A 144,179-nucleotide genomic window follows, 5' to 3' on the forward strand; every position below is an offset into this window, starting at 1 on the left:
GACTATCAGGACATTCGGTGGTGCAAGAACGAGTGCTGAGGTCAGAGGGCGTGACGCTCAGCTCTGCCCCGCAGCTCCCCCAGCAGGGGGGCGGGTCCCCAAGCTCCCCCGGCCTCTGTGTCTCCACCTTCCGGATAACATAGAAGGTCCTCCCTCCGAGGATCAGGTGACGATGAAATGAATCCGATGCTGTCACTTAAGCAGCGCAAACACGGAGCTCAAAAACATCAACTACCAGTAAAGCTTTGGTTTTCCTTGACTTCGGTTATTGTTGGTTTCGGTTTTCGTAGAATTTTTCCGCGAAAAATTTTTCTCGGATTTCGTTGGCGTGCCCACGTGACCTCGCTGCTAATTTTGTGAAAACAAAGGGCGACCCACGTGTTCTCCTGCTCAGTGTGGCATTGTTTCTCATTGTGTGAGCGTCACCCCCCCCCCCCCCCCGCACGTCTAGCCAAACAATTCCATAGCTTTCCAGTATTTTTGTGCTTTTTTTATTTATTGCTAGGGCTAATACTACAATTACATGTAAGTGATTACTGCGTATACAGTATTAGGTGTAATGTGTTTTTGGTATGTATTTTGGAGTGTCTAGAACGAATTAATTGGATTTACATTGATTCATATGGAAATAATCTCCTCGGTTTTCGACGGTTTCAGATTTCGCCAATTGTTTTCAGACTGATTATTAACGAAAACCGAAGTATCACTGTATTTCTATTGTATTTTTTTTATTTTAATTTTTTTGATATCTGAACGTGTTATTCTTTAAATCAGTCCAACCCACTCACAGGACCCCACGACAACAGCCAGCCAGTAGAAACGAGCCTCTGGCAGCCCTGCTTCCCCGCTGGTCCTCCCCTCCCCCTCCTTCGGGGCTCCCTCTGCGTGGGGCGCCCAGCTCAGGAAACAGCAGCTCAGGGTGTCCAGCTCCACTCGAGTTTCAGATAAACAACAAATACGTTTTCTAGGATATGCGTGTCTCATACAATACCGGTGATGTACTTACTCAAAAACAAATCCTCTTGCTGGTCTGAACTTCACTCACATTTAGCTGGGAGCCCGTGTCCCGTCAGGCAGCCCTTCCTGTGGGGTGTCAACATTCCAGCTCCATGACGATCTTCCCTCCTTAGCATGGCTCACCCTTTCGACTGGGAGGCAGGGATCAGGCTTTTTGTCTTGGACCTTTTCTGGGCCACAGAGGAAAAAAGACCCCTCCTGTCCCAATTCCCAGCCATAAGGGGCAGCCAGACCACTTGAAATGGACCCTCCAGGCCCAGCGTTGGCTACTGAGCCTGCTGAGTATTAATACATGACCGGGGTTTCCTGGTTTGTGCAGAAATGGGGTGAAAACTGGGCCACACACAGCCTTCCAGAAGCCACCAGCATATCTGTCTCCCCATCCCTAAGACTGGGCTCCCACCGTGAACCTGGTGATGGAGGGTAGGGGGTCCCTCAGTCCTGTGCTCTCTATGGAAATGCTCGCTCAGGCCTCCCAGGCCCTGCCTGGTGCCCTAGGACTGGCCGGGCCCACTGCGTCTGCTTCCCCCAGACTCCGGACCTGTCGGCCTGGTCAGCAAGTACGTTCTTTCCTCCAGAGATCCCTGTGCCTCCTACACTGGGCTCCTGGAGGCCCAGCTCCGCCAGGACCTCTCCAGAGCAGAGACGTGGCGCTGGCCTTCCGAGGTCAGCCTGCATTCACACTGAGACTGGGACGCTTGGCTTGCCGGGCCACAGTGGCCTGACTGGGACCAGCGTGGGAGGGGAGACTTCTCACCCCCAGCTGCATCTCCCGGGCCGGGCCTGCGAATGTCTCCTGGTGGCTCATGCGGTGTGTTACTAGAGTGAATGAATAAGTAAAGGAAGGAAGCTTCAAATTACCTAGCTAGTGGTCGTCACTAAAGTTCAAGTCACAGACCTCGGAAAGACTGATGAGAGCTGGAGACATTCTATTTAGTGAAACACAGAGAGACCCAACACCCAATTGGGGGAACTTCACAACTCTCTTTGAAGGGTAGGAAGCTTGTGGATCCAGGTTAAGAACCCTTGATGTCATTCAACTGCCTTCAGCATCTATATGAAGAAGCCTCAGAGAGGTCAGGAGATGGGCCCAAGGTCACACAGCTCCTGAGGGTCAGCTCTGGGCCTTGAGTTTGCTACTTCCTCCCTCACTCCCTGCCGCCTTCCCCTTGAGGACCTCCCAAGTTATTCACCTTCTCCTGGGATTTCAGAACAAATGATCAGCCGCTCAATTTGGCTGGGTGGTTGAGCATTTCATTCAATTTACATTAAAAGTTCTGATTTTAATTTTTCTAATATTCCCCATTAATAATGTCTGTTTAAGCCATCAGCTGGTTGCCCAATGTTAAAATGTCTTTGAAACAGGAAATGAATGCAAATAATTAAAAAGAAAAGAAAAACCTGGTGGTGAAAGCTATCCATTTTCAGGTTTTGGCATAAAATATGTCTTAGAATGCTCTATGTTTGGGATTAATAAAATATATGAAGTTTTTTTTTTCTTTTAACAAATGAATTCCAATAATAACCCTGTCAGTTTATGCAAGTTTTATCATTCTTTCTGGAGGCATCATGACAAGTCTTTCTTATACACAAAAAGCTCTATTGAGGAGATTGGATCTAAATCTCATCTGGACAGGCACTAAGAAAACATAGGTGACCCGGAGTTCCCAGCCCGCAGGAGGGTGGGTCCTAGTTCAGGAAGGAGAAGGATGTCCCTGTGACATGGTCAGGACTGTGCCGGAGGGCCACACGAAGACCTGTGTGTGGGCAGGGGTGGGCCCGCAGGCTTGGGTCGGGGTTCAGACTGGCATCCCAGAGCAGTTCCAGTGGCTGGAGCTGTGACTACGCAGGAGCTGTAGGGGGCAGATGAGCGGTAGGGTGGAGCAGGGCTAGTTCACAGAGGGCTGTGCCGGCCCAGCTGGGCACTTCTCTTAGAGATGGTGTGAGCACACGGTGTGCTTTACAGCTGTCGTTACGCCTCTGCCCCCTTGCCACTCGTGCCCCCTTGCCTCTCGTGCCTGTCCACTTCCTCATCTGTAAAATGGGGCAGATAACATTGGCATCTCATGAAGTGCATTTGATCTCATGAGGATCGAACATGCGGTTCCACATGCAAGTGATTGGCCAAAGACAACATGGCACATGCCTGCAAAGACAACATGGCACATGCGTGCAAGTGCTGTGGCCGCATCCTTTAAGAGCCCCGTCCAGAAGACATGTGACTGCCACGGGGCCAATACAAGGAGACTGCACTTGCATATTATGCCCCTTCCAGGCACACAAATGCCAAAAGACTTAGCTTTTTGTTAAAAACCCAGCTATACTGAAGACCTGTGTTTAGGTTTAGTGTGTTTGAACAATTTTATAAGCGTGCTGATCACCCTGGCTGTTTAACTGGATTTGGTTAGAGCAGGGGTAGTCAACCTTTTTATACCTACCTCCCACTTTTGTATCTCTGTCAGTAGTAAAATTTTCTAACCACCCACCGGTTCCACCGTAATGGTGATTTATAAAGTAGGGAAGTAACTTTACTTTATAAAATTTATAAAGCAGAGTTACAGCAAGGTAAAGCATATAATAATAATTACCAGGTACATTATATGGGATTTTCGCTAAGTTTGGCAGAATAAATCTTTATAAAACAACCTAATATAGTTAAATCTATCTTTTTATTTATACTTTGGTTGCTCTGCTACCGCCCACCATGAAAACTGGAACCGCCCACTAGTGGGTGGTAGGGACCAGGTTGATTACCACAGGGTTAGAGCATCACCCCAAAGCACAGAGGTTGCCAGTTCGATTCCCAGTCAGGGCACATTCTCTCTTTCTTGTTCTCTCACTACAATCAATAAATATAAAAAAATAAATTAAAAAAACAAGAGTGATGATCACAAGAGCCGAAGGTATACTAACAATAGCCTCTTCCTTGAGTTTCTACTCTTTGCTTCACACTGTTTCTACTCTGTGCTCAGTGTTTTGTGCACCCCTTTGTCCATAGTCCTCAGAATCCCTTGCCGTGAGTTTTCCATTTGCTGCTGTGTTTTACCGACGGAGACACAGAATTCTAGAGAACCTACGGAACACAGAGGAACTGAAACCCCCAGCAAGTGCACACCAAGGTCTGCACCCCAGGATGTCTGGTTGAATTCTATTTGGTCTCTCTGCAGGACTGTAGTGATGACTACCACAATAATATTTCACATTTAAACAGCACACTGACAGTTTCCAGCTTCCATTGGTAGCCCTGATTTTATTTTGGATTCTCCAATAGCCCTAGAACAAAGATAAAAATCCCGTCGTACAGAAGAGAAAGTCGAGGACCACAGACTTGCCCAAAGCCTCCACTCACTTGCAAGACCCAGGACCTGACTCAGACTGGTGGCCGCCCAATCCCGTGGGCCCTCACACTCTCCTCCTTTCTCTCCATGCCAGAAAATGATAAACTAGAAGAGAAATTGATAGTTTGTTTTTTATTAAAATGTGAGTGTTTATCTTATCACGGTTTATTTGAAAAGGAGATCAAAGAAATTTACATTTTTAAATGAGCTCACCTCAACTGAGACAATAATATAATAAGATAGATGGGTCCCAACTTAATGAAAAAGACACCCATGTACTGGTGTTACCAGTAAGCAGCAATGAAGCCGTGAAAATTATATATATATATTTTAGAAAGACCACATATATTTTAATATTCCATTCCAGTTTTTCAGATAAAAATATGTGCAAATCCAAAATTTAAATAAGATAAACCTGTCAGAGGCCTTCATCAGAGACGTGCAGCTGCAAACGCGAGCTGTGGATTTTAGGAGCCAGAGGCTGGCGCTGGTCAGCAGCTGTGGCCCCGTGGCTTGGGTGACACGAGGAACCTGGCGTCTTCATCGCCTGTTGCCCTCATCCTCAACCCCCTTCCCCCATTCAGGTGACATTTGACAACTTCTGACAACAGGCTTGCCGTAATAACAGGCATCTGATAGGTAAATGCCTAGGGATGCCACTAACATCCTGTAACGCAGTGGTCCCCAACCCCCGGGCCGCGGACCGGTACCAGTCCGTGGGCCATTTGGTACCGGTCCGCAGAGAAAGAATAAATAACTTATGTTATTTCCATTTTATTTATATTTAAGTCTGAATGATGTTTCATTTTTAAAAAATGACCAGATTCCCTTTGTTACATCCATCTAGGACTCACTCTTGACGCTTGTCTCGGTCACGTGATACATTTATCTGTCCTACCCTAAAGGCAAGTCCGTGAAAATATTTTCTGACATTAAACCAGTCCGTGGCCCAAAAAAGGTTGGGGACCACTGCTGTAATGGACAGGACAGCCCCCGCGATGAGGAGCCCTCCAGCTCTGAGTGGCCACAGCACTGAGGGGGAGGAGCCGGCCCGGCCTCAGCAAAGAGACCGTCGGGCAACACTCTTAGGAATTAAACTTGAGTTGCCCTGGCCGGATAGCTCAGTCGGTTAAGAGTGTCATCCTGAAGCACAGAGGTTGCTGGTTCTATCCCCGGTCAGGGCACATAGGGGAGCAGATTGATGTTCCTCCCTCTCCCTCTCCCTCTCCCTCTCCCTCTCCCTCTCCCTCTCCCTCTCCCTCTCCCTCTCCCTCTCCCTCTCCCTCTCCCTCTCCCTCTCCCTCTCCCTCTCCCTCTCCCTCTCCCTCTCCCTCTCCCTCTCCCTCTCCCTCTCCCTGCCTCCTCTCACTAAAATCAACAAATAAAAACAAAATTAATTTAACTCTGAGTTACTATGGGAGCTTGGCTGTCTTCACCAGTCTGGGTTTTCCCTCTTGTCTTGACTTCATCGATGGCCCCTTTCTTTCCATCTGTCCAAACAATACAAGGTCCCTTAACCCCGACCGATGCATGTGTTTCCGGGACAACCGTGGCACTGGCCAGTCTCCTCTGACCCATCCTGTCCCTCACCCATCTCCGCTGCTGCCTCTGTCCCCACGTGCCCATGCCTGCCTCAGCCCCGCCTCTCCCAGCACCTCGCACACTCACATATGCACTCCCACTCACACGTGTGTGCGCACAGCCACACATAGGAACACGCATGTGTGCACACTGGCCCAGACTCACCATCTCAAACATTCACACACACACACAGTACACACCCCAACACCTACACACCTCCACGCATGCACACACACGTGCACACACGCGCCCACACGCTCTCTCACTTACTCATGCGTGTGCACTCTCTCGTACACGCATGCACACGCTCACTGACCCCTACCCACGCTGACCCTGCCCCAACCCCTCCCCCGTCAGCCTCACACCCGCCCATCCCTCCCTGTCCTCGCTGGCCTTAGTGTCCTTCCTCTGCGCTCCACCGCGACACCTCTCCATGACACGTGTACACTGTCCTTGCCCTGTCTGTGTGTCTGTCTCCCACATCCGCTCTGTGGGAGGTAGACGAATCAGTACTGAGTTAATCAGTGACTGAAAACTAAGCTTGAGGAAAGGACCAGCAGGACTTTACTGACGTGAAAGGTGCCTGGAGCCCATCCCCCGAACCCGGTGACATGGGAGAACTATGGGGGGCTGTCTAAGCTGAGGCACTCAGCTGCAGGACCCTTCCCCTTGGGGACTGCTGACATGGAGTACTTTGTTGAGCGGGGAAACCTTCCACGCTACCTGGCCCAGTCCCTCCCACCAGGACGAACTGCCCGCTGATCCTCGGTCACACCCTTCGGTTCCCGCTCCCGTTTCCCACGTGGATTTCCCTTCCCCTGCATCCACAGCAGGAAGTGCAGAGACAGCAGTTCCCGGTCCCAGGCCGCCCCCTCCATCTCAGGAGCCGATAGGGCCATCTTCCCAGGCCCCAAAGAGGCTCGGGTTTGCTAGAACGTCCACGTTATCGAGCTGGAAATAACCTGAATGCACGTGCGCGTGTGTGTGTGTGCCCGCCCCACCCGCCCTCATCCTTGCGTTTGCATGGAACAGGCCAAACTTTTGGTCTCAGTGATTTGGGCAAATGCAGTACAAAGATGAACATTTTAGTTAATGTTCTCAGAAGATTTCCAAAAGCAGGCAGTTTTGATTGTGTATAATTAGCATCCATTAATTTCCAGACTGGGACCTGCCTCTCTACTAAGGTAGCGTACGTTTTAATCAATTGCTCCTCACAGCTCTGTGCGGGTCCGGGGTGGTGGGGTGGGCTCTGTCTGCCGTGCCAGCCGGGGGTCGCACAGACCCACGCGGAGGGGATGGCTTTCTTCTGAAACCCGAATGGCTGCTTGTACACAGAGACCTGCACGGGGTAGTGCAGACATCCTCAGTGACTGCTCTGTCCCCAGCCCACAGGACACCTTTGTCCAAGTGTTAAAGAAACCCTCTCTTTTTGAGGGATGCTGCACCCTGGCAGACAAAGGGCTGGAAGAGGACAGACGGGCTTGACATCGGTCCAGGCCCCTTGCACAGTGAGCGTCCTACAGGACTGTGTGTGGCGACTTTGGTCCGCGAACATGGCTTTCATTCTTGACCTCAGATAGGATGCTGGCTCCGAAAACCCAGACCCACCTTGTGCTGCTCGTGGTGGATGTTTATCTATGGCTTTGTGACATTCTTCAACTTGATTTTAGTGTCTTCCAGGTGATCATGAGGACATGTCCCTTTTTCCTTCTCGTTGGAAATTGTGAATCCCTTGGGAACCAACCCCAGTAACCAACCTCCCTCCGCACACCCAGCACAATTTTGCACCCATCGTAGGTGAACTACAAGTCAAGTACCCGGGGGTAAAGCCCAAATTGTTCTTCAGACGTGACATTGTGTCCCTTGTAGAAACCAAACACATCTTTTGCTCACTGTTTGTGTGGCTAAGGAGGATATTAATACATAAATACACTTGAGTAAGGCTGACAAAGAGGAATGTCGGTTCAACATATACACTGAGCAAGCATAGGTGTTTAATGCATGTGTATTGCATGTGTCAGCAGCTCTGTAATGATCGTGTGCGTGTGCACGTGGGTGTTGGTGTACATGGACGTATGGAATGAGGATGTGTTTGTGTGGTGAACATAAGTGTGCTTGTGTATCTAAATGTCCTAAATGCATGCCTGTTATATGTGCACCTGTGTGATTTCACAAGACAGTCTACCGATTGAGGGCAGCATGTCACTTCCCCGGTAGAAAGGTAGAGCAAGAACAGGAGCAAAAGGCATCCTGCCAGTTAAGTCAACTCATACTGAGCAATATGCACAGGAACCCACACAGAGGCATCTACTCTGTCCCATGGGTCAGAACGGTCACATGACCTCCCCCAGACAAAAGTGAAATCAGGAAAAGGAAGGTTGATTACTATTTACGTGTTCATGTCATAAGCTGGGCCCGTTGCTACCCCAAATAAAAATTCAGGGTTTCCTGGCCCAGGCGGCAGACGGGAAGGGATACTGAGCAGCCGTGAGCAGCTCCGCCACGCCCACGCCGTCTCTCCAGGAGGACAGCACTAGCAACCACGAAGGACCCCACGTACCCAAGGTCCCCCCGGGGTTTTCAGACCGTCATTTCTTACACTTTTTTGATAAGGATTGAGTAGGCAAGCCCATGATCGTTCATGCTCTGACAAGGGCTTGGGAGACTCTTCAGTAATTTGTTTAGAAAGTGTTGCATGGGTGTCTTCCCAAGGGTGGTGTTTAATCCGTTCGTATAAATGGATTTTCTCTCTTACACAACAAAAGAAAAAGCATGTGCATCCCAAGCTCCACTGCACAACGCACTCCTCTATATCGTCTAAGATCATGGGTCGCGGGAAGAGCAAACCGTCCACCTGGGTTCTCTGGAGTCTTCCATCCAAGCCCAACAAACCTCAGTCAAGGGACCAAATGAGAAAGAAAAAGACAGGAAGAAGAGGAGAAATAGCCCAAACAAAACAACCAAAACCAGAGGGAGATGAGCGGAATGATCTGCCTCCCCATTCCAGCTACCCACACACATTTCCTGACCAGCCTCTGCCATCAAAGCCTATTACTTATTTCACAAATCTATTATTTAACAGTGTACTTAGGGGAGAATGAGACAAGAGACAGGGAAAGTGAAGCCGAAATGTCTCCCAGGCTTTATTTGAAATGGTAAGCATATTTAGTTTTTGGAAAGGTTGCCAGATGGGTGTCCAGAGACTAAATCCTTTAGCTTATCCACAAAAAAGGAAACAGCCGGCAGAGCTACTTACAAATGGCACCTCCCACACCCACCAGTGGAGAATGCCTGTGGTTCGGGTGAACGCGATGGAATCTCCAGATAGTTTCATGGTGGAGTAATTTAGTTCACACCAGTAATAGGGCTGTCCACATAAATTGATCATTTACAAAGATGAGACCAAAAAAAAAAAAAGAAAATGTCTTTCTTAGTGCAATGGATAATTTTGCTCGTCAATTTAGGTGGACCACAGTGTCCAGAAATTTGGTCAAACTTTTTCTTTTTGAGGGGGGGGGGGGATGAAAATAACATTTAAATTGGTGGCTTTTGAATGAAACAAATTCCCTTTCATGATGTGGGTGGGCCCTATCCAACCAGTTGAAGACCTTAATAGAACAAAGACGACCTCCCCAGAGCAAGAACAAATTCTGTCAGCGGACAGTCTTGCAACTCAAGCTGCAACTATTTTAGGGATCCCCAGCCTGCCAGCCTCCCCTGCAGAAATGACACTCAACAAACCTCCATGACCACATGAACCAATTCATTAACTTAACGTCTCTCTAGTTAGATAGATAGATAGATAGATAGATAAACAGACAGATAGACAGATAAATCCTTTTGGTACTATTTCTCTGGAGAACTCTAATACACCTGAAGACTAAAGTCAGATTCAGAACTCATTCCACTTTTAATTATTTATAGAGTGGACTTTTATTGAATAACTACCAGGTTAATCAGGAAAACACAGGAATAAAAGGTGAAGCTTCTGATCTTAAACTGTTCCCAGTCTGTAAAGAAATCAGGTGAGAAAAGTCCAAATGCCGTCTCGTTGTGATAATGTGATAACATGATTGTAAGAAAGTGTAGGAGGAGGACCTGGAACCCGTCCCTGGGTCGACAGCTGAGCTGAACCCAGGAAAAGAGGCAGAGACCTGGCGGAGAGGTGGCTGACTGTGAAGGCAAGAGCTCGGGTCAGTGTGAAGGTCTGTCCTTTTCTCCAGAAGACAAAAAGATAAGACAAGTGGAAGAGGGACTATGAAGGAACAGAGCCAACATGGCGTGGCCCTCAAAGGTATACGGCTCATTGGCAGGTAACTGATGGTTCATGTCCATCATTGCTACAGTTATCTGTGTGTTATAGACTGAATTGCCCCTCCCCCCAAGTGTGTTTGTTGAAGTCCTAACTCCTAGTACCTCTGAATGTAAAGTATTTGGAGATAGGGCCTTTAAAGGGATAATTACGTTTGGATGAGGTCATAGAGGTGTGCCTAATGCAATAGGACTGGCGACCTAATGGGAGAGGAGATGAGGACACAGAGACACACGGAGAAAAGACCATGTAATGCTACAAGGAGCCGAGAGCCACCTACAAGCCAAGGAGAAAGGCCTTAGGGGAAACCAATCCTGCTGACACCTTGGTCTTGGACTTCTAGCCTCCAACTTGTGAAAAATAACCTCTGTGTATGCTCTCCGGTCTGTGCTACTCTGTTAGGGTAGCCCATACACTAATACTCTGGGTGAACCTGCGTGTCCGCCCTAACTAGCTATTCATTTATGAAAGATGGTACTTACTGAGCACCTACTGGGTGCAGCCAGGTTTGAAGCACCAGCAAGGAAGACTGACAAGACCCTCTGCCTCCAGGAACTTATGTTCTGGTAGAGGAGAGAGCCAACAGACAGGAAAACTGTTCAAGGACAAGCTGTCCATGTTCCCCAATGCACTATGCAGATTTCATGCAATCCCCCATCAAAATTCCAATGACATTTTCTTTTAAATGGGACCAAAAAAACATCAGATTTGTATAGAACCGTAAAATACCCCAAATAACCAAAGCAAGCCTGTGAAAAAAGAACGAAGCCAGAGGTTTCACAGTCCCTGACTTCAGATTATACCGTGAAGCATTGATAATCAAAACAGCATGGTACGGGCAGAAGAAATAGTCACACAGACCAATGGAGAACAACGGAGAGCCCAGAAATTAACCCGCCTATAGATGGGCAAATGATTTTTGACAAAGGAGACAAAGATGTACAGTGGGGAAAAGAACAGGGGACCTCAGACGCTCTAGGAGCTGGCGAGGAAAAGAGGAGAGGAGGACACACTCCAGGATGTCGGAGGGAGCTGGTCTACCCAGGCTCACCAGGAAGGGCTCCCTGAGGAGAAGTCTTCTGAGCTGAGACCTGGAAGACAAGACCGTCTGGAGAGTGCCCAGAAGAGGCGAGGGGGTCGAAGCAGGGGTGAGTCCACTGTGCTGGGGCCGGAAGGGCTGGTGGGGAGCACACTGTGAGCCTGGAATCGCGGCACCGCTCACGGACCGCAGATCTGCTCCGGATGAACCAGCGGTTCACTCCTCTTTGTGTCTCTGTCCCCTTGGCTCAGGGAAGGAAAGAAGAAAGAGGACTCACAGGAGTGAGCAGGAGGAAGGCGGGAAGAAAGGGAATGTACTTAAAGAATAAATGGGATTAGATTACGGAATATCAAAATCTCAAGATATGTTTGTTTTTCAGAGTGGCAAAGAGCAAAAAAAAAAAAAAAAAAAGCAAGAAATGAAGGAGCAATGAGACCCTAAGGGACATATAAGACTGTCCCTCTCGGTACAGCTCCGGTTGTCTAATAAGTTTCTGGCCAGTATAGCGTCACTCACCGATAAGGTATTTCCTAATAAGACAAGTGTGCTTTTGAACTGATAATGGTGCACAGACTACAGCCCTCTTCAGTATAAATGGAAGAGGAGGAACGGTGCCAAATGTTTCAGATGGCGATGGTCATGAGACCACAAGGGACAGTTAGCGGGAAACACGAAGTCTATCAAAGCATTGGTCAGTGAGTAGAGCAAGTCAGTTCATCAGGGGGGGAGCAAACACACATGTACATGTATGTACATATGTGTATGAAGATAATAGTCATGGGAGAAAGTCCTCTCAAGGTTCTTATCCTGTGGGCTTACGTGTTCAGCTCAGAACTGGTATCTGAGTCCTGGTGTTATTTAGGGTCCTGTAGACACAGCAGGGTAGGCCCGTGTCCCTAAACTGGTCTATTCGTGGATGTAGTCTAACTTGCCTTCCAGAGAGGGCATCTTAGTGGTCGAGTGGTTAGCCACTAGTTCAGATGGCCGAGGGAATACCCTATCCATTGACTGAGCACTTACTGTGCTCCTGATGTTCACACATCACTCATGTGTTTTCCCTCAGTGTTTAACAAAACCCACTTTACAGATGAGGAAAGTAGGTTTCCAGAAGGTAAAAGAAAAGGCGCAAGACCAGGTTTCAAATGCAGCGGTGCCTGTGTTCCTTCCTCCCGTCACTCGACCTCTGCAGACATTTCACAACGTGAAACTAAAGGAGCACCCCACCAATGCTGCAGCGGCAAGGGCCCTGGTCTCAGGTCAGAGTCGGAACCCCGCGGGGCTGGCGTGGCCGCTGAGAGCCGCGTGTGGCTGCATCCGTAGGGCAGGTGGCTGCTGACAACAGCAGTGATTTACTGAGCATGTTCTACGGCCAGGCGCTCCTCTGAGCATCTGTATGCCTTTGCTCGTCATCAACAACAAAGCCACGTGGCAGCCACCAACCTGACCCCCCTTTACCGGTGTGCTGTGATCGGGCTCACACTGGCTCGTGACAACCAAATGCCAAGTTCTTGCAAATTTTGCGATCTAGTTGTTAAACACAGGCATCATTCACAATTAAATTATATAAACGTATATTTAAAGTAATTGTACTAAAAGCACAAAGGTAATAAGTACTGCAAACTTGACACTTTCTAACTATTCCCCTATATGCCCTTGAGGTTATTTATATACGTGTCACTACCCATCTCTTCCCAAATTCTTGTTTAGTGACATCACACTGGTGTCTCAAAATTGGCCCCAGTGGGAGTTTATACACCAGGGAAATCAGCAGACATGACAAATCAGAGAACTTGAATTTGAAAGTCCATTGTTAAACACTAGCCAGAACCCCACTGAGAAGGAGTGACCATTCAAGGTCAGGTTCCCAGAAGAAGCGTATTAGTCAGAGTAATTCAATGAATAGAGGCACTGCATGTCGCCTTTGCAGAGGAGAGCTTGTTATGAAGATGTGCAGAAAAGCAGTAATACAATAAATATTATAGATGAAATAAAATAATAACCATGATTCTTAATAAAGGAGAAACGCTACTTCGGATCGCATCTTCCAGACTCAGCACGAACATAGCCAAGATGCGTTGCCTGAACTTTTCGCGACGTGCCAACCAATTCCGTTTCTCATCCTCAGCGTTTAACTTCTTCTCATCAAAGGGGATGGCACCGTGCCCTCTCTTCCTGCAGGCCTCTACTACTGGGAAAGATGGTGATGGAGAAGACAGGCCATTGCTGATGTCCTCCATGGACTTTGAGCACCTGAGACACCAGTTGACATGGTGACTCTAGTCGTGCACTCCACCCAGACAGGGTGAGATGCACACTGCTCCTTCTGCTTGGCCATCCTTTCCCCCTTTTGTGTTGCTGTAGTTGCAGAATTGCTGCCGTCGTTGTTGGGGTGGTGATGGTGGTGGTGATGGTGCTGATTGGGTGGGAAGGGCGGGCGCTACCCGGCAAGGCAGAGTAGACTGGGTCTCCCTTTGAAGACCCCCTATTTGCAGGTTTCCCTGTCGGGTCCCCACTCGGGGTCAAACCTATATCCCAGGCATGTTAACCCGGAGGAATTCATTTTCTACGCCAGTCCCCTTAGGAAAGGTTTCTTGTAATGGTTTTATAAAAGCATTTTGGCGTGTACACAAGGAATGGCGCGGCGCCAACGTGTCACCGTGGGCAGAGTCTGTAATGGAAGCGTCTGGGAACGAGGGTCTGGAAGATGGAGCGCCAGCCAGTCAGCCACGGTCAGGTCCAAGAACACATTGTCATTCAGCGGGGCCAACAAGCTACCTCGCTCCATAATGGATTTGAAGGCTGAGGCGTTCTTCTTCTGTTTCAAATTAATGCTCCCTCTTTGCCTCCCTTTTGGGGAAACACAAAAGCACAGTAGAGAGAGGACGCCTGGGGCGATGGACGGAGCCGTGGGCGGGAGTCAGGTCGCCTGGTCCCCGGCACCGTGCTGCAGCTGACTCACGGCAGGCACCCCTGTGGACCTCATTTTCCTCCTCGGCTGAATTAGGGGATTGGACTAAAAACTTCTGTACAGCCTTTCAATTTTAACAAACTGCCATAAAGACTCATGAGTATGCAAAAGAGTTATTGTTTTTTTTTCTCCCAAAGTTAAAATGTTGAGCTGAGCTCATGAAGGCAACATATTAAGTCAGCACAGCTGAGAACGAGCCCCCTTTCTCTTAAGGCTCCTCCTCCCCAACATCCAGAAGGAAATGCCCTCCAGCACCCTTGTTCTTACAGTCCTGACAGCAATTGATTGCCCGATAGTTGAATACCTGACTTTAAATGTGCCAATCAGATTACATCTTCCCTAAACAGAAGTAGGACCATGTGTTTATCTCTAAGCCAATCAGGTAGAGGACGTGGTGTGAAGCACTCTGATTGGCTAGTACTGGGTCACAAGCCCTCCTCCGCAGTCCTGGTGATGAAGAAGCCAAAGTCAATAGCCCTAAATCACCTCGTCTGCGCAGGAGCGCTGTGGAGCTGGGAGGGGTGATTCACAGAGCAAAACCTGAGGCAGGTGCTGAGCAGCAAGGCAGGAATCGGTGACTTTTCGCAGCCTTTGTGCAACTCACGCAGAGCCAGAGGGGAAGGGAGAGCTGGACCTGTAAGTGTGGGAGGACACGTAGAAACGTGATTTTCCATGGTTTTCACTCCACATGCTATTGAAACTTGGTACAAAAACTGGCTACCAGGGAAGGAGAGTTCGTGCCAGAGGCACCTTGTTAGTAAAAAAAAAAAAAAAAAGGAACTGAGAAAAAAGTCACAGCAAGAAGGACAAGCATGGAGTGTTTGTTTGTCAAAGAATGTACTAATAATTCATGCCAAACTGATGTTGCTCCTGAAAGTGACACCACGGCACCTTGGGCCGATCCTTCGGATGTCCGGTGGCATCTTGGATGTGAACTGTTGATACTGCGTTTGGAGAGATTCCTTCTTCCTTTGTTCCTTAGACACGCTACCTGGTGATCTGCATGCTAATGCAATGGAGACGAGAGGAAGGCAGAAGATGATGGAGGACAGAGGACGGTCAGCATATGAATGAGAGAGCCAGGAACGGGGGCTGAGGTGAGAGAACCTGACCTGCGGAAACCATGGCCACCAGAAGGGGGACGGGCGAGACGACGTAGCACAGATGGCCCCGGCGGAACTCCGCGTTGTCGCAGAGGTGGGTGAGGAGACGCGGTGAGAGATGCATCCAAGGTGATCATGAGGGATCCACACTAAGGATCTGGTCTTTACGCAGCCCAGAATGAGCATCAGAATTGCCTACCAACTTGTTACAAAGGTTGTCTTCATGGTATTGGACACAAACCAAAACCTACCAAAAAGATATGGCTACATCTACTGTATGCCCATACAATGACATACACTACAACTGTTGAAACGAGGCGAATTTTCTAGACCGATAAAAACAGTCTCAAAATCGATGGCTGCGTAACAAGAGCAACATGAGGAAGTGTCCTCCGTGCTGCCATTGCGCTAAAAACGCTTACAACTCGGCAGTTGTGTATACAATCAACGTGATGGTGCTTTTTCCAGTAGAGAAAGTGAATGACTGGGATTCCGGAATAGGAGAGAATGATTTTTTCCTACTCATACCATTTTTGTGTTTTTAAATTTCAGTCAATCACCCAGCTCAATTCATCAATGCACCATGTGTGAGTGTGTTGTGATTGTGTATGTGTGGTGTGTTTAATGCAGTTGCTAAGCCCCATTTCTAAATGCTGGTCCTATAAATCTATAGCGGGGCTCAGGAAACTGCTTTTACCAAAGGCTTTCTCCCAGCCCAGAGGATTCTGATACAAAGCCACACTTGGGGACACATTGCTTTGACACGTAGGATCCATCGAAGGTCCTGCTTTAGAGAAGCAATTCCAATGTGGTTGAGCGGATAGATTGAGGAAAGCAAGGCTAAAGGCAGAGAAAGCAAGAAGGTGGCTGTTTACTCCTAATTGAGATTCGAGGGGCGAGGCAAGGGCCAAACCATGAAGGTTGATGATCTATCAGCAGCTCTCAAGATGCCTGGAAATGGGAGAGGCCAGCGATGATCCTGGCCAGCAGGGTAAGATGCTTCTTCATGGTCTTCCATTGAAGGGGAGCCTGTTGATGACAGAGGAGATGCCACCCCCAACCCCAACAGCATCTGTGGTCCAGCTCTGCTGAAGGAGTTCTCACCAAACCTACTGTTGATTCCCACGCCTCCATGCCGTAGAACACCCGGCTGCTTCTACCTTTCTTTCCTGTCTGCCGGGGAGCCCCTAGTCACCCACCGTGCCTCCGGGTGAGCCCAGATTCTAGGAAGCTTCCTTATATCTCTGTCAATTAAACTCTCCCCACAAGGCAGTCATCATTCCCTTGGTGTGTGTGCCTATCCTCTCCACATGCTCGTGAGCTCTCCTGGTGGGGACTGGGTCCTCCTCACCTTCATATCCCGTCCCCCAGCAGAGGGGCCGGTCGTCCTGGTGTAGAGCAGTCGCTGCTCAGCAGGCGTCTGGCAGGCTGGGTGCCCGCATCTCGCAGTGTGCGAGAGGGAATGGAAGTCTGGCGCCCGGAAGGAGACACAGCCTCTCTTCCCTGTGAGCTGACTGACAGTCTGGGTCTCTCCAGAAGACAGAAATTCTCATGGCAATAGGCCCTCTCCGGGGACCTGGAGGCTGAGGATAGGCTAGATAATTGAAGTTCTCTAGGATTCACACTTATCTGATTGAAGCAAAGCAAAGTTTGCCGTGGGATTTGGCTCTGTGTTGTGAGATAGCAGCCTTTGATGGCAAAGAAAAGCTACATCAATGGGTGTTTCAAAACATCTGGATACCTGGGTATAGTGTTTCTATCTTATAGTTCGGAGACTGGTCAAAGCATCACCACGTGTTTTAGAAGAGAATTTTTCTTTTCATATAAAATGTGCTGTATCTGATTTCCTAAGAAAATGTATATATCTGACGCACACCTTGGATACACACCTGCCGTGTTTTGGAAATTATATGTTATTTTAAGGGAGAGAGTTGGGGAGGAGGGGGTTGTCAGGAAGTGAGGCAAGGTCTAATGAAATTCTGAGCTGCTTTAGAATCGGAGGTAAGTGTGGTTGTATCCCGGCCAAAATGATATAAAACATTGAATATCATCTCTGAGCATATCGCAGAAGCTCTGAATAGGATCCCAGAATTTCCCAGCTCACTCTCCGGAAACTTGGGAGTCTAAGCCTCACGTACTGCAGACTTGGCATCCCTGAGATGCTCCCCTTTGGGGACAAGAAAGCTGTGGCTTCCGTCATCTGGGCTATGGAAGGAGGAATCCGCAATGGCAGCTTTGCTTCCTGAATCCCATCCCACCTGGATCTTGGAGGAGTAATTTCAATAGTTGTGTCAATATAGAAACCCTGCTTCCAAGTCCGGAGGGCCCCGCCCATAAATGGTTCTCATAACAAACACACAGAGATTGATTAAATCATGAACTGGCCTCCCTCCCCAGATAACGTAGGTCCACTGATTATGTTCCAAGAGGATCATATTCTAATTAATCATAAGTAACGGTGTCCAGCTTTTCAGCATTCTGACATGGAGCGTCGCCGGGGGAATGACTAACACCTGCCCAAGTTTTGCTACATGAAGACCCGGTTCTAGGATTTCTTCAGACAGTAACCCATTTGGTCCTCTCAACCCCTATCACCAGTGGTACTACGTTGCCCCTATTCTAAAGACAAGAAAAGTGTAGGCAAAGAGGTGACATCCACAGTGAGGCTTAATGACAGAAGATGGAGGCCATTGGGGGCGGGGATCATGGAGGCAAAGGGATTCTGGGAAATCAGAGAGGCACGTGAGGATGTTGGCATTAGAAAATCTGCAGGGCATTCTTAAATATACGTAGACAACAGAATTACCTAAAGAATTTGGTAGTCATTGTCTCCAGGAGATTGGAAGTGAATTAGTACACAACAAGAGAGTTCTGGTTACCCAAGAGAATTCTGCTATGCAACAGAACACTCTATAGTTGTTGAAAATGGGGCAGCTCTATCTTTACTGAGGGGAATGTTCTCCACAGTGGAGGACTCAATCTCATAAGCAGGATGGAGAATCATATGCATCCTGTGCTAGCACTGGGGTCAAATAGCCACCTGCCTACATGGTCGTATATGTGTATGTGCGTGTGTGTGCGTGTGTGTGTGTGTGTGATGCTGATACTAGATCCTGTGCACAAATCCTAATTCTCAGAATAAGGGGCAGAGGAAACTGCGAGAGGAGTGAGGAGAGGGACCTGGAGAGTCTTCTGGGAAGAGAGTGCTGAAGACAAGGGCCCAATCCTGGAGCGGGGAGCCAGCTCAAAGGCATTCCGGCCAGGGATAGAGTCCGAGGGACGGCAAGGTGGAGGGAGCAGAGCGGCAGAGTCAGTGACCACTGGGCTGGGAGGGTGGCCCCCTTCTGCCCATCCCAACAGCCAGCCACGGCCTGTGTTACTAAGGGCCACCGGCATGTTCCCCTTCCTCCTGTGCCGTCCTGGCTGGTGTGTCTATCCGTCCTGAGAGCTGATAGCTCCCATGAGGTCATTCTTCACAGCTTCTTCTGCCGGCGTGTCCGCCCACCTGGTCCAGGTGGGCCTTCCCAACATCGGCTCCTGCAAGCCACGCTACATGCTTCTTCCGTGAAGCCCTCCACAACTGCTCATCGGCTCCTACAAGCCACGCTACATGCTTCTTCTGTGAAGCCCTCACAACTGCTGTCTTGGCAGTTAGCACAGGGCTGGTAGGTGCTCATCACACCATCGCTCAGGACTGTACCTTTCTCCCCACAAGACTGTGTGCCCCTGAAGGACATCACATGTGTTTAATTTGTCTCTGAGCCACCAGCCCCTAATACAAACCTGTCACAGAGGAACAACCAGTAAATATTTGTTGAAGAAATAAGTAAATGGAAGAAGGAAAGGAGGAAGAAAGAAAAGACCAAACCAAGATATTGGCCCTCTAAAATGGTCTCAGAAGGCTTAAAGGAGAAAAAATCCTAAGTAAAATATTCCCTAGGGTCTAAAGTCATTGTATTAAATCATACGGAGAAGAGACTCACGCCTCCTTCCATCCGTGTGTGTTTTCATGGTGCAAATCATGCAAAGGGTTTACTTGTTTAAAAAATATTTTTCACCTCTATATCCTCTCTTAGGGCTGTCTACTTACTGAAGTTTAAAAAGTCGAACTGAAAGGTGAGATGGTTAGCAGAAACTTAAGAGGAAGGAGGTGGAGATGGGGACCCTACATGGCGGGGTGTCCTTGAACTTGTCGCTACACCTTTCTCAGTTGGGTTTTCCATCGATGGAATGGGAATAGAGTAGAAGCTTTTCTTCAGCTTTACCAAGTCGTTTGATATGGAAGTGCCTTGTAAATGCCTGCAGGCTCTCCAAATGGGACCGTATTTTTACTGCCCTAGGTGGCTTTAAAGGGACTATAGACAGGTGGAAGAAAGAGCCAGGACGCCCTCCTCACCGGAGCACCAGACCCTCACACTACGCTCTGCCTCGCAGGCCCTTGGGGAGTGAGGGCCTGTGGGACCAGCCTGGGGCTCGGGGCGCGTGGTGCATAAACATTTCCAGATGGTGTAGACGTGGGCAGAGATCAAGACAGATGCGGGCACAGGATTCGGACCCAGGCTGCTCAGACATTCACTACATTTGATGTGGGCCAGCTAACGATTTAGTCTACATTCTGCCTCAAGCGATGTGCCATAGACGTAGATGCTGTCAAAATCTTCCCTGCTGGTCACGGCCATTGTCTGAACGCAAGCCCACGTGTACACTGTGCACAGCGCTTCCATTCAGGCTTACCCGCTAAATTCTATCTCGTGGGAGAAAAATTTGTCGGAGAAATCCAGCGTCTTTCAAAGCCTCCTGTAGCCCTTGCACTTACTTGACTCTTTTCCCAAACTGGAGCATGCATATGAACAAAATTGAATTCTGCCCATTAAATTGAAGTCGTTCTGCACTGATCTAACATTTCAACTCTGCCAAAACAGTTTCTATTTCTGAGTAATTCTTTATTCCAAATTCTTCCAATTGGCATCCTCTCCCCGTCCTGGGCTCCAGTCTCTGTGGAGTACTGTAGGCTGCATATGTCCCTGAAACATCTCCGCTTGCTTCAGAACTTCGCAAAGAACTCTTCGGGCGTCCTCCGCGCGCCGTGGTGCTCAGGAGGCGGCCTCGCCTGGATCCTTTTACTTCCAGTTTGACTCTGGTGTTTATCGTTCCTATTCGAAGTTAGTTTCACCACCAGGGTGGAACAACAAAAAAAAATGTCATCTTGATCCATGCCAAGAGGGAAGGCAGAAGAATTGGAAGGCACCAAGCAAAACCCACAATGAAAATAATGTTCCTGCCAAAGGTCCGTCCGGGTGTTTCCTGGTGAAACAGGTGATGGACAGAGAACGCTTCTGCAGAGGAGGGGCTCGCGGACGGCCTTGGCCTTCGGCGGCACGCCTTAGAAACTCTCAGCCGGCGCGGCCATCTCAAACGAGAACGCACAGCCTGAGTGTGGTGATCACTCGGGTTACCCCTGAGGGACAGCATCGTTGAGGCTCTCTAGGACTTAGAATCCCCAGGAAAGGGACGGACAGTCATAGAGGACCTCAGGGGAAGGCCGAGCAGGAGGCTGCACTCCCAGGAAACCCCGTCAAGCTGGGAGCCGGGGGAGGGCTGTTGGAGTCCCTCCTTCCCCATGATCTCCCGGCAGCCCTCCCTCCCTCCCTCCGGTTCGTCATTCTGTCCTCTGCTTCCTTCTGAATACTGGGTTTCAGCTCTTCTAATCATTTTACCTTAACTCTTCTCCGACTGTTCAGTTCTCTCAGCCGTTAGGAACTCTTGCATTGGCACCTGTTCACCGAGTAGAATAACATGGAATTTTATCCATCAACCAGGATGCTTTTGAGAGTCGAGTTAGATGACATTAATAACTGTAACCAGGATAACAAGCATTACAATCAGACTCCCAGGCACCTGGTTACCTACTAACAGAACTTTCTTATGTCCTCGTTATGAACACCCTATATAAAGTAGCTTGAGGAAAAAAAGAAAAACAAACAATATACTTAGTCTGTTCTTGGGTTGGGATGAAGCTGGATTCAATCCCATCAACATTCCATGTCATGGAAGTCTTTCTTGGGGTCCTTCTTTCTTCTTCGCTACTGCTCAGTGTCCTTCTCTCCTATTAGATACAGGTTTCCTCCATGTGTCAGGGAAGATGCTGCCCCATTGCCCAAAAGACAAGACCCCTTCTCCTCTAGGGTGAAACACCCTCGGAAGAATACCGGTTGTCTTATGGGCATCGCATGCACATTCATGTAGCACCTGCATTGGTCAAGGGAAGGACGTTCTGTAATAAGGTATCTACAATGTATGTTCATGGAACAAAGAATTTCAAGAAATATGAGAATATAAATATGCAGCATGGGTTTAATAAATTGGTTTTCAGGCAAGCTTTCTGGATACTGATTAAGGGGAAAGAAAAATAATGCCAAACTACTTTATTCAAATTCAGAAGGGACTTGGTTATCTTAACTTTTCCATTCTAGAAATGAGGAGACTGGGGCCCAGAGAGGTCGAGCATCTAGCCCAAGGCCACACAGCTGATAAATGGAGCAGCAGGGCATCAGGTGGGCCGAGTCTGTCTGAGGCAGGGAGGGCATGCAGCATTCATTCTCTCTCCTTGCCTTATACCAACTTGCTACTGATACATAATTCTCTCTTAGTTGAGACTGACTTTGTTTTATAAGCAATAGAAACACAATCAAGGCTACTTTTGGAAAAATAGGGTGGCCTATGGCTCACATAACCCGGAAAGGGGACATCCCAGGTACAAGCAGAATCAGAGATAAGAATGCCATCAGTTTTGGCTTCTCTCAACACACAGGCTTCGAGCCTCACGTTTTCCGTCTCCATGAGGTGACAGCCACAGCAGCCAGCAACCCCTGGGCGCGGATCCCCCCAGTTTAGAGACCAGATATCGTCCCTTCCCTCCTCAACATCCGTGTCCCTCTCCTGTGCTCATCCACACACAGCCTCATTGTAAGAACTCTCCAAGCGAGCTCAGTCTGTGTCACATGTCCACATGCCACAAAACCGATAGCCAAGCCCGGGAGGGCCTATCATTGGTCCCACTTCAGTCCGGCGCCCACCGCTCAGCCAATCACGGTGGCTGGAGGAAAAGAGAGGGTGAAGAAGACGGAAGCTCTATTAGTCCACCGCGAAAGCAGAAGGAACATATACAGGGTCCGGGGTGCATTCTCCATCAAGTTCATCACACTGGCTCCCAAAAGAGAATGCAAGTGTTTTAAAACCATCTTGTGCACGTTCTTATCATATGTTCTCTCTAAATGTGTTTTTGTCTTCATACTGAATTAATATATTCTCTTTACTGAAATGCAAGTATTTCTTTTTAAACATCCCAAGGTGGATCGTCTGCAAGGACAGTGTTCAGTGAAGGTATCAGCCCTGGTTTTGAATTTTACCATAAGGTTGAAATGTGAAAACGACTCACGCCCTTTAACTCTGTTGCTCCATCAAAATGAGGAGCCTCATGTTGAGCAACGGAAGCAACGCTCCTGGAGGCCTTGGACTGGGTTTTGAAATGACAGCGGCGGTGGAAACCCTAGACTGAGCTTGAAGCAATATATGGTGGGTAATATTTCGGAAATGTGAACTAAAAAGTTTTCCCCCCTGGTATTTCTCTCCCCTCCACCCCTATTCCCTTTGAACAGCCAGACCCCTCTCGTGTGCGTTGCTCCAGAGGTAGAAGCAGCAAGGCAGGAATATGCTGCTGTGTTTCCCTGGCTTTTCGCTTCCCAAAGCCTAGACCCTTAGGGCAACAAAGAGATACAGACACAGGCAGGAAGGGTTGGAAGTCACGGCTTTCCTCCTTTTGGCCTCCTGACCCTGGCCTAAGAGAGAAGGAGGATGCAAGGACAAGATGACGGCGTGGACACTGGTGAATCTAAAGAGAGGGGACATGCCACTCACCCACACGCAGGTGCGTGGGGGCTGAGAAGAGAGACAGCCTGGGTCTCTTGTCTACGCGGAGCCCCAGGGAAATGCTAGGACTCCGGAGAAGAAATGGTCTCATTCATTATTCACAGCCTACGCTGTCACTGGAAACCCTGATCAGCCCGACCACAGCAAGGTTCCCGTCAAACTGAGTGCAGCAGACGTGGAGCCCACACCGCTGCTAAGACCTAGTGAGCTTACACGACCTAGAAGAGGGAAGCGCTGATAGAGAGAAAGACTCTGCATGGACCAAAATTCAATGACCTGAAATAGCGATGAACTCAAGCCTTAGGGGGTATAATGGACTATGCCCCCCTAAATTTCATATATTAAAGTTTTAGCCCCCAACAACCTAGAAGACTGTATTTGGAGATAGAGTCTTTACAGAGGTGATAAAGATTAAATGAGGTCATCTGTGTATCCCTATTAAAAGAGGAAATGCGGACCCAGGGACGAGGTGGCCAACTCCAAGGCGAGGAGAGAGGCCTCAGGAGAAACTAGCCCTGCCAACACCTTTGGTCTTGGACTTCCAGCCTCTCTCAAATGTGAAAAAAAATTTTATTTTCAAAGCCGCCCCATCTGTGATACTTTGCTATGGTGCCCCTAGCACACTAATATAGTGGGGGAAACATAGCTGTATTTCATGTCATTCTGCATTTAAGGATGGAGCTTTATACTTTCTACAAAAAAAAAAAAAAAGGAAGGAGGGGAGGACAGCAAAAATAATTCACTGAACACTTAGTCTCTACCAGGCCACGTGTAAGCCCTTTATATATGTATTGTTTCTCTACGGCTGCATCACCAATTGTCAGAGACATAGTGACTTGCGTCTCCCGTTCATTATCTCAGAGTTCCTGCGGGTCAGGAATCCGTTCACAGGAAAGCCAAGTTCCTTGCTCACAGGCTGCGACCCAGGCATCAGCGGGGCTGCGGTCTCACTTGAGGCGGGGGGTTCTCTCCCAGGCTCGTGCGGTTGTCGGAAGAATTGACTTCCTTTGCTTCTCATCATCCAGAGTTGGTGCTGAGCTCCTGGGGACTACTCTCAGACTCTTGTCACAGGTCCCCTCCACTGGCAGGCCACAAAGGGACGGTCTGCTTTCTTCAAGGACAACAGAAGAGTGCCTGCGACGATTTCTTGTCACTTCAGGCCTCAACCGATCAGGCCCGGCTCACCTAAGATAAGTGATGAGAAATCTCAGTTACTTCTGCAAATTCCCTTTTGCCATGTAATGCAACACAGTCAAAGGACTGACATCCCATCCATCGTCCAGGCTCCCGCACTCAGCAGGGGACGCTCTCCAGGAACTGTGCCCCAGGGGGTGGGACCTTGGGGCCATCTCAGACGTCTTCCTACCCGAATACGCCTCCTTCCACCCGCTCTTGGGGTGATTCTATAAGGTCAACCTCCTGACTCCAGTTTATAGACAATTTGTGGAAATAGAAGCATATGCTCAAACCTCAGAGAAACTCATAATTCAGTTCAATTTTTTATGAATTGTTGGCCATTTATTATGGGCCAATCACTAGACCGAGATAGAGCCCTTGCCCCTGGCTGTCGTAATCTACCATTATGGGTGGCTATAAAAGAGTGATAAACTCATATCAACCCAACCATCTCCGGGTGTGATGTCTTTAATGGGAAAAAAAAAATAACAAACCAGGTGACGTTGGAATCGACTTTTCTTAGCGTTTGTTTACACGTGAGTAAACTGAGGCTCAGAGAGCTGTAACAATGTTCTCAGGGCCTCCCGTGTCCTAAGGGCTTATGAGGGGACTGACACGCAGAGCGGCTCGCTTGCATGGCTCATTACCTCAGTGAACATAAAAGTCGCTGTCCCGCATTTGTAAGAACCAATACAAGGGAGGAGATTAGGGTCAGTGCTCCAAGGCCGTTTAAAAGGCCGCTGGAGAATGGAGAGGAGGTGACCTCCCACCAGGATCTGTAGCAGCCCAATGGGAGATGCGGCACTGGAGCGGGGCCTGGCTGGGTCAGCAGGACTCCGCCAGGCCCCGCCACAGAGGACAGCAAGAGGGAAGCTCAGAGCAGGGGACATGCGGAGCAGTGGCTGGAGGGTGGTGTTGTAGGGGAGGGTTGACTGTCTCTTAAATCTGTCCCGTATTAGGGACAGGCAGCCTGACTCCACTGAGTGCCCTGCCCAGCCCGTGGGTAGCATTGACTCGGAAGAGCCCCCCCTAAGAGCCACAGGCCGCGGAGTGAGGCCGTCCCTGCCCAGCCCGTGGGTAGCATTGACTCGGAAGAGCCCCCCCAAGAGCCACAGGCCGCGAAGGGAGGCCGTCCCTGCCCAGCCCACGGGTAGCATTGACTCGGAAGAGCCCCCCCAAGAGCCACAGGCCCCGAAGGGAGGCCATCCTCCTCTGGGGTTCAGAAGACGCCTCCCCAGCATGGTTCTCGCCGGCACGGAAGTGATGTCTGAGTCTGAGACACGTTGGGGTGTCACAAGGGGGCAGGTGAGATTACTGGCATCTGTTGGGCAGGGACCAAGGATATTGCAATATAGCATAAGATAAGCCCCCACCGGCCCCGCACCATGACGAATACTTCGGCCTCAAATGTCAGTGGAACCCGGGTGGACAACCCCCACTTCAGGGAACCCAAACGAACCTTCCTCGGTTTTCTGGCTCTTTGTAAACTCAACTAGGATCTGACAAACTCGGTAACTGATTAGACTCAAACCCTGGGTCTGGTGGAGACAGGCCCATAGGTGCCTTTGAACTTGAAATTAGCCCAAAACACAGTTGCGGAGTCATCCTGCAAATCTTCCCTGCTCAGCACCTGGAACTGTCCCAGCGAGAAGGGTGGGCAGCAGACTACAGGGCCCAGAGGCACGTGCCCCGGGGTCAGAGGAGGGGAGCCGGCCCTGGGACAGCAAACCCTCGGCCTGGCCTGGCCCTGGGACAGCAAACCCACGGCCTGGCCTGCCCTCGGCAGTGCTGTCTGCTCAGCCTGAGTCACGCTGCCCTCGCTGGGGTGACGGCAGGAATGGTGACTCCGCCCTCCTGGGCTCGGGCCCATCGGGGCCCCACCTTACTCCAATCTCAGGGAGGCCTGGCTACCCCCCTCCGGCCCAAAGACAGGCACACGGGGTGGGATGGGCGAGTGCGGGCGAGGCTCACAGTGTGGTCCCTTTGAAGGCCCAACCAGACAAGAAGCCTACACAAGGCCCAGTGGGAGGCCCCTGGGGCAGGCCTGGCCAAGGCTGTGGACACGCCAGCCTGTGTGGGCACGTCTGACCTGAGCACGGGCAGCACTCTCGCCCTCGGGGTGCCAGCCAGAGACAGCGATCAATCCTGGCCACCTTCTTCTCACCAGGTCCTCAGCAGTGTTCCCACAGTCTGGGGAGGGCCCCAGGGCAGTGGGAGGCTCAGAGGCTTGTCTAGGCTAAGCCCACCCCTCTCCCAGGGCCGGCTCTGTGAGCCTGGGCCGGGGGACAGGGCCGGTTCTATGAGCCTGGGCCTGGGGACAGGGCCAGCTCTGTGAGCCTGGGCCAGGGGACAGGGCCGGTTCTGTGACCCTGGGCCGGGGGACAGGGCCGGCTCTGTGAGCCCGGGGCTGGGGGACAGGGCCGGCTCTGTGACCCCGGGCCTGGGGACAGGGCCGGCTCTGTGACCCCGGGCCTGGGGACAGGGCCGGCTCTGTGAGCCCGGGCCGGGGGACAGGGCCGGCTCTGTGAGCCCGGGCCGGGGGACAGGGCCGGCTCTGTGACCCTGGGCCTGGGGACAGGGCCGGCTCTGTGAGCCCGGGCCGGGGGACAGGGCCGGCTCTGTGAGCCCGGGCCGGGGGACAGGGCCGGCTCTGTGAGCCCGGGCCGGGGGACAGGGCCGGCTCTGTGAGCCCGGGCCGGGGGACAGGGCCGGCTCTGTGACCCCGGGCCGGGGGACAGGGCCGGTTCTGTGACCCCGGGCCTGGGGACAGGGCCGGCTCTGTGACCCGGGGGACAGGGCCGGCTCTGTGACCCGGGGGACAGGGCCGGCTCTGTGAGCCTGGGCCTGGGGACAGGGCCGGCTCTGTGACCCCGGGCCGGGGGACAGGGCCGGCTCTGTGAGCCCGGGCCGGGGGACAGGGCCGGCTCTGTGAGCCCGGGCCGGGGGACAGGGCCGGTTCTGTGACCCTGGGCCGGGGGACAGGGCCGGCTCTGTGAGCCTGGGCTGGGGGACAGGGCCGGTTCTGTGACCCCGGGCCTGGGGACAGGGCCGGCTCTGTGACCCGGGGGACAGGGCCGGCTCTGTGAGCCCGGGCCAGGGGACAGGGCCGGCTCTGTGGCCCCGGGCCTGGGGACAGCACTGGAACCACAGGCCATGCAGACTACCTGAGACACAGGGTGGAGAAAGGCCAGCCCTGCCCTGCCCTGCCCGCAGTGATCTCAGGACACATAGACAATCAGCTCATTCGTTCAGAGACTCAGGACAAGTTTTTCCCGAGTCCTGTTTCATGCTGGGACACTGCTAGGTTCCAGGATGTGGAAATGACCGAAAAGACACAGTTACTGCTCTCATGGGGCTTACAGTCTGAGGGTGTGGGCCACCGAGACCACCGGAAATCCTGTGACATATCGGTGACATGTTGGCCTGCACTTACTTCATCATTGATTGACTTCTCTGGAAGTGGACGTGACCCTCGTGACAAATGCAGAAAGATGTTGGAAGAGGTCAGGAGGCCACTCCGCTCACGCACACACAGCAGGTCAGGGGCAAAGCAGGGATTTGAACCCGGGTTCATCATTCAAGTCCACTGCCCCCTTCTAATTAGTTCAGCTATGGGTACTCTCCCTTTCTTCTTTCAAGTGAAATGAGTTTCTTTCGGGGGGAGGAGACATGAGATGACAGGAAGATCATTATCTATTTGGTCTTCGTATTTGCTCCAATCTCTTTCGGTCACTAGTCTGACACACATGCAGTGGACACTCATTTTGTGTCAGAGCTGTGCTGTGGGGGGTACTGGGGGGGGGGCTGGCAGGTGCCCTGCTCTTTGGTTTCTGTCTATTTGAGAAATGACTTGTGCACAAGTCCCAGCAACACAGGATAGGTGGTGACAGGCACCCCTGAGAGGTGCACACAGGTTAATCAGTGAGGGCTTCAAGAAGGAGGTGGCCTGCAAGCAGAGTGTTGAAGGGTAGTTAAGTCATTCCCACCTGGAAGAGACACTCATGGACCCTACACCTGGTGTCATTAGCGTCATTGTCACAAGACCAGAGTGGGCTGGACTCAGGACATTTGGTGTGCTTTCTTACCTCGCTGACCCGCATTAGGCTCATTCCACAACAACGGGCAGTCTAGACGTCTGCCTCTGCCTCGGTGTACCTGTGTTCCTCACCTTGGGCGTCCTCTCCCAGCCCCATCTGGGTCCCACATTGCAGCCAGCAATGTCCCTGTGCCCGATCCAGACTCCTGAAAGTGTAGACATGCATTAGGAGCAATGACCACCTGGGTGGGTGCAGGTGGTTGTCAGAGGGGGAGCTGGACCCTTTGCCTAGAGCTCTGACTGAACTTCTCCAGGTTTCCAGGGCCCTGGCCTTGCCCGGGCAGCGAGCCAGCGAGCGGAGGCGTGCGTTGGGAGCAGACAGGGCACACGGCATGGGCAGGCCCCGTGCAGCCTCGTGACATGCTCTCACAGGGACACTGACTGCCAGGCGGGATCGGGGCCGCTGGCTGGCCTGGCTCCGCGCCCTGCCCTCTGCCCACGCCGGCCTCGCCCTGCAGCCTTGCCAAATGGCTAAGTCTTCCTGCGAGTGTTCCCAGGACTGTGGGAGCTCAGGGGAAAACAAAAACCAGGTGAAACTCCTCCGCCACCACCCACTCCGTCATGTCCCTCCCAAATACAAATGCACAGCTAGGTCTGCCTGCCCTGAGGAATGTAGATGTCTTCAGTAACCCACCCCCGCCGTCCCCGCCTGACCCCTGAAGCAGCTCACACACCCAGACTTCAAATAATACTCATCTCATCGTATTTTGTCCGCAGAGTGGATGCGGTCTAGCGGCCCTAGAGCAGAGGTCAGCAAACGATGGCCTGTGGGCCCAGCCCACAGCCTGTTTGTGTAAATAAAGTTTTATTGAAACATAGTCACTCCCACTTGCTTCTGTGTTTTCCAAGGTTGCTTTGATGCAACAATGGCCAAGTTGGGTAGCTGCCACGGGGTCATGTGGCATGCAAAGTCTGAAATATTTCCTCTCTGTCCCTTTACAGAGAAGGGTGGCCAATGTCTCCCCTAAGGTATGTCAGATTTCATCCTTCGTTTATTTGTTCATAAATGTATTCATTCAATTATCTATTAGTAGTTTGTTCCCCACCAGACTGTGAGTGATCTGAGAACAGGGATGGGACTGTTCTTACTATCTTTGCATCCCCGTGCCAAACGCAGCGCCTGACACCTGGTAAGTTCTTAGGAGATGCTTGTTGAATGAAGAAGTGAATGCAACATGTGGCTTGTCTGCCAACGGGGAACTCGGTCTGGCGGGAGAGACCAACATGCAGTCCAAGGGTGCGAATGAAATCAGGGGAGGGTCACGAGAGACGTGGACAACGTTCCTGGAGGCGGGGGCCCCCGAGGAAGGCGAAGGAGGCTAATGACACGAGAGCGTGATCCTGCACAGTATTACGGGTTTGAGTTTCTAATTCTAAAACCCATGAGTTCTCGAATCAGAGTTCAAAGCCAGAAGGAGCCCGAGTGTCCACGGAGCTCCGAGCGGGGAAGGGAATTCACTCACCTCCTCCTGCGCACCCTCTAAGGGGCTAGGGGCTTCACAGGGGACACTCCAGGCCTCGGGCGGCCCTCTCAACAAGGTCTTATGGCAGGGGGCAGCAGGTCTGGGAGAACCCAAGCTGTCTCCCATCTGTCACCCAGCACTCCTCCCACTGGGCCACCCTGCGAGGGAAGAAACGACTTGGGGACCCCAGTCCTATCCCCACCTTGCGAGAGAGTCCAGGGCAGTGGGACAGGGTGAGGTGTGGACACGTACAGGACCCACCTGCACACGGGGCCATGTCTGACCCCAGCCCTGTTGCCGGTAATCCCCGTGGCTCTGGGCTGTTCGTTGGCCTCTCCACGCCTCCCTGTCTCAGCATGTAGGGGATGACGGTGGCCACCACCGTCGTCCTCGGACTCAGTTAGCTAATGCCTGTGATGCATGGCCCACACGTCTTCAGCAAGGAAGATGGTTAATGCTCATGGCTACCCAATGGCGACCTCACTCCTCACCGCCCAGTTCCATTGTCCTGTTCGGGCAAGCCTTTTCCTCCCGAAGGCCCCCTCCCTTTGGCCAGTGTGCTGTACACAGAGTGACCCATGGCACTGAGGCTGATAAGGAACACCACCCCCACCACAGACAGCGGGAGAGGGTCTTTCCTGACGGCCCCTCCGTGCTGCCCGCCTCCCAGAGTGCACTGCGCCTCCACCAACAAACCGGCGTTCCGCTCGCAAAGGGACCTTGCCCTTGGACCTCTCCTCTGTCGTGCCTTCCCTAGTGGGAGCGTAGGGGAGTGACACTGGCCTTCGCGGTGGTAAAACTGCACCTGTAGCAGAAGCGGAGGCTGGAGTTCCAATTTTAATGAACAGACACCCAGTGGAACAACGTTCGAAGCCCTGGTGTCACTTTTTTTTTTTTTTTTTACTTCTCACTCCTCCCTTCCTTCCTCTCTTCATTCCCCTTACTCATCCCCCCCCCCCGTCCGCTACCTTCTCCGCACAGAAGTGGGAGGGGTGGCGGGGAAGATTACCAAGTAGCAGGTACTGCAACCGCCATGAAATCTGGTGCCGTATCTCTTGTCAAAAAAAAAAAAAAAAAAAAATCAGCACGCGCATTAAAAAAGGTAACCAAACTTGAGACTCGAAGAACATGTCGTCCACCCACATCCTCACTTATTATTATTTTCTTCCATTTAAATTTTACTATTTTTCTCTTTTTTAACCTCTCCGGCAGGTCTTCATATGTAGGACACATACACAAACTCACACACACACACACACACACACACACACACTCACACACATACCCCTCACCTCCTCACACCCATCATTTAAAGTACGATGAAAGCAGCGAAGAAAAATCTATTTCCAGCCATCTCTCGTTAGAAACGCTTTTGCCACGGCAATGAAAGAAGGGGGTTTCAAAGAAAGTCGAGTCTCTGATGCAGATGAACCAGCAGTTAGGACCAGCCACCTGCTCCGTCAGTGAAATTCTGCGCATGTCCATTGATGCATTCTTACCTGACTGATACTGAAGGCCTAAAGAGATACACGCACACGGTATCCACTATAAAGCGCTTTGACAAGTTTAAAAAACATAAAAACATAAATAAAGACCGCCCTCTACGCTGGCCCAAAGTCTAGAGATAATTAAACCAGCGTGGGGTAGGGGCGTCGAGAACAAAGCAGGATTTGGGCCTTCAAAGAACAAACATTCTCATCCGTGGTCTTTTTTTTTTTTTTTTTTAATGGCTCTTGTGCAGTAAAAATAAAGTCCAAACACTATAATTTCACTCACAGAAAAGTTACAAATACTGTAGGTATCTTTAGAAACAGCTGCAGAAGTGGTTTCACTTCTGACAAGATTGGTGTTAATTACCAGCAAGGACTTCAGTATAATACTATTTAAATCATTTTAAATTATCCCTCTCCAAAAATTAATTTTTCATCAAAGATTACACACATATACACGCGCGCACACACACACACAAAAATCATGATATCATCTCTGCAGCTGCGATTTAGTAATAATTTCATCTATTATTACCAATGTCAGTTGGATAAAAGAAAAAAATGGCACCCCACCGGGCAGATTCCAGAGCAGGCCATATATAGAAATTTTTAACTATCACTTATAATTGCTTTGATGAGCTTAAACCTCCTCTCAATTAACACCCTAAATGACACGGAGACATCTTAATGGGGGATGTAAGTAAGAGAAAAGACTTTAATCAAAGAATAAAGGGGGGGGGGAAGGGCTAAGAGATAGGGGGACTCGCAAGCCACCTCTTCACGTCCAATCCAGCCCGAGTCCCTTATCGCACGGCGGCCCTTCTGTCACTCCAGGATCCCGAGCGGAAGGACGCGGCGGCAATGGGAAGGCAGGTGGCGGCGGCGGGTTGCTGCGCGCTCTCTGTAGAAATAAAGGCTTGTTCTGGGGCCCCCGTGGCCTCACATCCAGACCAGCGGATGGAAACTTCAGAATGCTGACTCTTGGACGGGGCAATACAGGGAAGAAGCGAAAAGGAGGAGCATTGTTCCCCCAAAGACCATCTTCCGGGGGCACCCTAGGGTCGCTGTCTGGTGGATCCAAGTTGCTCCCGTGCAAGCACCCCAACTCATTCTCAGCGGGGCCCCGGAGAGAAATGCGTCCCTCCAGACACATCGGAGCGACGCAGGCTGGCAGAGCCGCGGGCAGCTTTCAGACGGGCACAGTGCAGGGCATTACTTTTATCACGGAACTGCTGTGCCCGGCCTTTGGGAGAACTGGAAATACAATAAAACAAAACGAAATCCACATGAAAACTGACCGGCAGGTTTTACTTGTTTTTGTTTGTTTGTTTGTTTGTTTGTTTAAATCGTGTTTGTTGTATCCGTGGTGGTGAGTTTTGTTTCCAATTAAGATACCCTAACGAAGATGTGTCAGTGCCCATGTTCGTTCCCAGGGAACCGCCTGGCCAGTCGACGGCCCTGCCGGAGCCCTGATCTCTGGGGCCATAGACGTGCCCTGGGTGGAGAAAGCAACAGTTTGCAAAGGCTTCCACATTGTAGGCATAAAACACAGAGAGGCAGCAGGAACTTGACTTTAGATGTGACTCTCCTCTCACCATCCCTTTCCACTTCCTTAGTCCCCAAAAACAAGAAAGTCGTACCATTTCCTGCTTGTGCAAAGGTCCGGCTGAAAATGAGACTGAGGCCTACACCACATGTTCACGTATAAAGATGACCGTTTTCTACCTGTGGACATGAAGCGCCCACCCTTGCACAGGCGTCCGGGGTTACTGTGGTGTGGGGGACACTGTCTGCACCCCAACTTCACAAGGACGCTGTCGTGCGTGTGCGTGGCAGGGTTTACCTCCCAGGATTTGGAGGTGAGACGCTAAGGGTCAGAGAATCTGGCAAACTTTGCAAAGACCACAACCGTCAAGTCGAGAAGCCAGGGTTTGGGCTGCAGCATGGCGGGCAAATCAGAGGAAACTAAGAGCAGCTCCTCTCCTCGGAAGGAAAGGTATCTCCGTGTTTCCTACCTTTCTGTCACCCGGACACGATCCTGAACCCCTTCCCTTCACCCATCCCTGCAAACATGTCAGTATTATGCTGCACAATGTCAAATTTTAACTGTCTTTATTATATGCGGGAGCATCTTATAACCTGATACTTGTTTGGATATTGCTTTAAACACACACACATGCGTGTGCACACACATACGCAAGGTAACACGTGCAAAGTCACATACCCTCAGTATCCACTTTTCCCAGAGCATCTGCCTCCTGTCATCCCTCTTCCCAAAATGTTTTCCAAGAGGGTATGGTTGGGTATTAACTATTCTGAGGCTTTGTTTGCATAAGAATATCACACTGTACTGCCCTCATATTAAAAGATAGTTTAGCTGGGTATAAAATTCAAAGATTCTTTTCTAAAGCAATTTTTATTCAACATTTCAAAAAATAATTCTCCACTTCCTTCTTGATTCAATGTTGCTATTGAGAAATAAGATTTTAATCTGAAAGTGATTTCTGCATGTGATCTCTTTCTCTTTGTAAGCTTGTTGCTTTTTAAACTTTTTTTGGAATTCTTAAATAGAATTATGTTAAGTATCATTTTTTTTGTTATATAGACATTCCATGATAGCTTTTAACATAAATCATTTTCTTTATTTTATTCCATCATTGTTAATTTTTAAGTATTTCCTCTCATCTATTTTCCTTTCCATGACTACCTACAATATGTATATTGACATGTGTGCCCTTGGCCTCCATTTAACATTTGTATTTTTAACTCTCTACTCTTGCTTATTTCTTTTTCAGAGAATTCTTCAATGATCTAGCTCATTAAGTTAGTCTTAAACTATATATATATTCATTGTGCTTTTTTACGCTACCTCCCTAAATTCTTTATGCCTAATATTATGTATTTTATGCCTAGTATCTCTATTTTATCAAGTTTCGTAACTACTTGTTCATGCATCATGGTCCCAATATCTTTTCATGTTAAGGTGACAGTTTATCTTACCATGGCCATACCCCTCATTGACTTATACCCATCCACCTCAAAAAGTTTGGGGAGTGAGGCCGCTGTTCAGCGTAGGCCACCCCATTGACTTCATAACCCCTCATCCATGGAATAACTTGTTGTCCATGTCTCCAGGCTTAGCTGATCTCAAAGACATTTTCTCCCTCCCTCCATTCTTTGAAGATGTGGAAAGAAACAGAGACAGAAATATGCAACAGCCAGGCTCTTGACCTGCACTATTAACACCTGCGTCCCAAACTTGTCCTGGGGGTGACATTTCCTCCCTAACCCCCAACTCCACCAGATGGACTTTGTTATTTTTCTACCTCCACGAGATCATAGGTTTTACAGAGATATGCTAACGGTAATGTTAGAAGGCAAAAGATAAAACTATACCAATTTTCCCCATTGTATCAACCCTTCTAAAAATGGTGCACGGGCATCCCGTGATCCACACAAAGTCATAACTGCCTTCAGTATCCCAAGATGTTTCTAATAACGCTTACATGACTTGTGGAGGTCCACTCACTTCCTCTGTAATTGTATGCCCTTCTAGTATTGGGCTCACTAGAGGGGGCCTATACCTCATGCTAACTGTTATACCAGCCCAGCAGTAACGAGAAACAGATGGAGGGTTTTCACAGGTAGCTTGTGCAAAGGAAAGCAAGCCATGTAAAGAGACGAGCATGAACTGCTACTTCCAGCACGCGTGCAGCATGCTGACCTTGTCCTGTTTTGACTCACTTTTATTTACTTTTTATTTTGTTGTCCCCTGTCACTAGAGTTAGGTCTATATTCATGCCCACCAATAACTGGTCCATGAGTGGCTGTCATCCCAAAGATGAAGGGCAGATTGAAAAGGGGTCTCGTTAGAGTATCACCTTAGTAAACTCAGCCACTGCGTTCATTTTACCAAAGGCCACTATTTTATCACCAGCCAGCCCCCAAAAAGCCTTGTCTTTGTCTTAGCCCCTTTCCTTCCAAGGGCTGAGATTCTGGGAGACAGGGAGACCTGGAGCTGAGATCCCTGGACAAAGTCAGCAGACTAGTAGCTACTCATCGAGTCCCATCCGGCACACTCTACAGACACTGTCTCAGTTCATCTTCCCAGCCCCCTGGGAAAAGGTGTGATTAGCCACTTTCTCCATATCAGACCATCAAAGACCAAAGAATTAGGAGACTGGGTCATGCTCACTAGAAAAGAGGGGAAACAAGGTAATACTAATTCTGGTCCTGGGATTGTAGGTCCAAACACAGATTCCCTCTCTATCACCCCGGAAAAGTGAAAGAAAGTGATCTTTGCCCATTCATTTATTCATTCAAATCATATTTTTAAGTTTCTACGATGTCCCAGGGTCTGTACAGTCCCTAAGTGTACTCTCAGACAAAACAGATGCTGACCCCATCCTCTAGGGCAGAGCAAACGGGCGGTACAAGGGTGAAGCAAAGAGCCTGGCATGAAGGTGTACTGTGCATAGCATGATGTTTGGAATACAAAATGGAAGAAGAAAAGGAAAAGAAAAAATAGGGCATTTTGAGAGAGTAGGTCAGGTGTCGAATGTAGCGCGCAGGGTCGGGGAAGCAGGGACCAGGGGAATGGATGGGAGCGGGCGCGGTCTCACCTCAAGACCTTGGACAGCCGCATGTCGTCCCAGTGCTTCGGTCTCTGCATCTCGACCTGTGGCCCTGTGTCTAAGCAGACCTTGCTTCGGGAACTAATGGTTTATTTTTATAAGCTCTCTGTTCCCTCTAAGTGAGAATGACTTTGAAACTGACATTGGAGGAATCCAAGGAGTATTCATTTTATCGGCGAACGGCACCCACTTCCTGTGAGTACAAGCACTTCTGGACTTGGAGTCAGGAGACTTGGCTTAAGGCCGGGCTCTGTATCTAATTCCCAAGAGTGCACTTTCCCCACACTGCCTGCCAGCCAGCCGGGAAGAGGGCATGGACGTGGGGAGACTGGGTTTCCAGGCCCAGGGCTGCTCCTGGATGTCTGCGAAGACATGTCTTAATCTATCCGGGCTCCAGTCTTCACATTGGGTGACGATTGCTTCATGTTGTTCTGCATAAATAGGCCACACAGGTCTACATACTTGCACCTGGAGCAAGGTAGCACCTTGATGACTATTGATCTCTGTCTTTCCAACAATAGACAATTCAACTCTGCAGGGATTTCAGCGGGGTGAGCCTGTGAAAATAGATCTGACATTCCCTTACCTCATCAAACCGTTCTCCTTGAGACCCAGACCTCTGTGCAAAGCCAGAACGGGAATGCTCCGTGGATGCCGGAATAGGTCTGGAGTGGGTCCAACCCACAGTGACTCACGCGGGCACAGACGTTGCCGAGGCCGTCGGGCTCCAGCTCCCGAGGGGGGCATGAGTGCGGGCAGACGCAGGCCAGGGCTGGGCGGCACCCAGCTGGAGCGCTCTCCACACGATCAGCGCAATCAAAGGAATCTACGCTGGCCCACGGTGCGCGTGCCCAGAACACCCCATTAAGTTCCAAAATGAAGGACTCTTAAAACTGCGAAGTGCTGAATTTGGAAAGGATGGAGGGTTTGGGTACTCGCAGTACAGAACAATTTAATATGTGAATTCTTCAATTTTTTTTTTTTTTTAATATAAGCACTTCATTTTGGAAGTAGCTCAAATGATGCTCAGTTACTATATTAAACACACAATGCACTTGGAATTGTAATCACCCAACATTAAACGATGGCCGGGGTAAGTCCCCTGGCCGTGAGGAATACAGAGAATAGACAATACTTAGTCCCTGGGCGGGCCCGGGGTGGCTTCCCTTTTCCCCTCTGTCGCTCCAAGCGTGGTGTGTTTTTAACCCCAAATTTCAGCACCCCCTTCCCATGCCATTCAATTCAGATTTGATGACATGCATTGAATGCCTACTGTCAGCCAGCCAATTTCACATCTGTCAGCTCATTGAGCCCTCCCGGAAACTCTGTGAGGTGAGTGGTCTTCATCCGACTGGACGACCCAGAGGAAACAGGAGCTCAGGGAAGCCACGCCGGCCGCGGAACAACCAGGACCTTCCAGGAACACGTGTTACCGCCCTCATACTCACCCGGAGAACAGGGCACGGGCCACGCTGGACGAACCAAGGTGGATTGGCTTTGCCCAACACTGAAGACTTAACCAACCAAGAATGTGACCACAGGGGGAGACACAGACGTGAAAGAGGCGAATCCTTTACAATGAGGCTTCTATGAGCAGGCCCTCCTCCAGTGTGACAGGCATGACCTCAGAAGGAGAGAAGCTGTGGACACCTGGAGAGGCACCGGGAGCCTTTGTGCACAGGGGGAAAGACACTGGGAGGACCCCCCGCGAGGAAGTGGCCCTCTGCAAGCCACGGGGATCAACCTTAGAAGTCTATGCCCGCAGACAATTTGATCTTGGACTTCCAGGCCCGTGAAAAAAGAGATAGATGTCTTGTTTAAGCCCCCATGCTGTGATTGTCGCCGCCCTCTCTTTCCCTGCAGGTCAGCTTCCCTCACGGACACCCGTTTGCCCCTGAAATATGACCGTGCGTGTCACCGGCTTTGCCTGGGGAAGGCACCGTGGAGGAAGCTTCCTCCCCAGCCTTCTCCGGGTCGCTGTTCTGTCTGAGAAGGTTTTACTGCAATATCCCCAGCATGGACCTAATCGCTTTTTGGTTTTGCAGAGCGGGATGTCAGCATCCGCTAGAGAACGCTCATCTTGGGAAACAAATCTGACCTGATCTACAGAAGTGGCCAGGAGAGGGGCTGATCTGATTTGCAGGAACCTTCTCCTTCCCAGCATCCCGTGTTCACAGGGAGGCATCTTTAGGAATAGAAAAAAATAGATCGAAAAGATTTATTATTTGGGAGTCAAGGGAGAGGACGAGACTAGCAACACACTGAAGATTTCATTTACGCATAGTTTAAAATGTTTGTAAATATTTAAAGGAAACATCGAGCAATAAACTCAAATTGTTGCCAGGCGCCGGAAAGAACAGGAGGGTAATTTATCAGCGGAGAGGGAGGAATGGATACCGTATTTTACTGGGGGCACACCTATTCTGACACACTAATGGGGATCGTGTCAGCGAGGTGTTGACATGCCCCGAATCACGGCCCAGTCTAAATGCCTTAGTCATGGCAGGGAGTTTAAAAAGAGAATATTTGAGAATAATATGAATTAAAAAGGCAAGTTAGTTTAAATTTCTGTTTGGTAGGCCCCCAGGCCTACAAGTCCAATGGGAATACACTCCAGCTCGAGGCTTGATGAATGGCCCTAATGAAGTTGGACAACCTGGAATACATGCATAAAATGATTTTAAATATTGATACGATGTCATTGTGTGTCTGAAGGTATTGAAATGTTCATTCTCCGAGCCAGATGGATGCCATCTATTTTATTACAGGTGGAGACGATTATTTACATTGGGAAACGGAATGTGGGCCCAGATAAGAACCAAGGCAATTAAATAATTACTACACTCAGGCAGGGAAATGGGTCCAGTCCATCTGCCGGAAGGAGAGAAATCAAAGGGTGGCCTCATGGCAGACAGTGTCTTGAGTTTGGGGCGGCCGTGCAGAACACAACGGTGATTTCCTTTAAGGTTCTCGTCTTGGGTTCCTAAGGTACGAGATGCACATAGATTCACGGTGTTTAATCTGCTTACCTGGAGGAGGAGGCATGACGGGAAGGCTGCCGGGGTGCGAGCAGGGCCGCCCTGCTCTCCCCCGATGTGTCTATTAGGACACTGCCCTGACACTGCCTGGCATCGGCAGCCTGCCACGGCGCTCGCTGACGGAGGGAAGAGACCGGCGTGGTGGCTGGAAGCTGAGCTGTGTGGTGAGATGAGAGTTTCCACGGAGAATGCCTCCGGGCAGCTGTCTGCCTCGCGTGTTCGACATCAGGGCTGTGTGGCACACCGGAGTAGAAGCGTATTAAAGCGAGCAGGCAGTGCGGAGTCAGCGGGAGGCTCCGAAGCCCTAACTAGGCTGATGAATGGGGGGGGGGGGGGAACTAAAAATAAAACCAGCACGAGCCTAGTTCCTTTCCTGCCTGCGCATCTGGGCCGGCCCGCTGCTGCCGGCACCTCCCTGGATGCGAGGCTTTCTCGGGAGTGAGTGCTGCGCACGCGCTCCACGCGCCACCCCACGATTTCCTAGGCATCTCCAGTCACGGTGGCTCTGGCGGCCACATGCGCAGCAGGCTAGCCACACCGCAGCCCTCCCTGTCCTCACCACGGTCTCCATTGCCAGTGCCTAAACCATCCAGGCAGACCACGCACAGTGATAGGAGCAGACAGGACCACAGTCACGGTCAACAGATGAGCGGCTGCGAGACGCTCATTCACCCATTCAACGCCTATCGAGTGCCGCGAGGCGCCCAGCGTCCCTGTGTGACGCTGGTTAATTTATTTCTCTTCTGTGCCCGGTTTCCTCCTCTGCAACCCGGGAGGGCGACAGCAGCCGCCTCATCGGGGTGTTGTAAGAGTCAGTAAGTTTACTGCGTCTAAAGCTCGTAGAAAGGACCCTGACACGAGAGAGGTGCGCTGTCTATGCTGTTGCTGGTGTTATTGTGGTGGCTCCTTGTTGCTTATCAGACGTGACCCTGGGAACCCAAGTAGAGAGATAACAAAGCAGAGCTCCTGTCCTCAAGGAGCTCACAGTCAGGTCAACAAACAGAGTACATGTCAGCGCCATTGTCACCACCATTGATGGCACACCGGCACAAGGCTGGGTTCCAGAGCTCCACCTGTGCGAGGCCACATGACCTTGTCCATAGCCTCCTTTGGGCTACAAAGGGTTATTTTCTAGATGAGAAGAATTAACCTCACAGAAGGCATGTGACTAAGTACAGCAGATGGCAGAAGCAGGACTCCGGGCTGTCCTTCTTCATCGCTGTGATTTATCAGGTTCGGAGGCCGGGACAGGGGCGTGCTATCCCAGTTTCCCAGCAGGTGCACGGAGCTGGTTGGGGGCCTCCCTGGTCGGCATAGCTGCCCCTGCACGGCGCTCTCCTCTGGGTCCTGGGACTTGGGAGTCATTTGTGGACATCCCCAGGGACCAGGAAAAGTGACAGTCAGTGATGGACTTTCTCCCTGAGTGAGATTTGTGGCCTGTGCTCTTTCCCCAGTGTGACAGTGACAGGCATTCTCTAGGGTGGTTGGAGCAGGTGCTCTGGCAGAATAACTTGTAATCCCCTTGGCGAGGCGAACTGGACAGGCTTCCTAGGTATGTTCTCATGTGCTAACGGCAAACTCACTTTCACCAACTACCCAGTGGTCGGAGGACCATGTCGTCTTTGAACGCAGAACGCTCTTGACCTCGACATCAAGGTCACCGAATGCAAACTGCACCGACTCGGCCGCGTGCCCTCCCTACCCTGGCCAAGGCCAGACTCTCCCATCTCAACTCTGATTAGCTCCAAATGAAAATCTCTCAAAAGCAACTCACGGCCAGATCAAAAAATCATCACAGTAGAAAGTGAAGTGGATTAATAATAATTGCAAAATTAATGGTTAAACGTCTCTGATGAGGCAGGCTCTCTTATATTAACTCATTTAACCCTCATGCAGTCATGAAGTACACACACACACATTAATAAAATTATCCCCATTTTATCAAGAAGGATGCTGATCCATGCGTCTGAGATCACGCAGTTCTGCCATGGTGGAGGTGAGGTTTTATTGGGGGGGGGGGTTGTTTTGTTTTGTTTTTAAGATTTTATTTATTCATTTTAGAGGAGAGAGACAGAGAGAGAGAGAGAGAGAGAGAGAGAGAGAGAGAGAAGGGGAGGAGGAGCAGAAAGCATCAACTCCCGTATGTGCCTTGACCGGGCAAGCCCAGGGTTTTGAACCGGCGACCTCAGCGTTCCAGGTCGATGCTTTATCCACTGCACCACTGCAGGTCAGGTGCAGAGGTGAGTTTTAATTCAGTCTGCCTGAGTCCAGAACCTGATTCCAAGGAACTTCAACATATAACAAGGGTGAAATATTCCTCTTTGGACCTCAGCAGGACCGAATCAGCAGCCACCTGACTGCACACAAGTCACTTCCATCTCTAAGCCTAGTCACCTTCTCTGGAGAATGACAAAAACCACATTCCCTCTATATAATTTCCTATACAGCTGGGTGAGGAGTCAATAAGATAATAATTCATGCTTTGTACCAATGCCAAGTGCAATCAGTCTTTGATGAAGAGAGACTATGGTAATTAAAATTGTTATTATAATCAGAGGCTCAAAAATATTGCTCGAATGGTCATTGGAGGTGAGCAGGGTCTCTGCTTCCAGTTACCGCTCCCCTGAATAATGAAGTCTGTGCATCTCCCTCCAAAAGGAGCGGTCCTGCCGATAAAGCAGGTGCGTGGGACACGTTCTTTGATTATTTCTACATAACTATCTTAATGCTCACGTGTTCACTGTGGAATTCAGAGAGTTCTACTATTTGGTAACATGCAAAGGTACTTACTTCTGTTTAAGAAGTGAAAACACCATGTCAGGTTTGTAACAACAACAAAAATTTTTTTTCTGGTTTTGCCTTTCAGATCCATAGACAAAGTGCTCCATATATTCATACTTCCAAAATTCCAAAGAATAAAAAATACAGAAGTATTTTGAAAAAGAAGGAATAGGAATATAAGTAAAATAAGTTTTAAAACGATCCTTGGATTGTGTTGTTTTGGGTGTACACAGAGAGATAAGCCTTCCCAAGCATGTGTGAGAATGTGTCCCTGAGGAAGAGGAGGAGGAGCAGAGAGGGAGAGAGAGGGAGAGAGAAAGAGAAAGCAGGAGGGAGAGAAAGAGAAAGAAAGAGAGAGAGAAAACACCAACCCCCTGAGGCACTTTGGCCACAGTTGGTGGTGGGGCACGTGTTCCCTTGCTGACACTTCCTGACCATACCGCAATACATACGGTGGATCCACCCTGGCTCTTGGAGCAGGAGGCCAGTCTTCCAAAAGCTCCATCCTTCAGTCACCATCCACTGAGCATCGATTTCTTGCCTCACGCTGTCTTTGGGCCCTTGGGGACAAGACAAGGACCGGCTCTCTACTCACCCACTTCAGAAAGAAAGAGAAGAGGGACTCTGCCCCAATGGGCTTTGCATAAATCCTAAGCTCTCTGCCGTCTTCTACGATGTGGAAAGTGGCACTAATGACATCCGTCTTATAAGACTGTTGACAGGTCGACAGAGACCCACACCTGAAGATCTGTGAACTTAACAGATGTGCAAAAAGGTTAATTCTCCTTTTCACATTCTCCTTCATGATTTTTGACGTTTAAAGCACTCGTCCCCTTTTCTTTTGCATTCTAGCTGAATGAGTTTCTTTTCTGAGTTAAACCTAGATTGACTTCTTGAGGACCGTGTGGGAAGTCTTTAGAGCTGCTTATCAGATATATCCAGCCGCCTGTCCCAACACATTCAGGGTCTCACTTCCTGACCTCCTTGACTTTGCATGGGGCTGAACAATTCATTTTGGTCCATAATTCAAACGAAAGTACATGTTTTCTTTTCAATTGTTGGTGCCAGACTCTTCAGAACGCTTTTCCATAAAGCCAACGGATTGGACAGTGGCTACTCTCCCATCCCAGATTCCCTAGTGAGAAGACACAGAGCCAGCCTATGTAGTAACAATTAGTAAGCCTTTGGTTTTATACGTCAGTCAGATTTCACGGCGTGTTTGTTACAACCCCATAACTTAGCTCATCCTGACTAATACATTCTACAACATATCAATCATCATGCCATGGAGTCTAGCTCAGGCCATGTGTAAAGCTATGTAAAGGGTATCTATCTGGCAGATGAGAAAACAAAAAGATACCTGAACAGAACGTCAAAATTTAGAACATGAGTCTAATAAACTGCCAGATGCACAAATATTTATATTAAATGAGGAAAATTTTAACCTGATGGAAAGATAATTCCACTGTTTTCCCAGAACCAGGCTGAGTGTTGGGGATATAGTGACAGAAAGGACATAATCCTTTAGGGGGAAAAAAATCAAAGTGCAAAAATGTCAGAATGGCAGAAAAATCACTGGGAACATGTAAGGCAACAGAGGAAAATATAACCAGGGGTCAAGGAGACAAAATTCAAGTGAATGCAGTGCTGAATCTGTTCTTGCCAGACGGGCGGTCACTGCCCCATGTGACTGATCTGAGTGAGCAGACAGTCGTCTCAGCCAAGGGCCAGTTCACAGAAAGGTTATGATGAGGATATTCTTCTTAAGACATCAGAATGACACCGCTGGCCCGTCCATCAGAAGGCATGCTTTCAAATTATGTTCCCAGTATTTGGACAGGAGCTATAGCAGGGATCAGATGCTTTCAGTCTGGCATTCTGATTCCCAAAGCCACGACTACACTCATTCCTATTGGGATCATTTGCAGAGAAAGCACTCATATCTACACTCACTCGGGCCCCATGGCAACAGCCCTGAAAACATGAGGACACGGGGTCCTGGAGTAGGATTTTGCCTGCTGGCGATGAGCTTGGGCTCTAGAACCAGAATCTCTGGTCTGAGTCTCGGCCCCATCTCTTACTGGCTGTGTGACATTGAACTAGTTTAATTGATCTTTACATGCCCTAGTTTCCTTGTAGAATAAAAAAAAAAAAAAAAGATGAAAATACTGATAGTAACTGAGAGGATGCTATGAGGATTTAATAGGATTGAATACATAGAAAACACTTAGACAATATTATGCATGAAGTGTCTGCCCGATGTCTGGCAGCTGCTAGTGCTATCATTATCGTTGTATTCATCATCATCATCATCCTCACCATTATTTCCCAAAGCCATTCAGCTGGTAGGTGGTAGGGGTTGGATTTTGATACCCTGTCGCTTGGTGGATGAACCCTGGAGGACCAGGCTAAGAAATGTAGGTTGTAGCCATGGTGACAAAGCAATTGAGGATAAACACAGGCATAACGAAACCTAGGTTCTCCATCCCGCTGGCCGACATACGGAACCAAGTGGACCAACTGTCCACAGGCTCCTGATCTCTCCCCCTGCCAGGGCATCCCCGCCAAGCTTCACAACACTGAGACTTCCACTACCTCCCGGCCAACCTCTTCATTTCCCCAAGCCCATCCAGGCCCAATTAGCCCAAGGAATCCTCTGGATACGTTGAATACCAAGCTCAGCAAGAAAGCTCCCGCTCTGATCGTAGGTTCTAACAGACAGCTCTAACAGCTCATTTCTCTTCAGGAACTCCATTGATTAGGTGAGGAAACTGATGACATAAGAAGGAACAGGATGTTGTTCGGGGTGCTCTTCTCTTCTCTCTCTCTCTTTAAGTGATTGCCTGTAGGTAAAAGGAGAACTAGGTGCTCTATGTCACGTGCACACCCGACTGTTCCTTCTCTGCTGTCTATCCAACGCTATGGCGCTGCCATTGGACACCAAGCAGCCTCACAAACGGCTGAGCAGCCCGCGAGGATCTCTGAAGAGGAAGCTGCTGATGTTTGGGGCATCTGTGTCTATCATTCCAATTGGTAAATTGCCAAAGAATCAAAAGTTTGCTGAGGAAAGTTGGAGACTTTCCGCCTAGACTAAGATTACGCACCATTTCCTATAGGCATCAAAAAGGCAGCTGCATTGATCACTTCCCAGTGATTTGACTGAGGGATTTAGACTCAGTGCAAACCATTGATTGTAACGCCAATTTCTGCTAACTAAGAGAGGTGCTCAGCCCTGGCTGCGATCCCACCGGATACGCAGGTATCCGCTTTCAATCATCGACAAGTCAATGTCTGGTTGTCACTCTCGAAAGAAATCCCATCTAATCACTTGATAACAAGTTCTGAACTTTCCAGGTAGCCTGTCCAAGCCATGGCGATAATGGAATGCAAGGTTTTCTGTTTTGTTTTATTTTATTTTGTTTGTCTTTCACAGTAACTTCTTGACCTGGGATGTTCTTTTACTTTGTCCTTGGAGAATGAGCCATTTTGGGGGGCCTCACTCCTTGGTGGCCATGGCAAAATCAGGTCTGTTTGAGAGGAGGAGCCAGAAGCAACCAGGTGCTGTGTAGGCACCTAGACTATGGGCACTAGTGATAGCTTTAATCCAGTTATTCATTCCACAATCGTCCAGGTCCTACTACCTGCTGCCAGCCCCACTACCGACCACATGCCCAGAGATGTTCCTAGAGCTGAGGGTACACGTATGCACATGGCAGCCCAGGAGTATGGGTTTACACACCACCTAGAGGGGGCGCCAGGCTGCAAAGTGGTGAGCAAACAAAACATGGGAATGGTTCACAGGGCAATGAGTGCAATCAGATAGTCAGAACAGCATGATGGCTCAGAGAAGCGTGAGGCACGACGTTAGCCTGGGTCACAGGGAAGCAGAAATCCAGCCAACCTCGACAATACCAGGGTTATCGGTCCCACCACCTCTGCGCTTTGCCCGCGTTGCTCAGCTCCAAGGGACAGCAAGGATATTCTGACTCAGGCTTCTGAAAGAAGGTAAGTAACCATCCAACCCGGTGGCTGGGCCAGGAGGTCCATCCAGGAAGGAGAGAATGAGGAGTGTGACTTGGTTTGAGACCCCGTGCTGTCTTCCTGCTCAACATAAACACGTTGGAATGGACTACATTGCCTTTTTTCTCTTGTTCTATATCTCAGTTGTTTTACAATTATCATTTAATGCTCTACAATAAAAATTTTTCTTTCATATTATACCAAAGCTAACCTTCACCAATAACAGGAATTTATTAGGTCCTGAATGGCCCACGGCGATGGGTCAAGGTGCTATATACAGTGAGTTAACTAGACAGCGCTTTCACCTTTGGGGCTTTAGAGTCAAGAGCATTCAAAGGCACTGAACTCAGAGGGAAAAGGTGCTACTTTTGGTCCCAAATGTACATCTGATGGTACATGTATATATATACAGATAGGAAGAAAGGAAGGAAGGAAGGAAGGAAGGAAGGAAGGAAGGAAGGAAGGAAGGAAGGAAGGAAGGAAGGAAAGTGAGAGAAAGAGAGAGAGAAAGAGAGAGAGAGAGAGAGAGAAAGAAAGAAAGAAAGAAAGAGAAAGAAAGAAAGAAAGAAAGAAAGAAAGAAAGAAAGAAAGAAAGAAAGAAAGAAAGAAAGAAAGAAAGAAGGAAAGATGAATTTCTACTTCGAACAAATCTATTTTGAACAAGTCTTGGCACTGCCATTTACTAGTGGCATTGTGATAACGCTGGACACTATCTCTGAGACCTCTAATTTTCTCAGTCAAATCAGATTATTGAGCAGATTAGGGATAATGGACGGAGGGCCCGGCACAAATGGAAGCTCATATTTTTAATGACAACCAGGGCAAGTCTCTTCACCTCTCTGTGGCTTCATCTCTCCTTATGGGAAATGGCAGGAGACAGAGTAGTTGAAATAGATAATATTTTTTAAACTTAAAATCTGCTAGCGTATAAGAACTCTATTCCCTAGGCTTCTTTCACATTTTATTACCGTCTGTTCTTAAATTTCCTTTCTCTTGTCTACACGCTGCATTTAAGTCTATGCATGCGACAGCCCGTTTAGTTCATGGCACTTGGGGGCCCCGTGAGTGAAGTTACTGATTCATGAACGGATGTTTAACGAGCACCTGCTGACGATGGGCTCTATGGAAGAGTCTCAGGTACTGGGGGTGGGGGGGGGGGGGTGATATGGAGGTGGAGACGCTCTGACCTCAGCTCTCTAGAAGTTTCCTCTTGAATAGGAGAAGTAGCCTCTACACAGTGAAATAAAGATTATTATAAAGGAGAACATGCCCACGGTCGTGTGAAGGTGATACAATGTGGGGAAAGGCCAGAGATGACTCTCTATTACTAGATCCTGGAGACTTTGAGCCATCGGATCTGCGTCTCTATAGCAGAGACAAGAAGCGAAACAGCCTGCGGACAGGGACAGCTCATGCATATTTCTGAGCCAGGACAACTTGACCTTCAGAGAGATCCAGAGAAGCGAGAAAGAAGAACGGACCACAAGGCTGCACGGAGTGTGGTGGTCACAGTCTAGAGGCCCCCGGCACCAGTCAAGGAGCTTACAGGGCTCTTCCATGGACAGCTGGCTCCGTGCAAGTCAGAGAAATCAGGACCACCTTTGATTTCATCCCCTGGGGCCTTGGTGTCTTTCCTTCTAAAAAGGAGGAAGGCTAGATCTTAGCTCAGAGGCTGAAATCCAGGGTTTAATTAGAGGATGCAAGCACAAGCCTAGTTCAGTGCCTGGGGCATGGCAGGTGCCGATGACCGGGACATGTACAGAAGCACACGGCCCCAGCCTCCCGGGAGGGAAGCCCCGAGACGCCAGTGAGCCCGTCCCCAGCACACGCTGGACAGAGACCGACGTCAGCGCAGAGGAGGGCGCGATTAGCGAGGAGACACACTCTGCATACCGTCCCTTAAGCACCTGCTTCTGGCGGAGCCTGACGCCAGAGAACGTCAGACTTTTCAGCGTTAAGAGCCCTGACATTCTCTTTTGCTTAAGCCGATTCACATTAATTTTCTGCTGCTTGCGACTGAGCATCTTAAAAAAATATAGAAACAGAGTCATTTTCCTCTTGTCGGGCCTTGCGTCCAGCTGGCTCCCACGAGCAGCGTGGAAGTGACCGATGAGGACGTTGGGCTCAGATGAGAAGTTTCGGAGGCAGGGTTGCGTCCTGCCTTTTCTGGGGCCTGAGACACTTCTGCCTTGGTGTGTCCCTTCCTCCATAAAAAAAAAAAAGTATTAAAAATTATGTTTTATAACTGGGTTGGTATAAAAATGAATGCAATCCAGGCTGAGCTCTTTATTATACATTTGTTGTTACTATTCTATAAATATTTACCTTTTTTCTTCTGATGAGCAAGGAAATCAAAAAAATGTTTGTGGGCCCCTCAATGTATCACAGGCCCCTGCCCTGCACCTGCTATGTTTAATAGGACGTCAGCCCGGCAGGGAACTGACACATAGCCCATCTCAAGGACTGATTTGGGGGAAACCAGCGACTTTGATCATCTTATACTGCCATCATCGGTTTGTCTGATCGGCTCTCATTTCTGAGCGCCAGTATCTTAATGTTATAGAAAAGACTGTCTTCCGACCTTAGTCCTGCATCCTGTTGAAGGCCTGGGTTCTACACCCAGTGCTGTCTGTCACTGACAGAGATGACCCTTGACCCTGCAAAACTTCAGCATCTGAAAAATGAAGAACCTGATCTCAGCGCTCTGCAGCATCTCTTTCTAGTGCAAAAGCCATAAATCTCACCTTCTCCCCCGTTCCCATTTCCACCGCAGACAGTTCCCTTCGCCCAATAGATACTCACCACACACACACACACACACATGCATGCACACGTGTTGATTTCTTCCTAAAAATTTTGCAGATGTCCAGGGAATAAACTAAGAAGACAGAAAAGAGAGAAAAGAACAATGTCAGTGGCATGAGCTGAAAAGAGTCCAATTAAAAGGTGGAGCCTTCTAATATTCCATATCTAACCTTCCTCACGCACTCGGCTTCCACCACATTTATCGCACAGGGAGGGTAATTCCCCCGGGGCGAGCTGGCTATCTGCAATTTCTAAAGTGCCTGCTACATAATCAGTAATCAAGAAATGCCAGGTAATCATGATCTTCAGTGTGCCTATAGAGGGGTCGCCCAGAAGCTGGGCGTCAGGGCCTCCATCTTAAAGAGCCACCGCTCTGTGCTTACACACGTCCACAGGAGTGCCCAGCGTACCGTGGAAGCCCACCCCCCCTGCACATCCCCATTATTATTATTTTGTGTTGACCTAATACGTTCATTGAAAGATGATCATGTTGTGAATATTAACTTTGACGGGCTACACTTGTAACGGCTTATGTGTAAAGAAGCAGCGCATTCTGAAATCGAAGTGACACTAATCATTTAGTCAATTCACTTCTTTCCACGTCCACGTTCACCGGCGTGTTATTCTGTGACATCATGCTCCGCATTCTGAGACAGGCGTCCTAGTCACAGGCCTTTCTTTGTTCTTACGACGGAAAGACACATTGGTCACTGAGAACGGAGTCCATTCATTTGATAACTATTCACTGAGGGCCTCCTGGGTGGCCCGCCCTGTGCTGGTGTGGGGGACAGACTGGGACGTAGCACAGCGGTCAGGAAGGGAGATGGACTTGGCAGCAAGGCTACCTGTGTATGCCGTAGGGACAGGCAGGGGCCACCGTCAGCACTCCAGGCAGGGACACCTGAGCATGTCTGCATCCTAGGCAGCATTTTCTGAACTTTCAAAATCCAGGAGAGTGGAACTAAGAGAGACAAAATTAAATAAAAGAATGAAAGAATACATCATCTGTCTGGTGTTTGTCAAGCTGCAGAGAAAACCTCACACCCATTCTGATTGCCATGATTAAAAAAAAAAAAAAAAGAAAGAAAAAGTAACAAGCGTTGGCGAGGACATGGAGAAACTGTAATGCTCATGCATCGCTGGCGGGAACCGAGAACGGCGCAGCCGCTGAGTGCAGTGTGGCGTTTCCTCAGAAAAAAAAAAAAAAAAATCAAACGTAGAATTAGCATACAGTCCAGCAAATTCCACTTCTGGGTATGTAACAAAAATAAAAAATGAAAGCAGTGACTTAGACAGAGATCTGTACACCCATGTTCATAACAGCATTATTCATAATAGCCGAAAGGGAGAAGCACCCGAGTGTCCACTGATAAAAGAATGGATAAATAAATTATGGTCAATTATACAATGGGATATTATTCATCCTTAAAAAGGAAGGAAATTCTGACACCTCATCCTACGACCTAGATCAACCTTGAGGACATTATGCTAAGTGAAATGAGGAGAAAGGGAAGTGATGAGAAGACTCCACTTACACTAGGTGCCTGGAGAAGTCCAATGCAGGGAGACCGGAGACAGCAGCCCCTGAGCTGCTCAGGCTGAGGGCAGGGAGTTTCCAGTCAGAGGCGACGGGAATGTCCCAGCGGTGGACGGTGGTGATGCTTGCACAAGAGTATGAATGTTCCTACTGCTACGGAACTATATACTTGAAGACAGAAAATGCTCCTTTATGTGTGTGTGACCCCAATTCCTTTAAAAGAGGCCGAGAATCCCACCACGTGTCTTTCCAACTCTGGGTTGGAATCCAAGGACAGCCTGACTCCTGCGCCTTCTCTCAAACGCCGTCTTCCCAGGAGCTGCCGCTGTGTGCGTGTCGGCTTTATTTGTAAATACAATTAAAAAACCCACCGCAAAACACCATCATCCACGGGGTAAATGTTCTCGGGCTCTGAGACGGAGTGCTGTCATCCCCATTAACAGTAATGAGAGTCCCACGGCTAAACCTCTGTGCGTCATGCTCAAAATTTACCCCCCGGAGTCTGCAGATGGAAACAAAACAAAACAAAACAAAAAAAAGATGATCTTATGTACAAACAGAAAATAAAGCCAGGAATGGCATTCTGACCACGGAGAGACCACGGGGCGGTGAGCAGGCAATCTGGGGAAGACTGTTTCTGAGAAAACCCTCAGAGGCCATGTGGCGGGGTGACTGTGTCTGACCCCGGTCTGCACACCCACGGGGACTTCCAGGACAGCCAGGGTGACCGCGGGCCCTGGGCCAGGCGCCCAAGCGGTTACTCTGACGTGGAAACTCGTTTTTGAATTCCAACGGTCCTCTTAAAAATGGAAGGAAACAAGGATAGACCTACACTTCTTGTGTCTTCCAAAAGTTCTGACTTCTTTTTTTTTTAAGGGAATTTTACTGAGGTTTTTAAGATTCTTGGAGCGTGCTCATAGTTAAAGACTTCTAGGCTTTAGTTCCCTCTTCCGTCTGACTCTCCTCTAGAGCCTTTGTCGTGTTCCATGTTGTTAGGAGACATAATCACATTAACACAAGTCAAAGGGGCTTTATGGGGAGTCAGGCTCTCTCTCTCTCTCTCTCTCTCTCTCTCTCTCTTTCTTCTCTCTTTGTGCCTTTCTCTCTTAATTCTTATCCTCTGTGTCTCTCTGTCTTTGTCACTTTACATATAGCTCTCTGTATCTTTCTTTAATCTTAATCTCTTGATTTCTCTCTCTGTTTCTCTCTCCCTCCCTCTCCCTCTCACTCGCTTTCCTTCTTTCTCTCTCTCTCTCTCTCTCTCTTTCTCTATCCCTGACATTTCATGGGCTCTCACTCTGACTCCTGCCCCTCAATTTCACCCTCAAGCTTCCTTCATCTCCTTGTTAACATTTAGGTGGAGAAAACTACTTCCAAGCAACATGACAGTCCCCACTCTCCCCACGCCACTGCTGCCTGCCTCGGGCCACTCCAGGACTCACTCAGACTCTCCTGAAAGAGAACGGATGGGGTGCCACCTCGCCAACAGCTTAGACGCTTTCCCGTCAGGTGTTTGCCTTTTCTTGAAGAAGTTTTGAGCAGGGCTGGAGGGAGAAGAGAAATGATAGAACCTACTGCCCACATTTCAGAAACTGAGAGCTGGGCAAGTTCTCTGGGATGGGCATGTGAGCAGGCAGCAAACCAGCCACCTAAACGACAACCGGCTCGCCTGGCCTTGAGCTAGGGTATCGGTTAACAAAGAGTGGTCTGCAGCCAGGGTGCTGCCAAGCTGTCTGCGAAGTCAAGACTATTTCCACAGTATTTCTAAGACAGCATCTGCCTCTGTTTCACTCTGCTGGCAGGTGGGTGCTGGTGCAGAGACCTGCAGGGTCAGCCGCTGGTGCAGTGGCCCCACTCTCAGCCATCGGCTTCCTCACTGTCACACCCTTGAAGTTAGAAAGAACAGTGCCCTTAATATCTCTTAAGAATATCCACAAGAAAGCAGTAAAAATACAAAGTTTATTACTGATTGACTCTAATTGGCACTTCCTTTTTATACTCTGTGTAAAAACAATAGGAAGTTCACACAGAGCGTTTCTGTTGCCTACGGGTGAGGTGGTTTGCGTTGCCAGCTGAACTAGCCACTTGATTCACACAACAATGTACTTTCCGAGGAGAACAGCTGACAGACAGTTATGGTCATTCGGACTGGAGTATTTAGCAGACATTTCTCTCAACGAGGCATAAAATGAGCCTGTTGTTTCCAAGGAAAGAAATGACAGTACCAGGATTCAAAGTAAGCTAGTTGATTTCGAGACAATGTCTGTCTGAGCTTGAGAGCTCCTTGATACTTTCATCCTTTTCTGATGAGATCACAGGTGATATCATTAATGTCATTTTTAAATGTACTTTAGAAGCATCAACATTTATAAGATTTGCATAACTCAGTGAACCAATATTTTTAAAAAAACAGTGTATAATATTACCAAATCACACATGGATCTACCAATAATTCCACTCAAAGTTCAAGACAGACAATGGATTTTAATATAACAAAGAATGAAGAGCTCTCCTGGCCCGTGGTGGCGCAGTGGATAAAGTGTCGACCTGGAACTCTGAGGTGGGTGGTTCGAAACCCTGGGCTTGCCTGGTCAAGGCACATATGGGAGTTGATGCTTCCTGCTCCTCCCTCCCTTCTCTCTCTCTCTCTCTCTCTCTAAAAGAAAAAGAAAAAAATAAAAAGCTCATTGACATGGTTTCTGATCTCATTACAACTAAACTTTGGGAAACTACCACTTACTGACTTCTGGTGTACTATCAAGGAATAATATCCAAAATTATCTGAAGAAGCTGTTAAACTATTTCTTCCTTTCCCAAAATATATCTGTGAGAGGTCTGGGTTTTGTTTTGTTTTTTCATGTACTTTAAACAAACATCTTTCTACAAACTGAATAAAGAATGTCTATATTTTAAAATATATTTGTTTGACTCAATATTGATTTTGAAATCTATTCCTTCCGAACACCCAACACGGATAGTCACTGCACTGGAAAATTCCATTCTAACAAACCTACTGTTTATGTTCTCATTCAGAGAATAAGCATTTAGGTTGTTTCTCATTTATTCATGTAGCAAAACAATGCTGCTGTGAACAGTTTTATGTCAGTCACATTAGGCACATTCTTTGGTTTTATTTGTAGAAGCAGAATTGTTAGTTTCTAAGACTAAGGGACCCTTGATCTTTACTAGTTCTCGTCATTGCTAACTCTTGTCGAGTACTTACGACTCATCCAGGCCACTTCTAAGAGCTTCACCTATATTATTAATTCATGTCATTCTTAGGACAACGCAATTAGATCATCACATTATCCCCATTTCACAGATGAGAAGAGTGAGGTGCAGAGAGATGTGATTGGTTGGTGCAGCTTGTACAAGGGAGGGAGAATCCAGAGAGGTCTCCATAGTGAGACTGCGGAGTCCACGCTCCTAACTGCATGTGAGCTCTCTAGCTTTCCTTTCCAGATTTCTCTGCACTGTCACCAAGGGAGCGCACCAACATGCATGCTCACCAGCACGTGGGAGGCGTTCTCTCCAGCACCTGGCATTGCCAGACCTTTTCACTGTTGTCAGTTAGGGTACAAAAGTGTGCCCTACTGCTGCATTAATTTACTTTTCTTCTCTTCACCCGTGAGCATCTTTCCAAATGTTTACTGACTGCTCAGGGTTTCCCTTCTGTGAATTGTTCTCATATCTTTGCAAACTTCGGTCGTTTTTGTGGTCTTTATGAAGTTGTAGTTTTAATACATGATTTATCAATCCTTTTCTTGTTATATAAGGTGTATGTCTTTTCTGAATTGGTGGCTCATGGTTTAACCTTTATATAATAATAAGGACATTTATTGAAGATACTCTATGAAAATATCTCAAGTTTGGCTTAAGGAAGGTTTTAAAGGTAAGCCAACGAAGCCTCTTCCCAATTTTTTGATGCAGTCATCTAGCTGCTTATTCAACCTGTCCACGGGCATGTCCGACACAATGGGTGCTTGGCCGGTCCCATCTCCATCAGCCCAGAAAACCAGTTGCACCCTCAGCTGTCTCTTCTATTCCGTGCTTCCAGCAGCTCCTCAACCTATCTGTTCTCTGCTCTGAAGGGTGAAGTGTACCTAGAAACACAGAAACAGGAAAGCCAGCCTGCGTCCAAGGCAACATGTAAGCCAAGTTGAGAGTTCCAAAAGATTTAGGTAAGCTCCTTTCTAAGTAAGTACCTTCGAAATCCCCAGAGGGCCTTCTCTGGCGTGGTAGGTATTCTAATGAAAAAGAGACCCAGTCATGCGGGGGGGGGGGGGGGGGGGGGGAGCGATTGAAGCAAAAATGATTGATTTCATAACATTGGAAGGTAGCCCTCCCTAACTCCAGATACAGCCGCCTCCCCAATGGCGGGCTCCCTAATTTGCATAGGTAATTGACAGCTTGTTAACAGCTCATTAAGAACACTGAAAACCATGTGACAACCACAAACGTGTGCTTAAATGGGGACAGAACCTGTGAATTGCACGGTATTGAGGACTCAATCACATCTCAGATTACAGGTCAGAAAACGAGTTTTCCGTTCTAGTGATGAAAAAGCAGAAACATCAGACAACTTGGAATTTTGTTTTCTGGGAACTTGATTCAATAGCCCTGTCGTCCACGGGGTCATAAACAAACAGCCGAGCCCTGCTGATCTTCGGGCTCAGCGCTCACAGATGCCATGAGCTGAGCACCAGTTTAATATAAACACCTAGCGGCAGACCCGTTCAGTTTCCAAAATCACCCATTAAACTGCTTATGCGGTTTTAAAATTTGTTCTTAAAATTCACCACTTTTTTTTATAAACACAGGTCATTGAGATGCCGCCATCTAATATTCTGCAAGTAAGAAAAATGTAAAGTGTGATTTGATTTTAGCCTATAAAAAGCAGATCAGTTTCCTGATTTGCACTCCGTTACTATCGGTAAATTTGGAGGCTGCAGTTTTTTAAAGGAACATTTGAATATAAATAGTGCAAATAATTGTTACATCAGCAAATCTCCCCGAGTACCAGATGCCCGTGCAGAAAAGCTGCTCTCGCGAACCCTTTCCCCTGAATGTGATAACGAGTTTAAAGGCCGTGCAGCCCCGGTCGAGAGCGGGGAGCTAGCTCGGTGCGCATCTGTGACCACGGGCGCGCTCAGACCCGCAGAGCCTGCTGACTCTTCTTCTCTTCTCTCTGCCTGGGCCCACGAGAGGATGGACTGAAGGGTCCAGGGACGGCTGTCCTTGCTTGGTCCTCGGGATTCTGCATCCTGCGCAGGCTTGCAGGCCAGCCGCGCCCACCACGCTTCCTGCTCTGGGCAGTTTGCCCAGACCCACTCTGCACCCTCTCTGTCTCCCTCCACCCCTGAGTCTAGAACTCAGATGGACTTTCTCACCTGCTTTGTTCTCCTATCCTCTGTGTTGTTTGCGTGGAGACTACCTCCTCATTCTGTCAGGTCCGGCCCAAGGGGTTCCACTGAGACACAGGTGACAAGGGGAGGGGACACAAAATGAGGATTCGAGAGATCCAGGGAGGGCTGTCCAGCTGTCCAGCATTGCCACCCACTAGCAAAGCGGTCCGTCCTGGATCAGACACTTAATCCCTGAAGCTCTCAGTTTCTTCAGCTGTGAAGTAGGAAGGATACTATCTCCTTAGAAGTGGTGGCCGCCTGATCTGTGGTGGCGCAGTGGATAAAGCATTGACCTAGAAATGCTGAGGTCACCGGTTCAAAACCCTGGGCTTGCCCGGTCAAGGCACATATGGGAGTTGATGCTTCCAGCTCCTCCCCACCTCCTCTCTCTGTCCCTCTCTGTCTCTCTCTCTCCCTTTCTCTCTCCTCTCTAAAATGAATAAAAATAAATAAATAAATAAATAAATAAATAAAAGTTGGTCACCTTTTAAAAAAAAAAAGAAGTCGTGGCCCTATCAGTTAATGGAGATAAAGCCATGATACTAAAGAAATCTCAACAAAATCAACAATGAGAATTGGTTCCCATCCCTCAGCCTTGGTATCAAGGCTGCCTTAGCGATGCCGACGGCTTGGGTCAGAGTGGCCAATGGAAGCCAACACAGAGGCTGAGCAGAGAGGTCTACTGTGGTCTAACAAGAGTAGACAAACAGGGCAGGCCACGGTCCTGACGTCTCGCAGCCTAGGAAGATGAGCTTTAACCTGCGCACTTCAATGCCAGTGTGAGATAGGCTTTTATCGGCAGAAGTAAAGGTGGGGGACAAAATAACGGGGAGAAATGAATGGTATCTGCCTCAAAGACACTCCCTGAACCAAACCTAGACGTCAAGCCCAACAATGCCTGGCCTATGGCCTGAACTCCAGGGGCAGGGAGATTTATTATTATTCATTTGGGCCCCATCTTGGCCAACCAAGAACGTGAGGTAGTTTACTATAGAAATGCACTAAATACAATAATGGCAGCCTAGGAATGAGGGTCATGAAATCAGGACAGAAGGCATTAGAAGAAAGCAATCTCCTTTATATATATATTCGGGGAGGGAAGTGTTTAAACTCTGACTTGAATAACTGTCAATAGAGGAGATATGCTCTTCGTAGTAAGGACCTCCACGCAGGTATACATGGCTATGCCAACATAGACTGATGTACGGCGTATAAAAAACAGAACAAAGGAGCCGCAGTAGAGAGCCAGCAGACGGCGAGCCAACCCAGGAGAGAGGCCTGCGTTGGACCAGACTGGAGACGATTCCCTTAGATACCACATCTTAGTGAGATAATAATATTCGCAGTGGATGTCAGAATTCCACTGCATGTAATTTATGATGTGAGGTATATAATTACACTTAAATTAAGTGTGCAATAAATTCTAAATAGAACCCATACTGTGGGTTCAATTACTAGCACCTAATTGTTTCGTGACGCTCCGTACAACGCGTATTTATGAAGCGCTTGAGCACGACGGAGCCTACTGCAATGGGAACGCTCCTTACTTTTCAATCCGGGCCACGTGGCTGCGGGGAGGGCAATCCCGGGGTGCTGCAGGTAGTGAAATGAGGCCCTGCAGATGCTGACGGTCATATGTGCCCTTGGTGAAGGCTTTATGTGGACCCAGGACGGGCTCTCACCCAAGGGCATCCTGCCCAGCCCACCCCTGTCTGGGCCATGTCCCAATCTCTCTGTCCTGAGACACTCATCACATGAGAATTATCAACAACTCCGGACGGAGAGATGGTTCCTCTGGACCTGTTTCCGGGCTGCACACTCTGACCACAAACGGACCTGGGCTTAGAGATGGTGGGTTAGCTGGTGCTCCCTCCTCCCACGCTTGACCACTACGCGTTGACATTCACTGTCACACGGACTGCCTTACTCGCGAATGCTTGTTTGTTGTTTGGTGGTTTGTTTTGTGTTTTTCCATTTAATTTTTTTAAAAAGTAGTTTCTGCCTGACCTGTGGTGGCGCAGTGGATAAAGCATCGACTTGGAACTCTGAGGTCGCCGGTTCAAAACCCGGGTTTCCCTGGTCAAGGCACATATGGGAGTTGATGCTTCCTGCTCCTCCTCCCCTTCTCTCTCTTTCTCTCTCTCTCTCTATCTCCACTCTAAAATGAATAAATAAGATCTTAAAAAAAAGTGAATTTCCATGGTCAACCCAATATGTTGTATTTTATAGGCAAATTATACATTTATGGCTAAGAGTCTCTCTGTAACCACTCCCTAGAGGAAGGTTAATCTCGTCTTGACTGCAGAGTTTACTTTCCACACACATTCCAGGACTGGGTGCTCAACGTGCAGCCCAGACACCTGCTCAGGGCGCAGGCAAGCAGGAGGCGCCTGTCCCGAAAGTCAAAAGTAGTTTCTGGAAGAATCTAGTCCTTAGGAAGACACAGAAGAGTCAGTACATGGGATGTCCTGCTCTTCTGGTTGCCTGTTAATTTGAGTTTGAACTGGACATGAAATGAGGATCCCCGATTACTCTTAGTGCTTGGGGTCTGGCCACTTTGGGAACTTCCGGGCCCGGGGCTCACGTTCACCATCCATCTGCTGACAGCACGGTCAGACAGCCACAGAGAGGCAGCTGTGGAGACTCCCTCGCCCCGCCCCCTCTTGTTCCCACCTCTCCGGACCCACCTGCACCCCTGCACCTCAGCTGGGGGCCAGTCTGCAGGCTGCGAGACTCAGCATTGGCCAGAAACCCAAAGTCAATGTCTGCAAAGCGGGGATCGGAGGATCCCTGACAACCAGGGCTGAGACCTCTTTGGCCTCGCGGCCACCCCTTCTCTCCTGGAAAGGTAGAACTGTCATCAGCTCCACCGCAGTTATGTCCTCAAATGTCTGAAACCCCTTAAGGGAAAGTAAATACCTACACTGAAGACACAGGTGTGCTCACACGTGTTCATACACACACACACACACACACACACACACACACCTACGTGTGCTCAACTCAGGGTGGCCATTAATTCAGCATCTCTTTTACCAAATACTGTGAGAGACCCGTCCACTCCTGCTCCCCTCCCTCATCAGTCTCTAACTTCCCCCAATATCTCGGTCTCTTCTCAGTATTATTATTCTTGTAAGCGGTCCGGCCACAGCACTTCCTGCACCGCCAGGCGTGGGGAGGGGCGAGCGAGCGGAGCGCTCTGTGCTCACCGGCCGCCGTGACATCTGTCTCCGCGGCAGCTCCGCGCGGCCACCAGGCCTGTCGGGCGGCTCCACGGACGATGATGACGGCTGTCCCCGCCGCTGTCTCGTGGGCTGCCATTTTCTTTTGATTTGCCTTTTGATTTCAGAAGTATTGCGCACGCTTTCATCGCGCGCTGGACAAAGTCCCCGGCAAGTCCCCCATGGCTGTCTTCTGTGTAGGCCGCCCCGGCAGAGGGGGAGATCCCGACGTGACTGTGCTTTGAGGTGTAAATGGGGCTGGGCTGGCCTGGGCCAGGCAGAGCCCTGAGCTGGGAGAGCCTGTCCCTTCCCCGCTCCCCTGGGAGAGGCCGTTCTGTTGGTCCTCTCCTAAACACGCACAGGCCGCGCTTCGCCAACGACAAGTGTCCCTTCGTGTCAATTAGTTTATTAGTCACGCAGCTGGACCACGTGGTGACGTGGTCATGTGGGGGTGAGAAAGCACGGTGTCCTCCCGTTGCCCGCTGGGCAGGGCGCTCATTAAAGCACTCCTCCACTCCTCTCTGGAAAATTCCCTCTGCCTTTGTGTGCACCCCAATGAAAAGATCCGAAACCGCAGCCCCTCTCCCTGCCCCCCCCCCGCCCCCACCTCGCACCCGGCGGCGGACAGAGCCTGACAGGGTTAAATTGCTAATCGAGGTTCCGTGAGGTCTGCCAGAGCCGAGGCTCCAACACTTACATCTGTTCAACAATTATTACAGCATTTTTGTCATAAAAAATTCAACACCCTGAGTGTCGTGCTAGCAAAACCTGAAAATTTATGCAGTGAATAGAATAGCTAATTTCTCTGAGGAAATGCAGGGGGGAAAATTACAGATTTTACTTAAATTCCAAACACCAGAGCACACACATCTGACTCCCTCCCTGGGTTTTGTCACGCCGCCAGACCGAAAGGGGACTTTCCATCCATCAAGGGGCCCCAGGGTGGCTCGCGGCGCACGTTCCCACCTTCGAAGAAACCGCACTGTGCGTGACACTCCGGAAGTGTCTCTACCCCACGCCCGGGGTGTCTTGCAAGGACCTCCCCCACCCCCCCATGACATTTGTGCGCATGGTAAAGACAGAAAGGGGCCGGCGACAGTTGGGGAGCGGGGTTGGTGGGATTGATCTGCGTTTTCAGCAGCTCCCTTTTTGCTATTTGCCCCACGCCTTGAAAACAACTCCTTGGAGAAAACAAGAGGGTGGGGAGAGACTCCAGCAGCCCCCGAGTCTTTAATCTCCTTAATTCATTCTAATGCCGTGTGATGCTTGCAAAGCCGGCACTGGAGTTCGCCTCTCTTCCTCCGTAAAGTTCTGGAATATGGATTTTATGCTAAAACTAAAGCTGTCTAGTTAGGATGGCGGTGGAGTGGAAGAATGTGCTGCAGGCGATCGCCGACTGTTCCCCAGGGCCCAGCCTGACTCCCCGACGGGCTGTTGGCTGCCGCGATAATCACTGCGACCGACTGGCCGGGAGGAACAGGAGTTTCTGGCCATGTCACCACAGTGCCAACATCAACATTATTCCAGATACTCGGAAACCCGCCCGCCGGGAGAGCGTACGTGCTCCTCTCTCCTCTACAGCTGCTTGAGGGCCTCTGGCCTGTTGACCCTGGACCAGGAGGGTCCGAGGCACCGGCTGCCCTTGGCCGAGGACCCGGCCCCGTGCACACTCCCGTCCAGGCCTGAAAGTCATCCCCGCTGTGGTAGTGTGTGTCTGTTCCTTACCCAGCGCAGGGCTGGGGCACGCTGGCCAGGGGCACATGGAGAAGCCAGCACAGCAGTCCGCCACTGTCGTTCCTGTCCTAACGAAAAGCAGGTGCAATCTCCAGATGAAATAAACGCACATTCTTCCTCTTTGGGTGTTTTTCCTCCTGGCCTGTACCCAAAGGTGCGGAGTGCCTCTGAGGAGCCCAGGGAGGCTGCCCTCCTGGGTTCCCTGATTAGTTCTGGGGCGGATGTGTGAACAGGCCTGACCGGGCACCAGCGACAGGCAGTGACAGCGCGAGCCCCTCCCCTGCAGGCGGGAGGTGCCTCAGGCACCGAGAGCCCAGTGGGAACAGGGCCGCCCCTCCTGGCTCCCAGCCCAAGCCTCTCCCTCTGCACCGGTGACAGCCCAGGCTCTGCCTCTGGCTGTCACACAGCGAGGCCTCCCAGTGGGTCCACCTGCCTGACATCCCCCATGAGTCTGTCCCGGGGCTGGACACGTGGGCTGAGCCCCGGCTCCAAGGTGGGAGCCTGCGGGGGACGGGAGTGACCCCACATGCACCTGCTTCAGGCCTTGTGCGGAGACAGTTGGATACAAATAATACGAACACTGGTGGCAACCGCACCACTGATGATAGTGAGCAATTAGCACCTTCCGGGCTCATGGGCAGAGAGCACTTGGTCTTGTTGAATTTTCAGAGCAACCCTATGAAACGTGTAATGTCATCCCCTTTTCCAGCTGAGGACTCCGGGGCTCTAACGGGTAAACCAGTTCCCCAAGACTGCCCAAAGGTCAAGGCCAGACCGAGGCTGGTCAGACTCCAAGCCCCTCTCTCTCCAACATGCCACACGGCCCCTGAGCCTGCCTCCCAGCTGAGACCCAGATTGAGCACATGATACAGAATGAAATGGTAAAGGACAGACCTAGGGCATCAGGTATGTATCCATGTGGGGCAGACGACACCTGCACAGTAGTCTGTCACTCAAAAGACGTGGGCAACCAACACACTAGAAAGCTCAGAAGGAGACAGGGAATTAGCCTACCTTGAGGTAAATGTGCTGTCAGAGGCAGAATTTCCAAGAGTTTCTGTGGTCTTCTCCCTTCACTCAGAGCTGTGATTTTCCATGTGCGGGTCTCAGAGGGGAGCAGTTGTAAGTGGAAATGGGTCACAAAGCTCCAGGGCCCTGACATCAGTCACTGCCGACCCACTCTTATTAACTTGATGTGCCAAATCTTGGAATTCAGGCCCAGGAACATCCATTCGGTGAGACCCCCCTCCCCACACACACACACACACACTCTGCAGCCACCACCAGCTGCTTGCCGGTCCGGTCTGTGACAACAGGAAGCTCTCAAAGCTACCCTTCACCCTGGCTGCCTCTGTACAAGGCACTCCAGGCCTTGACATCACGAAGAGATCATTGTGTTTTCACAGATACTTTGTATTAGTTATTTATAGCTGCATGACAACTTGCCCCGAAGCGTAGTAGCGTGAAACAACAATATTCTTTATCTTGCAGTTTCTATAGGTCAAGAATACGGATATCTCATTCGGGTCCTCTGTTTCAGCGCCTCCCCAGGAGTGAGCCAAGGCGGCGGCAGCATCTACCATCCTGGAAGGCTCCCAGTGGGGAAGCATCACTGGCGAGCTCGTTCCCACGGTCGTCAGCAGGACCCTGGTCCTTGGAGCTTGTTGGGCTGATGACCGCAGTTCCTCACTGGCTGCCGGGCGGAGATTCCTGCCCAGATCTGTGGCATCTCCACCAGGCAGCTCCCGACGTGGCAGTTTGGTTCTGACAAGCCAGCAGGTGAGAAGACACAAGGAGAGTAGAAGTGTCCCAGAAGTCAGCCTATAACAACCTAATCCCGGAAGTGATATTCAGTCACTTTCGTCATACGCTGTTTGCTAGAAGTGGGTCACCCGTCCAGCCCACATCCAGTAAGAGGAGCTTACAGAAGGATGTGAACATCGGAAGGTGCAGGTCACTGGGCATCACCTTAACAAAACCATCTCCCACATCCCTCAAAGTTACCCCTGTAGGACGGACAGTTAAGAAAATGTCATGACTTCCCCTAAGACAGAGGGGCCCAAACCATTCGTTTGGTTCCCCACTACTGGGCGCCAACTTTTTCTCACTTCGGGGGTGGCTTCTAAGGACACTGAGAAAAGCCTGCTCCTCTTTCTCTGCAAAGCCCCTGTCCTTAGAAGAACAAAATCCATTGTACTAGAGAGTCACAGCCATGGGCTGAGTCCCTGCTACAGACGAGGCATGAAACCAGGGCTTTGGAAGTTTCGTTCCTCCGTCCTCAGACTGAGGCAAAGTGGTGACGCGCAGTGAGGACTAAGAAGTCCAGCGAGGCTAAGGACGCGCCCAGCATCACTCAGTCACTTGCGCGGTGGACTCTGAGTTCAAGTGCAAGCTGTGTTTTGTCCACTCACTCGTGGACTTTCAGAAACGCGCCTGCAGCTTAAAGGAGTTACACCAACTCAAGCATTCCAACTCATCCCCCCTATCAATTCCAAAAACCGACTCTTATACGTCTTATGCACAGGGCAGTGTAAGGTCCAGCATAGCCATGTGTCTCAAAATATTAAGCCAGTCGGGTTATTTTATTCATTTAATAAAACAATTCTAGGAGCACACAAAGAAATATGACTTAGTTCTCGTCGTTTGAACCACCTGACATTGACATGGCTAATGGTCAAAAGAGCAAATGTAAGTAATTCTTCACAGGTTCATCTAGTATATTTTTGTGAATAGTCTAATCTAAATAAATTATCTTCCCATGTAAACAAATGATGATTTCATGTTATAAGTGATTTTTATCTATATCCCAACTTCTATAGATTATAAAAAAAAACCCACGCTATTTCTCTGTCTGCAGATACTGGCATGAGGCAGGAAGAGTAGCAATTCTGACAACATTTAATGAGCATCTCTGCATGGGCCCTTTCACACATAATGTTTTATTAAATCTTCATGATAACTCCAGTGTAGATACGGTTATTCCAACTTTTTATACTTGAAAAGAATCACTTTTGACTTGCCCAAATCCACACAGCAAAATGCCAGGATCAGCATTCTAACCTACATCTGTTTAAGAACTAATGCTCTTTCCTCTTGTTTCTGAGTCTTACCAAGAATCACATTCCAGGGATTTCCAGGTGTTTGTGGAGCTCTGCCCGATTAAGCCCAACCCTACCTGCTATCAAAATATGCATAAAACCAAACCAAAATAATAGTTAATACCTACTATAAAAGTTCACAGTATCTCTGAAACAAACCCATCTCCAAGACCAATTGCCCACTCTACATCAAAGGTGACTAAGAAAAGATGAGTCAGTGATTCACATCTTGACCGTGAAAAATGCAGCATGGCCAAGCAGAAGAAGACAGGAAGATACTCCCAATCAAACAATCTGAAGACCCCTTCCTCAGCTTCTTGGGGCTGCCCCACTGAATCTGAGACCTGGCGATGACCCTCACTCTTCTAAGCACTTGCTGAGACGCTCAGAACCACCCCATTCGCTCTCATTTCTGCTCACTTGTATCTTCCTCATCTGTAGCCATGAGGAAGACTAAAACCCCCATCACCAATTACTGGACAGAAACAGGACATGAAGGTAAGGAGACAGTGTATGCTGAGACAGGGTGACAGCGGCAACTCAGGACATCCAGGACACACCCCGGGAACACCGGATTGTCCATGGTGCCATTCTGTATCCGTCAAAGTGAGCAGAGGCATAGATTGCTCTAACAATCCAAGAACAAAATTTTACCCAAAGGACTGGAACAGGGAGCAGGGAAAATCTAACGAGGCCGGCAGAAGCAGCGTAGAGCGTTGGCCTGCTATTCACTCGAAACTTTGCAGCAGGCTTTGCATGTCAGGGGAGCCTTTGCATTAAGATCCAAGAGGGTTATTTTAGAAATAGCAGGAATAATAGTGACAGGAAGTTCAATCCTTGCTCAAGTAATACCAAATACAAAACAAAACAACCCACGCCCACGTGAACAGTGAACAAGGGGAACCAGGGTCCTAAAAACCAGGTGAAAGGCACACTTGAGAAAACCACGTATTACAAGAAACCCAGGAAATCTTAGAGTGCATCTACTGTATTTCCCCATGTATAAGACGCTCCCATGTATAAGATGGGACCTTAATTTGGGGCCTGAAATTTGGAAAAAAGAAAGCATTACATAAAGTTATTGAACTCAAGTTTTATTCATCATAAAATTCCTACAACTCCTCATCACTGTCAAAACTCTCATTCATTAGCTTGTCCTTACCTGTGTCTGATGACAAATCACTGTCTTCATATATTGCCTCGTCCTCAGTTCCATCTATGGCATTTGAAATGCCACAACCACTGTATAAGACACACCCAGTTTTTAGACCCCAGATTTTTCTAATGACGGTGCGTCTTATACATGGGGAGATATGGTACTTGTGTTCTCTTTAAAGTACAGTGTAATACAGAAAGCACTAAATGTGAGGAATAAATGTTTTGTGACACAGCTGGTTCAGACATAGCCTGAGATCTAAAAAGAGATATGAAACAAATTATGACAAAAATCAACAAGAGCTAATATTTACCAAAGTTTATAGTGTCCCTGACATTGTTCTATGTGCATGGTCTCTGTGAGCTCAGTCAATTCTTCTAAGGACTCCCAAGTAGGCTCTTTGTCATGCCCACCTGACGGACCAGGGGATTGAGGCACAAAGCAGTTACATAGCTTGCCCAAATCAAAAAAACTAGTAAAAACTCCTGACCAGGTGGTGGTGCGGTGGATAGAGCATTGGACTGGGACTCAGAGTAGCCAGGTGCAAATCCCTGAGGTTGTTAACTTGCACGTGGGCTTATCAAGCTTGAGCGGAGGCTCACTAGGTTGAGCATGGGGGTTGCTGGTTTGAGCGTGTGATCATAGACATGACCCCATAGTCGCTGGCTTGAGCCCAAAGGTCACTGGCTTGAAGCCCAAGGTTACTGGCTTGAACCCGAGGTTGCTGGCTTGAGCAACTCACTCCTCTGGAGCCCCCTGATCAAAGCATATATGAGAAAGCAATTAATGAACAATTAAGGAGCCACAACAAAGAATTGATGCTTCTCATCTCTCTCCCTTCCTGTCTGTCTGTTCCTATCTGTCCCTCTCTCTGTCTCAGTCACACACACACACACAAATAACTAGTAAATGGAATAGTTGATATTTCAAGCCAGCCATCCTAAGCCTGAACACATAGTCATGAGACCATCCTTCACTGGAGCAACCAAAGACTGGATTCTACATGGCAGAAAAGTAAATCAGTAAATAAAAAACAAAGGAGAGGTTGGCAAACCTCAGTCACAGGCAGAATCTGGCTTACTGTTTGTCTTATTGGAACACAGCTATATTCATTTATTTACCCATTGTCGATGGAGGTTTTTGTGCTTCCAAACAAGAGTTGAGTTGAGTGATTACTGCAGAGAGTACATGGCCCACATAGCTGAAATAGTTTTCATTTACCCTTTTACAGAAAACATTTGCTGATCCTTAATGTAAATGGAGAAGGCAAAGATATGCCAATGATGTGAAGAAAGGTGAAGATGTGGCAGACAGAGTTCAAAGACCCACCAGTCAAAAGCTGGCATTTCAGAAGACATGACCACGGTCAACAGAGCTAATGGCCAATAAAATATCTACATAAGAATTCAGAGCTGAGCACCTCTGAGTTTTCCTTCTCAAAAAGGCACACATTATTCCAAATACCCATTCTCCAAAGAAACATACATTAATGAAATTTTGAATCTCTGGAGAAAATTTTCCTACAAACTTGAGAACTGATGGGAGAGTAAATAGGATACTTGTAAAAGAAAATTTTAAAAATTTATTTAATCCCAAATTTCAAAATATTTCATATCAAGAGGCAAGTGAAAGGGTGTCTAATGAGTATTGAGGAGAAAATGGCATGACTCGATTTTATACCCAACCAAGAGATCATGTGTGAAGGACAAAGGAAGATTCTCAGCCATGCAAGAAAGCATTCTACCACTATACTTCTCCTGGAAAATATGACCTAAAGATACACTGAAAATGACTGAATTATTAATCAAAATAAGCCTGACCAGGTGGTGGCGCAGTGGATAGAGCGTCAGACTGGGATGCGGAAGGACCCAGGTTCAAGACCCCGAGGTCGCCAGCTTGAGCGCGGGCTCATCTGGCTTGAGCAAAGAGCTCACCAGCTTGGACCCAAGGTCGCTGGCTCCAGCAGGGGGTTACTTGGTCTGCTGAAGGCCCATGGTCAAGGCACATGTGAGAAAGCAATCAATGAACAACTAAGAAGTCGCAACGCGCAACGAGAAACTGATGATTGATGCTTTTCATCTCTCTCCATTCCTGTCTGTCTGTTCCTGTCTATCTCTTTCTCTGTAAAAAAAAAATAAATAAATAATCAAAATAAGTAACTCAAGGATTGAGAAACTTTGTTTAGGACAAATACAGTGTGTCTGTAAAGTCATGGTGCACTTTTGACCCATCACAGGAAAGCAACAAAAGACGATAGAAATGTGAAATCTGCACCAAAGGGAAAACCCTCCCAGTTTCTGTAGGATGATGTGGCAGCATGTGCGCATGTGCAGATGATGAGGTAACACCGTGTATACAGCGGAGCAGCCCACGGCCATGCCAGTCAAGATGTGGATGTTCAGTGTGTTCTGTGGCTCGCTAAATTCGAGAGGAAATTTCAGCGTGTTCTGTGACTCGCTAAATTCGAATCCATGACCAAAGTGCAACGTGAATATCAGTGCGTTTATAATGAAGTGCCACCACGTAGGAATAACATTACTCGGTGGGATAAGCAGTTGAAGGAAACTGGCAGTTTGGTGGAGAAACCCCGTTCTGGTAGGCCATCAGTCAGTGACGAGTCTGTAGAGGCTATACCTGTATAGTATGCAGGATAGCTACTTAAGGAGCCCTAAAAGATCTGTGCGCATTAGCCTGACCTGTGGTGGCGCAGTGGATAAAGCGTCGACCTAGAAATGTTGAGGTTGCCGGTTCAAAACCCTGGGCTTGCCTGGTCAAGGCACATATGGGAGTTGATGCTTCCAGCTCCTCCCCACCTTCTCTCTGTGTCTCTCTCTCCTCTCTCTCTCCCTCACTGTCTCTCTCTCTCTCCCTTTCTCTCTCCTCTCTAAAATGAATAAAAATAAGTTAAAAAAAAAGATCTGTGCGTGAGCCCACATCGAACTACACTGAATAGGTATGAAAGTGGGAGAGTTTTCCTTTTAATTGGTGCAGATTTCACATTTCTATCGTATTTTGTTGCTTTCCTGTGACCAGTCAAAAGTGCACCATGACTTTACGGACACACTGTAGTGTTTTGAGTGTAGATCACAACCACTAAACACTGACATATGCAGTTTAGCCCAAATCCTTTCAGTAAGTATAATTTAAAAAAATTAAAAACAGAATTAAAAATTTAAAAAGTTATATTGAACAAAGTATGTAACTTAAAAATAATAAACTATTTTAAGAAAAGCAAAATAAATATAAGGGTAAAAGAGGCTAAGGAAAAAATGCAATAAAATCAAATATCATTGATAAATAATGATAATAACTGGTATTTAGAAGAAAATAAAATAAACAGGCCACCATTAAATCAAAATTAATAAGCAAACAGGCAAAGTGAGATATGAGGAACTAGATACTGTCTCAAATGAGACTTAAATATTATGAAAAATAGGATGTACAACCCTGTATAAAGACACCCAGAAATGTAATGAGATATATGATTTTCTGAAAAATTGAAAATAACAAAAGTTAATCCAAGAAGAATCTAAAACTTTCATAAACCTATAGCTATGGGGGAGATATGAAAAAAGAATTTTCAACATAATTATCTTCCCAAATGACCCCTAGGCCAAGTAATTTTGCTAGTTCTTAATAACATCAAGAAATAGGTAATTATTGTTATATATGATTTTATTCAGAGCATGCAAAATAATGGAAAATTTTTCATTCATGCTATAAAGTTTCTTCACACTCACATCGAAAGCGGACAATGAATGGCACAGAACGGAAAGCTAGATGTTGCAGTCACCATGAGAACACAGGAAGTGTCCTAAATCGAATGCCAGCTCAATTCATTCAGATAAATGGTAAGACAATTCTGGATATTTTACTAGAGATATAAAGAAGGCTTAATATTAACAATCTATTAATTTAATGTATCCCATCGAAGTAAGGTGCCAAAATCGGGAAAAAAAATTATATGCACAATATGATCTTTATAAAAGCCAAAAATTGTTTTGTAAATATTCAAAACCCATTTCTTTCAAAGACTTTCTCAAGCATTCAAAGATTAGAAGGATGCTTCCCCAGTATTCCACACACTATGTTTCATGAGCAGCAGACCATATAACATGCAATGCACGCATCCTAGCTCTCCCTCATTCAAATCACGACGAGTGCAAAGCACTGGCTCCAGCCCGCCTTACTTAGCACTGTTCTGTCTATGCCGATGATGTTTTGAGATGGGAAAAATAAACACAAGTTATACAAGTCAGAAAGAAGAAGAAATGTGCTCATTAATCATTCATAACCATTAATTTTATAAATCATTACATAATGTCTCTGGGAGATCTTACACAATTAACTGAAAGAAAGTAGCCATAGCTGTAAGCCAGTTCGATAAATTAACCAGCTACAAGACAAACAGGCTTGGGCACCACTGGGTCACCCCATGTGCCATCTTAGCACAAGCCACATTCAGAGGAAACACAGCAGCCAAAAAGAATTGGAAAAACAATCTGTATCTTTACAAATTGTGTGCTTTAAAAAATGCCAAAGCAGTTTTATGTTATATTACACACACACACAAAAAAAAAACCTTTAAAAATTCTCTTTAAGCATCTCTTGCCCCAATTTTTCATTTGTTTATTTCACATGACTGCTGTGTCCAGTCTCTTGTTGAAATCCTTTGACATTACCCCAGAGTTTGCTTCAAAGTTTCAGTCCATGCTGCTCTTGGAAAGAAAAACTAAATCAGCCCATTCTCTCCCAATTAATATAAAGATTGAATACAGTTCCAATCAAATACTCTTCTTTATTTTTTATTTTTGGATCAAAGACAGGGGAAATAGATTATTTTAAATTTCATTAGAAAGATTTAGGTGAATATGCCTAAGAAATTTTTGAAAAGTAGTTGGTAGGGAAAATATCCTACTTTAATTTGATTTTATTATAAAATCATAATATTAACAATTAAAATAATGTGATCAGAATGGCCGATTCTGAAGCAGGCTTGTGCAGGTGAGTCACCATATGTAGACATTTATTATATTTAAAAAAAGTATTAAAAATCCAATTGTAGCCCTGGCCGGTTGGCTCAGTGGTAGAACGTCAGCCTGGCGTGCAGAAGTCCCGGGTTCGATTCCCGGCCAGGGCACACAGGAGAAGCGCCCATCTGCTTCTCCACCCCCCCCCTCCTTCCTCTCTGTCTCTCTCTTCCCCTCCCGCAGTGAGGCTCCATTGGAGCAAAGATGGCCCGGGTGCTGGGGATGGCTCCTTGGCCTCTGCCCCAGGCGCTGGAATGGCTCTGGTCGCAACAGAGTGACGCCCCAGAGGGGCAGAGCATCGCCCCCTGGTGGGCAGAGCGTCGCCCCCTGGTGGGCACGCCGTGTGGATCCCAGTTGGGCGCATGCGGGAGTCTGTCTGACTATCTCTCCCCGTTTCCAGCTTCAGAAAAATACAAAAAAAAAAAAAAAATCCAATTGTAAAGTGATTGATTATCCAATCAATGAAAATTAGAAAGTTACAGAGTTTAAAAAGAAAACCCAGTTTTAACTCATCTCAAGCAGATTGTATATAAAGTTTAAAAAATAACAAAACAGAAAGACTTCCAGAAAACATACAGATGCTAACATTCTGGATGAGTAAAAAGTCTCCTTAAGCATAAAACTCTTGGCAAAATCTTTCACAAAAATTCTTAGGACACCTGATCATATAAAACTTTAAATATTTCTCTCTCAAATGCCATCATAAACAAAATTATAATGCAAAAGAAAGAATGTTTACTAGAAATCTATAGAAACAATATTAATAGCCTTTAGACATAAAGATACCCAACCAATTGAAATCAAACATAGACATCATCTCTTCCTTCAAAACAAAACAAAGCAAAAATGGGCAAAGTGCATAAATAAACAACTCAAAGTAAAAAAGCATATGGAAATGGTCAAATAAATAAAATCTATTCATTGGATTCGTTATCTAGAAGATAAAATTAAAACAATAAAAAGCTGGCACTTTTGTCCTGGCTAATTTGGAGAAATTCAAGGAGGCGGGGACATTTCTGCACAGCTCCTAGAAGGTTCATAGGCTCCAGGACGGACAGCCGTCATCTGACAGGTGCGGCAGCCAATAGCAATGTGTGTTGAATGGAAGAAGAATCATTAAACTTCCAGAGGTAAGATGTTCAAGGAGCTTAAAATATTTACTTACGTTTTCTGAATAATTCTACTCCTATAAAAATGTCTCCAGGAATAATCAAATATTCAGATAGAAATATACTTAAAGGAATGCTTACTGCAGCATTGGCTATCAGTAAAACAAACGGAGATCGTGAACATGTCTAATAATAGCAGTAAGCTGACATTCATTCATACAAAGACAAGTTAGGTGAGTTCTTAAAAAACGATATTGCTCTTAAAATATTTAATGGTATAAGAATATTAATAATGAGCTGTTACTGAAAACAAGAATGGTATGTGTATATACACACATATGTATATACTCAAAGTATGAAGCAACTTTCATAAAATACTTATTGTGTATATATTTGAATATACATTCTATATATGTGAATGTATGTATGATATATATATGCAGACACATGAAAAAATAAACACGTTGTTTTACTTCCCTTCTACCCCAAGTCCAGCCAAGCCCTCTGAGGGTTACTCTGACTTTTATAGCAACATTTCTTTATTCCTGAACCTCACTGTAGAGATAAAGATCCAAAAGAAATCAATTTCAACTCATTCAGTGTACCTGTACGGAAGCTAGATCTAGCACATAAAAATACAGGATTCCCAGTTCAACTTGAAGTTCAATTAATCATTTTTAGTGTAAATGTATCTCAAATGTTCAATGAGATACTTATACTAAAAAATTGAGTATCTGAGATTCAAATTTAACTGGACATCTGTATTTTATATAATACACCTAACAGAGAGCGATTGTTTAAAGAAGAAAAGAAAAAAACTACAAAAAAAGAAGGCAATTGGGGTGAAAATAAGGAGAATACCAAAGACCTGGGTTTCAAACCAGTTTGGGGAGGTTGGGGGGCAGGAGAGAGGGAGGGGCCACAGAGGTCTGGGGGGGGGCGATGGGGGAGTGGAACCTTGCAGAGACAGAAATGGAGCACTTAAAATTCTTTACCAATCAGTCTTGGAATGTCAGACAGATGTTTCTTTGGAAAGTGAGATCATGCTGAACCGGGTCTTAAAATGGCCCTTTTAATATGAATAACCGCAAAGCAAAATGATTGGCAGGGTCAATGCGGACATTCGAAGGGGAAGGCAAGAGGTGACTTTTTTATTCTTTTCTGCATTTTTCTGTACTTACCAGATTTTTTTTTTTTTTTTTGCCCTGGGCATGATTTGTTTTGTAAATAAGATAAACATGAAACTTGTTTTTAAAAGCCAACCTCGCACACGCCTCATGTTTCTTGGCGTTGGTAGAATGCCCCCAAGTGAGGGTGAGGGGCCTCGCTGGGCATCCTGGGTCAGGAGGCCAAAGCCTAGCTCCCTACTGGCCCCACCGGAGCCTCCTGTCAGGTCAGCGTCTGACACGTGAGTGTCTGAGACTGGCAGGCGTGATAAAATGAGGCCACCTAGGGCGTGGTCGCTGTAAATCACCCACCCCCGACCCTGCTGAACCCCGGGGTTTTTGTGTGAAGACTGACTACACCCCATTTCAGATTCATGCTGAGGAGGGACTTCCAAAGCTTCCCCCAACCGGACTGAAGGTTACCCCACCTACGCCTGTTTCCCAGTCCAACCTACGGCTGCCTGTCGCACACCTAGCGACCCCTCGGCTCCGCGTTCTCCTACCCTGTCTGTTACCCCACCTACGCCTGTTTCCCAGTCCAACCCACGCTGCCTGTCGCACACCTAGTGACCGCTGGGCTCCGCGTTCTCCTACCCTGTCTGGCAGAGGGAAAGCAGTGAGTCTGCGGGGTGCCCCAGACCCTGTGCCCGGGGCTGCGCCCTCATCCCCTCAGTGAACCTTCACAGCATCACGTGGAGCAAGTGTTAGGATGATCAGTTCACAGTTGGGCTCAGTTACTGACCCCAAGTCAGCCAGCTAATAGGTTCTGGAGATGGGACGCAAATCCCGCCTTGATCGGACCAACCATGGCAGCAAGCACTGATTTCACTGATGTGGTAGGTTCCCAGCAAGTAGTTTTGGGAGAAAATCAAAGCACCCAGATAAGCCAGGGACTTCTGCAAGGCCACCACCCTCATGCAGCCTATAGGTACATTTGGTTTACCATGTGCGGTGTCTTTAAATGATTTAAGGTCGGGTTGTTTTGTTTTTTTTTCTTAAACATTTGGAGATATTGCATCATAAGCCAGATTTCTGGTAACACTGGGTAAGAAACCTCTAGCTCTTGCAATCTCGTTGCGTTCCCTGGTTTCCTGACGGCTTGTCTGGGGTCTTCCTGTACAGTCCCCGCCTAGAACCTGTGGGTATTGGTGACAACTTTTTCATGCCTACTCATGGTTTTATTTTCATTTTCATTTCATCCTCTCCCTACTTGATGCACTCTACCCAGGGTCCTTTGTAACCCATTATCTTCTGCAACTGGTCAAACTCTTCCCTCCTCTGAAACTTTCCCTCGCTCCCTGCTATAAAGTCCCATTTTCCTGCATCCTCGTAGCTCCAGGTATGAACCCTTGTGACAATTATTGAGGGCCTGCTGTGTGACAGTCACTCCTAAACAACTCAGTCCTCATCGGGCTCTAAAAGATCAAGGGTAGAGTCACATTCAGGACAGCCTCACCCCTGGCCCCGGGGGTCTCCCACCAGACACGCTGCCCACCAACCACACTGTCATGCCCTGCAATTGCTTCAGTCTACAAGCAGGGAGACAAACACCTGCCTGAGCACCATGAGGCCCACTCTGTCGAGGTGTCCCGGTATTTGGTCCTGCCCTTGGTGCATGGTGGACACCCCTGAGTGCTTATGCATTGAAAGGAAGAACAAATAAAAGGAGGGAGAGAGGGATAGGATGTTTGTGTGAGCCACCCCGAGGGCCTGACTCCTGCCTCGGGCAGCAGCCTGCCCTGGTAGCCACTGGGTGGACGTGTAGCCCTGGGAGTGGTGTGCGGTGCTTGGCAGCCACTCTCTTCCTGAACCACAGTCACCTTGCTGCATGGAGGTCCCAACATGGTCACTAAGTCCATTCAGATCTGCTTGTCCCTGAGCCAGGTCTTTGGACAAAGACATAAAATAAGTCATTATTGGGTAGAAACTGTCCCCTAACAGATTAGACACTGGAGTCTTGGAAAATCATTCAGGGCAAACCCACCTTTTTCTCCTGAAAACATAGCATTAGCCTTAATTTAAGTCACGGAGCCGGGGTTGGGGAGGAAAGGGCAGTCCTTTCAGGAAATCTGAGTGACGATTGTTTAATCCCATTTAGGGACATTTTGAGCAATGGCTTCTAGATAATGAGAGATTTAAAATTCTTTGGTCAGTCTCTAGAGAAAGGCTTTTTAACCGGGGAAAGAATGAGTAATTCAATGCAGATGATCTTGCCGTACATAAGCATTTATTGGTGATTTGTTGGACATGGATAACATAAATTTTGCAACCAATCTATTAACAACTTAAACTGGAGCTTGGTTCCCCTGTTCTCTACACAGCATCTCAGGAACACGCGTCATAACTGCGGGATCAATAACGACTCTTTGCTACAGTATCTGGGGTAAGCGAACATGACTACTATATTTTTATTTATTGAATATCGTGTCAACAAATTCTCATTTCAAGGATAATAAAACAAGTTCCACTCAATATCAAGGTTGTTTACCCACACAAAAGGGACGCAATGTATGTCACTTTTTAAAAAAAAAAATTGTGCTAACGTTCTTTATTTAAAATAATCCCTGTTTGATCCACACTGCCAAGTAAAAACCACTCTGCATTGAATCTGTCAGCTGTCGAATCCCATCACGGCTCGTACAAGGCATGGCAGCTTCCGGAAGGAAAGCACCCGTGGGTTCTGCCCGTTGACTGAGCGGAGCATGAGGTTGGTCGAGCCGAGGCGTTAATGTAAACATGGACACTAGAGAAGGGATATGGCAAGGAAAGCAGTAGCTAAATTTACCAGTTGACGAGAAAACGTAGCCGCGGAATTATTTCCAACCGATGGTTCTCACACACAGCGGGAAAAGCCTGAAAAATGAAACTTTAGTCATTAGAACCTGACAGCTTCCAGTCATAATATGCTGACATGTGTAGCACGAATTAAAAGGTTCTACCAGCAGAATGAACATTAATTTTTTTTTCTCCAGCAAATCATTAATGCTGGCTCTGTAAGTCACAGCACAGCAGATCACCGGACACTTATAAATGACATAATACAACTTTCTGAGGCTTTCTGTGCCTTCTTAAATAGATTCCACTTACGGACGCTCATTACTGGCTGAACGGAAACACTTTCTGCAAAGCCAAGAGGGCTATTCGGCATGAAAAGAAGTTTCCAGGGGCTCCATGGAGGGGCTGGGACCATTGGGGTCCTGCTGTGTGGTGCTTCCCTAAGGTGATTTTGAGTTTTAATTGGTTTATCTTTTCAGGGAGGTATCACAGAAACCCCCCCCCCCATTCACTCAGCATCGACAAATATTTATTGAGTGTACTGTGTGCCAGATATTGTCCCATCTACAGGAACACAGAGAAGATTAAGGCAAGGGTCTCTCAGCCCTCTGACTCCCCCTGGAGGTGGGGGACAGACACACAAACAAGTCAACACTTGGCCCTGCCAGAGCAGGTCGGGAGAACGGAAGGCCAGGTAGCCCAGCCGGGGGATGCCCAGTCTGCATGAGCAAAGGCTCTGGGGTCAGCCTGCCTGGAACAAGTCCCAGCAACTGCAGTGAGAAGTTCTGTGGCCCTGGACAAGGAGTGTGCCTGTATCTTCCCTTCCTCCTCCGGGGAATGGAGCTGTGCTGCTCACCGTGCTTCCCGCTTGGGGCTGTAGTCTGAACTAAACAGGTGGTCGTATGTGTGAGCTCTTTCCAGCAGAAAGTGGGTCCCCAGAAAAACAGTAGGTGTCGGCCAGGGTGATGGTGGGAGATCGCTGGACACCATGACCAAAGCTCCCAGGGCGGGGCGGATGGTCCTGCCGCGTCCAACAGGCGGAGCATGGAGCTGAAGTAGACTGTTGAGCCTTAAAACCTAATGGAATTCCACAGGCCGGTGACCCATTTCTTCTTTCTGATCCGTCCCATGCAGAACGGGCGTGCCTGTCCCCAGCCTGTCCCATGATAGTGTTAGAGAAACTTACGTGATTCCACAGGCTCATGGAGAGAGAGGAATTTTGCCTCAGGCTGGCCTATCACTTGATGCTCAACCATCCTGATTTAGATGAGAGTTTTGATAATTAGATGAGAGTTTGGATTTAACCGTTGGTGCCGGAATAGGTTAAGATTTTAGAACTTTTGGGATGGAATAAACGTGTTTTGCTCACGGGAAGAACATAAATTTAGGGGGAGGGCACAGGGCGAAGTGTTATGGGATGAATTCTTTCCTTGCAAGATTTGTTAACAGTCCTAATTGCCAGTACCTCAGCATGTTCCTGCATTTGGAAAAGGGATCTTTAAAGAGGTAGGTAAGTTAAAATGAGGTCATTAGGGTGGGGCCTACTCCAATTGGACTAGTTTCTTTATAGAAGCTGAGAAGAGGAGACCAACAGCTCTCAAGGACAGATGATGGGGAGACACAGGGAGGAGGTGGTCATTTACCAGCCAAGGCGAGAGGTCCTCAGAAGCCAACCCTGACCTTGGACTTTCGGCCTCCAGAGCTGTGAGAAAACACATTCCTGTTACTTCAGCTGTCCCGTCTGCAGTGCTGTGCTCTGGCGACCTTAGCAAGCTAACTGACAGGCACGACTTGCAGGTGCTTCTGCCGGGCCCCTCAGGTGCAGAATCCTGTTCTCAGCACCCAGTGCAACAGTCCCGGGAAGGCAGAGAAGAGCAGAGACGAGGCTCCCACCTGCTCTGTGCTCATGTCTGATTATTCACAAAGTGACCCTGGGTTGCTCCCTGCGGCCTTCTGGGTCTCAGCTTCCTCACTTGAAAATAAAAGTGTTGGACAGGATCACCCACTGCTACCAAGTCTGCCCACAGTGGCTTTCTGTGAAATCGATCCAATAAAGTTCTGCCTCTTACCCTTCCTTCCCCAGCCCCGGGGGTTGGGTAAGGAAGAAGATAACAGATTAGCAAGAAAAGTGTGGTTTCTGTGCGTCAAGAATTCCCAGTCTAGATTCGGGGGTGGAGTGAGGTGTGGGGCGGGGAGGGGGGGGAGAAAGGCAGATAAAGATGAAGCTAGCGATCACAAATTGGCATCCTGAAGCAGCCAACGCTTGGCCAAGACAGGATTTTACACATCTGGAAATTCTCAAAAACCTACACAATTCTAGCTTAAAAAAAAATCAGAAGTCAAAGACCTGCCAGGTGGACACACATTGCATAAGGCACCACCTTGGGCTCCCCGCAGTGGGGAGATCATGTTCCCAGCACACCCCCTAGATGAGAACGTGGAGGCGAGTTAAACTTTGGAGATCCTTGAAGTGGCATTGGACCAAAAGCCCCTGGAGAGTTTGGGGACCCACAAGTAGCAGGAAGAGAGAACGGGGGAGCGAGAAGATCAATGTCGGGGAGTGTTAGTCACGAGACAGGAAGGCTGGGAGAGGGGTGCAGGTACTGCCGATGCCGCTTTGAGTCGTTTAATTTGCATTCTCGCTTTCCGTCTCCACCACCACCAAGCCCGGAGAGGCAGGTTAAGTCATTTATAGGGTGATTAATTTTCTTCCAAGGGATGTAGGCCTATTCCCAAAGGGCTCACGTAATTTAAAACTAGCACAATTCGAGATTAATTCTCTGGAGGAGGAAATGTAAAGTAAGGTTTGCATTATTTCGAAAACTGTGCATAAACTAAGACTATTAATACACTATATATCACAACTTCAGATTTGCAGAAAACACCACCGCCCTCTGTACATTTTCTGCACCTGATTAGCAGGTACAAAGAAACTATCTATTGTGAAGGGGACCTGGAGCCAATATGCTCGAAGCCAGACCACCTGAACCGGAGCTCCTCGCATCCTGGTCATGTCTTTACCAAGGCAATCTTGAAGAACACATCTCCCCTGACAGGTGAGTGCTTTCTGAAGATTGCTTACCTGTGATGGAACAGGACAACGTCGTGGCCAAAACTTTCATCTTCGAGTTCAAACAGACATAGGTTCAAGTCCTGGTTCTGTTATAATGTTCCAGGCAAATATTTCCACCTCTTTAGTTCTCAGGATCCTTGGCTTATCATTAAAAAAATACATAAAATGGTGAAAATAATAATAACACCCGATTCAGAGGGGTGTCTTCAGAGTTAAACGAGACACAGCAGATCAAGGACATATTTTGTGCCCTTTGCTCATGTCATCATTAGTGTAGATATCCCACGATCTCTTCTTGTCCTCTGGTCGACCATGTTAAGATTTCAGTTTACAGGCAAACAACTGGGATGTTAGCTAAGAGACTAGTTCAGGTTTTGTAACTAGTAAGACGACAGGAAAGGAAAGGAACCCAGGTCTTGTGGATGCTCAGCCTACCTGCACATGTTTCACCCCAACTCTCTTGCCTTGGGTAACACACGGAACCTACTGTGCAGTGGAATGAGTCGGAACCATGGAGCAGATTGGGCCTCTCTGGCCACCGTACTTTCTCAGGAAGCTGCTACCGGTAGGACTGGTCCACACACACGTGCTTTGTGTATGCTGCGGGCTTTTCTATAACGCCACGATTTCATGCACAGTCAAAACAGCACATCGTTGCTTCCTCGAGGCTTATAAAAATAACTGCGGCCCAGCCTGGCCTCTGTCGCTGATAGTTTATCACATTGCACCTGCTTTTGTTAATAATGCAGCTTACATGCGTCAGGCGAATTCTACATAAGTTAGGGAGCATGATAGACTTCAAGTTGAGAAGTGACATGCATAGATGTGACTAAGATATTTACCAATTTTTCAAATCCCACATGGAGGCCGATCTTGTGGCCATGAGGGGAGAGGAGGGTGCTGGGGATGGGAAGGCAGGACGCCATCCAGTTGGAGATACCCAGGGTTAGGGACCCTGGTCTCCCTGCCCGCTGCTCACACGTCCTCTGAGTCCATCTCCATGGCTTCAGGTCCCTGCCCCTCGCTGCTGCCAGACCAACACCAAAGGCATTTTATCATTCAGTTTCTTGAACAATATTATAAATTTCTTTAGATGGGGGAATCTTAATTTATTCATGGAATCTTAATTTATTCATTTCATCATTTGTTCAACAAACAGAATATAGCTAATATATGCTGGATGTTTTGAAGGAGATGGCAAAAAAAAAAAAAAAGATAAGGTATATTTTGCCCATAAGGAGTTGCGGAGTCATCTTTCTCTGAATATGCCTTTTGGCTGTTCTTGAATTCCGAGTGTGTCTGGAACTACCTGAAACTTTTGGAGATGGTCCATAATCTGGGGGCCATTAATGAAATGTGGCAGGTTCTAACAAGAAGACCTGGTGTGCAGTCTATTGGCCAACACTGGTTAGTAGTTGAGCGTCCCACGCCTTCTGTACATTGCACGTCCGTGGGGGTGTCCGAGTGTCCCCTGGTTAAGGCTTCGGTGCATACATGCACTTCTAGCATTTATCCACTCACTGTGAAACCCTACGGGACTTTTATTAGCAGGCTTTCAAAAATGTTCTCTAACGTTTTTGAATGTCTGCTAATTACCAGGCCCGGCTCAATCAATACTAGCCTGTTTAAATCCTCATGACAACCCAGTGACGGACACTGTTGTTATTCCTATTTTTGCAGGTGGGGAAGCTGAAGACAGGCAGGTTTAATAATGTGCTAAATGATAATTAACCACAAAGGGCAGTGAGATGGCTCATTCATTCATTAAAGAAATATTTAGTGAGGTCTCTCCACAGGGATACAGAGGACGATGGACACAGAGTAGCATTTATAGGAGGACTAAGCCATACTCCCTGCCTTTAAGGACGTCCCAGTCTAGGGGAGAGATAGACCTAAAGTAATATTAGGTGACAGGTCTTGGCCAAAAAAAAAAAAAAAAATGGCAGGTGGCATGGTACCCTCCACATTAGTGGGAAAGATTGGTAAACACACCTGTATGAGACTTTACAGAAAGAAGCGTCTGAGGTCAGCCTAAGAAACATGGCTATAGAAACTGGAGAGGCAGCCCAGTCAGAGGTAACAGCTCATGCCAAGGTGTGGATTTCTGAGAGGAGTTCCTCCCCTTCCCCAGTGTGCTCTCCACACATCCTCCCCCGCTGAAACCTTCCCTAGCTTCCAGCACTTTTAGAGGAAGCACCAAAATTTTCACTCTCAAATCCCAGGGTGTCTGGATCCTGTTTCTTTCAGCTGTGTCTTGACCACTTTCCAAATTTCCCTCTCAACCCCAGCCTCCCTGAGCTTCCGTCAGCTCCAGAGCCGTCCCGATCCATCCCAGAACTCAGTGGTGTTCACCAAACGCGTTGATTAACACACTCATGGCTGCGAGTCAGCAGGACAGACCCACTCAAGCTGCAGGTCTGGGGTTTGGCTAAGAGGCTCTGCTCCATCCTCTGGGGCCAGCGCACTACTCAAGGTGTGTCCCTCTCAAGGTGTGTCCCTCTCAGGGTGTGTGCCTCTCAGGGTGGGTCCCTCTCAGGGTGATAACAGGGGCATGGGTGCTAAGTTCCCCTGAGGAAGCACACTTTGATACTTTGCTTATGTCATGCCCACTAATATCTCACTGGGCAAGACAAGTCACGTGGCCAAGTCCAAGTCAGCGAGATGAAAAGCAAACTGCCGTCCAGAGCGGGAACGTGAAGTAGATAGTTACTGACGGGCAATGCAAACTACCACAGTGTCAACACCATACCATGTCAGGACTTGGAACACAGAGTCATACTGCTTACTGTCAGCTACCTTCCAGAGGAAAGAAGAGGACGCAGAAGAATTTCTTCATGGCCAGAAAATAACTCAAAATCGGGTGAGTTTGAAACTATGATATTGTTCTCAACAGGAAGGTCCATGGGGAGTTGGTGTTCCTTACCATGCAGATTGAGAATCAAAGTTCCCAACATTTCCCAAGATTAATTAGAGTAATAATACCCCTAACTACCCATGATCAAGCACCTATTATGTGTTTCCCCAAAATTATTTCCACCCTGTCAACCACCTTCTAAAATGGACATCATTTGATTGATGAGGAATCTGATCCTATGAAGAGTTAGCTAGTATCTTTAAAGACATTCAGAGACTGAAAGAAAGAGCGAGAATTTAGACCCACGCATGTCATGGTAGACCGCCTTTTAAGATGGTTCTGATGATCCCCATCTCCTAGTGCTGACACTGTGCAATACCCAGCCCCTGAGTGTGGGCTGGACTCATGGACTCAAGGCTCATGAATAAAGATACAGCAGAAGCAATACCACTTCAGGGTTTGGTTATAAGACCGGGGCTTCTGTCTTGTGTTTTCTCTCTCTCCCTTTCTCTCTCTCTCCCTTTCTCTCTCTCTCTCTCTCTCTCTCTCTCTCTCTCTCTCTCTCTCCCCCCCCCATACTGAAAGGAGCAAAGAGGCACTGTGAGTAGGAGAGACCCACTGGAAGAGGAACTTATGTCTCTGACCAACAGCCGGTGAGAGTAGGAGTCTCTCAGTCCGCCAGCCTGTGAGGAACTGAATCTCACCCACAGCCATGTGAGTGTGGGACAAGATTCTCCACAATCCCATCTGGAAGTTCCAGGAGACCCAGCCAACACCTGGACTTCAGCACTGCGAGAGACACTGAATCAGAGGTGCCAGCTAAGCCCCGCTGAGTTCCCGAACCAGAGGCACTGTCAGATCATCAGTGTGTATCGTTTCAAGCTGCAGAGCTGGGGAATAATTTGTTACACGGCAATAGATAACCAATTCATTTCTCTAAATCTAAACCCCATGCCCACAACCCCTACTGCCCACTGCTCCACAGAGCTTTTCATGTCCCCCAGGCCTGAGGCACCCACCCCTGACCTAAAACAACCAGGTGACTCACCAAATGTGTGGTGGAGTTTCAGGTGAGGAAAAATAGAAGCACGGACATCTCGAGCCAGCTCCTGTGAGCGAAACCATTAGTAAAGTGTACTTCCTGCCAGGGTGTGCATTCAATGTTTTCATAAAAGGATTGCTATTTAAAACAACTGTTACAGGAAAGTGAATGTTGCCTCAGTTTGAAAGTTCCCTGAGGTGCCCAGCTTATTAGGAGGAACCCTAGTGAAGACGTGTGCTTGACAAAGACACTCGTTCACCTGTTCACATTATACGTGAGCACCACGGGGTGCCACGCGCAGGCAGAGATCCCTGGCTGTGTTTTCAGATCACACTTTGGGACCTGTACCTAAACAGACGAAGACGGAATGGAAGTGGGTGGCCTCAGGCACACAGGGCCTTGCGGCTGGGTCCTCAGAGAGGGAAAGCATCAGAACAGGCCAGAGGCGGGAGGGACGAGGAAGAAGATTTTCTTTCCAATCAATTCAGTTGCCAATTTATTCAACAGATACTTATGGAACAACCTCCGTCCCTATTGGGGAGGTCGCAAAGGATACAAAACAAGACGCCATCAATATAAAAACATGTAAGTGCAGCCTTTAGAGCAGGGGTCTCAAACTCAACTCAGCATGTGGGCTGCAGAGCAAGATCACAGCCATTCAGTGGGCCGCACTAGGTCTACAAAAGGCAACTGTTACGCAACACTTTTCTCACTGCAGTTGAAAACAAAAAAAAATCAGTACAACAAGCACAATCGTACATGCAGTTTACTCAGTGTCACAAAACGACCAGAAACTGTAGTTCGCATCACAACTGCTGTTAACTAAGCTAATATCTAGCTAGGATGCTAGAGAAATGAAAAATACAAGTAGGCCCCTAGGCTTACTTAATTTTATCCAAAATATTTTGAACTTCGTGGATTAGTCTGCGGGCCGCACAAAATTGTTCGGCGGGCCGCATGCAGCCCGTGGGCCGCAAGTTTGAGACCCCTGCTTTAGAGACTGTGTAATTGACCAGTTATGGGGGGCTGATCAGAGAAGTTACTGAAGGTTAGCACGATCTCTCCGAAGAGTAGTGGATGGCTTCCTAGTGGAAGTCTCGCTCAACAGCCAAGGCGAGGTTAGGCCCCTGCAAAAAGTCACCATATCTAGGATCATCCAAACCAGGACGGTTTTCAGCATGAAAGATGACACTGTGGGTAATTAAGCCTGAACAGCAGGATGAGCTGTTGGAGCTGCAATCATCCTCGCCCTGGACGGCGAGCCGCAGCTCGCGAGCCACATGCGGCTCTCTGGCCCCTGGAGTGTGGCTCTTCCACAAAATAGCACGTGCGGGCGCTACCTCGATAAGGAATGTACCTACCTATATAGTTTAAGTTTAAAAAATTTGTCTCTCCAAAGAAATGTCAATCGTTGTACTGTTGATATTTGGCTCTGCTGACTAATGAGTTTGCCAACCACTGTCGGGGAAACCAGGATAATAATATCTTAGCTTTAAAGAACTGCTAGGGGTTACACAGGGCTTCTTAGTGGAGCGGATGACATGCGGGACTGTTCTTACCAGAAATTATCAAGTGCAAGTTATTGCATAAGTTAATACAATCATGTAAGTGTGAAGATAATAGTGCTCATGGTAGCACATGCTATAGTACGTGTGTTGATGAAAGAGAGGGGTTGGTTTGCCAAGAATAAGCCTAACTTTTGGAAAATCAAGTTCCATTCAAGACTACTGGAATTAGTGAACTCTCTTAAAATGGTTGACTTTGGTTTGGGTGTTGGGTGACCTTTGAGATGAGCCCGGGTCTCTCAGAGACTGACGAGGGACTACGGGACTACGGTGTGTGCAAAGGCCAGAGGCGTGGAGGCTGATCCTGAGCCCCCAGTCCACCATTCAGGTTCAGAACCTCAATCTCCTCGATGGTAGAAAAGCAATGTGAGCTCCTTCCTCTCCAGGCCGTGCGCTGTTTAAGGAGCACTTTCATTCTACACACAGCCCCTGGCACCCAGGAGCACACAACAGGTTCGCGCTTGTTCTCTCTCCGCAGGGGTCTGAAAGCACCAACGGTGTGAAAATGCCCTGAGACCGCCTTGGTTCCTGTCCAAATTAACAGCAGCCTCCTTTACAAACAAAAGAAGGACTTCTACAGAGAAAACACAAAATGACCAGAGACACCTACCCGCTCCAGGAGGAGAAGAGTGTCAGCTGACTAGCCTTGGAAACACGTCAAGGTTTCTGAAGCCATGAACCGACAACGATTTGCATATTTTCACCAATGAATAAAGAACCAAATAGATTTTAAAAAAAGTAAAGAAAGAAATTTGGATAATTTGACCATTTGAACAACCAAGTTGAACCGATTTTAATGGCATTTTAAGCCTTAGAAAATAAGACTTCTTAATGCAAATGCTGATAGACCCTTACTAGAGCAAGACATCCGTGGACACAGTAATAGCTTTAAGAGGGAGAGTAAAACACCTATTTCCATTTTGAGTGCAAGCCTATTCCCTAAACACCGTGGCTTTTGAATCAGATAAAAGGCCGAGAGAGAGCTGGGGCCTGACTGACAGGTGCCGCCTTGTCAGGAGGATGAACCAGGATCAATCTCGAAAGCCACTGTGAGTGATTGTTCCCATTTAAAAATCAAATGTTGTTATGAGTGAATTATACTTACTGACTGGTGAGGCCTTCTCCACTTTATACTTGCAGACACTGCTCTGCTGGACTGGGTGCACTGAGTATCGGCCAGGGGTTCCCAACCAGGGACCCACGGAGCAACGAACTCCCTGTGTGTCCACTGGTTGTCTAGCACCGAGCAGGCATGAGTAAATACTGCTTGCTTGACGACAAAATGGAAAGAAGGCAAAAGGACCATCAGTGAAGGAGGGAAGGGAGAAGGGACAGAGGAGGGAAGACACAGTCCCGGAACCAGGTTCAGGGTTGTGAAGAAAGACAGCCCGCCAGATGGTCTGGTTCACACACCTCCAAGTGCCCCGAGCCACTCACGGGTTAGAGATGGACGTGTCCCGGTTTTCCAAATGATCACACTTCAGTCTCATCGAACATCTCCGTTCCGAGGGTCCCTGACTGCTTCTTTCCCGTCAAGCTTTGCTGCTCTGAGTCGGAATGTGTGATGCAGGACATGGTTAATGGGGAAGGGGTCTTCATATTTGGGTGAAGGCAATGGCCAAATCCAGCCCCTTCCGTCCCAGCCACAGTCCTGGCCCACACCCACCACCTTCCGCCAGGGTGATGGCAAAGCTTCCCTACCGGCCCCTGTGCCCCACCCCCTTCCATTCACTCCCGCCAACCCCAGCGCCATCCATGTAGAGCACACATTGAATGCTGACACCTCCTGTGAAAAGCCCCACTTTCTGCTTCTTTCGCGCTAGCTCCTGTGCCCACAGGGAGACCAGACCCCTAGGACTCAGCTTTCCGGGGGCTCATTCACAGCTTGGAAAATGGAGTCCCGGAGCGGTGATGTGTGGAACACAAAGTCTCCAGGAAGAGGAGAACGGGTTAAGTGGGCACTGGGGTCCAGGAAGAGGAGAACGGGGTAACGGGCACTGGGGTCCAGGAAGAGGAGAAGGGGCTAAGTGGGCACTGGGGTCCAGGAAGAGGAGAACGGGGTAACGGGCACTGGGGTCCAGGAAGAGGAGAAGGGGCTTAGCGGGCACTGGGGTCCTCAGCTGCCACCCCAGGTGTGGGCTCCTCTCCCCAGACCGCTCTGCCTCAGGCCCCCAGCCCTCCCCAGACCGCGAGCTGGATCCTGGCATTGCCGCGCCAGCCGACTTCTGCCTCTGTCTTGAGAAGTGTCGATCTGAATCCCAAATGTGCCAGCCCTATTACCATCACCACCAGACTTCTTAATGAAGCTGCCAGTGCTGTCCATGGCATCTCTTAATGACACTCGGCAAAGAAGAGGAATTCTACAGCCCCCTCCCGCCATTTGCTTCCTTTGCTTCGTGTCAGACTCCAAGTGCTTTCTGAATAAAGACAAGACAAACATAATATTAATAATAATAATAATAACAACAACAACAACAGCAGGTCATAGTTATTGAATTCTAAGCCTGTGTCACGTACTGTTCTAAACACTGATAAGAACACTAAGAGCCAGATTTGACCGCCGCGGTTGAAGTCCACCTTGGGGACGCCCCTCTGCCTGCCGACCACCACAGCCCACCTCCGCGCCCGGACGGGATGAACGGAGGCTGGAGAGGACCGGGCACCTGGCCCCGGCTCAGCAGACCGCACGTAACACTCCCTTACAAACGGCCTTGCTCTCCAGTCTCGCTCCTCAAGCCCCAACGTCCCCCCGCCCCCACCCCCATAATTTAGTGATGGAGACACAGTTTTTAAAACCGCAGAGTGCTGTTTGAAGAGCGAAAGCCTCCCGTGATTTTCCCGTGGCTAACCAGAGCTCCACAGTCCGCGCTTGGCAAAGGGGCGTGGCGGGAGAGGAGAAGATCTGACACAAGAAGCATCATCGACAAAAGGAGAGACGGAGGGAAGAAGTACAGATGGAGAGGAGAGCGCATGGGGACTGTCAGTCCGCCATCGGGGCGGCTCTGGCTCCGGAACCTTGCTCTCCTCACTCACAGAAGTTCCTGTTCCGTTTGGTCTTGCTCTTCATGGTCTCTTTGGTCTCTTCAGGGGTCACAGCGGCCTTTACGGAGCCCATCATCCTGTGTGTGTGTCCCACTGGGGCCACCATCGGAGCAGCCGGAGCCCCAAGGAAAGCGAGGCCACCTCACTGCTTCCATGTGGCAGGCTGGTCGGTGCCGGAATCGGGGCCCCAGGGAAACAGCTCGCCCAGGACCACCCGGCTTCCTCCAAGCCCACAGGGCACCTCCAGCACTTCTGTTAGGTCACACTGCCTCCGTCGAGGGCGTCACCTCCCAAGGCTGAACCACAGTGCCCTAGCCGGATGGTCAGCGTGACGTGCAGACACCAAGGCATGTGGACCTGTGACAGCAGGTGACAGCAGGCATGTGGACAGGAGGCAGACGAGAAACATGCCAAGCAGCCAGCGGTGGCCTTTACACAGGTCGGGCACCGTGAGTGGTCTTTCTTTCCTTACCTCTGTTTTTGTAAAATGTGCAATAATGTTGTTACATTGTTAGGAATAATAAAGTATTTGAAAAATGTATTCTCTTTCTTGCTACACGGTCTCCCCAGAAGTTTCCCTTCGAATCAGCTAAGAAGTTAAAGAAAGTTAAACTCATCCTCCCCAGTTTCCCAAATTAATTCATACAGTCCGTGTCCAGTAGCTGCTAGTTTCCAAGACCAAGGCCGGGAGGCATGAGGGCTGCAGATCTCAGATGAAACCCGTCCCGTTACAGTGAACACTTCAAAAAGTAACCAAGATACAAGACAATGTGCACCATCCAATGCTCAGGTAAACCTCGTGAGTGCCAACCGGATAGTTCTGGCAACACAGGGTGCCGTGTCTCACCAGCAACCCGCAGTTTCGTAGCGATAGGCCAGGCCAACGGGCTCGAGTGGTTTATGAAGAACTCTCTATTTTCCATATGCCTTGCCTCAGATGGTTACTTCTTGATGCCGTGTTTTTCTTTCCAGCACCACTTCCAAGCTCTCTGAGTTATATTGTACTAATAAGTAGCGATTTTGGAGTCTCTAAATGTTAGACTGTATAATGAAAAAGGGCAGGGAAGTGTTTTTAAATATCAATGAATTCCAGCATCCTGGGCTGCCAGAAGTCTGGTCCTCACCACCGGTTTCCAGCCCAAGTGGAAGGATTTGCACATGTCAGAGCTGATGGATGGAGGTTGGGCCCTCCGTCCTTCCACGGAGGGTCCTGAGGAGGGCGGGCTGCGGGGACGGCTGCTCACCTCTGTGCGAGGCCACCTGGAAGCGCGTCCCTCGCACCATCTCCCTCACAGGAGGAGGTCCCTGTCTGAGGGAAGAAGCAGGAGGAGGAGAAGAGGAGAGAGAGCCCCCTTGGTGCCCGTTGACAGCTCTGCCATCTCTCCAAGTGCCTTTGAGGGATCGTCTTACCCCCCATGAGGCAGAGCCCAGAGGCCTGAGACGAGTTGCTAAGGGTCACAGCGGCCCAATGTTCCTGGAGCGTCCACGAAAGGACCACACACTGTGCTCAGGGCCGGAGGCAGGGGGCACACCCTCAAAGATACATCCAGAAATAATATTTAGCCAAATATCTGTGCACCCTGTGGCCTAGTTCAGTGGACACATAAAATTAAGCATCACAACTGCCCATCCAGAAGTTCCAAACTAGATCTTCAATAAAAACCTCGGCGAAAGAAATCATTAGCACAGGTGTAAATGAAGTACAAGGGTGCCTGCAATCCTGCAGGAAGAGGAAGGGCAGGGTGGGGGAGGGGGTGAAAAGATCAGAGGAGCCCAGGTGTACTCCTGGAAAGCCCAGCACGTAATGATCAGCAGGGACGGTGGGGCGGCCAAGGTGACTGAGAAGGACCAGCCAGAGGCACGTGTCAGTGGGCGGTTCTTTGTAATCAAGTGTAACTATGTTGCCAAGAAGGAACTTTCAGTGCTGCTGGGTTGAGCGAAGAGAGAAATGGTACCCACAAGCAGTCAGAGGTAGGCACGTGTATATATAGGTGGAACAGCTGCGACTTGGGGACAATTTTATTAAGTTTGGAGAAATTAAAAGCACCTTCTTAGACAAGGAAACTAACTTCCTGTGTTTCAACTTCAGACGACCAGTGAGAAAAAATAAAGATATGAGATAGACAGAAAGTGTGGGCTTCTAGTAAGGGAAATGTCCAGGGACGTGGTGACCTCGGGCGTCGCTGAATCCAGGAGCTCAAAAATGACCTCACACATCGGTGTCTCTCCCTGACTTTGAGTTACACAGTCCACGCGTTGGCTTTAGTCTCAAGCAGGTCCTCTTCTTACAGTAAGCCCTGGAAGGTTTGGACTTATATTCTGCCAACTCTGTCAAGAGTCCCCAAACGGAGTCCCATTGACTTTGATTAGTCATAGGACTCTCACCGAATGATTGAGTTTGGTTAAGAAAATTTGCAGCTCTGGCTGACCAGGCTTGGGTCCTGTGACTAGCCAGGAACGCCAGGACTGAGTCACCTCTAGCCTATCATGCAGATGAAGAGTTAGGGAGACAGGAGGGAGTTCCTGTGTTGAGCCATCAATTGTTATAGAACAAACTATTGTGGACTTAGTGACCTAAAAATAAAAATAAAAGCGATCATCATTCGCTTTGCTCACAGTTTGGGTGTGGCTGGATGCGGACTGCTGCCTGTTCCCTGAGGCTGCGTCTGAGGGGGCCCAGCGGGCACTGGGGAACTCACTCTGCACTTCTTAGTAAGTAGGTAGCTGAGCGGGGCTGGTGGCCAGGGGCCTCTGCTCCTCCACTCACCAGCCTTTTGTGGATTGTCTCTGACCTCCTCGGGGCATGGCGCCTGGGTGTCCCCAGGGCAGGGAAGAAGCTTCAAGGCTCCTGGTGCCCTAGCCTCTCTGGTCCCGGAACACCACCTCCTCTGGATTCCGGACATGGAGAGAGTCCCGAAGGCCAGCCAGATTCCAGGGGAGGGGGAGTAGATCCCACTGGACAACGGGAGGAGTTACAGTGGGGTGCAGTTATCAGAAGAGGGGGTGGACACTGAACAGGCCGCACATACCACACGTACCCGAGTTTTCTGCACGCTCCTCCGTCCACAGTGCTTGTTCCAGCTCGTTCCGTTGCTCCTCTGAGACTTAGTGTTCCCCCCTGCAGCCCAGGCCTCTCAGCACAGAGAGGATTCAGCGTGATCAGGTACGTCAAGTCCCTCTCAACAGCCGAGGGTCCCTCGCTGTCTCCCCAGACCCATCGAGCCTGAAGGTACAAAGAGTGTCACGACTTGCCCAAAGTCAGATGGTACTGTGGGCAGAGCCATAATGGACAGCGAGGGGATAGGGGACACTCAGCCTGTGATGTGTGTGGACCAAGGAGGAACAGGACATGAATTAGCAGTTTTATGAGAAGCTCAGTTTCCTTATTCCAGGGCAAACGGTCTCTGTTTTATTCTAGCTAACGAGGCTGATTCAACTAACGGTACTACACACAGATCCTGCCTGAAAGTAGCTTCGGTTTACTGCTTCCACCAACCTCGTGACGCTTGATTGAACAAAGCACGTAGCAATAGACAGAAGACGTGGCAAACTGGCCACGGCCCGTTGACCAGGCGCCTGCGGCATTTGCAGGGAGGAAGAGTTATCAGCCTGCGCCTCGAACTCAGACGGAGCGAGGATGACAGTCGGCTCTGCCTCCTGACAGCTCTAGGACCTTGAACGTAACCTTCCTGACCCTGGTGTGGAAGAGGGTAGGACCGTCCACTGCCCAGAGCTGTCCTGAGGAAGAAACCAGGGAAACATACTATTCTGTATTAAATGGCAAACCTTCTCTCGATGCCTCTGTTGACCCCTCCTGTGACTACATTTGGAGATGGGGCCTATGAGGAGGTGACAAAGTTGACATGAGCTCATAAGGGTGAATCCTTAATCCAAGATGGCTTGTGTCCTTGTCAAAAGAGCGAGAGACACGAGCGATGCCTCCCTGTCTCTCTGTGTGTCCTCTGGGGTCGCCTTTTAGTCTGCGTGTGTCGGAGTCTCAGCCCCCTTTCCACGTGAGGACACCAGTGCCCACACTCACTGCTTTACCTTGATGACCTCTTTAAACTTGTATCTCCAAATCCAGTCACATTCTGAGCTATGAGGTGTCAGGACTTCACTGCAGAAGTTGGGGCACTGTCTATTTCATCCTTGCAAACCCCCTCCGGGGGGACAGGTCTCAGCTGCCCCACTGACCGTGATGTGCCCCAGACCAGTGTGCTTTCCCCCGGGCCCCGTGATGACCGGACCGACCTGTACAGACCCAGCAGGACGCGGGCTGGAGCGGCCGCGCCTCTCTCTCCCACCACGTCCACCCGGACATATCTGTCTCGGCCTTCCCAGACCACACCGAGCAACCTGCCTCCCGCCTGCCGTTACTGCTCTCCCCACCTTAGCTGACCAACTCCTGGGCGCCGCTTCCAGGAAGCCTTCCTTACATCACGCCGTCCTCCCTGGGGGTCCCTGCTAGGACTCTCAAAATGCTCGTTCTGTCCCACTCACCACGGTGGGATTAGACCGAGGGCCATAGTCCACTGACCTGTCTGTGTCTTCTCTTGTCTTTAAACATGACCGTGGCCAGTCGCCACTTGGTTCTCACCCTCTAGTAACCGTGCGGGGTATTCAGTAAATGCCTGATGGATGAATGAATAGAGTGAATGAATGAATGAGTGAGTGAGTGAGTAAATGAGTGTGCCCTCCTCCCCGAACGAGAGATAGTTGACTCCTTGAGGAAAGGGACTGTCTTGCCTGTCTCTGCTCCCCAGCTCCGTTTTGGAACCCGGGGTCTGGGCCACCAGGGGGCTTGCCCGACCTTCGGGAATCCAGTGGCCTGCGATGGGACTGAATGAGGACAGAGCTGTCGGGAAACCGGGACGCTCACAGAGGTGGCGGTACCACCCTGTGCGTACTGTCCCCTGTGTGTCCCACAGGTTTCTGTGGTTGAAGCAATTTTCTGTTGCCTTTTATCATTTCCTTTCCTTAGCTAGGTACCAAATTTGCTAAAGTTTTTTTTTTGTTTGTTTGTTTTTGTTTGTTTGTTTTTGTTTGTTTGTTTTTTTTAAACGAACCTCTGCCATAAAGGAATGCAGGTGGTTTGGAGTCCGGAGTGTTTGGGTTCTGCTCCGGGAACCCCACTTACTGGCTGCGTGACCCGGAACGTGTCCCCTTTGACCCTCCTACCTTCTGTTCCTGACCCGGAAAATGAAAAGCACACGGATTACTATCCAGGTTGCTGGGAGCACAGCCAGAGTCCTGCCCAAATAAAGTGCTGGGCAGGGCACATAGCAGGGGCTTAGTAGATGCAAAGTTCCCCCTGATCAGGCCATGGAACAATGGAAAGAGCATCGCCTGGGACGCTGAGGACCCAGGTCCGAAAGCCCGAAGGCGCCGGCCTGAGCATGGGATAATACACATGACCCCATGATCACTGGATTGAAGCCCGAGGTCGCTGGCTTGAGCAAGGGGTCACTGGCTCAGCTGCAGTCTCCCAGTCAAGGGACGTATGACAAAGCAATCAATGAACAACTAAGGTGCTGTCACTATGAGTTGATGCTTCTCATCTCTCTCCCTTCTTGTCTGTCTGTCCCTGTCTGTCCCTCTCTCCCTCTCTTTCCCTAAAAAAAAAAAATTAAAATAAATGTGAATTTCCTCCCCCTTTCCCACTGCCATGCTTTACTCCTACTCTCATTTTCATTAGTAACTGTTTTAAGGGGTTTTCTGCATGAAATGTTTATTAGGAAGCATCCTGGGGTCGGGGAAGCAGCGAAGATAGTGGGTTTATTGAGGAGGACAGTGCACCCTCATTGGGAAGATCTGAACTTGTCTAGAATTGATTGCCATTTTCAACTAAAAAATTACCCAGGAAGTTCAGGTAGTAGGAGTTCCCAAAAAAGATTCTGGCTGTCAGTGACAACTGGCGGTGTGTTTGCGCCTCTCTCAAATTCTGATGAAAACCCCCCAATCCCCCTGCTTAGCGTAGAAAATACTAGCACCTGTATGTGTGCATGCGGAGGCTTACAGAGACAGAGCTCCCTCCACCTCCGACGCGGTGCTTGTGGATGGATGGTCTTTATGTTTTCAAAAAATATTTATCACTACATTCTGCACCATGAAAACTGACTGATCTCTGTTCTGAATCAAGGCGGAAGGTGTTCTCCTTATGGGTCCCCCAACAGAGGCACACGAGGACTCTATCTGAGGGGCACAGCCACAGACAAATGGGGCTCGGCGAAAATTCATGCATAATCAAAACAAATTGAATATCCATCCTTATTTCCACAGGGAGCAGTGCTGCCATGATTAATGCTTGACAATGATATTTAATTAAAGCTTATTTACTTTATAGATACTTTCCGCGTGATTTTCCTATGGTATACCAAGCACTCGCGTTCCGAAATAATCTAACACATCATCGGTGAAGACAAAGGGCATAATAACAAGCAGAAACTCGCACCGACATCAGCCACAGCCCAGAAACATTTTTTACACTGAAGAATGTTCGCTGTGCACAAATTTAAAAACAACTTGATTCTCAAGGTCTGGATCTCCTCTCTCTCCTCTCTCCCTCTCCCTCTCCCTCTCCCTGTCCCTCTCCCTGTCCCTCTCCCTCTCCCTCTCCCTCTTCCTCTCCCTCTCCCTCTCTCCCTCTCCTTCTCCGTCTCCCTCTCTCCCTCTCCTCTCTCCCTCTCCCTCTCCCTCTCCCTCTCTCTCTCTCTCTCCCTCTCCCTCTCCCTCTCCCTCTCCCTCTCCCTCTCCCTCTCCCTCTCCCTCTCCCTCTCCCTCTCCCTCTCTCCCTCTCTCCCTCTCCCTCTCCCTCTCTCTCTCCCTCTCCCTCTCCCTCTCCCTCTCCCTCTTCCTCTCCCTCTCCCTCTCCCTCTCCTCTCTCTTTCTCCTCTCTCCCTCTCCCTCTCCCTCTCCTCTCTCCCTCTCCCTCTCCCTCTCCTCTCTCTTTCTCCTCTCTCCCTCTCCCTCTCCCTCTCCTCTCTCCCTCCCTCTCCCTCTCCCTCTCCCTCTCCCTCTTCCTCTCTCTCTCTCAGAACACACATCGCATCCACAAAAACGTATCCCCAGAACTGTGTGATTTGTTTCACCTGTTTTTGTTCTAAAAAACCCTCACCTCCTCCAACCCAGCCTCAGGCTTCTGACATCATGAACTCTGACATTTCCAGCTCCAGCCTGTTCCTCACCCAGAACACCAGATACAGTCGGCACCGAATGGACCCACCCCGTATTTCAGACCCGTAATCTCTGTATTGATTTTAAGGGACTGGTATTAGGATGATGAAAGTCACACTGTGGAATTCAGTTCTGGAAATCCATCTTTGGTCTTTAATATTTTCCCCCAAATTCCAACCGGTTGGGCTATCATCTTCCGGTGCCAATTAATTATCTTTAGAGGAACTGAAATTAAGTATCGTTTCCAGCTGGAAGGAAGTTGACGTTCTTGTTCTGTTCCTGTGAGAGGCACGACAAGCCGTTTATTCATTCTAAAAAGAAGTTAGAAGCTAGGCTTTGGACAGCCCTCGCTTTTAACTTTTATAATTTTTAAATTAGCCACTAAATCCAGGTAGCGGCAGAAGCAATTGTAAGGAAATGGAGAATAATCCTTCCTTTTGACGCACTACCCAGAGCATCATGTTCTTTGCGCTCTGCTGGCTGACCCATCCGGGCTGTAAACAGCAGGAAGTCCTGTCCTTCAAAAGGAAGGGGGGTTTCTAAGGCTGGTTGATGGGGAGGAGCGCCACCCACACCCTGCACAGGGAAGCCTCTCAGGATTCCTAAGGGCACTCACTGCTCAGGGGCCCCCAGGGAAGGGGGGCCTGTGGTGGCCCCGTCGCATGCTAGGCACTTTCTCGGGCATTCTGGCCAAATCAGGAAGTGCCTACTTTCCCCGAGGGACTTCTGAAGGTCCCCCAGTTGTGATGGACTTACCCATTTCAAAACTCACAACACGTGGGCAGCTCTGTGGCGACAGCATTTGTACAGCGTACGGTTAATTCCCTTGACAGGGCGACTTCGGAATCGTCCACTTCCTTACTTTTCCCAACGTGTCCTTTCTAATGCGTCTGATCTCAAATCAAGACATAGCAGACTGCCTGACCTGTGGTGGTGCAGTGGATAAAGCATCGACCTGGAAATGCTGAGGTCGCCGGTTCGAAACCCTGGGCTTGCCTGGTCAAGGCACATATGGGAGTTGATGCTTCCAGCTCCTCCCCACCTTCTCTCTCTCCTCTCTCTCTCTCTCTCTCTGTCTCTCTCTCTCCCTTTTTCTCTCCTCTCTAAAATGAATAAATAAATAAAAAAACTAAATAAAAAAAAAACAAAACAAAAAAGTAAATAAAAAATAAAAAAAGACATAGCAGACTGTCTTCATATTTTCTCTGAAGCTATCTAAATTTTCATGATCCAAATAGGCTTATGTGTCTTTGACCCACGGCAGGATCAGACCCATTTTACAGAAAATAGAAGCTTAATTGAATTAAGCCTTCTCTTTAAGATAAAATGTTAAATGGGTGAATTTATTGTATAAACCCATGACCAAACCTGGGGTCCTATCCCATGACTAAACCTGGGGTCCTATCCCAGGACCAAACCTGGGGTCCTATCCCAGGACCAAACCTGGGGTCCTTTCCCAGGACCAAACCTGGGGTCCTATCCCAGGACCAAACCTGGGGTCCTATCCCAGGACCAAACCTGGGGTCCTATCCCATGACCAAACCTGGGGTCCTATCCCATGTGACAGATGAAAGTGGGACAAGCTTTAGGTTAGTCAGCATGGGGGGGGGGGCAAACGCACATGGAGAATTCCGGTCAACAGTCATTTCTGCAACCACATGGAACCCACCAGAGGGCTTCTTTCTGTAACTCCTAATGGCATCGGGCTCTCAGCTCGAGAAGGTAACTGGAAATGAATAAAGTTTCTTGATTCAGTTTTTAATTCATAAAAAAAGAAATGTGTCAGTCTCTGTTCTACATCAATTAATATTCCAAATAAGGTGCATTGCCTTTATTTCTAATCGCAATGACTAGAGTGTATGTTATAGCAGGGTGTCCCATTACTTTCTCACTATTCAGTCTCCGTGTGTACATAATGTTAAATGAGTCGGAGTGGCATTAAAGCCAATTTTAATGCTTTTAAAACCAAAGGTGACATCCATTTAGTCTGCCTTGCTAATAAATCCTGACTTTTTCACTTGAGGGAAAAAAAAATAACGTAATTGCTAAATTTATGCAATCTAACAGGGTATTTTTAGCTTCCGAATAATAGATTCCTTTTAAATCGATGGTCTTTGTGCTTGTTACAAGAGTTAACTCTACAAGGCAAGTGAAACACAAGTGCCCTTATTAAATAAGTTATTGGTAAGTTGAGACCCAGAGTCATACCAACAGAGGAACTGTGAGAGGAGAACAGTTAAAATATAAACAAATCGATAACACCACTTTGCAGGAAAAAGTTTAAGGAAATAATTTAAATAAATGGTATAATAAGATCCTTTTAAGAGACAGCTGTTCCGATCCATATTTAGATTCATGTCCTTTGATCCATTCTATGAATAACAACCAGCTTTCATTATTTCCTTACGTGCAACCATTTTAAAAATAAATTTCCAGTGTTATAAATCACTTAGAAGGTGCATCCGTACCCCTAATTCATGCTGTTTTTTTGCCGCTAAGAAAATCACCCTTCTTTTCCACGTTGTAGCTCTATCTTTTTCTCCTCACACACTCCTGTTTGCCAGAGCCTGGATAGTTAAACCTCTCTTTTTTTTTTTTTTTTTTAAATTTCATGATTGGGAACCCACAATTTCAAATCAAAATATTTTAACATTTTTAAAAGGAGAGAAATGTAACACTCTTGGTAAATAGTCTTTACAAAGCTGTAACAAGTAAGTTGATAGACGTGTAAAAAAAAATCAATATATTTGAAATGACTATTTATATGAATTTATGAAGCTTCAAATGGCCTTCATTTTGCACAAAGCAATTTTGCAGGCCATTAGTCCATAATACGGAGTAGCCTCTTTGGCATATTTAAAGAAAAAAGAAAGAAAGAAAAGAAAAGGTGTTCAATAGCCAAAGTATTGAGGCTTAAGTGGTATCAACAATTGGACAGTGTTGCATTTTTGCGAGGTGTCTTCCTTGTGTTTTCAATAATGCATTCTCATAATTCAGGAATTATACATCACACACGAACGTGCACTAGTGTACAAGCACATTACAGCATGTAAGCTCCACTATGCACGTTGCAAATACATTCAAAGGATAATATGCAAACACATTCCCTCTGTCGAATCACTAACACAAAGTCCAGACTGTTACTAATGTATCAGAGCCATAATGGCCTAAGCTGTGACTACCCTGTAGAAATAATATCTTATTTCTGATAGACACTGATAGACAGTTTAACCAATCCATTGACGTATTAGTAAGACCTGCTTAGTAGTGAACCTTGGAGTCGTAATTCACGTGTTTAAAGTGCTGGGAAGGGGGGATGACAGATGGAATGGAGAAGCCACCTGTCCCAGTTCTCCCTGGACCTACGGGGTTCCCGGCACCAAAGCCGGGAACGTCCCAGGCAAACTGGGACAAGTTGGTAACCCTTAGAAGTCAGGTGGGAATTTGCTTTGGCTGCAGAAGGGCCATAGGGGAAACGGACTGAAAATAATAATAATAATTATAATTATTACTCTGAAATAATTACCCTGAATAATAATAACCCTGAAAAAAAATTAACAACTCAAAAAAAGAGTGGTTTGAATTTGTGGTATATCTAAGAGAGTTAAAGAATTTCAAATAAATAAATAAGTGCCCTTTAACAGAAGCTTTTAGTCTCATAAAAAGGAAAATGTGCTCAGCAACTGCAGGTGACATGCCCCTTCCAATATCACCTTGTGCAACGGCAGGCTGTGTTTAATTGTACTGTCTAAAAGGACCGGATTCGGTCGGCTAGATATATTTTAACTGTAATTTTTAAGTATACGGCGTGAGGAGTCAAAAAATTTTACCTTGGCTAATACAGATATTTAAAATGCTGAAAACAGCAGTTGTATAAAATCTTAAACTAAAACAAAACAAAAACAGCAGTCAGATCAACTTCACAAGAGATGATAGTCACATTTTTAAAACCTAGACTGAATTTCTGCCTGAGATCAGTGAATAATGAAAATAAAGGTGCCGGTGAAATCTGACAAAACTGATCCAGCATCAGCCTTTTGAAATGTTACCCCCATAAAAAAAAAAAGCCCGTAAAATTAATCTACTTGGACGCTTTCCGTGTTAAATCAGCACAGAAATAAGCACTTAGGACATCAGTTACAAAAGGCTCATTTCTGGTCGCCTGTGTGCCCAGAGCCCACCATGAGGGGCACCTGGGTCTCTCCCACACGACACACGGAACACACAGAGGACAGCAGAGCAACGGCAGCTCTTCAGAGCACATGGACTTTGTGCTCATTTGACAGAAGCGTGAAATCAGGAACCTGGGAAAAGACTGAAAGGAAGTGTTAATTCCCCTGCAGTTGTCTGCTTCTTATACTCTCCAGACCAAAAATAAACACTATCAGTTGAGTCTCTCTGGACCACTCATATAAAACCTGGCACAGGCTGCCCGGGTCTGCATATAACAGTGCCATCATATTGGCCAGGGGTATCTGTATCCCTTTAGTAGAGGAGTGAAGGCTCGGAGAGGTCGGGTGAGGTGCCTGAATGAAACTAGAAATGCCCAGGAGAACGTGATTCTTGCTCCAGAGATACGACCATCACAGGACTACTGCCTCTGAAGGAAGTGTCCCACCTTGCAATTGATAGGGAGTCCTCTAGAGAGGATCGAAATGAAACTTTTCCCTTTGAGGAGGAAGTATGAGCAAGAGAAAGAACCTAAGCTTCCATGGCAGACAAGTTCCGGTTGAAATTCTAGCTCTGAGACATGCAATGATAGACCAGCTTCTGAAATCTCTCTGAGCCTCAGTTTCCTGTCATGTTAAATAGGACCACAAAGTTCCTGAAAAAATTTAACTCAGAATTACCATAGGACCCGGCAATTCTACTCCTAGCTATCTACCCAAAAGGAATTGAAAACAGCGACACAAACAGGTACTTATACACAAATGTCCACAGCAGCACTAATCCTAATAGGCAAAAGGTGGGAACAATCCCACTGTCCCTCAAGGGGATGAACCGATAAACAAAATGTGGTCCACCTCTACTATGCAATATTATTCCGCCGTAAAAATGAATACATTTCTGAATACAGGTGACAATATGGATGAGCTTTGAAAACATGAACTAAACCAGACGCAAGAACAAACAGTGTAGGAGACCATGTAGAGGAAATATCTAGAATACGCTAAAAGGTAGGGTCAGAAAGTAGACTGGGGGTTACCAGAGGCAGAGGGGAGGGCGGAGTCACTGCACGGGCGGAGAATTTCTGTACGGAGTGACGAAAACACTTTGGAAACAGGAACAAGGGCTGCACCCGATTGCGAATGTCGTTAATGACACTTAAAATGGTTAAGATGGTAAACTGTACATCCTACATAGATTCCCATGATAAGAGCATGAAAAATAAATAACAGAATCATTAATGATGCTGAGGCACTGAGTTCAGAGAGGGTTAAACTACAGTGGAGGTGACAGAGAATGACAAAGAGGTGACAAGGAAGCATTCCTGTCTTCCCCGTTATGCCCCACTCCGCAGAGCCCAGGACCAGGGCTGGACTGTGACGCTGGGAGTCCCCCTGGCCTCCAGGGGGGGCGGGTGCAGTTCTGAGAGCTCTTCTGGTCCAGAAGTTTCCAGCTTCTCCTTCTCTGTAGGGTGTTCATTCCGACTGGCTTAGGAAGTCCTATTTCTTCAGGGGGAAAGGAGGTAGAGTGGGGTGTCAGTTTTTGACAAAGGCAATTAACAAGTTATACGCACAGGAACTTTTTTTTTTTCCTTCTAATCACGGGCTTTACAATTTACTGCATCTAGAAAGAAACTGAATTTAAAATGCAATTATTGTGCAGTAATTAACTTTGTCCAAATGAGGCCCTTTCAGAACTCAGTTTCTTCGGAGACACATTACTGAGCCCAGCGCGTGCATTCATTTATTTATTTATTTATTACTTTTTTTTTTTCAATAAAGTTTTTTATGGACAAATTAAAGAATTAAAAAAGTCTGATTCTATATATTTGGGATCTTTCTAAGAACTCTGTCATAATGTTCAGAGTTTCAGCTTTCCACTTGTTGGGGAGGGGGCTGAGGAGGGGGGGAGAAATCTCATTTCCTTAAATCAAATGTGTTTGTTGCCACGTGAAACGGCCTCTCTGGGAAATGTGCCTCCAGCCAGCAGCCCGAGACAATGACAGTGACAATTATAGTTCGGCTTTGCCCTCCCTCCAGAATTAACATGGTTTTTTCTTTAAAATTGTGTGGGCAGCTCAGCCTTGGAGAGCTGCCCTGAGGACCCCGGGCTGAAACGGAGAGGGGGCCCTTCAACCACGGGGAAACAAACGCACTGAAAGGGCCACGTGCCTTTTCTTCACCCGCATCACATCAGTTGAGATTTCTTACTTTTCTTTTCTTTCACCCTCTTCTCACTCTCTCCCCCCAGTCACCCAGGAGGCAGGACATCCCATCCAATAAAAGTAAACGTTCACCAGCCGGAACACACCACACCGCGCCTGACCCACAGACGGGTGCGAACGTCACAGCTTTGAGCCAGTGAAACTGAGTCATGCCTGCAGCACACTCCCACCCAACTCCTTCTTTCTCTTCCTCCCGGGCGACTATCTGAAACGGGCTTTAGTTTTAAAAAGCCCTCCCAAGTCTTTCTTAAATCTTAGGAACCTCCGTGCATCTCTAAATAACGTGAGCTGTCGAGACCCTGGGTCCTGTCGCCGCAGACCACCTAGAGAGGAGATTCTGAGCGTGACGCTGGCTTTGAATCCAGGACTGCGTTTCCCACGATGAGCCCCATTCTCAGCACAGCAGAACGTGAGTCCAGAGGGAGAAGCTGACCCTTCTCTCCTATTCCTTGTCCCACAGAACCCCAGCTCTGCAAAGCCATGGTGGTCCCGGATTCTGCAGAGACGTGTTTTGACAAGAGGAAGCAAAGAAAAAGAGAGGAGGGAAGGAAAGAGGAGTGAGAACCTCCACAGATATACGTCGGCCCTGCCAACGACTCTCTGTTTAACTTGTAATCAAAACAACTCAAACCCAGTTACTGTTTGCATATCTGCCAAGTTTCTCAATTTCAGCAGTCGGCAGCGGGCCCTGGGTATGACAGGCTGTCTTTCAGATGCAGCAGGATCTGCCAAAGACCCAGCTCGGAGCAACTGGTAAATTAAATGCCAGCGAGCAAGGACAGTCCTACACCTTTCCTCTGCACGCGCACAAAGCAGCATCCGGCCCCGCATCCCAGCCCAGGCCCGGGAGACCCGGGATGCCCAAGGAAGGGCCAGGCCTGTGCGCACACGCCCCTCTCTGGGCCCTGCATCCCGGTGCCTGCTGGGCATTAGTCAGTGCGTGAATGCAGATGGAAATCGACGACCAAGATTTCTTATTAAAAAGACACTGGGGTGGGGGTGGGGGAGGGGGGAGAGAACCACTCTGCCAATAGATGAAAAGAATCCTCTCAAATCAAATAGACTCAGAAAAAAAAATCCCACTTTCAAGTGCCCAGCGATATCGCACGATCTATAGATAATGTTAGGTATTCAGATCCACGGCAAAGTGTAATTGAAAATAAAATAGACATTAAATGCATACAGGTGCATCTTTAAATCTTGCATCCTAAAAGCTTCTTGTGAAAAGTAAAGATAAGGTTTCTCTTTTCCTGGGAAAAGTGTAAGCTTTTAAAATCTAGTTGATCCAGGCCCGGGGGTGGGGGGCAGGAATTGGACAGGGTGAGTTTAGCGACTGCCTCTGTTCTCCGCGCCGATTAGCCTAGCAGATATTAATGAATAAGCCTTGTTTTGACTGCAATTTTGACTGTAACCTGCTGATTTAATGACTCACACTAAGTTCAGGGAGTGCGGGCTGCCATATTAATTAGGCAAATGTGACCGCGTGCCTGACACTAATAACAGCTCGCATCACCATCAGGACTGGACAGAAGCAAAGCATTAAAGCAGGAGTGACCCTCCAAGTTGGTGGGCTCACTGGACACTAAACGGGAGGGTAATCTCCTGATGCACTTTACCCAAATCTGCCTCTACAGTATACAATATGGTTAAAAAAAAAAAGCTGTTAGCAGTAGGGCTGGGGTGCCTGCACTCAAAATGACAAGGCATGAAAATTTCACTTAGTGTTTTTAGGTGATGTGGAGGGGCGAGTGGGGGGGGGGGGCATGTGCTGCAAGAAAAGACTCCACACAAGGCACTGTGGCAGTGGTTTCATTTTCCTTCCTCCCTGGGCTGACATTGCGGGCGAGAGCTGCCAAGGGTAGAAACCAGGGCTCCTGAGAGCCTGCCCAGTGATGTGTGTCCTGGGTCTGCGCATGCCTAATCCCTGGGAATGCCCACGATGCCGTGTCTCTGCGTAGTCCCTGTGAATGCACGCACGTGTGTCTGCTCCTCAGCTGAGATGTGCACACAGGACGGAGATCTTGCTGCTGCAACAAATCCCCCTCTCTATGTGCGTCACCTCCTTATTCTAGAGGGGCAGAGGGCCTGCAGTAGCCGACTTCCCTTTTTTCTCCATCATTTGATATGTATCCTTCCGCCTGACTCTAGAACTGAGAGCACAAACCACTTGGACGCAGCCTGTGACGGGCCTCGGGCACAGGGCACCATCAGGGTAATGCGAGCCTCCCAGCCCTGAGATGCTGCATCCGCCCCCCTCCTACCCCTCCCCAAGTTCAGGGGCTTCGTTTAAAAGATTAAGAGAAGATTTTTTGTGTGAAGCCTGACTCACCAATCAGCACGGGGTTTTTTCCCCCCTAAACTACCAACACTTCCAAAACAAAACAAAATTGTAAGGGGCTCCAAGGTTTAACAGCGAGGCCAATTACCTGGTGGACATTTCTAGAGACGCAAGACACCATGAGAAAACTGCTAAAAGAAATTCTAGTCCCCAAATTTTAATTAGCTGACAGGCGAATTCCTGTTAAGGTCCTGCTTTTCTATCAGAGAAGCTATGAATGGGTCTGATCACTTTCTCCGGGGGGGATATGTTAATTGTGTGTGCACACGTGCGCACGTGCGCGTGCGCGTGTTTAGAAACAGGAGGCTTCTAGGCAGGCTTCTGGTCTTGGTATTCTAGAGAGCCAGGCTTCGAGCTCAGAATAAATGTCTCATCATCAGGTTCCCCAAGTGCCCGGCGTTGTGGCCCCTGTTGTTGCCAGTGTCCTGCTCCCACATGGCCTCCTTTCAAGCCCCATGGCTTCCAGCACCTTATTGGTATGCTAATGACCAGAGCTGCCTCAACTTGCAATTGCTCCTTGGAAAGGGTCTTCGGATTTCTGCCTCAGGTAGTGGGAGGAGCAGTCCCGGAAGATTTCTTTCTCCTGCGTCTCCTGGTCAGACAGGTAAAATAAACTTAGCTCCGGTGACAGAAGACACACATCACCTCCCCAAGGCCTTCTTTGGTCTGAATGTAAAAGCAAGTTGAAATACTGGTATCTCCGCCTTTTGCAGAGATCGGGACAGGGGAGAAAGGCCAGGTCTCTTTTACAAACTGTCGTTCTTAATTATACATTTCCAGCCCTTTGTGCACGTTCAAGGAGCTGTCTCTCCACATCTTTAGTGAGCACTTCATGGGGAGGGGGCTCCCCGTTGCCTAAGATAACCCCCTTTTATTTGCATTTGAAAATAAATGTAAAGTTTACCTTGAGAACAAATGATTAATGAAGTGTTTTCAATGCACCCCAGCTGTTCACCATAAAAGAAGAATAATTTGATGTTTGGGGTCCTTATGCCATTTGATAGCAACTGATTTTTTTTTTTGGAGGGGGTTCTCGGGAGGGGGTGTAGGGCCATTGAAGGGTTAATATTCAAATCAGAAATTTGCAAGGCCTGCATAATGGGAGCGCCACCCTCATGACAATAGGAATTTTTAACAATATATCCAGCCTTGTTAGCAAGAGAGTTACAAGCATTGAGGGCAATCAGTGTGCCTTGTCAGTTTCTTTTTATCTACCATCTCCAACCGCGGAGGAGCCGAAATGAAGCACTTTGGAATTATCAATTTCAGCCACATTTGCATAACAAAGCCCCCGAGGAAGAGGCATGATAAATGTGAAGGACCCCTCTTGGAAAAGGAACTGTCAACCGCGCCCCGAAAGATTCTCCGACCGAGCGCCTTCTCCGGGACTGCAGTCAGCGAAAATAAAATGAAAGCATTAAAGAAAGTCATTCTCTCAGAGAGAAAAATCTCCCCCCTTCTGCACAGAGAGAACTGGATGAAATGACATTATGCATATGAAAATGTCCAGAAAGATGTTTGATTTATGTATGCATTAGATGCAAATTCCATTACGGTGCGCGCGCTGTTGTGTGATTTGCCGCTGAACACATCAGCGCCCTGATCAGATCTGATCTCATTAATTCCGACAAGGAGAGAGAGAGGGAATTGAGAAGAATTTATGGCCTGGACACTTGAAAGAAGTAAATTGTAATTCTGTTTAAAGCTATAGCGAACCTTTTAAACACCTTTTATTATAGGAAAGAAGCACTCACTTTTAGAACACTGTAAGGACTTATTAATCTTATGGGGGGTGGGGGACTTCTGGTCCTCATTTAGGAGGAAAAAAAATTTGTGACCTTGTTTAGAAGAAATAAAAAGAAGTAGAAAATGCCTATCTTAGACCAGAATTCAAAGAAAACATCACAATAGTCCGATCAATGGTGGCTCTGTGACTAATTGTATAAAGGCTTGGTTTTTAAGGATCGTGTTTTGTTTTGCTCCTTTTTTTTTTTTTTAGTGGCTTAATATTTTGCAATAAAATACCGGACAATGAATGAATATTTTTATAGAACTGAGTGGCAGATTTACATTTTAAAATCTCTTTAATTGCGTTGCAGATAAAAGTACTAAAAGTATATGAGGGGGTGCCTTGGGAAAAGTGTCTTTTGAAACCTCCACTTATACTAGAACTACTTTGGAAACAGTCTATTTCAGACCGAAATTAAGTAGAGTAGTAGTAGTAATAATAATAATAATAACCTCGCTGCCAAAACAGTTTTAAAAGGAAATATATGTCCTTAGGGGGAAATCCTAGATTGTTCATTTCTGTCAATAATGATTCTTATCTTTTGCTCCCTGCACAAGACCTTAATAAGCCGTTTCCTCTTTTCAGGAGCAATAATCACCCTTCATGGGTGAGATGTCCTGTATTTACTTGATAGCGACTGCAAAGCCGAAAGTGTCTCAGTAGGTTACAGCATCAGGAATCACGGTCCCTCCCCCAGCATTCATGGCCCCCCGGGGTGCAGCTCTGCCCGCAAGAGTTGCGTTTTCCGAAGCATCTTTCATCTGCGTGAGCTATGATTAACTGTCTTCCCAGGGCCAGAGTTGGAGGCAGAGACTGGATTCAGGAAACCTTAGTTCCCAATCATGTTTGATTTGAGACGGAAATGAAGATATCCAGGCGGCACTCCTTCCGCCCCCCCCCCCCCCGCAGCCTCCCGCTTCTAGGGGTAATCCACTCCAATCGCAGCCATCGTGGAGTTTCCCGAATGTTATCCAAACGGATGCAGCACACGCGCACACACGTGCACGCGGAGGAAGAGAACTCGGAGGGCAAAGTGTGGCAGGACCAAGGAAACCTGGTGCAGTGCCCTGTTTCGTCCGAGGCTAATCCCCATGGCTTTTCCTCATTTCCACCAGTATCTCGTGTGCACCGTGGGTATAATTATAGATGGAGCGCGCACCTTGTTTACCTTACGCCTCCGTGTTCCCTGCCTCCCGCGCTGTATGTTTTTAAGGACGTGAGTGCGTGGCGTCGATTGGTTTGCCCGCATTCCAACGAGAACCACCGGCAAACCAGGAAAATAATTGGGTTTTCCTTTGAGAAAGAGAGAGCGGAGGGGGTGGGGGGACTCTTCTTCTTGTGATGTTTAAAAAAAAAATTCAAGATTTTTCTCATTTATCTCCATGATCGCTCTAACCACACAGTTGAAAGGTATATTTAGGCTGCAGGGATTGTATTTTAGAATGTGGAATTTCAAGTCCTCTCGCTTGGGGGACTTGAAAGAATTGTGCACATTTTGAATAGGATTGTCTGCAAGTAAGGGGGGATAAAACTTACCTTGGCATTATCCGAGTGAAAGTCTTTTTTCCCCAAGGTGTTTTAATGTGTCTGGGTATGTGTGAAGGTATGCATTGAAAAACAGACCCAGTTTGCTTGCCTTCAATTAAATCATCCCTCAAAAGTACAAAAGGGAATGTATATATTTCACAAATAGTAAAGGAGGCAGCTTCCTCGTATCTTCACACAGTCAGCCAGACCCTTACATGTCACACGCATACACACACACACACGTGCACATACACACGTGCATGAGCATGCACGCACGCACACACAAACACACACACACACACACACACACACACACACACGGAATGAATGGGAAAGGCTTGGTGATTAGGTCATGCTGTTTGTTCATCTCTGCCCTAGCTAATGTGATTGAATTGGAACAATACCTTTGAACTCCCTGGCTCTGATCTGCATACTAATTGATCTCCCGTCCTTGACAATGACCTCTTGCCAGGCATCCACCCATTCTCCTCTGCCTTGCTCAAAAGTTGCTATCAAAATCCAGCAGCAACGACAACAACAAAAAAAGAGTCTCTTTGAGCAGTGCGTTACTCCCTAGCTCCCCCTGCGAGATGCTTTCAGAAATAGTAAGTATTCGTCCAAGAACTGGAAAACAGGCTCAGCGAGGAAGGCTCAAGGGTCCGATCCTGGAACCTCGAGAGCGAGGAGAACAGGGTCGGTGTTCAGAAATCTCCCCTGTGCTTCTCAGACTTTATACCACAGAAAAAAATCTACGATATGAAATAAAAATCTCCCTGCAATGTGCTTCCCCCAGTCGCCTCCGAGACACCAGAAGCCCGCACATAAATTTCATTCCTCTAATACCAGTAACAGGACCGGCTTCCCTCTCTATTTATCGTTTAGACATTTTGTTCAGCATGGATTTCGGTGCATTGATTTTTTTAATCGCATTAAATGCTTGTTTCGCTTGATTACTGACAGTGCGGTGCTCCCTTAAATTTTTGCCCGAGGCGCTTGCCTCACTTGCTGTACCCTATTGCCTCACTTGCCTCTGCTGCTGGGGGCTGGATGGTGTTCTCTGCTATATTCTCCATGAAGTCTGGAAGAAAGACATTTTAAAACTGGCCAGACCTGTGATGGCGCAGTGGATAAAGCATCCACCTGGAGCACTGAGGTCAGCGGTTGGAGACCCCAGACGTGTCCGGCCAAGGCACAGACGACAAGCAACGATGCTTCCCGCTCTTTCTCCCACTGCCTGCCTCTCTCTCTCTCTCTCTCTCCTCTCTCTAAAATCAAAAAAACAAAATCTTTAAAAAAAACTGAAAAAGATATAATTCCCCCCATATATATAAATTTATCTGTGAGTTTAAATGGGCATGACAATACGGTGAAAGTATAATATTCTGTGAGGCGCTCACGTGGACACACGCACAGACGTACATGCAAAGTTATTAACGCCACAGAGCCCCGCCGTGGGCGCCTTCTAACGCGGAGCTGAGCAGTAACGAATTAACCAGCAGCTGGAAGACACCAGCTTTCCATTAATACGCAGAAGTCACATTCCCGGTGTGGCCTTGAAAAGGAAAAGACATCTCCTCCGAGAGAGAATTTATCAAAGACAGTGATTAAGAGCAATGGGCATATCGGTCCCAAAGCAAACACTCGAACAAAACGAAAGCACCAGACCCTTTGCTTGGACATGAAATCATTGATTATGTCAGACTGCAGGTGTCCCCTGAAATTTGCCTCCAGGATAAATTGGAAGATGCCACCCCATTGAGCTGTGAACAGGACGCACACCCATTTTATGTTATAAGCAAGGATCTGAAACTAAAGACCCCTCCAAAGGGCTCACTGCACTGACTGTACCTGGCCCACCACCTTGCTGACATCACAGGTGTAGAACAAAAGGGTGACCCGCTTTCTGTTATGGCCACACCACAACCTGGCATCGTTGTGTTCTGGGGACATAAAGTCCAGGCACAGGTGGGTTTTCAGCCAGGTGGCCCCAGATTGCAACATCACATACACATTTGCACTCAGTGTGCACATTTACCCATTTCAGTAAGTAGACACTTTTCCAAGAACACGTTGTTCTAAGAAAGAAAAGAGGAAGATTGAAAAAAAAAAAAAAAACCTGTCATTTGTCATAAATTTCAATTACCAGAAAACTTTCCGTTTTTTTTTTTTTCCTTTTTTCAAGAAGGAAGAAAAAGAATTGGCATACCTCCCGGTTTGAAGAATGCAGTGAGGGCCGAGAAAGACAGAAAGAGGTGTGTGCGTAGGGGATCTCCCAACGCTCGGTTCACGGAGGCCCGGCTGGGTGCTAAGCCCCAAGTACAGGTTCCCGGAGACACAGGGGAAGAAAGCGCACTTTGCACTGACGTGGAGGCGATGCTCTGACAGGCTCCACAGTGCCTCTCGGAGCTGACATGTCACAAAAGCGGCTCTCGGCCTCCCCGCGCGGCACACACCTATCAGGGAGCGCGTCTACACTCGCGAACGCGCAGCACATCAAGCAAAGGCTCTGCAGAGGACAGAAGGAATCATTTTTCAATTGGAAACCGGGAGGGAATTTTTTTTTTCTTCCTCTTTTCAGATACACAGAATACTCACCAAACGGGAACGGAACTTTTTTTTTTTTTTTTTTTTTGAAATGTGCAACTGTGTGAAACTTGTCTGGTTTGAGATTTACACAGAAATTTGGAACCGTCTTGTTTTCACCCAAACAAATTCAAACTGCAGAACCTCATAACTAAGCTGGGAGCATATCTGCACCAAGAAATGGATGTTCCTGATTCATTAACCTACGAGCGCTCAGGAGCGGTGGCGCTTACCACCTGGGCCTCAGCCGAGGACGAGTTTCTGTGGTTGTCGCGTTTTATCCAGGGCTGACTCTCCACCAGCGCTGTCCTGGGTGTGAGGTGGGAAATGGAAATAAATAAATAGGTAACAAAGAGAAAGCTGGTGTGATATCTATTCTCTGCTCTTGAGAAGCTATTCTGGATTTTTTTAGGCACTTGGTACTCAGCTGGGGCTGAATACATGTTTATCAGAACCGGCAAATAAGTCAAACTGGAACCCTTACGTTGTTAACCCAGGAGTGTGTAATGAAAATGCCAAATGGAATGGTCTAGATCATTCCATCAGGAGTTCAGAGGTCAGAGGAAGTAAAACATAGACCCTCCTGAGAGCACAGCCCCCCGACCAGTGCAAAGGGGTTTTGTGTTAGTGATCACAGCCCTCGCCTTGCGCAGTCCTGTGATGGCAGGAAACACCAAGATAAAGACCCTGTCCTCGTGGGGCTTCCGTCCTGGGGCGTGGGGGAGACTCTGGGCAGTAGGCCACATACAAGCCACGCCAAGGAGAGAAATAAGACAGGAACGGATGGACCATTGTCCAGGGCTTCGAGGTGCTGTGGCCGTGTTCGGTGCACAAAGGTAAATAAAGCTCTCAATAGATAAGTGATACTTTAGGAAGGAAAAAAAGAAGCAAGAAGCCACATGTCACTCTAGGGAAAAAAAAATCCCAGTAGCGGTAAAAGCAAATTTAAAGGTCTGGGGGTGTGCCCAGCCCACTTGACACATTCAGGACCAAAGGTGGATGTGTGTGGAGTAGAACTGTCACCTAAGAGGGAGGGAGGGGGGGGGTGGGGAGATGGTGAAGGACCTCAAAGGTCACTGTGAGGATGCAAAGCCCGGGAACTCGGACACCGAGTGTGGCCATCTGCGGGGACAGAGGAAGCCCCTTCTCACCATATTTGGGAAGGAGAACGCCCCGCCGCTGGCTCAGAGGGCGCAGGGGCCCAGCCCGCTCCTGAAATCCCACACCTGCCCGGAACCGTGTGCACGTTTGAAGGGAGACTCGTTTCACACACTCAGGAGTTTTCACTCCACAAAAGGAGTCCTGTCAGTAAATATGCAACAAAGGGGAGGAAAAATAAACTCTGTGTTCTCCAGGTTTTTACTTTTCTTATGTGTAACACCCCCATCCATGTGCTGATCTGTGGTCGTGTGTTTTAAAACTGTCAGTGATGTGGAGAAGGGGGGCGGGGTGGACTACCCCTTCCTCTGTACCTGTGTCAGCGTCCCTTTAAAGATCGTCCTGCTGGACTCCCTAAATGACAGGCTCCTTCGGGGCCGAGTTTGTGGAGTGGGAGGTGGTCAGTCTCCTGGCTGGGCAGGCCCCTGCTGCCTCCTGGGACCCTATCCATCCTTGAGTCTAAAGTGCAGGTTGGTCAAGAATCCTGACCTCTGCCTCTCACCCTCTCACTAGACTAGACTGGACCTCTGTTTGCCCATCTGTGAAATGGGCAGGGGGGGGGGATGTCTAACAGGCCCTGGCCCCCTGCAGAGTGGTGGAGGCACCCAGGGGAAGGCGTGCACGTGAAAGGGCTTTGCCAGATAGAGATGGAATTATATTTAAAGAGGGATGCATAACTATAATATTATGTTTTTGAAACAGGTAGAAATAAGAAAAAAATTAAACATGAGAAAACTAACAAATAGCCTTAGAGAATCTATGCTACTTATGAATATATTGCTCACAAAAATTAGGGGGTATTTCAAAAATGAATATGAAGCCATAAAATATCCCCTAATTTTTGTGAGCAGTATATATAAATATATACAAATGCATATATTCTTGTAATGCAGATTTTCAAAAATATGCATAAAAGCATAAAAACTACTCAACGTTTTTACTCAGAAGAACCTACAGTTAATTCTGTACTGTATTTTCTTGCAGAACTTTTTTGTTTAGAACAGAAATATAAATATTTCCCAAGTATTTATATTGTTATCAATGTACATGTATAATAACATGACATAACTATTATAAGCTATGGCACAACCATATCTATAACATAACATAGCCATATTTATGTCATATTATAGACACAATATATAATAGTTACAAATCATTTTATATGGTTATAGAAATCACTTATATATATACATATAAATACAATGCAGATTTATATCATGAAATATATTATTATAAGTATTCATTTTATTTTTTTAAATAAGTAAGTAAATCACTTTATATTCTTTTTAAAAAATATCAGCAGTACCAAAACGAAGTCTTCCCCCATCTCTACCATGTTTCCTGGGAAAGGCAATAGCTCTTCCCATTGACAAATGGTGACAGGCGGCACTCTGCTCTGTGCCTTTTCTTTTTTCACTTAAAATATATATTGGAGCTCACCTGATATCAGCAGATCCATAGATGTGTGGGGTTTCTTTCCTTTGTAATGGCTGCATAACAGTATATTGTAAAGATACTTGTATTTTTATTTCATCCATAAACCTAAGTTTGATGTTTTCAGGCAATTGCCATCCCAGACAAAGCCACCAAGAGTACGCTCTTGTGCAAGCTGTATGCACATCAGAAAGCTAACTAGCTGAAGTGGCCCTGCCAGGTTAAAGAGTGTGAACCGTGTTAACTGCGGCACATTAGTAACAACATAGTGTATCCATACTAAATTTTCTGTTTGCAAACAGGACATACCACCCACACACGTCCTACATGTGAAGACCCTTTCCAGTTCTCATTGGCAGCTTTTATTGCCCTTGTTATGAACAAGTTGAGAGATTACGTTTAATAGTCATTTGTGTTTCTTTTTCTGTGTGAATTGTCTGTGAATGTTCCTTCTCTATTTTTCCACTGGATTGTTTTTCTTTGTTAATGATTTACAGGAACTCTTTACATATTAAGGACATTAACCTCTCAGATACATTACATTTTAAGAAACGGGAGTTTAAATTTATAAAAAGTAAAATGTGCCAATCTGTACTTTTACGGCTTCAGCGTTTTGTGCCATGTTAAGTCCTTCTGAATTCCGAGATTCCTGAGAGAGAGAAATAAGCTGAAGGGTGAGGAGAAGAGGAGCATTAGGTGGAGAGGATGGTGCATGAAGAAATGAGGCACGTGCAGAGGAGGGAGAGAGCACCAGAGTGGCCGGCAGCATTCACAGTTTGAAGAGGGACATAGGACAAGAAAAAAATGGGCGACGATGGGGGGGGGGGGGAGAATGGGAAACCTGAAACCTGTGAATGGGTTTATTGATCAAGGTAGGGACGTGCCATGATTTATGCTCTGATGTACACACCTGCGAAGGGGATCGAAGGTGGGAACCCACCGTGGAAGAATGCCGGGTGAAGGGAGATCTCATTTAAGGCAGCAGAAAATGCTGTGGGCGACAGGCAGCAGAGACAAACAGCTCTGTAAGGCTGGTGGCTGCGGCCATGCAGATTCACACTGAATTCGGGCAGACGGTAAAGGAACTGTGGAGCCGGAAACCGGTGAGCCAAACCGATTTATTGGAGGCTTGCAAAGACAGGCAAGCCAAAAGAAGGAAGAAGAGGAAAAACAAAAGGAAAACCTTCTTTTCTCATGAGTGGGGGCAAGGGGTCAGGAAGCAAACCGCACCTTGCAATCTGATCTCATCGCCCCCAAGGGGAAGCACTTCTATCCGTAGGATAGCGCTGTCACGTGCTCACACACTAATTACACAAAGTGCTTGCAGCCGGTAAACCAGAGAGCAAGCCTAACACAGCTGTTGTCCCCACAAGTTCACTCTTGGACATGGTGACCTTGAGGCCCCCTTGAAAAACCCACGTGGCAATGTCAGGAAGAGTTGTCCATGGGAGGGTGACGCTGAGAAGAGACCTGCTCAGATACCCACGGGAACGGGAGAAGTTACTTCATCTCTCTCAGCCACAGTCTGCCAAATAAAGGAGATCACTCAGAAGGGGATGCTGACGGCGAGCATCTCGCAGAGCCTGGCGCTCAGTAGGGGCTCCAAGCACAGCCTTCTCTCTTGCCCCCTCCTGCCCACATCAAATACAACCATGAACACAGCTGGTTCTTTTATATCAAAAATGTGCATGCATTAACCTGGACAGTTTGCCCTAAAGCACCACAGACTGAGTGGTTTAAACCACAAAATTTTATTTTTCCACAGTGACAGAGGCGCAAACAGAAGACCGCTCTGGTTCTGGCTCACTGGAACTGCTCAGAGGGGAGTGAGACAGGGCGGTTGGGAGAGCCATAGGGTGATTGGGACCCATTTAGGTCTTAGACCCAGTGGTTGGGAGCAGAGGCAGTGGATGGGGACACCCCCAGGACAAGATGAGTCCTGGCAAGTACAGACCAGGGCGGGGAGTTCCAGCCTGGGAGCAGCAGGCTTGAAATGCCAAGTTCTACAATTCCTCGTGTCCATGTCCCTGTCACCTCCTCCAGTCTTTGTCGGTTCTTTCTGGCTGTCATTGTTTATGATTTGCCCTATCTCTTCTGTGCTATGGAAAAATAACAATGACCCGCGGCAGAGGGCAGCCAAAGATGACCCTGGAGCCAACTCAGTCAGACCTGCGACCCAGTCTAGGAAAGCAGTCTCACCCGGGACGGAGCCCAGTCAGGACTGAGCCTTGCCACCAGGGCCCCTCAGAGACCTCTCACGCTCCAGTCTTGCCTTACATGGAAGAAGTTCTGGGTTCATTTCAAGCTCTTCCCTTCTGCTTGGCAGAAACTGAGCAGTCAGCTGTCGTCAGACAGGGCGAGAGAAATGAAGGAAAATTAAGAGAAAAGTAATCGCAGGGTATACATGAAGGAGGCACCTTTGACTAAAAGAACAGTATACCGCCCCCCCCTCCGAGCTACTGCTTGGAGAGGCAACAGCATGTTCCTTAGACAGTGACATAAGATAAACCACCCGCACATCTCACAGGTGACCTACCTGAGCTAAGGGACATTGGATTGGGACCCTGACTCACCCTTGAGACTCCTGGGAATTCCTGGCACTTGAGCCAACATCCTTGCGGGGGAGGGGGGGGCACCACCCTGCCTGTCAAGAGATGGCAGGACTCTGTCTCCTCTGGGCACCATGTCTTCCCTGGCTCTGCCCGGGGCTCCAGTGCAGATGGGGTGGTCCTGGGACGGACACTGAACGAATGAGAACTCTAAGCGCATTTTGGAAGAGATCTCCCTTGCTGACAGTTTGAGAAATGCTCTGAAGTTGTAGACAAACATCTGCTCCCAGACTGATAGGCATCCTGGGCCCCAGGAAAAGATCTATCATTTTCAATGGATTCCTTAAGGCCTGTGATCTCCCAAATATTAAGAACATCCATAGACATTGTTCCTTTTGCTCATCAAGAAGGTCCCACCTCTTCCCATAGACACAGCTCTTTGTCTTTAAGACCAAGACCAAACATGGCTATTCAACAGAAACCTTTCCAGACAACCCCTGTCTCCTCCCCCGAGTCTTCCCGGGACCTAGCACGTAGCTCTGTGGCGTCTACCACTCTGTATTATAATTGGTTATTTCACAGATTAGCTCCCTCCTCAGAGGGACTCGACCGCCACCCCCGGGACCCAGGACTCTGCCTCACACACACTATGCCCTCAGCAAACATTTTTGAGAGTGCATGAATGCAATCCGGTTTCAACAGAGCTGTCATTTGGATGAGCCGCCCGAGCCGCCTGCCTTGTCCTCCTCCTAAAACAGCAGAATAGAGGCGGAGATGTGGCCCTTGGTCTGCAGCTTCCTAGAACGTGCGTTGAGCCTCCAAAGCCCTGTCCTTGGGGGAGGCGCCCTCTCCGGAGGCCAACGTGATGAACCCCAGATGGAAATCAAGGAAGTGGCATGTCATCTGTGCTCTTTAAAAGTCAAACTCCCACATCCCACATTCAGTTACAAATCAGAATGAGATTATTGAGGAGGTGGAGGAAGTGTCATGTGGATGTACTGCACCGGTGTTAACTGAATCCCGTCCTGGCGAAATGCAGCTTACCATCATCCTTCGTGTTTATGTGGACACGTCCAGGGGGCCGCTGGTCCTCTTTATCGCCACCAGTAGCCGTGTCCAGCACCGTGGCCGTTTCTTTGCTTTGCACTGTTGGCTGCAATTCTTCACCCCTCCCTTCTTCCATGGCCTCATCCAGGGTGGAATGGACTCTCCACCCTTTCACTTTGCTCTTGGCCAAAGTGAATTGCTTTGGTTCATATTGTATGGGCAGAAGTGATGGCATGTCAGTTCTGAACTTGGACCTCAGAGACCTCACCTGTGTGTCTGCTTGTCCTGTCACTCTTTTCACTGCAAGAGAAGACTATGCATGTCCCAGAGGACAGGAGAAGGAAGAACTGTTCCAAACAACAGATGCGTGGGCAGCAAATACTTGTGGTTTTTAACCGTAAGTATTCATTGTTGCTTTGTTACTTGGCATTATTGTGGCAACAACTAACTGATACATTCCTTAGAATAAAAAAAATACTTTTTGGTTGTTTTGTAACAAGTTACCAAGAACTTAGAGCCTCAAAACAATACAAGTTGCTTACTCACGATTTCTACATTTCCACAGCTCAGGAATCTGGGTACCAGCTGGCTGTATCTTTTGTCAAGAGTCTCACCAACCTGGAGCTGCTGCTACTTTGTCTCAGGCTCAATGTCTTCTTCTGAGCCCGGCTGGTTGTTGGAAAAATTCAGTTCATTGTCTGACCAGACAGTGGTGCAGCGGATAGAGCATCAGACTGGGACCTGGAGGACCCAGATTCGAAACCCCGAGGTCGCCAGCTTGAATGTGGGCTCATCTGGTTTGATCAAAGCTCATTAGCTTGAGCCCAAGGTCACTGGCTTGAGCAAGGGGTCACTCAGTCTGTTGTAGCCCCCTGGTCAAGGCACATATGACAAAGCAATCAATTAGAAACTAAGGTGCTGCAATGAAGAATTTATGCTTCTCATCTCTCTCCTTTTCTGTCTGTCTGTCCCTCTGTGTCACCAAAAAAAATCAGTTTGTTGTGTTTATGGGGTTTCTATCAAACCCTTGCCACACGCCCTTGTCCACAGTTCCCATCACAAGCAACAACAGACAAGCAGGAGAATCTCTCTGCCTTTACCTGCTCCCCTGATCAGGCCAGGCCCACGCAGGGTGCTCTCCCTTTTGACCCAACCCCCGGTCAACTCATTGGGAACCTTAACTACGTCTGTGGAATCCCGTCACTTTGCCATATGACCTCGCCACAGGGGGTGCACGCGTCACCGTCACAGGGCTCTGTCTCGATCAAGGGGAAGGGCTTCTGCTCGGCGTGTGCAATCCTGGGGACAGCTCAGGATTCTTCCTACCGTGAGTCTCAGTATGCAAAGTGAAGCAGAGCCCTATTTTCACATTGCTGGGAGCTGCTTTTTGGAAATTTTTTGTTGGGGTCCAGAAGGTACTTCTATTTCTAAATGTAAATAATTTTTTTAAATATTTTTCCCCTTTCATTCCCGTCTATTGAGAATTTGACAGGGATTCCACAGCAAGACTTTCCAGACTGAAGGAAAGTTCAGACTGCCCACCCCCCACCAAACCTGACTGTGACAGATCTTAGCTGGAGTTGGTGAGCTCCCTGCAGTAGAGTGCCATGGGTCGGGCCAGTACCAGCCCGTTGGTGAGCCCACTGCCGTCAGCCACATGGACAGCGAGAAGTCACAGAACGTAACTGGCTCAGAGTCAAGGAGACAAGTTTAAATCCTGGCTTTCCAACAGTCAAGGTACGGCCAATTGTGCTATGCACACATGGAGACACACGTTCTCATGCACACACACACATGCACAAAGCACACACAAGCACACAAGAGCACACAATCGATTTGTAACATTTCTATAATGAGTACTGATTACTCTCCCTCCAGTCTGAGTCTTGGCTCCACCTCTTATTGACTGTAGGAAAGTCACTTAACCTCTGGGCATGTCAGTTTCCTAACCTATAAAACAACAGTAGCAACAGTAACAATAATGGTAACACCAAGAACCGCAGCTCCCTAGAGCGGTGGGGATTAAATGGGATAACAGAGTGAGATTAACACAGTGCTTGGCTGTCCAGACACCTGGTGGATGGGGAAGTCAGATTTCTATCATTCTTCCCTTCCTCCTTTCTTTTGTGGGTCATGTTGTCACACTTGGGTAGAGACACCAGAAAGACGAAAGTAAGTTAGGCACAGTCCCACCTCAGAGATATAGAGTCTGGTGGGAGACAGAGGGAAAGAAATACTTCAACGCAGCACTTGAAATTTTCTTTTTCCCCAAAGAGAGAAAAAAAACTTAGAAGCTTAGAAAGATGCAAGGAAGGTAAGTGAACAAGGATGAAAATTTGTGTGTGAGTGTGTGTGTGTGTGAGTGTGTGTGTGTGTGAGTGGGTGTGTGTGGGTGTGTGTGAGTGGGTGTGGGTGTGTGTGTGTGTGGGCGGTGTGAGTGTGTGTGAGTGTGTGTGTGTGTAGGTGAGTGTGTATGGGTGTGGGTTTGAGTGCGTGTGAGTGCATATGTGTGCATGTGTGAGTGGGTGTGGGGTGTGTGTGTGTGAGTGGGTATGGGTGGGTGTGGGGGGGTGTGAGTGTGTGTGAGTGGGTGTGTGTGAGTGTGTGTGGGTGAGTGTGTGTGTGTGTGAGTGTGTGTGAGTGTGCATGTGTGTGCGTGTGTGAGTGGGTGTGGGGTGTGTGTGTGAGTGGGTTTGGGTGTGGGGTGTGTGTGTGTGTGAGTGTGTGTGTGAGTGTCTGTGTGAGTGTGTGTGTGTGTGAGTGGGTTTGGGTGTGTGTGTGTGATGGGGTGAATACAAAGAGAAACGGGAATGATGAGAGCTCATTTATTCTACGTTCGCATCTCACGAAATGCCGGTCCTGTCCCTCACTCTCATTTTAAATGAAATACGAGCAACAGGGAACGTGCCACTGCCCTTAGGAGCACAAGAGAGGGGTCATCTTGAAACCAGGAGGTCAGGGAGAGGGGCGTCCTTTGGAAAGTGACTCACCAGCCTCCGCAGCCCCTCTGACCAGCTGTTTCTGGAAGCTCTTTGTTTTTAACCACAGTACATAAACTCGAAATTTTAATGCAGGTTCAATTCAGATGCAAATGGCTCTGTCCAAGTGGTAAATGCGAAAGAAAGACTAGGGTGACAGCAGGGACATTTATCCCTTCCTGCACCGGTTCTGGGTTCTGCGTGCCGGAATGGCAATGTTGTAAGTTTGGGGAGTGAGCTATCACCCCCGGGATGAGTAATGAGGGGCCGTCCTCCATACGTTTCCCTGTGAGCTGGATGGCAAACCCAATTAGTTATCTCTGAGGACAACCCGTAAATATTATCGGGACATAAAATATTGTGGGCATTTGGAAAGAAAATACAGTCATCTAAATATTGATGCTTTTCAACTGAGACTTGGAATTGGAATTTGAGAGCAGGGAACAGCCGGAGACATAACTCGCTCAGACTCCTGACTTCAGAGGTGAGCAGGGGAGGGTCCAGCCGGCTCAGTTTTCGTTTTTGTTAGTTCATCCATCCATTCGTACACGAGATAAACAAGCTCCACAGCTGCCTCTTTGCCAGGCCCTGTGTCGATGGGGAAGGGCTGAGGGTGCCAAGGTCAATGACATGCAGAGTTGTGACTGAGGACGCTAAGAAACAGGCAAGGAAGCGGGCTGTTCTCATAAAGACAGGTAAACCCAGGGCTCTGGGCACGGCCAGACCTGGACCTCCAATCTCGTCAGAAGTATCAAGGAGGGCTTCCTGGAAGAGGTTACATCTGAAATGAGTCTTGAAGGCTGAAATTATTTGTTTCTGTATCCCTTGCATCTAGCACAGGCCAGGCACAAGACAGGCGTGCTCAACATATGAATTGATATGGAAAAGTGACTATTGAGAATACGTAAGTAACCCTTTGGCAAGGGTCCTAAACTCAGACATCTCCAGGGGCTTAGCTGGTATTTTTAATGCATAAAGAGACCAGACAAGAAAGAAGCATAGGGAGGGAGGGGGGGAGACAATGGTGACCTGCAGAACACGTGCCCCGTGTGAGCAGGGTCAAAAGTTTCCGTGCACAGATGTGCATCCAGAATGGTCCAGGCTCTCGATTTACTCAATAGAAATTTAAAATCTACAATTGCCTTATGAGATCTTCCCATTTGTATATGCCAGCAACTGATTCAAATTTTTAAGCACCGTATGAGGGCTCAACCATCTGCATCCATGGTCCTCTCTGGCTCCGGGGCTGCCAGTCGGGGATGTGGGTTTACTAAGTCCGAGGAGGAACCTTGACAGAAGTTTTGCTACATCACTCCCTTCGGTCTCCCCCAAAGCTCATTGTAGAGATGGGCCATTGAGGGGCACAGAGGTTAATAAGCACGTCCCTCATCTTCAACATCACCCTCGTGAAGGAAAGGAACGGATGGCTTCTCCGCGTAAGCCAGACGGCAGAGGGAGTTGCCTGTGTGAGGCCAGGCAGACAGGAGCAAGGACGAGGAGGAGCAGGTGAGCGTGGTGGGATCTGAGGTCAGAAAGAGACAGAGATCAGGCCGTGCAGCTTGAATGCCAGGACAGGGAACATGACCTGTATTCTGAAATGAATGGCCCAAGAACTCAGGCACGATTCTCAGCTCCTTCTGTGATTTTGGTTCTCCAGCCGTGGAATGGGGCAGTCGGAGCACCCGCTTTATCAGGCCATTGTGAGAACCCCATGAGTTAATACACTGAGGACAGGGCCCCGGGACATACGAGTGCTCGGTACTGCATGGCCACTGTCAACGATTATGTCAGCACGGACCTACCTCTGCCCCAGAGCATGCCCGAGACGGACCGGATGCAGAAAGTAGCCGGGCAAGTGACAGTATTATAAATTGTGGAGAATGTGACCTTGTTGGGGTGCTGGGGGTCTTTGCAAGGGTCTCTCCCTTCTCTCTGTGCTCTCAGTGAACAGCTAATGAGAAAGAGATGCTCTGCCTTTGGTGGCTCTCTTGCTGAGATGACAACCTAGGGCCTGTGGAGAGGGGAGCTGCCATCCCTCTGCTCCAGTCACACGGGGACATTTCAACATGTAATTCGGGGATTTGAACTCACGGATCAGAGGCGTCTGTGGGTCCCCACGGCTCAGATTCAAATAAAGAAAATATCTAGACTTTTGAACAGGGATAAGTAGTCATGACCGTAGCAGGTACCCCTCTCCAGGACCCTGACAAACCACACTGATCACCAAAAGGGAGCCGATGAAACTGCGCTGCCCAGAAGAAGAGACTGAGGTTCCTAGAGGTCGATAGGTTGCCTGAGGCCACACAGCAGATGGGTGGTGGAGAAAACTCACGCAGCTCTGGCTCTGCCTGGCTCTTTCACTGTGGCCCGGAGGACCCGGGTCCCAGCGCCACCCTTACCTGGCGTGGTCTGCAGAAGGCTTAGTGTGGAAGGCTTGGATTTCATGTAGGAGGAGGGTGGGGAGAACTGATCAGGGGGAGACCGCCAGGGGGCACATCACTGCAGTGAAAACCCGCCTGCACCTCCCGCCAGGGCGGCTTTCACCACCAGCCCCTCCCCTGCCCCCGAATAAATAAATAAACCCCAGAAAAAGAAAAGGGGGGAAAAAGTTTCTGACTTTCCATAACCTTTCCTTAGAGTTCAGATTATTTCTTTAATGCATTTGTCTGCTTTAAAATTGTCTCCTTAGCCTCTCAAGGGAAACCAATATAATACACCATCACATTTCTCACCGGAGAAAAAAAGAACACTTACCCTTAATAGGTGGCAATTTTGCCAGATGTTATTGACATAGTAAGTGCGAAATTTCCGTGATAGTCAATGCAGAGTGCAGCAGATTAAAGAACAATGAGCCACAGAGCAAAATGGAGTTTCAGGAGCCGCAGTGTCAAAGTCAGGGAAGGTGCAAAAAAATGACATCTTCGCCGCACTATTAAGAGCAAGTTTACTAATCACTCTACCTGGCACAAATTTCATAATAAATTCCCCAAGACGAGAGAAAGTTTTACAAGTGGTGTTTTCCCCCTCCCTGCTTGTCAGCATTTCTTTTTGAGATAGAGAGAGAGACAGAGACACAGAGAGACAGAGAGAACAGAGAGCTGGCCTGGGTCATTGATTCCTTCCCTTTTGATAGGCCAACTTCGAAAAGCCGGCTGAGACCCAGCAACCCATCACCTGGACACCCTCTGGCAGATAGCAAAGCTCTGTCCAGCCCTAGAGAATCAACAGGCCAAGGTGGTGATGGAGGCAGGACAGGCACCGAATCCCAGGACGCTCCACGAGGCAGGAATCCTGGCCACGCCCACCCCCCAGCCCCCCAGCCCCCCACCCCCACCCCAGGATCAGGTCGGAGGTGAGGAATCCAAACTGAGCCATGGACAAGGGCACACAGCCCCGAGTCTGCAAGGCGGGGCCTCCGTCCCTCGGAGCATACCCTCTTCTCCTTCTGTCTAGGACATCAGTGGATTCTAAGTTGTTTTTCATGCAGTAAACATCTTTGCCCAACTGAAACCTTAACGAGGATCCGAAATGGAAAACAGATGGACACAGAGTTCTCCTGCACGGGAGTGGGGGCGGCGGAGTTACCCCCGGCTCCCACTCTCCCTTTCTGTCTCTTTGTCCTGTGGGACCTCGTCCATGACCCATGTTGGAGCATGTGCCTATGCGCGAATGTGCACACACACACAGGAGGGGAAAGAGCGCATGGAAGTTAACAGGTTTCCAAAGACATTCATGATTCTCCCCGAGTTCAAAACATCACATCCTCACCAACTCCACGGACTTGACTCTGCTGGGGAAGTTCCACTCGCTCCTCCGACAAGTGGCGTCCAATTCACTGAGATCCTGGTGATGGAAGCCGTGATTCCCAGGTGCACAGTCAACACCGGCTTCTTTTTCTAATTAAACTTTTTTTTATTTATTTTGAGATCACTGTCGATTCACACACAGCTATAAAAATATGGCCAAGACACCCTCGCTTTCTCCCCAATATCTTACATAACCATAGGGTCAAACCACAACCAGGCGACGGGTACAGACTGCCGATGGTATACGCCTGTGTGCCCAGTTTTACTCCCTTGTGTGTGTACATGTATGTGCATTCATGATTTATTATTATTATTATTATTATTATTATTTTAATGAGATGCTTCTCAAAGGAATGAATACCTATGTAGAGAAATTTTCACTCCATGGGGGGACCAGATAGAAGGTGGCGTGACCCATCCCGTTCTGAGCGCAGAAGGTCTGAAATGCACCCTGACCCCGGGTGAACTGACAGCAGCAGGTATGAAGCCAGGACGTGTCCGTGGGGGCGGCTTCAAGGCCCAGCCCGGGCGTGGCAGTGGCTCGGGGCAGCAGAGCAGGCAGCGTTGGCCTGGAGACCCTGCCTGACGCTGGGAGACTGAGATCCCCCCAACTTTCTAGATGAGAGTCACTGCCCTGAGTGTGGCTGGGGGCAAACGGGGAGGGGATGCCCGTGGAGACAGCAGAGACCCAGTGCCCTTCACCTGTCAATCCAGGGGCAGTCAACCTTTTTATACCTACCGCCCTCTTTTGTATCTCTGTTAGTAGTAACATTTCCTAACCGCCCACCGGTTCCACAGTTATGGTGATTTATAAAGTAGGGAAGTAACTTTACTTTATAAAATTTATAAAGCAGAGTTATAGCAAGTTAAAGCATATAATAATAATTACTTATCAAGTACTTTATGTCGGATTTCGTTAAGTTTGGCAGAATAAATCTTTATAAAACAACTTACTATAGTTAAAGCTATCTTTTTATTTATACTTTGGTTGCTCTGCTACCGCCCACCACAAAAGCTGGAGCGCCCACTAGGGGGCGGTAGGGACCAGGCTGAGTACCACTGTGTCAATCCCTCTGCTCTAGACGTGGTTGGGCTGTGATTCCGGAGACTTCGCTCTCTCTCACGGCAAGAACAGAAATGCGAACGGTACGGGCACTGCTGTCTCCTCGGGGACAGCCTACAGCTGCCCTCCCTGGCCTCATTCCCCCAGCTGGCCACTGTCCTCTCCCTCCCCGAAGCCATCCTCAGCTTGGCCGACACATAGCCCAGTGACAGAATCTCTCAGCTCTGGCCGGGACATTAGGTCATCCGGGCTAACCCCTTTATCTCACAGGCGGGGAAACTGAGGCCGCAGGCCAGTGGGAACCCTGCACCCACCCGGGCAGCGAGCTGAATGAAGTAGAGGTAGACACGACATCCAAAACACAGCGCAGTGACCTCCCAGCGCGGAGCTGGTCGCGTGTTGGGCTTGTCACCTCTGGGAGTCTCCGTTTTGCCATCTGTACCAGAAGAAAGCAATCTGCTTTTTACAAAGCCAGGGAGCCTGGGTGTCCGTGAGGTCCCCAGGACTCAGCTCTGCGTTGTGTCTCAGAGCGGCCATAAACAACCTGTGGACATCTGTGCCTGGCTGCGTTCCAGTACAACCTGATGTACAGGAGCAGGTGGCCAGCAGGACCCAGCTCGGGAGCCGGAGCTGGATGGTCCTCATCTACATAAAGTCCCCTCACACAGCTCCTCTGCAGCACAGAGATGGTGCAGGTGGAATTGTCTAGAATGCCTGACTCATAATCGGTGCCCTAGACACGCTGGGTGCTGTGCTATTCTATGTAATGTCTGGTATTTAAATACGTGTAATATGGGTCTGATCCTAAGAGTGAAGTGTGTCTGAGTGATGCTCAGAGGCAGCCAGGGTATCTTCCTAGAAGCTTCTGGCAGAGACCTGTGTGCGGGAAACAGGGACTCGCATTTATAGGTAGGTCTTGTACTTATAGTTCTAAGGGGCTCTTGACCTGGCAAAGGAAAACTCACATCAAGTTACTGCATGTGAAAAATAAAATAAGTTGCCTGACCAGGCGGTGGCGCAGTGGATAGAGCGTCGGACTGGGATGCGGAGGACCCAGATTCGAGACCCCGAGTCGCCAGCTTGAGCACAGGCTCATCTGGTTTGAGCAAAGCTCACCAGCTTGAACCCAAGGTCGCTAGTTTGAGCAAGGGGTTACTCGGTCTGCTGAAGGCCCACAGTCAAGGCACATATGAGAATGCAATCAATGAACAACTAAGGTGTCGCTTCTCATCTCTCTCCATTCCTGTCTGTCTGTCCCTCTCTATCCCTCTCTCTGACTCTCTCTCTGTCTCTGTTAAAAAAAAAAAAAAAGTTACTGCGTGTGATTGACTAATAAATACCGCATCTGGAGACCTAAAGACAGCTCCAACGTACCAGGAGAAAGCTCAACTACACACGAGGCTGCTCCTCACAACCCACAAGTCAACTCAGGCAGCAGCCCACGTCAGTCGGGTCTCAACAGGGCACAAAGAGTGCTCCCTAAAAGTGTGGCTGCTCGGCTCAGACCATCGACACAGGTCAGAAGTGTTCAGACACAGCACGTGGCAAAGAACAGAGGAAGTATCATGTGCAAAGGGCCTGAGACATGATATCAGCACGTTTGAGATACAGGAAAGGACAAAGGAGCCTGGAACATAATTTACAGCTACCCCTCACTCCAAGAAACAGATTTATAGAAGGCAAGGAAGGCTTCATGGAAGAAGGGACCTTGGTGTTGAAGAGTGAATAAGAATTTGTCAGGAGGTAAAGAAGAGGAAAATTATTTCAGAAGAGAGCAGAGGCTTTAAAAACATAGACACCCCCAGGAGAATGTGGAGTCATATACAATTTCAAGTACAGGAAAAAGTTTAAGTGCCAAAAAGGTATGTTTGCAGACAAACCCCCAGAAAGGAGCGCACCTCGTCTTCTTCCGCCCCGGTCTTACCCCCCCCCCCTGTCTCCCTCCACCCTGGTCTCCCTCCGCCTCGGTCTTACCCCCCCCCCCGTCTCCCTCCGCCCCGGTCTTACCCCCCCCCCCCGTCTCCCTCCGCCCCGGTCTTACCCCCCCCCCCCCCCGTCTCCCTCCGCCCCGGTCTTCCTCCACAGAACTCGAGGGAACAACCACACAGAGGACCAGCGGGCCAGAGAGAAAACCATCTACCTTTCCATGGGGGGACAAGCGTTGGAACTTTGTGATTATCCATTGTCTTTAGTTTCTTCGGCGCAAAAGCTGAGTGTCATTCGTGTCTGTAGACCTGTGCCTTTGACTGTGCCTGGTCATAACATAATGGGGACATAGTGACTGTTGAGTGAATAAATATATACATGGACAAATTAATTCAATGACTCTACTATGGAATTTCACTATGTATGTCCAAATATAAAAAGAACTTCCTCTGGTTTAATGATAAACTATAAACATAACAACTGTCCCTTGAAAAAAAAAATCTCCTGCATTGTTCCTCTGAGTTTGCAACATGATGTCACGAGGGAAGCAAACCACCCACCTTGATTAGGGCCCCGTTCCTGGAAGCTTCTAACTCTGAACACACCGGCGGTGGCTTCGTTTGCGGAGAGCGTGTCTTCCCGCGGAAGACCCCTCCTCCACTCCCTCCTGTCAGCTGCAGTCATTGTGTGCATCTCCTTCTCCGTTTCCTCTTCGTAACTGGGCTCACCTCTACTGAACTGTTTTCACGTCCATTCAAGTTCCCAACTCTGCCGAGACATTTGGGACTTAGCTTCTACCCAGAGATTGGGATCAAACTTAAAGAAGGGATGGTGTAGCCCCAGCGCCAATCTTGGAGATTAAAAAATAAATTAAAAAAAGCAGAACTGTTTGGAAAACTTTTAGGACCATCAGATGTGAAATGTGTCTCTCACTGAAACCCGGGCTTTTCTCAGGGACTTCCAACACCCTGTCCACCTCGCTGAGTAGCCAGGAGCCAATGGCCCAGCTGCGCTTATGAAGGAAATAGACCAAGAATCGTCAGTGCAAGGGGCCGACTGCCCTTTCTCTCACGGAACCCTGCCCGATCTCCCTCGGAGCTGCCTAGCATTGCACGTGAAAAACCAGCCTCTGGAAATGGTATTCTCCTCGTGGCTTCCAGGTTCCCCAGCCTCTGGAAATGGTATTCTTCTCGTGGCTTCCAGGTTCCCCAGCCTCTGGAAATGGTATTCTCCTCGTGGCTTCCAGGTTCCCCAGCCTCTGGAAATGGTATTCTCCTCGTGGCTTCCAGGTTCCCCAGCCTCTGGAAATGGTATTCTCCTCGTGGCTTCCAGGTTCCCCAGCCTCTGGAAATGGTATTCTCCTCGTGGCTTCCAGGTTCCTCAGCCTCTGGAAATGGTATTCTCCTCGTGGCTTCCAGGTTCCCCATCCTCTGGAAATGGTATTCTTCTCATGGCTTCCAGGTTCCCCAGCCTCTGGAAATGGTATTCTTCTCGTGGCTTCCAGGTTCCCCAGCCTCTGGAAATGGTATTCTCCTCGTGGCTTCCAGGTTCCCCAGCCTCTGGAAATGGTATTCTCCTCGTGGCTTCCAGGTTCCCCAGCCTCTGGAAATGGTATTCTTCTCGTGGCTTCCAGGTTCCCCAGCCTCTGGAAATGGTATTCTCGTGGCTTCCAGGTTCCATCAGGGTGACGGACGGCAATTCCACAGGTTGTGTCATCAGAACACTTTCTGTTGTCTGTCCCAATTGGCCAAAAGTCATCTCCTTTGCCTTGAGGTCTACACCTTGCCCTCAAGTCAGTGAGTCCAGGAGGTGTATATGGAAGGACCACGCTGTCTCGGGCATTGTTATAAGTACAGGCACCAACGGCGACAGGCAGGCATGGTCCCCACCCTCATCGCTTGCAGTCCACAGGGAGCCAGATACAGAAGCTAAGCACCCTGTGTGTACCGAGTGCAGCTTCAATGAGTTACCATTCCTCCATCTGTGTGCCAATAAACACTTGCTGGTGACCTCCTGTATTCTGGGAGTCTGGAAACTCTGGCTTGTGTGTTAACAGAAAATCCCATTTGGCATAGATAAGCCACGTTTGGTGGAATGCCATCTCACGGGGGACCGGCCATGGGGCTGGGGTCGGGCTCGAGCCCATCTGAGTGAGGACTAGCTCTGTTCTGACCCAGCCTCGGGTGAGTCTCCCGTGTCCTTAGGGAGCGGTTTCCTCACCAGGAAAATACAAGGGTGTTTCCTCACCAGGAAAACGCAGGGGTACCTCATCCCCGGTGGGTCTTGTGAGGGTCACAAGAGCTAAGACCCAAGATGACCCTGGGTGTCCTACTAGCTGATAAAGAGAGAAGAGCCTGACATTACGGCATTGCGGCTCGGTCACTGGAGTCAGGGTGACCCGCTTGTCCTGATTTGGCTGCAACGTCTCTGGTTTTAGCACTTGTAAGTCCCGAATGTCAGGGCCTGGGCAAACCAGGGTACGGTTGGTCCCCCTGCGGGCATCTCTTGAGCTCATCGAATCCGTGTTGGAGAATCTCCGTCTCTCCTGCAGACACTGGCTCGCTGGCCTTCAGACGGGCTGTGTTGGGAAAGCCTGGGGGGGCGGCAGGGGGGCTTGCTGGATTGGGGATTCCGGTGCAGGGCCCTGCAGGGGGCGGGTGGTCCAGGGCCACGCTGTTCCTGTCTCGCCTTCTCATCTGGAATCTCTTCTTTAAGAAAAGCCTGACCGTCCTTCCAGGGGGCCTTGTCGGCAGTAGCTGTTCTCATGTTGAACCCTGGGCGTGTAACCCAGTTTCTTGCCTCGTTTATGAAGGAATGGGGGGGGGGTGTCTTGTGAGAAAGGAAGAGGAAGGAAGACAGAGGAATAGTGGGGATGGACTCCCACCTCCTCTCTGCCCTCACCCTTGAGCTTGCTTTTTGGTTTGTTTGGAAGCATTTTTTTGAATAGATCATACATCCCTGGGCTGGTTTCAAACCCCAGTGTGGAGAGGGGGAGGGAGGAAAGAGAAAGAATTATCGTCACGGGCAAGTCCACGGACACACACTCCAGCTTCTGGGCTCCCTCCCTCTGGGGACCCTTCCCCCTCCCGCGGCGTTAGCCATCTCTGAATTCTGTTCTCAGCGCTCTCCTCTGCCCCTTCCGTCCCGGCAGTGCGGGGGCGCCTGCGGGCACCGGTCCCTGGAGCGTCACCATCTTGTACTGATGCTCTGAACTCCGCGTCTGACATAGTACATTGTCCCTTCCTTGATGTCTCCCAACTGCCCACTAGACGTGGCGCCATTGTTTCCGGGGGCGCTGAGGGGACTATGCAGAAACAGTGTGACAGGTAAAAGGGAGGGGTGAAGAGGGAGAAAACACAGCATGAAATATTCCTCTCAGCGTGAACGAGCTGGGGAAGCTGTCACCCCTCCCACACGGACTGCTCTGCAGCCTTCAGACTGTGCGTGGGGAGAGTTTGCAACAACTTGGATCGGAAGCTCGAGATACAATGTTTTCATGAGGGAAATCGGATACAAAATACACGTGGCGTGGTTTCACGTGCAGGCCTGGCGTGATGCTTAGCAGGTGGTAAAAGTTACGGAAGTGTTTATTGTCACTCTTCTCGCTCTCAGTGCTGGGCTTATCGTGGCCACAGCGCAATGGAGTCCCTTGTATCTGGGAAGTGCGTCTCGAGAATCCAGGGAATTAAGCCTCCATGTTGATGTGTACATTACATTCTAATTTAATGATGTCTTTGAAATAAGAACATGTTTCTAAAGTTGCATGATCAAAAAAGGAGGGAATTAGCCAGCTCCCCTGTGGGCTCCCACCTGCTAAACTCGTCCCAGGTCAACCCATAGGTGTTAAGCCCATGGCCAGAGCAAAACATTCTACGCTCCCAGAATATCCATTAGAGCTCCTCTCCAAAACTGTGAGTGTCTCGTCCTGGACACCTACCAATAATGATAATGATAATGACACTTGTAATAATGATAGCTAGAAACACACACTGCTTGTTACATATTTGGAGACTCCTGTCTATAAATCAGTACTTGTCTTCTCTCGAACGGGTCCTTTATGACTTGTTCAGCATGTTTCCAGACTGCGTTGAAACGTTTTCTAGAAGGTCCAAATCAAGCTCCCAGCCTTCCTCTCGACCTCACTGGGCCGCCCTCCCTTCGACCCTGGCTCGCTGTTACTGGGGTGCAGGCTTCTCTCTGCTTCCCTTGACCAGCTTCAGTCCACCATTGCTGGAATCACCCCTTTCCTTGTCCACGTCCTTCCCTACACTGTGAGCAAGACTAAGGGAAGGGGCAGGATCTTACTCATCTCTCTGCCCTCCACCTGGCACAGCACATCCCGGACAGACGACTGGACCGTGCTCGGGTGGGTTAGTGAGCAAAGAAATTGGTTGCCAAGAATCAAGAAAATTCTCGAGCTGGAAGAAAATGAAACGAGCTGCCAGTGGGTTTAAGAAGACACATGGTTGGAGGCCGAGACGAGAGGTCCCCAGCCAGGAGGCAGGGAGTGAGGAGCTGCCACGTATTTGAAGATGGGTCGTGCGGGTTTCCACCTAGTAATTCTGGGCAGCTAGCAGGACTCTCCGCTCTGCGAGTGCAGTGTGAGCTCCTGAAGCTCGGATCTTTAAAAGAGCCAGGCATTAATCACACACAAAAATAAGTTCTATCCAAGACTATGACAAAGGTATTTGGAAATTCAAGATGTCAGGGAACAACAACCACAAAAAAAATCATGTCTGAAATCCACCAAGAATCCAAGATTCCGGGGGTTGTCCAGATGGGTAGTGACCTCACTGAGCACCATGTATCTCATATACGCACTTCGGGCAGCGTAACTGTGTCCCCGGGGGGGTGTAAGGCTCTCTGTTTCATGGAGTCAAAACCCCACTGCTATGCTAATTGTAATATTTGTGCAGATCTTCATGCTTCCCAAATTGCCCCTTTGTAACCCTTAACGCAAATGGCATTTTAAAAATCAATTCTTTCCTCTGTTAATTTAAAGACTCCAACATATGTCAAGACAATACCGGCAATTTCAGCCAATCAGCAGTTGGCAAGAGCCAAGAGTTATGCTCTGTTTATATCGCATTGAGATGCAACAATATCAGAAAGAAAGAAAAGAGAGAGAGAGCGAGAGAGAGAGAGAGAGAGAAAGGCAAATTCATGGAATACTGATGAATCATTTTGTCATCAAAAAACACGTGGTGATGTGGGGTCAGGCCACAGTTGAAAGTTGCAAGTTTAGACTGGTACGTCCCCAGTGGCACACCCAGGGCACACTGTGGTGCGGGAGAGTCGCTGTCCCGCTTCTCTTAGTCACCTCTCCATATTGTCACTTGTTCACTGACTTCTTACAAAACCTTACTGAGCACACCCCCCCTGAGCATCGGAATCTGTGCTGGGCGCTTGCGATTCTCAAGGGAACAACGAGGCTGGCCATCAGCAGATACGAAGTCTAGCGCGGTTCTGAGACAGCTGGGTTCTAGTTAGGAAACCGTCATGCTTGCAATGCAATGGCTTGGCCAACCCGTTCACTACCCTGCTGGGAGCCTGGTGGGCACTTCTGGTACTTACTCTACTAGTTCAAGATTAGATAGGCACGTGAGGGAGAAGACCTACAATTACCATGGCCTAAATAGAGCTTCTTTTCTCGCTCACATATGGGGCAGTGGTCAACAGCCCAGGGCTGGCGTGGTGCTCCATGGAGACAGGAACTCCGTTTCCAAGATGGCTTCCGTGTCCTAGGAGGGAAGAGGGATGGGGTGTTTCCTGGAAGTTTCATAAGCCACTTTGCCTATGTCTTATCGGTCAGAGCCTTTCCACATGATTGCCCATAGCTGTGTGGGATTATAGGAAATGTGGTCGTTACTTAAGGACCCTCGTGCTAGCCAGAATTCTGCAACTATGGAAAGCAGGCATGGGAATTTATGCAGTGACAACTTGCCACATTCTCTTTTACCGTCATCCTGGAATTATGGACTGAGTTTCCCCCAGTCTGAGCCCTCCATTGCTAATCCATAAAATCACAGGTCAAATTAGGTGGTTTTAAGAAACTCCCCCCAGCTCCCAATAAATATGAAAGAAAAGAATGCCTGAATGAAAAAAAAAGGGGAACATCTTTTTTGACATTATGAAGTAGTATATGAAACAAGCACCGCTTTACAGCTTATTGCAAACACAGCCCACCCATCCACGCCTGTGCATATTAGTTCCATATATTTGAATAGAAATGTCCCTGACCCCACACTCTTGGCAGCATTTTGACTGAAAGTTTCCTGGCTCGTTCATTGCCATAACTGACTTATCACCCTATGTGACAGAGGCACTTTGCCTCTGTTTCTTCCTCGAATTTTAAAATTATTCCCATCAAAAGCTGGCATTGCCTTTTTTTCCAGTGAGGCCCAGCCGAACCAGAGAAGAACATAATCAGCAGGTTTCAGAGAAAATTAAAGTCAGATCACTGCCGACCGCACCCCACTCAGCGGCAATGAGATATGCCTTATCAATGCCTCTGTTTTTAATGTTCAGACATCTTATGTTAAGCCAGCTCCTGCAAGGAAAGGATTTACTGATTAGTTCCTGATTTGGTTGAGAGTTATCAATGGCAATGACTTCTGCGATCTTAGCTAAATTTTTATTTTTAATTTTTTTTAAAAAGAGCTTATAGATAATTTGTTGCAAAATGCTTGACAAAGGTATGAGTCCCCTCCCATCAGAATCATAGTTACACTTAATCAGTGATGACTTCATCGAGAGTTTTTATTTATAGCTCACGCAAATGTTAAAAAAAATAAAAGTGCGGCCATTAATTATTAGTAGGTTCTTTTTTTTTTTTTTTAAGCCCAAGTGCGAGTTGAATAAACGTACTTTGAGACACTTAAAGCTGAGGCATTCTTTATAAAATGACTAGCTAAAGAGTCCCTTGGGCTGCCTTTTAACGGCTTTCAAAGCGCTAATAGCACTTTTTCCACCAAAGACACACCCCTTGAATCCTCAGAGAGATACAATAGCATAATTGTTCTTTTAGGTTTCAAGGCCCTGACATATCTGTCACAAGGAAGAATAGTGAATAATAATACCAGAACTATCTTATGCAAATTCCACTTAGAGGTTTCAAGATTTCCCTGAGATGGATCTTACCCCCTTGTTGACACTGGTATTGTCACATTAGCTTTACATAAGAAAGTGGTGAGAGTTTTCCTTTTGTTAAATAATTCTCATTAAAAAAATAAAATAAAATAAAAACCCTTTAGATAAAGTTAAAAAACAAATACAGAAACAATGAGATGGAAACATCAATTTGGAGAAGGATCCAAAGGAGAAACAGGACATACTGGAATGGTGTTTGCCCTCCCCCCCCCCCGCCCCCCAGGGCTGATTAACCTCCCTGGCCCGATGGAATCCTGCTTTCACGGGAACCCAGGGCCTAACAGAGATGATAGCCAAGTCGCAATGTATGCAAATGCACACTGTACACCGCCCAGCACAGAGGCCGAGAGGGCGGAGGTATTTCCAGAGGCCTGAGCCCCGAATTCACAGACTCTGCAAGCAGAAGGTGTGTACAGCCACGACATCTTTAGAGCAGATTCCTAAATATGGTGACTCCAAAAGCAACCTGGTCGTCTGAGAAGTACACTAGAGCATACGATCAATACTTTTTTAAAGAAGTTCATCAACCCTTCCAGCAACTCAGAAAATCCCTGTTAGGCTAACCAAACTGTAAATCACAAATAAGGTTTATTTCTTCTGAAACATGACCAAAAAAATAAATGTCCTCTGGGTAGACAAGAATCCAAATTACTGGTGTTAGCTACTTACACATTTATGGAAGGAGATTATCCCAACCCATCCATCTATTTATCCACCCATCCACCCATCCGACCATTTATCCACTCAGCCATTCATCCATGCATGCATTCACTCATTCCTTTATTCCTTCTGCCTTTACTGGCCACCCTCCACGTGCTAGATCCAAAACCCTGCTCTGTGAATTCAGGCACACCCTTACCATCTAGGTAGACATGACCCTTACCATCTAGGACTTAAAATCCAGTGAGAAAGGCAGATGGGTCAATAAATAGAGGAGAGGTAATAGAAGAAATTGAATACTAAACATGTCTTTGCATAGAACAGGTGTTTAATTTCCTTCCAGTGAGTGGAGGCCGCCTTCCCAAGCTTCTGTTCTGCTTTGGGAGTCACAGCAGGATGGACTCTATGCGAGGACCCAGGCGGCAGGGCAGGGGTATCCAGTGGGGAGCCCCACCCTGGTAGCTGCCCCTTCTGCATGGTCAAGGGCCCCCCACACACGCTAATGTCTGTTGGCCCGAGCTTAGTCTTGGCTACTTAAAAAAAAGGGAACCTCTTTCCTAGGGTTCTCAGCCCAGATCTGTCGCTCACTGCCTGTGAGCCTTTGGCAAGCCAGACGCTTTGTCCAGGCCTCAGTTTCCCCATCAGTAGAGCTGCTTGCACCGCAGAGCTCCTTTGATCAGCAAAGCCTCCGTGGCTGGGAGAGGGCTTTGCTTAGCCTCCGCCATGTCTGCTCGGGATGCCACACAAAAATATTGTAGGACGGGGGCGTAAACGAGAGGTATTGATTTTTGCACAGTTCAGAAGGCTGGAAGTCCAAGATCAGGGTGTCGGCCGGGTCAGGTTCTGGTGAGGGCTGTCTTCCCGGCTTGAGGGCGGATGCCATCCTGTTGTGTCCCACGTGGCAGACTGAGAGAGAGGGAGAGCAAGCTCTATGCTTCTCCTCTTGTATAGGACAAATCCCATCGTGAGGACCTCACCGTTATGACTCTATCTAACCCTCATCACCTCCCAAAAGCTCCATCTCCAAACAGCATCACACCGAGGGTTAGGGGTACGACATATGACTGGAAGGGGCAGGCCCAGCTCGGTTCCTAGCCGGCTGCCTAACGTAGGCGTTCTGGGTGCAGACAGAGCAGCGAGCCGGGAGGCTGGCGGGTGCGGAGACAGGCCGGGGTGCTGTGGAGCTGTCCGTGCGCAAGGGGCAAAAGCACATCCGACCCCATCGGTGAGCACACAATAATTACAATGCACTAACCATTATTGTATGCCAGATGCACGTAGGATTGCACTGGATCCTTCCAAAAGATCCATAATGTTTTTTTCGTTTGACAGACGAGAAAACTGAGACTCAGGAAGGTGACTTGCCCAGATCACACAGCTAGGAAGCGCCTGGGCAGGGACTGAAGCTGGGTGGTACCCCTACGAAAGCATAAGGCCAAAACCCCCCACCCAGGGACAGCGCTCTCTACAGTGAAGAAAGGTCATCCTCACAGGCCTGTGCTGTTTGAAAATACGTTCTGAAGTTCTCGGACACCACTCCCACTGGGGGACGCGGGGGTCTGTGCGCATTCACGACCTTAGAGTGTTTGGAATAAGGGTCTTTGTAAACATAACTGAGGCAAGATTCTTGAGACAAGAACACCTCATATTAGGATGGGCCCTAGATCCAAAGATGGGCATCCTTATGAGACAGAAAAGAAGATCTATCGTCCCCAAGGGAGGCTATGTGAAGATGACTGGAGTTCTACAGTCCCACGCCAAGGAGTCCCTGGGGCCAGGAGAAGCTAGGAGAAGCCGGAAGGGGTCTTCCTTCAGAGAGAGCTGGCCCTGCCAACACCCAGATACTCTGAGTTGAGCAGGCCTTCGTGACACAGCTGTAGCCAGTAGTGGACCCCAGACATGACCGTGTGTGACTTCCAGCACCCGGTCGAAAAAGAAACAAGAATCTTGCATTTTGTTCTCTAGACCATGCATGCTCGGAGCCTAGAGCAGCCGTGTAAGACATGTGACTTCCCCAGGCCGCCAGGCCGTGAGGAAGCCCAAGCCACCTGTGTCCATATTCACACCAACAGCCCCAGGCACCAGACACAAGAGTGAAGATGCTTCCAGAATCTTCCAGTCCTTGAATCCCCACTGATGTTTGAGTCTCCTGGTTGAGGCCCTAGAGATCATGGGCCAGAAAAGTGTTTCCCATTTATCATTGTATCAGACCCCTTGGGAAAAGAAAGTGATAAAATGGTGGTTCTAAACTGAGGAGCCACTGAGCCATTTCACCCGCAGGTGTTGTAAAGTACTAAAGGCTACAGAATTAATATTAATATTTTAGGAGGCTTGGAGAACATTTTATTAATTTGGGTTAAGGTGTGCAGAGAAATTGTGAGAAATAGTCTCTGTACTGTGTGATTGGCATAACCAGGATGGCCCTTGGCATTGTATTGTAAATGCAAGGGGAGGAAAACATGGATTCCCAGACATTCCACCACACCTGTGGGGAAAGGGGTGAATGGCTAGCCAGGTACAGGAAGAGAAAAGCCAAAATAAACCTTTTCTTATAGCAATGAGCCATTTGCAGGCATTTGTCCCCACCGAAACTACCTCTCCTATGTAAATGCGTGTGTGACTCTGGACAGGAGATAGCAGATAAACACTAGATAATATAGGAATGCCTTTAATATGTAAAGAGACATCTTTCTACCATTGTGTTGGCTTGTAAATTTGTTTTCTCCAAAATGATGTATGGTTTGAAAATTGAATGTGGTCCTATCATGTTAAAGGACATATGACTATAACCAATAGCTGTAAGGGGCTCCTAATTGCAATTTTTGCTTCTGTACTTCCCACTTACAAAACTATAAAACCTAAGTAGAACAAAGGGCACGCACGCTCTCCGTCAGATTTCTGTCGGAGTTCCCGCCGCTTGGCCAAGCTAGACAATAAAGCTTTGATGTGTAAATGACAGACCTTGCTCCTGTCTTCCATATTTCAGGTCCCTCTGAATTTGGATTAACATAAACCACTAAGATTAAGGGTAAGTCCTATGGAGCAGTAGTCACTGGAACAGTGGGAGCTGCGGCCAGCTGAGGTGGGGGTCCGCCCAGGACTGAGGAGGCAGAGGGTCGTCTGTCTGGGTCATCAGAGACCTCCCCCTTCCCTCCTCATGGGAAGGTCACTGCTTCCCACTCTCCTCGGTTGAACCTCCAGGTCAAGATGTAGGAACGCAGTCAGTCTCCACAAGGGCGAGGCAAAGTGCCCTGGAGGGTAGCTGAGTTCAGTGCAGAGAATGACAATTTGGGTTTTGGAGACACCTGCAGATCTGGGTTCGAATCCCACCTCCCCGTGTCTACCTCTCACTGACTGTGGCCTTGGGGATGCAAGTCAGTCTCTCATACCCGTGCAGTGGGGTAATTAATTACTGCTACGACACGATCCAATGCAGGTCCCGAGCCTGGGCTGACACACAGCAGGCTCTCCTCAACAGTGCTTACCCCGTTCTCTACCTTTCTCACGGGCCCGTCACAGGCATCCTCTCAGCCTCTGGTGCGGGCTTCCTACAACAGCGGATGCCAAGATTCCCTTTCACGCTCACCTGCATGGGAGGAGGCCACTCCTGTGCCAGGAAGAGGAGAGACCAACCGGCAGCCTCCTGCATGAATTTAACACCTCCCCTGGGGGGCCGGGAGGCTTAATGTTTATAAAGTACTTCCAGATCCTGAAAGCAAAGGCTTGATACAAATGCGAGATAATCATGATAATTAACCCACTGTTACTGAATATCCGTAAGCCTTATTGTTCCCTCATCCCAAGGTGAGCAAACTCTTGGCGGACTCTCTAGCACACTGAAGAGATAATTTGCTAAATCATATACCACTGCCCTGAAAGCCTTACACACCTACAGCTAGGGACAGGGTCCTGCTCAAAAAAAAAAAAAGTTAATATCAGGTCTCCATCTGCAGGACTAAGGGGGATAAAGATGGCAAAAACTGTGTCAACATGGGGGACATGGGGACAGTTTTGTCTAAGGTCCAAAGTGAATTTCTCTATCTTTTCTTTTTGTATTTTTTGGAGAGAGAGATAGAGGGACAGACAGGGACAGACAGGCACAGACAGGCTGGATGGGAGAGAGATGAGAAGCATCAGTTCTTCATTCCCACATCATAGTTGTTCATTGATCTCTTTCCCATATGTTCCTTAACTGGGGGGCTCCAGCAGAGCATGTGACCCCTTACTCCAGGCAATGACCTTGGGCTCAAGCCAGCGGCCGTGGGGTCATGTCTATAATCCCACGGTCAAGCCAGTGACCCCACACTCAAGCTGGTGAGCCCACACTCAAGCCAGCAATCTTGGGGTTTCAAACCTGGGTCCTCAGCATCCCAGTCCAACACTCTATCCACTGCGCCACCACCTGGTCAGGCTTTCTATCATTTCTAGTGATCTGGAGACTTAGTCAACATTTAGCCTAATGCCCACATGTTGTAAATGAGAACGCTGAGTTTCTGAGAAGTCACATGACTCAACACAGGCCACCTGTGTGCAAACTGCAAATGTGCACCCCCTCTACTGGGACATGGTTTGACCAAAGGCTGGATGGTTGGCTGCCCTGCTCACCTGGCCAGGGACACTGCTCTTACTTCTCATTCAAGAATATGGCTGTATTTCAAAATATAGCTTTATTGTTATTCAGGTATTATCGGTCAGCAGATCAGGAGACAATGTCATTGAAAGATGGCTAGTTCTGCCTGACCCTGTGGTGGCGCAGTGGATGGAGCGTCGACCTGGAACTCTGAGGTCACTGGTTCAAAGCCCTGGGCTTGCCCGGTCAAAGCACATGCAAGAAGCAGCTCAGCTACTTCCCCTTCATGCTTCCTGCTTCTCCCCCCCCTTCTCTCTCTCTCTCTCTTCTCTCTCTAAAATCAATCAATCAATTTTTTTTAAAAAGACAGCTGGTTCTACCACGAAACCCAAGAGGAGGGGGTCGCCCGCTCTGAAGGGTCCACCGGGTCAGCTCTGCGGCCAGGAGGCTGTGGGCGTGGAGAACGGGAGCTGGAGCCTTTACTGCGGTTTCCACAGAGGGACTAGAGAGGCCCGGTCAGCGGGATGACTGAAACTTCATTTTTTTGAATAATTCTACAGGTTCTAGGGCAGACGGGCTGGCCTTCCTTGTCTGGCACCTGTGCCTGGGGCCCTTAGGACGGAGATAGTGACCTGGAGTACAGGAACCAGTGAGGGAGCCCAGTGAGGGAAGTGGTTCGGCTGTGGGTTCTGATTGGTTGGTTTGCATATGAAAGGTATGCTCTGCAATCCAGATGTCTGCTACCCTGGAAATTAGCTAGCCCTGGGAGGGGTGGTCACTGAGGAGGCAGCCAGTGCCCAGGAGACCAGAGCATCAAAAATGAAGAAGGAAAAGACACGCTTAATCCATGCTGGAAAGGACCTTAGAGACTACGGTGTCAAGCATGCCCATTTCACAGATGAGAAGTCAGAGGTCAGATAAGTGAATATAACTAGAGCTTTAGCGCCAACAGGTGGTAACCAAGGAGATCCTCTAGGAACAATACGGACTAGGACTCATGCTTAAACCCCTTTCGCACATTCCCATTCTTTAGAAAATAATGTCCGAGTAACCTAATTTCACAACCACGGCCCTCGATGCCCTGACCTCACCGGAGGCTTCTCCATCCATCACCAATCTCCAACTCTGCTCCGAGGTTCAGGGGAGCGACAGATGCTGTTCTGTCATGGCAAGTTTCCTGCCTTTGTTCTCTCTACCTGCCTAGAATTCCTCCCAACACTTTCCTACCAGGAGATCCTCTCTGCAGCTCTGAAGACTCATTCAGAGCTTTGACCAAAGCCTAGGGCTGGGCTCAGTTCCCTGACCTTGGGCCCCCAGGCACCCCACACGCCTTCCCCTCTCACACAGCCTTGCCATGGCACTGGTGTTTCTGTTTGTGGGTCACTGTCCTCCAGTGGACGGTAAGTTACTTGAAAGCGGGGACCACGTGTCACTCTTAGGTTGACTGTCAGCATCCAACACTCAGGTCTTAAACCACAAACCGAGCTCGGCTCACGGACTCCGAGTTCAGTGCTCCTTTCTGAACACACACACTCTGTAAAGTTTTCCCTCAACTTCCCCAAGAGCAGAACAAATTACCCATCGAGCAATGCTTTCGACAAGCTGTAGAGTCTGAGCCTCATACAATGTATAGCTGTGATCACTTTTGCTGGATTATTACTTTATATTTTGTTCCTTTGTCAGAGTCAGCTGGATTTTCTGAGGGAGAGGGAACGTGCTTTTCCGAGTCGCCAGCTCTGAATGGGGCTCCCTCGCCTCCTTTATGCCTGTGTGTGTACAGCCAGGCCTTGTTTGCCTGCGTGCCTTTCTTCTCCTGCTGATTTAGAATCTGCAAATAGATATCTTCTTCCAAAACATACCTCTCCACAAAGCCAACCCACTGAATCAAGCTCATTATCCGAAGACACCTTTATGGCCAAAGGTGATGCTTTCCTGAGCTGTATTAATCTCTTTGTCTCAACAGCACAGGCTTAATTGGTTTAGATCAGAGTTGTACTGTTTTGAGTAAAAGGGTGTGATTAATGTGAGCTAAAGATGGTTGGACGGGCGCAGACTAATTCATCAGCATACACAAACCTATTATCATCAGAACCGTGAGAGCTTGGGGAGACCTGCCCCAGCGAGCAAGTATTTTTCCCAAGAAAAACACAGAACCTGAGAAGGCTGCGGAAGACCCTCAGTGCAAGCCAGGCACCAAAAACATCGTCCCTGGCCTCTGAACTGTCCCCTGTCACCTTCGGCAGTCCCAGGGGAGCCGTGGACACCATTCACAGTGGAGAAGGATGGCTCTCAGCAGAGGGGAGAATTGGGCAGGGAAGGTCAGTGCGGAGGAGGCCAGAGGCAAGTCCAGTAAAATGTGCCGCTGTGGCCGGAATAGTCCTGCGGCCCCGAGAGCAGAGAGGGTCTAGGAGTCGCCAAGGCCCCTGGTGGTGGACACGGGGAGCCCCGTCCAGCACACAGGCTGTTTCTTCCGTTCTTGACCTATTTCCTCTTCCAAACTGTGACCAGATGCACGTTCAGTCAGGATGAATGGAGCTCCTTCGTGGCGCAGTGATTCTGAGCTGCGCACAGTAATAGCTTCATAACACATCCTTCCACCTTTCCCGGAGGTTAAAAATGATATCCTGAAAGCTTGAGCCTATTCGTCTACAGTCTGAGCGGTTCCGAATGGGAGCGATCAGTCCGCTGCGTTAAGCAAGGACTGGTTTAAAGAGCCAGCGGTGAGAGTCTGGGGCCGGCTCAGAACCAGCAGCGTGGTGAATGTAAACACCCACTCCTCGGTAGAACTCGCAGGGCGGCCCCCACTCACCGCCGCCACGGGCTTGTCCCTTCTATTTGGGTTGGATTCTTTGCACATTACTTATTTCCTGGAAAATCTTCAGAGAGGCCTGGATAGCGTCGTTATAAAAATTATTGTAATGTATTTTCCGTGCATATTAAATTAGCTCCCCAGACTGATAAAAGGTTGAAAAGCTATTATTCTTTATTCTGCCGTTTACTACAACCCTAAAGTAATAGCCCTCTATTAAAGTTTATTGATTGCTCCCACTGTTAACTAGCAAGCCGGTGTATAAAAATAAAGCCGAAACCTGCCATTTCTCCCTCGTTTTTCTCCACAGCATGCGTCCCTTGAGTGGGATTTCAAAGGACCCGTGTCGGTTGTGCTGTGAGGGATCACTGGGGTTTGGGGAGGTTTTGGTTCAATTGTTTAGTTTTGTTTGTTACCTGTTTTTGTATGGCGCAGACATTAGAGTTTTAAGAGAGATTTAGTATAATTTCTCTCTCTCTCTCTCTCTCTCTCTCCTTTTTCAAAGAAAAACACAAGAAGTCTGGTCTGAAAGCGCGTCCCGGGTTAGTATGTCCTTGGGTGGCATGATTCATCCATTCATTTCTGTAATAATTCCCAGCCACCTACTACATGCGGGACCAGTGCTGGGCACAAGGAGCTTCACTGAGAGCGCCCCGACCGACGGCCGCTCTTGTGACACTTACTTTTCAGCGCCTGGGAGATGGGTGATAAGTACATACAGAAATAAAGATTTCTCTGTTCGATGGCGATCAATGGTTATTTTGTAATAACCAAAATCGGCAATGGCATTGAGAACACGATGGTTAATTTTATGTGTCCATTTGGCTGGGCCACAGGGTGCCCAGCTGTGTGGTTAAACACCACTGCTGGAGCTGTCTGTGAAGCGTGTCTGGACGAGAGGAGCGTAAAGGGGTCAGACTGGACAAAGCAGATGGCTCTCCCATTGTGGGCGGGTCCCCTCCAATCCATTGAGATGTGTGCTGAACAGAAAGGTGGAGGAAGGGAGAATTTGTCCACTCTGCCTGACTGCTCTCAGGCTGGGACGTCGGGCTGCTCCTGCCCCCAGACCGGGTCAGTCGGTCAGCGGTCCTGCTTCTCAGGCCTTTGGACTTGGACTGGACCCATCCCATCAGCTGGCCCGGCTCTCCGGCTGGCAGGCCGCAGGGACCCTCTGCCTCCCCAATCTCAAGAGCTAACTTCTTATAATATACGTGCACACGCCTCCTGTGGTTCTTGCTCTCCGGCGAGCCCTGGCCAATACAGAGCGCGACGGGCATTTCTTAGATCAAGAGGTCAAAAAAAAGCCACTCTGATGAATGATATGTCAAACCTCAAGGTGATGGAGTTTGCAAGATATTCAAACAAAAAGAACCCAGCAGGGGCTCTGAGCTTAGCCAATGGGACACCTTCTCTTGATCAGAGACAACAGTCACACAAATATTTTCAGAGGATCTCCTAAAGCAGTGTTTTTCAACGAGTGTGCCGCGGCACACTAGTGTGCCATGAGACATGGTCAGGTGTGCCATGGGGAAATTAAACATGGGTCCCCAAATGCCGTGGCACACTAGTGTGCCGTGAGACATGGTCAGGTGTGCCATGGGGAAATTAAACATGGGTCCCCAAATGCCGCGGCACACTAGTGTGCCGTGAGACATGGTCAGGTGTGCCGTGGGGAAATTAAACATGGGTCCCCAAACTACAGCCCGCATACCGGATACGGCCCGCGGAGGCTATTTATCCGGCCTGCCACCAGCCGCCTCCATCCAAACATAAACATTCCCCTCACAATCCCTCCAGCTATCAGCAACAGGAAGAGTGGAGGCACAGGGAACGCTCATTAACCAATCACCTTCTACGATTTATCCCGACCACTAGTGATGAACCAATAGTAGGACACCTCTCATCCAGGCCCAGGAAGGTCCCCGCTCGGGCTGCCGCGCACTTGTCATTGTGTGGCTGCGGCGAGTAGTTGAAGCTGCTACTTCTCCCCATGGTCCCGATTTCTAATCCTGGTCAGGACTGGAGGTAAATGTTGCCACCACTAGATGAAGCCTCAGCCTCAGCTGGTTATGTCTATCCTGATGGTGTATATAGATATTTGACCTTTTTCTTTTTAAAAGAGGCCCCCACAGAGGGTGATATACAATGCATCACAATGTTATCTATATTGTATATGGCCTCTGGAAGGGTCATCTTCTTAAAGAGCTCAAATCTCTATATACACCATCAAAACAGACAGAACCAAGGCCCCTGCACCCAGCTGACCATGGGATTTGAACCCACAACCTCAGGGAGAATTCTAGTATTTATCAGAATCCTTACCTAGAAAGCAAACTTCTCAATCTGACAGTAGAGATGCTCTGAGGCCTTATGATGTTACACAAGTACCCAACATTTTCTAAAATTGATTTTGTCCAGTCTCTATATAGAGAGAGTATTTGCCAAATTGATTTGAACCCACAACTTTGATAAAAGCTCCAGTATCTATTAGCGGGACTGTATATATGAGGGGATACAAGGGACTGTATATATGAGGAATGTTACATGGGACTGTATATATGAGGAATGTTACATGGGACTGTATATGAGAGGATGTTACATGGGACTGTATATATGAGGAATGTTACATGGGACTGTATATATGAGGAATGTTACATGGGACTGTATATGAGAGGATGTTACATGGGACTGTATATATGAGGAATGTTACATGGGACTGTATATGAGGGGATGTTATGTGGGACTGTATAAATGAGGGATGTTACATGGGACTGTATATGAGGGATGTTACATGGGACTATATATATGAGGGGGTTATCCTTTTTTATTTAACTTTTTTTTTTAATAAATGTAATTTATTTAAAGGACCTCTGCCAGGCATATTTCACTCTTGTGACAGTTTGGGATCTCAGCAAGACGAGCAAGCAACAGTGATGGAGAAGTTTTTGAGAAGGGAAAATGCAAATGCCGAACAGGGCCCTGGACAAAATTCTGACCCAGATGAAGGCCCTAGTATGAGTGGTCGACAAAAGAAAAAAGACTAGACGGTGAGCTCGAGGCAATACAGTGAAAGCTATCTTTCATTTGGATTTACTTTCACTGGGGATGAGACAGCACCGACTCCGCTGTGCTTGGTGTGCGGTGAGAAGCTATCCAATAGCACCATGGTGCCAAGCAAGCTTAAACGCCATCTCCAAATGAAACACCCTTCCATTCAAAACAAGCCGATGGACTATTTTGTATGCTTACGTACAAACAATGAGAAATGGGCAACTTTTTTGAGAAAAACCACAAAGGTAAATGAGAGAGCCCTCAAAGCTAGCTACCTTGTTGCTGAACTCGTAGCTAAATCAAAAAAAGTCCCACACTGTGGCAGAAACATTAATACTGCCAGCTTGTAAAGCCATTGTAAATGAGATGCTTGGCCTTACCGCGGCCAAAGAGATAGCTAAAGTGCCTCTCTCAGATAACACAATTGCCAGACGTATTGATGAGTCTGCCAACATTGAAACTGTTGTTTTGGAAAAGGTGCGCATCAGTAAGAAATTTGCCTTTCAACTTGATGAGTCGACGGATATTAGTGGACATTGTCAGCTCTTGGCCAACGTGCGTTTTGTGGATGGAGAAGCCATTAGAGAAAACTTCCTATTTTGCAAGGCACTGCCAGAAAAATCAACAGGAGAGAAAATATTTTGGGTCATGTCAGAATATCTTGATAAAAGCGGGCTTACATGGGAAAACTGCACAGGTGTCTGCACTGATGGAGCTGCAGCCATGGTCGGGCACATCAAAGACTTCGTAAGTAGGGTCAAAGAAAGAAACCCAGATGTTATTGCTACGCACTGTTTTTTGCACTGTGAGGCCCTCGTTGCAAAGACCTTACCAGCAGATCTAGCTTCTGTGTTGGATGATGTTGTGAGCATAGTGAACTTTGTGAAGACGCGACCTTTGAGATGTCACTTATTTGGGTCTTTGTGTAAAGAAATGGGAGCAGAGCATAAAATCTTATTGCTCCACATGGAGGTCCGGTGGCTGTCGCGTGGCAAAGTGCTGGCCCGTGTGTATGAGTTGTGAGAGGAACTTAAAGTATTTCTGACAAAGGAGAGGTCCGATTACTCAAAGCTGCTTGCAAGTGATGAGTGGTGTGCAAAGCTGGCATACCTGGCTGATATATTTCATTATCTGAATGAACCGAACACACGGATGCAAGGCCGAAATGAAAACCTGCTTACAAGCACTGATAAAATGAACGGATTTCGTTTAAAGGTGCAGCTCTGGCAACAACATGTGCAGCGTGGCAACCTTGAGATGTTCCCGCTCACCGAGAAACAGCATGATGGCAACACTGCTGCAATGTGCGAGGTGATTGGCAGACATTTGAAAACTCTTGAGAAGATGTTGTCATTTTATTTCTCTTCAGCCTTCACAGAATGCCTTGACTGGGTTAGGGACCCATACAGCTCAGTATCCGTTGCTGGAAAGGACATGACTTTAAAGGAGCAAGAGGAACTCACTGAACTGAAACAAGATCATGGTTTATAGCTAAAGTTTGCTGATCTTCCTTTGGACAGTTTTTGCTTATCTGTTGCCAAGGAGTTCCCCATTCTGGCCAACAAAACTATTTTGACA

Source organism: Saccopteryx leptura, chromosome 6 (genome assembly GCF_036850995.1).
Source record: "Saccopteryx leptura isolate mSacLep1 chromosome 6, mSacLep1_pri_phased_curated, whole genome shotgun sequence".
NCBI lineage: Eukaryota > Metazoa > Chordata > Mammalia > Chiroptera > Emballonuridae > Saccopteryx > Saccopteryx leptura.